The sequence below is a fragment of the Eriocheir sinensis genome, unplaced genomic scaffold (genome assembly GCF_024679095.1).
Source record: "Eriocheir sinensis breed Jianghai 21 unplaced genomic scaffold, ASM2467909v1 Scaffold790, whole genome shotgun sequence".
Classification (NCBI taxonomy): domain Eukaryota; kingdom Metazoa; phylum Arthropoda; class Malacostraca; order Decapoda; family Varunidae; genus Eriocheir; species Eriocheir sinensis.
The window spans coordinates 1-110,000 of NW_026112154.1; the positions used below are offsets into that span (position 1 = coordinate 1).

Genomic DNA, 110,000 nt, shown 5'->3' on the forward strand with positions numbered 1-110,000 from the left:
TGACCTCACCTTACAGAATGACAAAACATCTGTAACCAAATTCCCGATGAGTTATCTTCTAAGGAATCATGGCTATCATCGGAAATGCTATAAAGAGATTTACACCTATGAACTTGAATCGACACGTTCAAGGAAGATCAACGAGATCCACATCTGAACCTGAAAAGAAAATCTGGAGACAATATATCTTCACACCTGATTGCTTATTCTGCAATTCTGAAAAACGCAAAAAATCAAATCCAAAGGAAAATGGACCAACTGAAAAGGTCTCGAGTGGATTCGAGTTGGAGGCTAGCAAGATATAGAAAAAAAAGCTGAAATACGAAGAGATGAAAACTTCCACACTAGAATCAGAGGAAAGTTCTGTTTTGCCTATTGAAGCAAGAATATCATCGTTCATGCAGAAAGTCATATTACATCCAAGACCCCTGCAAGTTGGCGAAGTGATAACGATGGAAGCAGAGAGACTGGACAGAGGGACATTGGAAAAAAGCTTACAGCTTTGCGTTCGTCAAATCTGTGAAGTTGTAGAGAATGAAGTGAAGTGTTGATTAACAAGAGAATGCTAAAGCTGGGTGACCTCAGAAGACTGTACATAGCTCATAAGGAAGAAACATATTTCCCTAATCCAGAATACAGGAGCAGCAAGCTGAAGAACAAACTCCAGAATCATCCCAAGTATTCATCAACATTGTCATTTTGTCATGAATGAAGGTGGACCACAGTACTATGGCTACATAGTGTATAGCAGTGACATGAGCATTGATGAAGCTATACGGAAGGCCTATGAACTTGGGTCATCAAACATCATAAAAGAATTAGGGAATCACCTATGATGTCATTCACCAGTGCTTCAGAGTGAAACACAGACCTGGATTCTGAACCTCGAACAATTCGAGTTGACAGTGGCGTCGATGTTTCTTCTATCGCTCTAACTAACCCCGTCTCCAATTCCTAAGGTATAGGAATAGTTATCCTGTATAGGTGCTGCTAAGTCATACTCAACAGTAGGTGTTTTACAATTTCCACTCACCACCAGTTGCTGCAACGACAAATGTCCTGTGCTATTGATAGGAGCAGGCTCTGAACCTTTGGTGTTGTGGGGACAGACTGTTTAGTGATGACGTGGCTCAGAAACGCTTCTAGTTCGGTGGGATCTTTGACTTTTGTTCCAATTCAAGGACACTTGAAGGCCTATTCAGCCAGCTCAGCTTATCACTTCCTTGAAGCACTGGTGAATGACATCATAAAGGTGATTCCCTGATTATTTTATGATGTTTATTGACCCAAGTTCATAGCCCTTCCGTATAGCTTCATCAATGCTCACGTCACTGCTATACAATTACCCAGCCATAGTACTGTGGTCCACCTTCATTCACTTGACAAAATGACAATGTTGATGAATACTTGGGATGATTCTGAGTTTGTTCTTCAGCTTGCTGCTATTGTATTCTGGATTAGGGAAATATGTTTCTTCCAGATGAGCTATGTACAATCTTCTGAGGTCACCCAGCTTTAGCATTCTCAGGTTAATCAACACTTCATTCTCTACAACTTCACAGATTTTGCCGAACGCAAAGCTGTGAGCTTTCCAATGCCCTCTGCCCAGTCCTCTGCTCATCGTTATCACTTCGCCAACTTGCTTCTGCATGAACGATGATATTTTGCTTCACAAGCAAACAGATCTGTCCCTCTGATTCTAGTGGGAAGTTTTTCATTTCTTCGTATTTCAGCTTTTTTTCTATATCTTGCCAGCCTCCAAACTCGAAACCACTGAGACCTTCAGTGGTCCAGTTTCTTTTTGATTTGATTTTCTTGCGTTTTTCAGAGTTGCAGAATGTGCAATCAGGTGTGAAGAGCATATTGTTCCAGATTTTCTATTAGGTCCAGATGTGGACTCTTGTTGATCTTCCTGAGCGCAAGCCGATTCAAGTTCATGGTGAATTCTTGAAGCATTCCCGATGATAGCCATGATTTTGAGATAGCTCATCGGGAATTTGGTTACAGATGTTTGTCATTATGTAAGGTGAAGTCAATGGTTCAGCAAGTCTCCTGTGTTTTATATCTTGTAGTTTAGCCAGTGTTCTCGGCATCCTCTTTGGAAGAGACGAGTGTGACTTCCCATATTTGTCTGATTTCAATCTAGGCACATGAACCACACACACTGGACGCAGGCATGTTGACGCCGGAGTACTATCCCTCCTCAGCTTCTTAGAGGGTTGGCCCCATTTAGAGTCAGGTTCTCGGTCCGACATCCTTCAGACTCTCAGATCACACATGCCTGGAAAGTAGTCTCAATGAGTGAATGTAGATCAGATGAATCTGATTACCTATGTATATACATTCTAATTTTCTTCTATGACCTTAACAATTAAAAGGATGCTTAGCTTCACAGTACTTTACTTTTTTATTGTCTTATTATTAGATTGTGTTCTGGTCACTGTAATCTGTACTGTGAACAACCAACAATATTAAAATGTCACACTTTGGCTGAAGGAAATGTATAAATGGGAATGGAACAAACTGGAGCCATGCAAAAAAAATTTTTTTGGCTTGTTTCTGTCTCAAATTTCTCAGAATTGATCAGAGATAGCTTGTCAGAAAGACCACGAATGGCCTCCTTGACCTGAAAAACAAGTTTAGATACCAAAATTATGATTCTACGACAATTAGAAGCAGAGATACGATGAAAACCACAATTTTACGAACCGCTTCTGACCCATAGACGCGGTTGGCGATATCAATGAAAATATGTAAAAATTGCATAATGCATCCCAGTTTATACACTGTTACCAGTCAATTTCAGATAATGGACATGCTTAAGCTTCAGAAAAAGTAGTTTCTGCTCTGCCATTTGGGGAATACATGGGGAAGGGTATTGGGTGGCCTTGTATGGGAGAGCTCCACACACACAGTTCTCTTGAATAGAGAGGAGTCAAAGGCACCTCGTCTCATCAACTCCTCTCCTCTTACAAGAAGTCTTACACTTCTGAAATTCCTTCGCAATGTTGCATCTCTTTTTATCTTCAATCGATATTTTCATGCTGACTGCTCTTCTGCAATTACTAACTGCATGCCTCCCCACCTCCCGTTCTTCCCCTCACATAACCTTTCACTCCTGCTCATCTCTATTCTGTTCAAATATCTTATGCAAGAGGCAACCAGCATCTTCATTCCTTTATCTCTTCCTTCGTCTGTATTTCTTCCTACCTATAATTTAAACTCTTTTAAGAGGAGAGTATCAAGACACTTCTCCAACCGAGATTGGTCTCTCTTCTAGTTTTAGTTAGGTTTTCTTTGGTTGGAGCAGTTTCTATGGGCATTTTTGTGTATGTTTTGTTTTTCTGTTGAACTTTTCCTCTTGCTGTAAAAAAAAAGGGAGAAATTTAAATATACGTCATTGGAATAACGACCCCCCAAAAATATATATTATGATGATATATATTCATTGCATGAAGATAGGAGATAATATGCAAATAACTTGGTCATTTTTAGCACGTTATACTATCATTCAGTAAACCAAAACTATTATTTAGGTCCTCCAATACACTAAAGAATCCCTTAATGACACCCACTTGAGGGTGTGATCCACGACGCTGTAGGGGTCAGAGGCCGGGCCCATCTTACATGAGCCGGCCGGATGCCACGTTGTCTTGACCATGTGGCGCACGTAACACGCCCAGTAAGAATTTGACTCTGCACTCCTGTTCACATCCCGGCAGTGGCTGCATTTAGGGATATATTATGTTATGATTTATTGGTGTCTTTGGCCGTGTGAAAGATAGCTATACAGCCAAACTGTATATATGTAATGATATATATTTTTTTTAGTCAAAAGGAATTATATATAATATTTCAGGCACGTGCTCACCTGGTTGTGGAATCTAGCACTGAGTTCCTCCTGTAGTGCAGGTGTGCTGCCTACAGCTATGGCAAAACTTAATGCCTAAGAACAGAGAGAAGAATATATTATTATGTAATGTACTTTGTTTATTAAATAAAAAAAGAGTTAATACATAAATGAAAATATATGTGCATGAAATTAACGGTTATGGCAGCACACACACACACACACACACACACACACACACACACACACACACACACACACATGAACAAACACACATTGTAGCGTAATACAGGAACCAAACAACTCTACACAAGCCTTGGAGCTGGTAGGCTTCTAACAAGTAGGTGGTTATGTAATAACTGTATTTCGCAAGAAATATTTCATTCCAAAATGTAACTTTTTTTTTTTAGTATTATTTTTGTGTGCAAAATATTTTATAAACAATAAAATCAGAAAATGAAAATACTTTCGTGTTTTATAAAACAACGGCCAGGCGTCACCAACTAACTAACAGGTTGCATACGCCCGCGGGCGCATTGCTTCACTCACTCGCCGCCTCTACTTTCGACACTTCCCACCGAACAAGCTTCCACGCAGCTATCCTATCCATTCCAAGTCCCTCCTGGCAGAATCATCGATTTGCACCGGCTATGAGTTACGTAGTCGCCACTTGGTCTCCTCCACTCAGAGTTGTCTCCTATAGAAACAACCTTATGAGCAGGATCGACGCTCGAAGCGTGCCACATGCCGCTATAGCCTGAGTTGATGTTAACGGATTAGGCTGTTAACATACCTCATTTCAGTTTCATCAAATAGTCGTTGGTTCGACATGAAGTCATTCCAGGGATTCCCTATGATCATCCGAAGCCACTTGGTACCAAAGGAATTGGCACGCTACTCCAAGTCACAATTCAGTTTCCTTGTCTTGCAGCAAAACAATAATAAGGCAGGGAGCACAAGCGACTTAGAGATTCGAATCATTGTCCGGCTGTATAGATATCGACAATGCCATATACTCGTGCTGAATGAATCCATAACACCGTGGGCTAAACAATTTCGTCGAGTGACTTTCGGTAAGACCCACCTTTGTTATGCGATACACTATCAAGGAATGCGAAATTTTGGTGACCTTGAGATCCTCACCACATGTATAAACAGACTGAACGGCTGAATCTATATTTTGGCCTAGGAAACCTTCAGTCCCAGCGGATTCGCCTCCTCATACAGCACTTCGATAGTCAACACCAGGACCTCCAGCGATTCCATTATAATATATAAGTACAGCATCATCAGTAAAACAAGGTCAGCGACACTGATGTTGCCAACAGATGCTCCTCAACGACTTTAATCTACAACTTTGCCTAATTCCGGGTCCAAGCAAGTGTTGATAAGTGATGCAGCAAGAACGCACCTCTGGCTCACCCTGAATTAAAAAGGAAGCCTGAAACGCCTTTCTCACTCATCACAACACTCTCACTCCCAAGGTATAGGCCAGTCATCGCATTAATAATTATTGTAGGGAGCACACAGACATGCAGAATGTTCTAGAGTGCCTCACGATGAACTTAGTCAAAATCCTTCGTGTGACTGACACAAGCTGTGACTAGCCCTGTCGAAACCCACGTCGGCGCTCCACAAGGACGCGAAGTGCTAGGATCCAGGTAATAGATGACTTGCCGGGAATCTGATTGCTCTGGACTCTGAACAAATTAAACCGAATTCGCCTCAGCAGCAGATGAGCGAGCATTTAGCCAGGCACACTGAGCAGTGTAATGCCACGGTAATTGTTGCAGTCCTCTCGGTCCACTTTCCCTTTCCAGACAGAGACAACCAACACCCTTTACGGTCAAGAAGAATGGCACCGAACTGCTACACGGCAGACAGCACCGCAAGCAACCCATGAATCATGACCTCACCTCCGGCTGTCAGTACCTCCGCATTGATGTTGCAGACTTCATCTGCTTTTCCACCCTTTAACTTCCTCACAACCTCTCTTACCTCCGCTAGAAAGTGTGGAGTTTCGCCTATTGATGGACTAGAGGCCGTCATCTGCCACCCAGCCTGAAGGCACTGTCCACTTGAGGGTTCTGCCGTGCACAACTGCCCAAATTACTCGGCCAACGAGCCCGGTACTAATCCGCATCTAATACTATCTACCCATAAGTCGTTTGAATAGTACTTGTCTGAGATGTAGCTTTGGAGCGAAGTTTCTTCATAGCTTGAAATACAAGCATAAAGCCCTGTCCCGTGAATCTTTAGGTACGACTGACATGACAGCGCATCATATTAGTGAGTGAGTGACAATGGGAGCAGGTGGACGTTTAATTTGTGCGCTCCTGACACTGCTGTTTCGACAATGGCGAGAAGTAAGGGGCAGGACTCTGAGAGACGTGTGTTGTGTCTGTGAAGACTATTCAGGCGATAAGTGGGTTGCATTCTGTTTGTGCCCTAAGTGGTGTCATGCGAAGTGTGCTCATATGACAGGGGTCAAGCAGGATAATATACCCAAAATAAACTGGGTGTGTTCGCCATGCTTACACGAAGCATCTTTAGCATCCAACATTGTGGAAAAATTGGATGAATTTAAGAAAGAATCATCTAAAGAAATATTAGTTGTGAAAGATGAAGTTGAAACTCGGGCACTCAGTGTGAAGAGAAGTTGGGCGAGGTGGCGGAAGTGCTTTTCGCTGACAAGACAGAGTCGTCTGGCGCTAGCTGGGCTGATGTAGCAAAGCGGAGGAGGAAGAAGCATCATATTTTCGTGAAGGCCTCTGATCAAGATAAAAAGGCTACTGAGATGAAAAATTAAGTTTCCCAGGCATTACAAGGCATTCAGATTACTGATTCAAGATTCACGAATGGAGGTAACATTGTTATGATCCTTGATGATGAGAATATAAGGAATGAAGCAGCTCAGAAATTATAAAATGTAGAGCAAGTTAGCACAAAAAGTGTGGGAAATTAAGGCCAAAGATCATGCTCTGCAATGTGCATAAGGAGGAGACCGGGAAAAGATAATTGATACATTGTTAAATAGGAATGAGTTCCTACACTGATTCCAGGAGTTGAGGGAAAATTGAGAAGATTTTCATTAAGCCTGCTGCTGGTGGCACAATGCACTATATGTTGAATGTGACCCAACTGTTAGACAGCTGATCCACAAGCATCATGACATGATAAAACTAGATTGGGAGTGTATACTTTGAGAGAAATATACCATGCAATCATATGTTATCATTGTCAAAGATACGCCATCTAGAGGCCAATTGTATCGCCAAGAACAATGGAAGAGCCCCAAAATGTTTCAAATGTGCTGGAGATCATAAGTCAAAGGAGTGCTCCATGGCTGAGAAGAAAATAATACATTCTATGAGGTACAAGAAGCCTGAAATCAACCACTCAGCGAATGACCAGTGTTGTGTAGTCCTTTAGACTGAATTTAAGAAAATTCGTAACATAACCGATTATGACTATTTTAATTGGTATTTGAGACTCGAAGATAAATAGAGTGTTAAATGTTCAGTGAGTTGGAAATAATCTTTGGACATTAGATTGTGACACTATAAAGAAAATACAGATAAATGGAAAATGAAATAATGGATGTTTGCGATACTGTAAAAAGGAAAGATATTGTGATTGGTACGAACCAAAATAGTGCGAAGTGACTATAATGATGCCAAGTTTATTAAAATGACATCAGTAGGCTATCCATGGAAGCAATTAAGGCAGGCTCACTCACTACGACGTTGTAAATAAGTGCATATCGAGGATTATTGTTGAGGCTATCATCATAATTGTTTACGGCCCCTGCGGGGCGCTGCGCTGGCAGTGGAGCCGTCCCTGAAACCTCATCAATGGTAAACACTATTAGGGTAAAACCCGGCACCAAACAGGTGTACATTCCAGCCTATAGACTTCACCACAGTCAAAGGCAAATTGTTCTTTACTTATTCAGTTATTCAGCATCGCGAATTTTAGGTCCCAGGGGCAAAGTGATTAAATTTTCAGTAGTCTTGATCTTAGCGGTTAGTGGCAGGTATCCCTGTCAGCTGAATCCGAAAAAAAAGAGAGAGAAATTACAGCCTTTAGTACCCCTAGCGGTCATTTTGAGTTGCTAAATGTCTGCACCAGTTACCATCTAATTCTAAAGGATTATTTACACATTATTCTTCAATATGATAGACAATGGAGTCTATGCATATTCAGATTATTTAATAATCTTTAGCATGATAGTGACAGTCATCCTGCTAAGTTAGAAGCTGTTGTAAAAGCTCCAAATCCCATGTAAAATTGCTTATGTTCTAAGTGTAACTCCTCCCTTATTTATTGACAAATGTCTTTCATTTAAAAAGCATTCTAATCAAGAAGGATAGGAGATTAAAGTTTGCTATCGTTTGGTTTTATAAAATAGTACAATTTTTTTTTTAAAGCTCGATGATTTTTTTTTTTTTTTTTTTAAGTGCACCCACTATGGTTTTGAGAAATCAAGCGATGAAGTTGAAGCAGTTAGTGTACTTTACCTATTACAGCTAGGGACTTGAAATTCACAGCAAAAAAACAACAGGATATGAAGAAAAAGCAGACATGGCTTCCTTTACTTACTTTCATTGGTTGTGTACACAGGCTGCTTTGTTTACCCAAGGTCAGGTTTTTGTACAGGGTCACAAATACAGGTACTCGAATTTTATTATATTTCGCCTTATTTCAAAATAAAAACCAGTCTCCCACTGAGTAAAATCAGTAAAATATAATGCAAAAGACATATGATGGGGATACATAGATTTTTTTGTTGGATTTATGAAGAAAATATGATATATATAGTTTTTCACGGATAAATACGGGAAAATATTAGTGAGTGCAAAAAAAAATCCATTTTCTTAGCTAGTGGTGTGAGAGACCCTTTGAGTTTCATGGCAGACCAAGAAAAAAAAAACCTAAAATAAAATTGAGGTGAAAACATCGATTGCAACCCAGTGGCGCCACATAAGCTCATTGAAGGACGTTGCATTGCATTGCATTGCATGTTGCATAACACATATTTATTATTATTTGAGAGGTAGAAGACTATCATTATGAGGAGGAGAGCTGATGAGACGAAGAGCCTTTTGATTCCACTCTGTCAAGGAGAGCTGTGTGACTGACTTCCATACATGAGATGCATACTCCATACGAAGGCGGACAAGGCCCCTGTAAATGAACAGCAACTGTGCGGGGGAGAAGAACTGGCGGAGACGGTACAGAACGCCCAGCCTCGAGGAAGCTGATTTAGTAAGAGATGAGATATGAAGTTTCCAGTTGAGATTTTGAGTTAAGGATAGACCGAGGATGTTTAGTGTTGACGAAGGTGATAGCTGGGTGTTGTCAAAGAATAGGGGATAGTTGTTTGGAAGATTGTGTCGAGTGGATAGGTGAAGAAACTGTGTTTTTGAGGCGTTGAAGGACACCAGGTTCCTCTTGCCCCAATCGAAAATAATAGTAAGGTCTGAGGCTAAGCGTTATGCAGCTTCCAGCCTTGAGTCGTTAAATTCGTGTAGGGTAGGTCTTCTATTAAAAGAAGTTGAGTAATGCAGAGTGGAATCATCGGCGTAGGAATGGATAGGACAGTTCGTTTTGGAAAGAAGAACCTCAATGAGCAACAGAAAGAGAGTGGGAGATAGAACAGAACCCTGTGGGACACCACTGTTAATAGGTTTAGGGGAAGAACAGTGACCGTCTACCACAGAAGAAATAGAACGGTCAGAAAGGAAACTGGAGAAAACAATGCAGAGAGAAGGATAGAAACCGTAGGAGGGTAGTTTGGAAAGCAAAGATTTGCTAAGTTTTCCTTCAAGGATGATGTAGGGAGACAAGCATATGGACCCATGTGTGTGTGTGTGTGTGTGTGTGTGTGTGTGTGAGAGAGAGAGAGAGAGAGAGAGAGAGAGAGAGAGAGAGAGAGAGAGAGAGAGAGAGAGAGAGAGAGAGAGAGAGAGGCGGGGCTGTCGAGAAGGAGTGGGAATTATAAATCCCTTTAGAGGCGGAAGGGAGGGAGGCAGGGAAGAGGGGGAGATAAGGAAGTGGTGCAGAGGAATTTCCTGTGTGTGTGTGTGTGTGTGTGTGTGTGTAACAAAAACGAGAGAGAGAGAGAGAGAGAGAGAGAGAGAGAGAGAGAGAGAGAGAGAGAGAGAGAGAGAGAGAGAGAGAGAGAGAGAGAGAGAGATTCAGTTTAGAGAGTAAGAAGATCGCCAGTAGAATGCCCCATGCGGAACCCATACTGGCGATCAAAAATAAAGTCAGAAATGGAAAGGTGCTTTTGAATCTTCCGGTTAAGGATTGATTCAAAAGCTTTAGATATACAGGAAAGTAAAGTTATAGGGTTCCTTTGTTTGAGGGATTGAAACGGTCATTCTTCTTAGGCACAGGCTGTATGAAGGCGTATTTCCAGCAGGAAGGAAAGGTAGATGTTGATAGGCAGAGACGAAAGGGTTTGACCAGGCAGGGTGTCAGCACGGAAGCACAGTTTTTAAGGACAATAGGAGGCACCCCATCATGTCCATAAGCCTTCTGAGAGTTGAGGCCAGAGAGGGCATAGAAAACATCATTATGAAGAATCTTAATAACAGGCATAAAGAAAACAGAGGAGGGATGAGTAGGAGAAATATGCCCAGAATCGTCCAGAGTGGAGTTACATAACGTTTGAGAGAAGAGTTCAGCCTTAGAGATAGATGAGACAGCGGTGCTGCCGTCAGGGTTAAGGAGAGGAGGGAAAGATGAAGAAGTGAAATCCGAAGATATATTTTTGGCTAGATGCCAGAAGTCCTGAGAAGAAATAGAAAAAAAGCAAAGTTTTGACATTTCCTATGAATGAAAGAGCTTTTGGTAAGTCGAAGAATAGATTGGGCACGACTCCGGGCAGAAATGTAAAGATCATGGTTAGCAGGAGTGCGAAGGCTCTGGAAGCTTTTGTGAGCTGCCTCTTTATCTTTGATAGCACGAGATCAAGCGTGATTAAACTATGGCTTTTAGCATGGAGAGTAGAGAAAGTACGTGGAATATAGTGCCCATTCCGAGATAATCACCTCTGTGATGCGCTGGGCACACACAGAGGGCTCTGACCTGGAAGCAGTAATCACTCCACGGGAAATCTGAAAGTACATCGCCAGGTCGTCCACACCGAACTGAAGCAAAATGCCAGACGCATCGCCTCTTCAGTGCGTCCAGAGGGCGTAGAGGAGCGACATGACAGGATACAAAAAGTAAGGTTGTGATCGGAGTAGCCCAAAGGAGAGAACAGTTTGACAAAGTAAGTAGAAGGGTTAGAGGTCAGGAAGAGTTCTAGTATGTTGGGCCTGTGTCAAAGACGGTCAGGAATACGTATAAGGTGCTGAATCAACTGCTCTAGATCACTGAGGAGAGCAAAGCTGTAGGTTTGTTCACCAGGCTGGTCAGTGAAAGAGGATTAAAGCCAAAGCTGGTGGTGAACATTGAAATCTCCCAAGATGGAGATTTCAACGAAGGGAGAGTGGATCAACATGTGCTCCACTTTAGAGTTCAAGTAGTCAAAGCATTTGACATAGTTAGTAGAGTTAGGTGAGAGATAAACAACACATAATTTTATGTATTTAGTAATAGAATGACAATGAAGTCTTAGGCAGATGGTGAAAAATTCAGAAGAGTCAAGGTCGTGGCCACGAGAGTAAGTGATGTCGTTGCGCACGTAGGGGTCTCATCCAGCTTTGGATTGAAATTTAGGATAGAGATAGCAAGGGTGGGTTCACACGGGACACTTTTTAGTGGTCAGTATCCGCCACAAAAAGTGGCCACCACAAAAAAAATGGTCGCCATGAAAAATGGTGAGTAGGTGCACCCTGCACACGAGCCACTCGGTGGCGGCCACTAATGAGGTCAGTATGTGGGGTTATGGATCTCGTAAAGGTAGTAGCTGTCTGTGCTCTCTTGGCCAAAAGTGCAGAAGAAAGTACTGGGTTCACCCCATAGTTAGCAAATAACAGATTACTGCGTGTTGCATTCCACACATCATTTGCAAAGCTAAAAGAGCACCCTAATAATTGTTTTGACTACTTCAGGAAGTCACAGGACAGCTTTGATCATATGACAGTAATTGGTCCACGTATAACACGGCAGGACATCAACATGAGGAAATGTGTGCCAGTAGAAGATATCTCGAGACTTGCGGTAATCTTAATGTAAGACTGAACATGCCGAATATAAAGTTACATTAGATGTATTTTTTTTACCTGATTCAGCAGTCTTTGCGGTTACATAACATTTCCACTTTCTACTTCCGGGACCTGATTCATCATGCCCTGAACACAAGTTATGCGTGAAGGTCATACTTATACATCATTATGACAGTTAAAATTCATAAACTCAGTGTCAAGACATAGGGAAATTGGCGGGTAGAAGGGTGGTGTCCGTCGATAGTGGCTCGTGTGCACGCTGCCATTTGAAACAACAGTATCTATCGCTGGCCACAGTGGCGTGGTCGGAAAAAATGCCCGCCACAACTCGCCACTGTTTTGTGGCGACCACAAACAAATGGCCCGTGTGCATGTACCCATAGAGATGTGTGTGTTCTATTTTGACCATTATTTTGTGGCCACTGACCACTAAAAGTGGCTCGTGATTCCAGCCTAAGCGGGAATAGAGTAAAGAGACAGTAGCCGCCGAAACCTGTGTTTCGGTGAGAAAGAGAAGGTGAGGTTTAGAGGAGGAGAGATGGTGTTCCACAGATTGGAAATGTTGCAGAAATTGATAAGAAAGAGGTCTGAGGAGTTATCAAGACACCTCTCAAGTCGGCAGCCAAGAGGGGAGTCCTCTTTGGGGGAATGTGTGCTCCCCCCAGCCGGGAACTCCGAGGCAATGCTAATTTTTGCCATGTTTAATCTGTAAAATTTCGGGAGATGGTGTGTATGTTGTGAATGTAGTGTGGTGTGGAGGAAACGGAAAGTGAGAACATGGGAAGGGTCTTGAGGGCTTCAGCACCCTCCTCGTTTCCCAAATATACCTCACCGGGAGCGGCTAACGCCCGTTTCGGTGGGTGGATCAATTACGTAGGCTAATAATGAAAGAACAAAGTCCATTTATTTTATATGGATCAGTGTACGTCGTATGCTAAGCATGAAAGAGGAGAGCATTGTCTTTGATATGGATCAATTATGTAGGCTTATCATGAAAGAACAAATAATTTTCTTTGATCTCGTCAAATTTCGTAGGCTAAGCATGAAGGAGGAAAGCATTTTCTTTGACATAGATAAATTACGGACGTGCGCCGAAGTTTCTATTCCCGATAACTCGGAAGTGCGTTTTTTGGATTGAGAAGGACATTTCAGTTATGTTACAACGAATTTTGGTTTGGACTGGTGATTCTTAAGATTAACCTATATTTCACCCCCAAATTCGTATTTATTTTTATTTATTTTAGTATTCATGACCAAAAAAAAAGGAATGGAGCTTCATTAGTAAAATTGTCTACTAGAAACGTTTACTCTAGTTAACCTTTCAATAGATACAAAGAGAAAACTCGTTTCAAAGGACGATTTAACGGAAAGCTCAAGTAAAATAACCTGTTGATTATCCATATTCTTTTTGTTACCATCAAAAGTATATAAGCATTTTATTCAGGAATTACAGGAGTAATGCATGACTACAAAAGGTTTGTTGCATAAATGTGCCAAAGCAATGGAATGAATTGTGAGGTTACCAACAGGAGTAAACTATACAACGCCCCCAAAACCCTATTGTCTCAGAGTCCACTGTCGACCTCTTGAATTCAGCTGACAGATAAGATAGTCTCTGATACTCCGAGAGGCCCAGGTTGGTCTAGGCACCCACACGGGGAGTCCGACGGAGATTAACCCAGGGCCTGGCTTGATAGGCTTCTGTCTCGCTTGCACCACCCTAGCGGTCCCCAAGAAAAGGGGGTGGGTGTGGTTGGCAGGGCACTGTCGCTCCCATACCACCCCGTCCCCCCAGACATGGCAGAGTACTGGATGCAATACACGTCTAGGAGAATTTACTCCTATGCCCTTACCAACCAAGGAGACCTACGAGGGGACGTTGATCGTTGGGCCTATGAATCCAACAGCTCCATGGACAGGAGACTATACGCACCCACCACTTGACATTGTGATATCCACTTGGTTCATAGCCAGGTAAACTAGCCGTCTGACCTCTCTGAGCCAAGAGAGGTCGCTCGTCTTTGCTCATTTTGTCGTGGCCGTCTCTAGCTGGCACCAAAACAACAGTAAGCTACAAACATACTTGCACCATTGATTGAAGATTTGATTGTCATGTAAATCTTCATTCTTAGTGTGGATGCTTTTCCCCAGTCATTGTAAGCGAAGTAATCTCGGTTTGGTTGTGCTCGGGAACGGGAAGGGGTATTACTTTAAATGATTGGAAGAAATATGCGAATGTTTGCTTGCTCCTCATCCCATTCCTTCTGTTTTTACAATTGTTTCCCAAGATTTTTGTTTCCCAAGCTGTGTTTTCTGGGATGGAAGTATCGCTTTTTCTTTCAGCCTATTCATATATGGGTATCTTTCTAGTTACTTCCATGACGAATATTTCTATCGGCAAGAGAACATGCATGTGCAGGCATTTTCTTAGTATTAGCATATAAAATTCAAAATGTCCGTGCCAAGTCAGGTGATGCTTTCATACCTCTGGAAGGACCTCAAGCATTTAGTGAGTATCAAATTCATTAAATATCCATATTTCTGTTACAAATAGCAGGTGATGTCACTTCTTCAGACTTCGTGAGATTTCATATTTATCTATTGGCTAATATTTCAGGGAGGCATAACTTATATAATTCCATTTAATTTTACTGGTAAAAGAGCATTTGTGAATGTTTATTATGCTAGAATTTGACGATTGTATAAATCAGAATCCATAGCATTATAACCAAAGTGTGCATAAATATATATAAAAAAAATAAGCACATACTCTGATTAAGCACTATACTGTTTCGTTGAGTCTTGGCACATGCTCGGCCATTTTTGGATGGTCCTATTGATTATATTATTACCCTACCTTGACAGACTGGCTAACACCAGGCAGACAGAGATTCAAGCCCCTCTTTTGACTAAAGGTTATTCCACTTATGCTGAGCAGTAACTGTCCGCTTTGAGCCAAGGAAATTGATGTATGGGGTGTGTTAGGTCCCAATATAACTTACAGATCAGTTAATCGAACTCCAAAGCTCTCTACGAGATGGTATTGGCTGGCAATCACGAATCTAGCACATAATCAGATCGTGACAAACTACACACACACACACACACACACACACACACACACACACACACACACACACACATATAAACAAACTTGACCACTGACCTCGTACGAGCGTGGTGACATCATCAGGGTGACTCAAGTAGTTAGGGTCAATAAGGGGCGGGTCTCTGGGGTCACGTGACTTAAGCTTGACTGTTCCGCGGCTCTTTGGACGGGTCAGCATCGGGCCTACCGTGAACCCCTCAAGGCCAATCAATGACTTGTAATATTTACTGAACAGCTGTGGAAGATTGATAATTAGAGATAAGGCATTGAAGAAAGGAAAAGCGATGTCTAGAACGACCGTGCTAAAAAAAAGGGAATCATTGCACGATATAAAAAAAAACAATTAAATATATTTTCAGGTTGGGACAAAGTTCTGCAGTAGAGAAAGAAAAGAGGTTTGTTCAGATGCTATTAGACGAATATGAATTAATAATTTATAAAATTATCTTTTAAAAAAGCAGCTCTTCTTTCCCCATTAGGCGACCATATTTAGCCATCCATGAGAAAGTTACGCTTCCTCCCCAACTTCAGCTTCACGAAAATCATATATATTGTAAATTTAAAAAAAAAATATTGGTACCTACCTGACACGGTACACGGTACCTACCTGAGCGGCCCAGCTCCACTCGACTGTCCACTCTTGCTCATCCCTATACTGTTCAAACCCCTTATGCAAGAGTTAACCAGCATATTCACTCTTTCATCCCTTGCACTGGTAAACTCTGGAATAGCCTTCCTTCGTCTGTATTTCCTCCTGCCTATAACTTGTCCTCTTTCAAGAAGAGTGTATCAAGACACTTCTCCACCCAAAATGATCTCTCTTTTGGCTACTCTAAACTATCTTCTGTTGTGGGAGCGGCAAGTAGCGGGCTTTTTTTTTTCTACACTCTTTTTGTTGCCCTTGTGTCGATTATTTTCTTGTGTATATATATATATATATATATATATATATATATATATATATATATATATATATATATATATATATATATATATATATATATATATATATATATATATATATATATATATATATATATATATATATATATATATATATATATATATATATATATATATATATATATATATATATATATATATATATATATATATATATATATATATATATATAACTTTTTCTCCATCAACCTGGACTCTAGAAGATATTAGACAAGCATACCTGGCACCACTATATAAAAAAAAAATTTGCCTGCGCCATACCGGCCTTGGGCCGACCATCTGGCCCATGAAGAAAGCCTACCAGCGCGGTAGGCGGGGATGTAGTATATATATATATATATATATATATATATATATATATATATATATATATATATATATATATATATATATATATATATATATAACTTTTTTCATTCAAAAAAATTATATTTCAGCCACCCATGAACAAAAGAAAATCGTTTAAATATTTTGTAATATTCATTGTCATGTTGTTTTCTCTTGATCTAGTCTATACTCGTTCTATAGTTATATTACGTACCTCTCGTGAAGCCAATGCCATCTGTGATGAAGAGGCCGTAGTCAAAAACTGGAGTTCCAGACACGAAGAGGTACTGCAACTCAGGCCAGTACGGGTCCCCTTCCTCGGAAACACCCCAAGCGTTCACCTCAACACCTAACGGGCAGCTGAGTGGCCCTGGAAATAACAGCTTTTGTAAAGGTGCTTTCAGATTTGATGCGACTAATATGATGATGGACAATTATAGTAATTGCAATAATAGTAGTAGCAGCATCAGTAGTAGTAGTAGTAGTAGTAGTAATGATAATAGTAGTAGTAGTAGCAGTAGTAGTAGAAGTTGTACTTCTAGTAATATATGTAGTAATAATAGTAGTAGCAGTAGTAGTAGCAGCAGCAGCAGCAGCAGTAGTAGTAGTAGTAGTAGTAGCCACTACATTTATCATCAAAGAAATTGTCACCCTGTTAAATAACTACATCCAGAACACACAACTGGCGCCCCTATCCTTGAAAATTGTATTCACTCTCCCCCATCTCTTCCTCCAAAAAGCACACCCAAAAACCAAACAAGCCGAAAATATCGAGGCATTAAGAAGGCGAGTTGCCTTGTGGCAAACTAACGAGTTAGATGCCCTCCTTGGAGAAGCCAGAGCCATACAGGAGAGGCTCCCCGGACCCCAACAAAACAACACCTCCACAGAAGACAGGGCCCGGAAGTTTGCAGACAAAATGCGACAAGGCAACATTGCGTCTGTAACACGAGCCTTGTCAGAAAATTCCACACGGGGTGTGCTTCCACTCACCAGGGACACGATTAATCAACTCAAGGAAAAACATCCTCCACCGAGTGACCTGAAGGGACTGAGACTGGCAGGATGTCACCAACCACCGAATCCAGTTATATACGAAAGGATAACAGGAGAGATGGTGTGGAAGAATGCCCTCCAGACTCGTGGCAGCGCGGGGCCCTCAGGACTTGATGCACGGGGATGGCGAAGCTTGCTGAGCAGCGCCAACTTTGGCTTTGGTGACTTGCGCAACACCATTGCAGCACTGACAAGAAAACTCGCCTCCTCCAGTTGCCACTATGTGGACGCCCTGACGGCATGCCGCCTCATTCCCCTGGACAAGAGGCCGGGATGCAGGCCTATAGGAGTCGGAGAAGTCCTACGGCGCATCGTAGGCAAATGCATCATGGCTGTCGTCAAAGAAGATGTGAGAATGGCAGCAGGGAACCTCCAAGTTTGTGCGGGGCAGCAGGCAGGAGGAGAAGCAGCAGTCCATGCCATGCGGGAGATATATGACCACGTGGAGTGCGAAGCAGTGCTTCTTGTTGACGCCAAAAATACTTTCAACACAATAAATAGAAAGACTATGATACACAACATTAAAACCAAGTGCCCTAGCTTATCTATGTATGTCGAAAACACCTATACATACCCGACCGACTTATACATAAATAGCCACAGTGGAAAAGTGAAAGTGTTAAAATCATCTGAGAGAACAACACAATGTGACATAATAGCCATGGCTATGTGCGCCCTGGGCCTATCAGTTCTCCAAAATGAAATCGCGTTCGCAGAAACACGGGTGAAACAGATAGACCAAACAGAAATAAGAGATATTAAAAGAAAAATCTCAGAAGAAAGGCAACAGGCCCAAAAAGACGAGCTGGACCGTCTTACACACCACCTGTCCACAGAAATGGGTAGAAAAATACACACAGCACAGGAGGCAGGCGCCTCTAACTAGCTAACGTCATTACCAATCAGAGCAAAGGGCTTCAGCCTCAACAAACAAGAATTTGTCGACGCCATTGCTCTGAGATATGGCTGGCCGATTGAGGGACTGCTTGATCTCTGTGCATGTGGATCACCAAATGATGTCACCCACACGATGACATGTAAAAAAGGAGGCTTCGTCTCTATTCGACACGATGAAGTGAGGGATCTGACAGCCAGCATGCTCGGGGAGATATGCCAAGACGTCACTACCGAGCCGGCACTGCTTCCCCTGGACGGCGAACACCTTCGGTACAGGACAGCCAATACCTCACAGGAGGCACGGGTTGATGTAAGTGCCCGCGGATTCTGGGTGCGCGGACAGCGGGCGTTCATGGACATCCGCATATTCGACCCGATGGCTGCCTGTCACCGTGAGCTGCCCCTGCAAGCCGCCCACCACAGGAACGAGCAGGAGAAGACAAGGGCATACGGTGAAAGAATCCAACATGTGGATAAGGGCAGCCTCACCCCCCTCGTCTTCACCACATCCGGTGGGATGGGTCCCAGGGCCCAATGCTTCTACGCACGCCTCGCGGAACTAATATCAGAAAAGAAGCATCAGCCAAGGAGCCACGTTGTCGCCTGGATGAGGTGTCGCCTCTCGTTCTCCCTGCTCAGGTCGGCCATCCTATGTCTCAGGGGCACCAGACACTCTTGCCCAAAAGCCACCAACATCTCCAATATGGACTATGAAGCCACAGTGGTGGAGAGTGACATTAGGGTGGGTCGGGAGTGACTTGAGTAGGGAAGGAAAGGGGGATCTGGACGTAATAGATGATAGGTGATTTAGTGCTAGGTAGTATTAGTGATATGGTTGGATGCCACAGTCATTAGCGAACAGAGTTGGGGCTAATGACCTCCAAGCTATGGAGCCCTCCATGATTATGTGTCGGGAAAATAAACATGGGTGGAGATATCATTTATGTAGTAGAAAAAAAAAAGAAGTAGTAGTAGTAGTAGTAGTAGTAGTAGTAGTAGTAGTAGTAGTAGTAGTAGTAGTAGTAGTAGTAGTAGTAATAATAGTAGTAGTAGGAGTAGTAGTAGTAGTAGTAGTTGTAGGAGTAGGGTAGTTGTAGTAATACATACTAGTAGTAATGGTACCTGTATTATTATTATTATTATTATTATTATTATTATTATTATTATTATTATTATTATTAGTAGTAGTAGTAGTAGTAGTAGTAAGTAGTAGTAGTAGTAGTAGTAGTAGTAGTAGTAGTAGCTCTGTTAGCTTAATAGAACAATATGTTTAATAATGTTTATAATTCTAAATAAAGATGATTGTCGGCCAGTCATTGGCGGGCTGGGGCCAATTAATTGCTTTGTGAAAGACTATGAGGAAAGATACCTCTCACAACGCAACTCTAATGGATGGACGACGCCTTAGAGTAGTAATAGGAACAGGGGTAGTTGTAGTAATACATAATAGTTGTAATGGTACTTGTAATAGTGGTATTATTGTTATTATTAGTTGTAGTAGCAATAGTAGTAGTAGTAGTAGAAGTAGTAGTAGTAGTAGTAGTAGTAGTAGTATGGGTAGGCGGTGGCCGAAGTGATAGTGTACTGGACCCACATTCGCCGCGTGATGGACGACGCGGGTTCGAATCCTCACGCAACCACTCGGATTTTTCGGTCACCGCCGAGTGGCTTAAAACTACCCACATGCTGTCCTGAAGACCACCCATCAACCCGGACTCTAGAGGAAGCCGTCCAAGCGAATCAAGTACGAGTTCCGGGGGGCAGCATGAGCCAATGCAAGATGGCGCCACTATAAACACTCGCCTGCGCCAGAACGGGCTGGGCCGACCATCAGGCCCCACCTGGAAGAAGCCTTGGGCTTCTTCCATAAGAATAGTAGTAATAATTATAATAATAATAATAATAATAATAATAATAATAATAATAATACCGTAATTATAATAATAATAATAATAATAATAATAATAATAATAATAATTATAATAATAATAATAGTAATAATACTGTATCGATAATGATAATAACGATATTAATATTATAAACATTAGCAGTGGTGGCCGAGTGTTCACTGTGCCGACGTGACGTAGTGATCCCGAAGACCTAGGTTTCAGTTCCACAACAAGTCGCTAACAAGTCTTAACCATCGCCGAGTGGCTGAGCGGTTACCGTGCCGGCGCTGAGTCCAAGAGCATGCGGGTTCGCGTCCCACCCCTGCCAAAAGCTGGGATATTTCATTCATCGCCGAGCGGTCTAAGACTATCTACATATTCTCTTGAAGACTACATACGTATGAACCCGGATTCTAGATTCCCTCTCTAAAGAGAGGATCAAAGATGAGCCGAGGGGCAGTAAAATGGCGCTACCATACACTTGCCTGCGCTATAACAGGCTGGGACCGACCATCAGGCCTCACTAAGAAATCCTACCGACGCCAAAGGCAAAAACGTAAACAAAAAGAAAAAAAAAATGCGGCCAAGATCTTCAATCAATCCTAACTTCAGCGACTTCTGTAAAGAGAACATCGGTGGGTAGCATGGGCCAAGTAAAAATCATTCATTACGTCAGAAACTTATATAAAATTCGCCTGTGCCGCTAACGGACTGGGTTCATTCATGAGGCCCTTCAAGAGAGGTAGTAGTAGCGTAGAGAGAAAGTTATCAAATGGGGACACTACAGTGGTAGAATCCGCAGTATTTTTTTTTTTTTTTTTACAGTGAAGGAAGCAATCCAAGGGCAAAAACAAATGAAAACAAAATAAAGCCAGCTAAGTGACTTTATATATTGAAGTAGAATATCCAAATGAGAGGTTAGTTTCTGGTGGAGAGGTATCTTGATAGCCCTTTCTTGAAAGAGAATAAGTCATAGGCAGGAGGAAATGCAGACAAAGGAAGGCTGTTCCGGAGTTTACCAGTGAAAGGAATGAAAACATGTAATTGCTGGTTAACTCTTATATAAGGGATTTGGACAGGGTAGAATACATACATAGGAATACATAGGAAGAACAGACCCCAGAAGACCTGGCGGTCTATGGCGAGGTTGTCTGTTTACTACCGCTACTACTAGTAATCTACGTGTTGTAGGACAGGATAGAATAGATGAAGGCTCCTCCCCACCCACCTTTCCCTCCGGCATCGTGCCGGCAGGAAATAGTTGGAAGAGAAATGTGCCTTTAAGGAAGAAAGGGACATGGAAATTTTACGCTAAAGAGAGAAATAAGAGGAAACTACTACCCTTAACTTACGCTACAGGTGACCTAAGCTGTGGGGGAAATTATTAAATCGTCAGGTTGGGGCCGTGCTGCAGTCTGCCTGAAACATACGAAAAGGGTCAGTAAAATCTAATATCCCTGAAGTACTTATCCAATGTAGACTTGAAGCTATTGATACTCTGTGCACTAACTACTGACGGTGGGAGTCTATTCCCAGTGACCGACGACTCTATTATTGAAATAACTTCTGCTCGCCAATGTGTTACATCTGGTTCCCTTTAACTTCATACCGTTGCTGCGTGTTATTGTGTTGGGGTCTCTCTGAAATAGACTTTCTGGGTTAATGTTTTCGAATCTATTAAGGATTTTGAACACTTCGATTAAGTCCCCTCTTACCCTTCGCTTTTTTAAGGAAAACATATCTAAACGCTTTAAACGCTCGTCATACGTCAAGTTACGGAACGCTGGATTTTTTTGGGTTGCTCGTCTCTGTATCTTTTCTAGCAAAATTTGATCTTTGATATAATTCGGTGACCAGAACTGGACGGCGTATTCTAGATGTGGTCTTACAAATGCTGAATATAATCTCTTCATAAGTTCGGGTGATTTATAATCAAAGTTTCTTGAGATTAGTCCTAACATCATATTGGCTTTTTTACTCGCCGCTGTACATTGATCGCTCATTTTGAGAGTGTTACTGATAATTACACCAAGATCTTTTTCTTGTTTTACTTCGCTGAGCTCATGTCCTTGAATCTGATATTTAAAGTTAGGGTTCTTTTCACCTATGTGCATTACTTTACATTTATCTAAGTTGAAACACATTTGCCACTTGTCGCTCCAATCGGCAAGTCTTGTTAAATCTGATTGAATATCCTCGCAATTTTTACTGTTCGTTACCGTACCTCCTAATTTGGTGTCATCGGCGAATTTGGCTACTTTTGATAGGATATCAGTCTCTAAATCGTTCACGTAAATAATGAATAGTGTTGGCCCCAGGACCGATCCTTGTGGCACGCCACTGGTTACGGGTTGCCAATCGGATGCTTCACCATTGAGAACTACACGCTGTTGTCTATCTGTGAGCCAGTCATGAATCCATGCGCACAGATGGTCACTTATACCGTGGGAACGCAGTTTTGAAATAAGCCTAACGTGGGGAACTTTATCGAACGCTTTCTGAAAGTCTAGGTAAATTATGTCATATGGGGCTCGGGCGTCCCAGCTGGAGTATACGTCATTGAAGAAAGTTAATAAGTTGGTGAGGCAAGATCGGTTACTACGAAATCCGTGCTGATTATCAGTTATCAAATCATTTGTTTCGAGGAACGTGATCACTTTATCCCTGATTATTTTTTCGAATAGTTTAATTAGGACAGACGTAAGGCTGATAGGACGATAATTACTGGCTTGTTTTTTATCTCCTTTTTTTAAAGATCGGGGTAACATTGGCTCTTTTCCACGCAAGGGGCACGCTTGCCTGTGCTAATGACCTGTTGAACATTAACGTTATAGGTAATTCTAGCTGTTGGCTACATTCTCTTAATACGCGAGGAGATAAATTGTCGGGACCCGGAGATTTATTTGGATCTATTTTTTGCAGGTACGCACGCACTTCACTGATATCAATTTCGGTCAACGTAAGCTTAAGCTCTTCGGGGCCTCGGAAAATATTCCTCGGGGCGGGGATCGATGTCATGTTCTCTTTTGTGAATACGCTACTGAAAGTTGAGTTGAGGACCGACGCCATGCCTTTATCATCGCTAACTGTGTCGCCATTTTCTAATAGTGGGCAGATATTATTTTTAATAGTTTTTTCTTTCTTATTTAACTGAAAAATAATCTAGGGTATTTTCATTTCATACTCGCGTTTCTGTTTTCTGATTTTCTTTTCGCATTCTCTCTTGATGTTGATATAATTAGTTTAATCCTGTGAATTGTGTGCCAGTTTATATTTCTTATACAATTTTCTTTTTTCGACGATGATTTTCTGTAGGGAATTAGTTATCCACAACGGCTTGTGGTTCTCTGTCCTTCGTGGCTTAAGTGGGATGAATTTATTTACGCTCCCTGAGATTTGTACAGTGAAACGGTCATACATTTCTTCAACGCTGACGTTATTATGCAAATAGTTCCAATTTACTGATGCTAAGTCTTTTCTTAGGTCCATAAAATTCGCTTTACTATAGTTAGGTATTAAAAGTGAGTTTTTTTTTCTGAAGAGCTAGAGTAAAAACGGGTGCAGAGGGGCCGCGGGAGGGTGGATGCAGTAGTATTGGTAATTGTAGTAGTAATTGTTGTTGTAGTAGTAGTAATAGTAGTAGCAGATGAAGAAGCAGCAGCAGCAGCAACAACAATAGTTGTAGTTGTCCTCTTCGTCGCTGTTGTCTTCGCCGTCGTCATAGTTGTAGTAATAGTAGCAGTAGTAGTAGTAGTAGTAGTAGCAGTAACAGTTGTAGGAATAGTAGTTGTAGTAGTAATTGTAGTAGCAGTAGTAATAATAGTAGTAGTAATTGTAGCAACAATGTAAAAAAAAAAAAGTAATTAAACTAAGATAAAGAAGTAATAAAAATGGTACCTTAGAGTAAGATAAAGCTGAGGTCATGCGCTTTAATTGGGTTTAACCTCAGTGCTCATCTCTGTCATTACTTATTGATCCTGTGGCGTAAAATATCTCATTACTTTGGGACACATGATCTGTGTGACAACAGGATTACCTCAGTTACCTTCTAAAGATTCACCTATCGACTAGCTTGAGAGAATATGAACAGCAGTGTGGGTCCAACTGACCGTGAGGCGTGGAAATCGTTTCACTTTTTTTTTTTTTTACAGAAAGGAGACAGATCAAGGGCGTGAAAAAAAAACAATAATAAAAAAAAAACGCTACATACTGCTCCTGAATAGAGTACAGAGGAATGGCCAAAAAGAGAGGTCAATTTCGGGAGGAGAGTTGTCCTGATACCCTCCTCTTGAAAGAGTTCAAGTCGTAGGCAGGAGGAAATATAGATGAAGGAAGATTGTTCCAGAGTTTGCCAATGTGAGGGATGAAAAAGTGAAGATGCCGGTTAACTCTTGCATAAGGGGTTTGGGCAGTATAGGGATGAGCTTGATTAGAAAGTCGTTTTAGGCAAGGCCGCGAGAGGGGGGGAGGCATGCAGTTAGCAAGTTCAGAAGAGCAGTCAGCGTGAACATATCGATAGAAGGTAGAAAGAGAGGCAACATCGCCATGGAATTTAAGAGGTAGAAGGCTATCAGTAAGAGGAGAGCTGATGAGACAAAGAGAGTTAGACTCCACTCTGTCCAATCTAGATGTGTGAGAGAGACCCCACACATGAGATGCATACTCCATACGAGGGCAGACAAGGCCCCTGTATATGGATAGCAACTGTGCTGGGGAGAAGAACTGGCGGAGGCGATACAGAACGCCCAACCTCGAGGAAGATGATTTAGTGAGAGAGGAGATGTGAAGTTTGCAGTTAAGATTGTGTCGAGTTAGTAGGGGGAGAAATTGAGTTTTTGAGGCATTGAAGGACACAAGGTTCCTTCTACTCCAATCGGAAATGATAGCAAGGTCTGAGGTTAAGCGTTCTGCAGCCTCCAGTCTGGAGTCATGCACTTCCTGTTCGGATGTCTTTCTATTGAAAGAAATTGAATAATGAAGAGTGGAATCGTCGGCGTATGAGTGGAGGACAGTTTGTTATGGAAAAAAGATCATTGATGAATAGCAGGAAGAGAGTGGGTGATAGGACAGAGCCCTGTGGAACAGCACTGTTAATAGGTATAGGGGAAGAACAGTGACCGTTTACCACCGCAGAATTAGAACGTCCGGAAAGGAAACTGGAGATAAAGGAACAGAGAGGATAGAATCCGGAAGAGGGCAGTTTAGAAAGCAAAGACTTGTGCCAGACTCTATCGAAGGCTTTTGATATGTCTAGCGCAACAGAGAAGGTTTCACTGAAACGGCTCAGAGAAGGTGACCAAGAGTCAGTTAAGAGGGCAAAAAGATGGCCAGTAGAATGTCCCTTTCGGAACCCATACTGGCGATCAGATTGAAGGTTAGAAGTGGAAAGGTGCTTTTGAATCTTCCGGTTAAGGATTGATTTAAAAGCTTTAGATAGACAGGAAAATAAAGCTATAGGGCGGTAATTTGAGGGATTGGAACGGTCACCCTTCTAAGGTACAGGCTGTACGAAGACATACTTCCAGCAGGAAGGAAAGGTAGATGTTGACAGGCAGAGACAAAAGAGTTTGACCAGAGAGGTGTAAGCACGGAAGCACAGTTTTTAAGGACAATAGGAGGCACTCCATCAGGTCCATAAGCCTTCTGAGAGTTGAGGCCAGAGAGGGCATAGAAAACATCATTATGAAGAATCTTAATAACAGGCATAAAGGAGTCAGAGGGGGGATGAGTAGGAGGAATATGCCCAGAATCGTCCAGGGTGGAGTTTTTACAGAAAGTTTGAGCGAAAAGTTCAGCCTTAGAGATAGATGAAACGGCGGTGCTGACGTCAGGGTTAAGGAGAGGAGGGAAAGGGGAAGAAGTGAAATTGGAGGATATCTTTGGCTAGGTGCCAGAAGTCACGGGAAGAAGTAGAAAATGCAATGTTTTGACATTTTCTGTTCATGAAAGAGCTTTTAGTAAGTTGAAGTAAGTTGAGGCAAGGAGGTTAAATAATCGTTTCAATTAAACTTCTTAAACATTCAAATTGACTCTAAAAAGACCGAACGGTCGCTCCCTTCCTTAAATCCGAGTCACCTACAGCTGCCCACCACCCCAATCTAGAAACGACCAGAACAGAAGGAGACGTTGGCCCGGACCCCACCTAACATGGAATCGTTCTTCCTTAGAAGGTATCCCGCAAGGCTTTCTTGCGGTACAACACACCGGGCGGATGACATCCTGCAGTAGACAAAACCGCGAACGTCAAGCCGCCCGGTGTCGTGTTTCTCTGCGTCCTCCTATTTCTGGCCGTCCGTTTTATTGACAAACCAAAAGGCGGATTGCTATGAGCACGGATCCGTGTACGCAGCTGGTAGTGTGAGACAATTTTGTTTTTAGAAAATAGCAAGATGTTATTTCCCTTAAACTTACTGCTGAATCATTGCATGAGGGCTATTTTTTGGTCCTCTACTTCACCCATTACAAAACAGAACGCTGTATTGGATTCATTAATGTTTTCCTATGAAAGAATAGAACAAACACTGGGGGGACAGCCATGTACACCTGATCAGCTGTATACACGGATCCGTACGTGTTCATAGCAAGTTTGTATACAAAACGGACGGCCAAAAATAGGAGGACGCGGAGAAACACGACACCGGCTCCATTGTGTTGAATGCTGGGTAATGGCGATCCGTGAGCGGCACGCGAACCCATCACCCGCAAAGGCAGGCAAGGTCGGTGCCGCGGTATATTTACCAGTGCCGCACCATGCAGGTTCGATCGATTATATGTTTGGTTAATATGCAGGAGTAGGCGTGCCCTGTGAATCTCACGGGACATATATTTCATATTGTTTATGCCTCAATGTGTTCAGGATAACCTATTGAGCATCGGAATATTATAAAAATGTTCAAATTGGAATAATAACATATATAATTGGAAGCACCACCAATCGCCCCCCACCCCCTGCGCTGCAGCTCGCCACCCACTGATTGCGGATAGTGGATTCACCAAAGACAAGCTTTGAGCTAACAAAATATAGTCTGATCATCCTCGAACAATTTATTTCCTTTCAAATACCTACAATTCATTTCATTGCAGGTACATAAAATGATATGTAACACTGAATGTGCCTATACATACGCACTTTTGATAAAGCGCTGTATGTAAATAACATGGGTAGCCTAGCTTAATATTCGAAATAGCCTAGCCTCACATTCAACAGTTAACATTTAGCCTACTAAATACCCCCCACAAATAGGTTTTGTACTGGTTTTCGTAGAAAAAGAAAAAAAAAACTATTTCCACGGAAAAGGTATTCTGTGTCTTGAAAATAATACGCCTACTTCTGCTTCATCCGTAATGATCTGCCAATACGGGCAAAGGCATGGTACACGTAGTGTTTCTCCCATACATTTATATGTTGCGCTCCATGGATTTATCGCAGTCAGGCTGCACCTGGGAATAATAAAAGACTAAGTCTATGCTAACGATTAGCGTACTCCAGTCGCACGGAATTGATTTGCCAAGTGCATTTCAACGGATAGTACTCGCAGCATCTCTTCCTGACTTATAGTCCTCCCGCACCATGGAGGGGCTAGTTCCAGGGCTAGACAATTTTATATCGCGACAGCCTCGGGCCGCAACCCCAAACCCTTGGCCCTAAGTCGGACCGAGGATACCTGACTTTAATTCCTTCAGCCCCACAGGGGCTCTAGGGACCCGCTCGCCTTCTCCAAAGGGCCCAGAATCCTCTACCACAATCCCGTCTGGGTCCAGGAAGTCATCAGTGTTTTCATGCTAGAATTCGCACCGGACTAATCGGGCCGCTCTCGTCATTAACCCTGTGGGGTTCTTGAAAGACCTGGATTTCCGAAGATTTCGAAGATTCACAGCAATAAAAAAATATATAAAAACATATCTGGAATTTGAGATATCAGACTCACAGCCACTTCTCGTCTTTATATTTACCGACCAAACTGCTGATAATGCCTCCTTCATATCATTATACTCACGAGAGCCCTCATCCAATCTATGAATCACCTCCAAAGCTTTGCCTTCAAAAAGACTTATGAATTGAACACGCTTGGTGACCTCATCATACTGCATTAGGTTTGCAGCTTCCTCAAACCGCGCTATAAAAATTTATATCTTGTCACCTTCCTTAAAATGATTAAGCTTTAGCTTTGGGGAAACTACTTTATTATTATGAGAGTTAGTACCACCATTCCCATTATTCGCAGCCTGTAGCTCGGCTAATTTTACTGCATGTGCCTCCTTTTCTCGCTCTCTCTCAGCTTCCAGTTTCCGTAATTCTAGCTGATGTTGCCTCCTTTCTCTTTCTCTCTCTTTCTCTTGCGCTGTGAGTATGTACTCTTTGGTTTCCTTAGTATTTAACCCTATCTCTTCCGCTTCCTGTTTCCACTGTGATACAGACATCTTGCTAGTACCTACTTCACGAGCCTAACAGCCAATGCTTAGTCCTATGGAGTGTGAGGTCTGGTCTCTTGTCCGGGCCCCAATTAATGTGGGGTTCTTGAAAGACCTGGACCGCCGAAGATTTCGAGGATTCACAGCAATAAAAAAATATATATATAAAAATATGTGGAATTTGACATATCAGACCCACAGCCCTTCTCGTCTTTATAATTACCGACCAAACCTGTCACACCCACATAGGAATAAGCAAAACCAGCTGTATCCTACTCTTAAGTATATTTAATCACACAAGCAAGAAAATATGCTGGAATGAGGAATTCAGTCATTAGTTCACGCACACAGCTACCTAGCTAAATGTCTTAAAATACCTTAGACTAAGATATACGTATCAACCAATAGATAGCGTGCCTGGAGCCCGCCCGCGACGCCACGTGGTCCTCACGCCCACGATGGAGTCCTCCAAAACACACACGCCACCTTCCAAAACACTCGCAAGGTGCTCCTCCATCAAACACGCCTCTCGTAACCTCCCAGGGCCGCCTCTGCCTGAAGCACACAGTCGAGGTGCCTTGTGGATGCTTGCAGGGTTGGAAGAAGCACCACGTTGTAACACGTGGAGCGGAGAGGAGAGAAGGCTCGTCCGCCAGCAGCGAGGTTACACCAAGAAGGCGCGGGTCAAGTGGCGACCCGCCACTCGCCCTCGCTTGCCCGGCGGTCAAGATGCCAGCACTCGCCACAACTGACATCTCTCGTCCTGGATTGCACTTAATCTAGCGCCCTTACCGCTATGGGTTATTATTTATTGATACCCTAACACCATGCACTAAGTAATAATGGGGCATGCATCCCACAAATATTTCAGAATTGGCAACAATAGGCGATACTAAGTATTTGATAAGCTCCTCCCGGCTCTTGCTCTTGCTGTACAGGTGACCCGTTGGAGAGTAAGAAAACGGAAATTTCCACTCGGCTATTTCTTGGCATGAGGAATTCATGACAAACCCGTACTACCTTGAATTTCTTCACTTTGTTATATTATGAGCACTGGGTAGGAACGTTTGTGTAACACGCACGTTCTGAGAAGTGACCGGCTTTATCGCTAACCTTCGCACCAGGACAACATTTTACAGGGATGCCAAGCACCTTTCCCAGGCAACAGCTTACGTTGACCATTCGCACCGGCAGAGCTTGGCCCTAACCCGGAGACTTCCGGGTAGTTGCCATGGCTTTCTAGCAAGGGACTGCACCGACTTGAACAAACAAGTTTTATGCCAAAGCACGAAACAGGTCAAGACAGGCCGGCTGTCTAGCAAATCTCTGCACCAAGACATTTTATTTTACCGGGCAAGGGGAGGAGACCCATTCTGAGCGGTTTGAGATGCTCGCCCACGGCTTTATCGCTGCGCGACTATGGCGTCTGCCATCAGTAAAAGCAAAAGACACCTTAACCTACCTTTTCGATGAAAAAAAACTCACCCGTATGATCAAATGAATATTTCCTGAGTGCCTCGGGACGTAAAATGCGAAACACGGAGTCTGATCCCCTTTTGACAGTCCAGGTCATGCCAAACACGGAGGGATGGTCGTGGAAGTTTTCTCCAACACCATTTAAGTTGACAATCACGGGGATCTATAGAATGAAAGGAAGAGGGCCTTAGTAAATATATTAAAATCTTAGGGAGAAACGGATAACAATAAATGAGTCGTCGGGAGGAAGAGGTGCGTCAGGCACCATGGCCTACTTTTCATTAAATTATGGATGAACCCCGAAAACAGTTACCGCTCCCAGAACAAACTTAAGATTTAGAATGAAGAACAAATCAACCCAGTTTTTTTTTTTGTGTAACGAAAAAATATGACGTTTCCATTTTCATATTGCTCAATTCTTATGCATTTGGATAACAATCCTTTGAAATGTACTAAACAAAAAACAACAACAACAAAAAAAAAAAACTCTTTCACAAACCCTTTTTTTCCTCTAGAAATAAGATCTCATGAAACCGTAACACGAAAATTTTTATCCATGTATCTATTTTTATGATTTTTTATGATGAATTCCATTAAAAATTATAGTTACGCGAAAAAATTATAAAAAAAATGATTTTCACAATCAAATAATAGAAACGAATATTCCATATTCCCTGAAGATTGTCTTGATCACATTCTCTACATTTCTGCCCGGAATCGTGGTGAATCTGTTATCCGACTAACCAAAAACGCTATCATCAACATTGAGTGCCGCAACATAGATTTCTCTAATTTTTAAAGGGACATCTGAAACAGACCCAAAAACATTTCCTCCAATTTCATTTCTTCATCTTTCGCTCGTCTCCATAATCCTGACGGCAGCACCGCCTTCACATCTGTCTCTAAGGCTAAACTGTTCGCTTAAACTATCTGTAAACGCTCAACTTTGGACGATTCAGGGCAAATTCCTCCTGCTCATCCGCCTTCTGATTCCACTGTGCCTGTTATTAAGCTTTCTAGAAATGATGTTTTCTATGTCCACTCTGGCTTCATTCCTCAGATGGCTTATGAATCTAATGAAGTGCGTTCATTATCCTTAAAAACCGTGTTTCCGTGCCGAAACCATACCTGTGCCTAAAAAGGGTCACCGTGCCAATCCCCAAAACTACAGTCCTATAGCTTTACTTTACTGTCATTCTAAAGCTATTGAAGCAATCATTCTCTCTCTCTCTCTCTCTCTCTCTCTCTCTCTCTCTCTCTCTCTCTCTCTCTCTCTCTCTCTCTCTCTCTCTCTCTCTCTCTCTCTCTCTCTCTCTCTCTATATATATATATATACACACACATACATATCTCTCTCTCTCTCTCTCTCTCTCTCTCTCTCTCTCTCTCTCTCTCTCTCTCTCTCTCTCTTTATATATATATATATATATATATATATATATATATATATATATATATATATATATATATATATATATATTTTTTCTTCTTGTTCTTTTACCGCAGAGGAGTCAGTTCAAGGGCATAAAAAAAGGTAACAAATATTTAAAAAAAGCCCGATACTCACTGTTCCTAAAAAAGAGTTAGAAGAGTGGTCGAAAGATAGGTCAATTTCGGGAGGAGAAGTGTCCTGATACCCTCCTCTTGAAAGAGTTCAAGTCATAAGCAGGAGGAAATACAGATGAAGGATGATTGTTCCAGAGTTTACCAGCGAGAGGCATGAAAGAATGAAGATGCTGGTTAACTCTTGCGTAAGGGATTTGAACAGTAAAGGGATGAGCTTGAGTAGAAAGTCGTGTGTGGCGAGGCCGCGGGAGGGGGGGAGGCATGCAGTTAGCAAGTTCGGAAGAGCAGTCAGCATGAAAATATCGATAGAAGATAGAGAGGCAACATGGCGGCGAAATTTAAGAGGTAAAAGACTATTAGTAAAAGGAGGAGAGCTGATGAGACGAAGAGCCTTAGACTCGACTCTGTCCAAGAGGGCTATGTGAATGGAGCCCCTCCACACGTGAGATGCATACTCCATACGAGGGCGGACAAGGCCCCTGTAAATGAATAGCAACTGTGCGGGGGAGAAGAACTGGCGGAGACGGTACAGAACGGCCAGCCTCGAGGAAGCTGATTTAGTAAGAGAAAATATATGAAGATTCCAGTTGAGATTTTGAGTTAAGAATAAATCGTGGATGTTTAGTGTTGAAGAAGGTGATAGCTGAGTGTTGTCAAAGAATAGGGGATAGTTGTTTGGAAGATTGTGTCGAGTGGATAGGTGGAGAAACTGTGTTTTTGAGGCATTGAAGAACACCAAGTTCTTCTTGCCCCAATCGGAAATAATATTAAGGCTAAGCGTCCTGCCGCCTCCAGCTTGAAATCATATAGTTCCTGTTGGGTGTGTCTTCTATTAAAAGAAGTTGAATAATGCAGAGTAGAGTCATCGGCGTAAGAATGGATAGGACAGTTTGTTTTGGAAAGAAGATCATCAATAAACAACAGAAAGAAAGTGGGAGATAGGAGAGAACCCAGCGGAACACCACTATTAATGGGTTTAGGGGAAGAACAGTGACCGTCTACCACAGCAGAAATAGAATGGTCAGAGAGGAAACTGGAGATAAAGGTACAGAGAGAAGGATAGAAAGCGTAGGAGGGTAGTTTGGAAAGCAAAGATTTGTGCCAGACCCTATCAAAGGCTTTTGATATGTCCAGCGCAATAGCAAAGGTTTCACGTAAATGGCTAAGGGAGGATGACCAAGAATTAGTTAGGAAGGCAAGGAGATCAACAGTAGAACGCCCCTTGCATAACCCATACTGGCGATCAGATAAAAGGTCAGAAGTGGAAAGGTGCTTTTGAATCTTCCGGTTAAGGATAGTTTCAAAAGTTTTAGATAGACAAGAAAGCAAAGCTATAGGCCGGTAGTTTTAGGGATTGGAATGGTCACCCTTCTTAGGCACAGGCTGTATGAAGACATAATTCCAGTAGGAAGGAAAGGTAGATGATGACAGGCAGAGGCGAAAGAGTTTGACCAGGCAGGTTGTCAGCACGGAACCACAGTTTTTAAGGACAATAGAAGGCACTCCATCAGGTCCATAAGCCTTCTGAGGATTGAGGCCATAGAGGACATAGAAAACATCACTCTTAAGAATCATAAAAACAGGCATAAAGGAGTCAGAGGGGGGATGACTAGGAGGAATATGCCCCAAATCGTTCAGAGCGGAGTTTTTAAAGAAAGTTTGAGAGAAGAGTTCAGCCTTAGAGATAGATGAGACGGCGGTGTTGCCGTCAGGACAAAGGAAAGGAGGGAAAGATGAAGAAGTGAAGTTGGAGGAGATGTTTTTCCTCGATGCCAAAAGTCACGGGAAGAATTAGAAAAAGCAAGGTTTTGGCATTTTCTATCAATGAAGGAGTTTTTGGTAAGTCGGAGAATAGATTTGGGATTCCAGGCAGAAATGTAAAGATCATGGTTAGCGGGAGTTCGAAGGCTCTGGTACCTTTTTTGAGCTGCCTCTCTATCTTTGATAGCACGAGAACAAGCATGATTAAACCAAGGCTTTTTAGCATGAGGAGTAGAGAAAGTACTTGGAATGTATGCCTCCATTCCAGAGACAATCACCTCTGTGATGCGCTGTGCACACACAGAGGGGTCTCAATCTTGGAAGCAATAATCATTCCACGGGAAATCGGAAAAGTACATCCTCAGGTCGTCCGACCGAGCTGAAACGAAATGCCAGAAGCATCGCCTTTTCGGTGGGTCCAGAGGGTGTACAGGAGCGATAGGACATGATACTGAAATAAGGTTGTGATCGGAGGAGCCCAACGGAGAGAACAGTTTGACAAAGTAAGCAGAAGGGTTAGAGGTAAGGAAGAGATCTAGTATGTTGGGTCGGTCTCCAAGACGGTCGGGAATACGTGTAGGGTGTTGAACCAACTGCTCTAGGTCATTGAGGAGAGCAAAGTTGTAGGCTTGTTCACCAGGCTGGTCAGTGAAAGCGGATGAAGGCCAAAGCTGGCGGTGAACATTAAAATATCCCAAGATGGAGATTTCAGCGCAGGGAGAGTGGGTCAAGATGTGCTCCACTGTAGAGTTCAAGTAGTCAAAGAAATTTACATAGTTAGTAGAGTTAGGTGAGAAATGAACAGCACAGATGTATTTAGTAGTAGATAGACAATGAAGTCTTAGCCAGATGGTGGAAAATTCTGAAGAGTCAAGGTCGAGGGAACGAGAGCAAGTAATGTCGTTGCGCACGTAGGCGCAACATCCAGCTTTGGATTGAAATTTAGGATAGAGATAGTACATATATATATATATATATATATATATATATATATATATATATATATATATATATATATATATATATATATATATATATATATATATATATATATATATATATATATATATATATATATATATATATATATATATATATATATATATATATATATATATATATATATATATATATATATATATATATATATATATATGCCAAAAAAATCGTCGCACACTTACAATTCCGACGCTCTAACGCTTCGCATTTATTTTGGGTTGTCAACCATATGGGTTGTTACTATGGTAAAACAAACCCTCATCTGGCAACTGTTCGCTTCCGTGCCAACGTCAAATTGAAATAAAATGATCAGTAGTTGTCACCTCGGCCTAGTGGTAGGGTGTAGGAGGTGATCCCGCGCTCCGTTTCCCCGCCCTTGATTACTTGCTTTCAGCTAGACTGCTGTCACTTTCTTTTTGAGCTGCGCAATGGGTCCAACCAAGCTCGATATGACAGAGAAATGCTTGGTTGTGGTTTACATTGGTGAAGGAATGTTTAAACGCGAAATAGGACGATAATTTGGCAGATCAGAGACAGCTTTATATATATATATATATATATATATATATATATATATATATATATATATATATATATATATATATATATATATATATGGAGAGACAGGAGGAAGATATGTCGGGAAGCGGTGGCTGAGTGGTTAGCATGCTGTTCCCGCGTTCGCAGCGTTTTGACGATGTGTGTTTGAATCTGCCGCTTCTATTTTGGATTTTTCAGTTACCGCTAAGTGGCAGCTACCATTATGCTTTGTGGAAGACCGTTTTTCTTGTCGGAATAAAGAGAAACTGTCCAAGTTAATAAATAATGAGCTCATGGGTAAATCATGAAGAAATAATCGAAGGCGCCACTATAAAAACTTGCTCTCGCCATAACCGACTTGTGCCGACACCTAACGGCCGTAGTATTTTAATCTACCCCATCCCGTTACCCTTCCCGTCCCTTTCCCTTGGCTATAAACCGCAGTATTAAACGTCCCCGCGTGGTTGGGGTTGTTAATACTACATATTTCGAGAGAGATCGAACGGGGTGGAAAAAGTGTTGACTCCACGGGGTGAGAAGCAGGACGTCTTCAGCATCCTCTTCGTGTATTTCATAAATATATAGTGTTCTGTTTGTTATTACAGAAGGAAATATATTTAAAAGAATCAGAATATTTTTATAACAGATATTATATCGCAAACTTTGCTGAAATTAATATATATTATTTTTAGTTTGTAAAGACTGGTGTTTCCATTTGATTGTGAACATACAGCAGCACCGACTGGATGCTCCACCAGTACTAGCTCAGTGGAATATTTTGTTCATTATAGTAGAATTTTATGCCTGAGAAAAGTGATGTTGTGCAGGAGGTAAATCCTCCTCTAAACCTCACCTTATCTTCCTCACCGAAACACAGGTTCCTGGTGCTACTGACAGCAAACTCTTCTCTGTTCACCCCTACTATCTCTATTCTAAATATCAATCCAAAACTGGATGTTGCGCCTACGTGCGCAACGACATCACTTGCTCTCATGCCCACGGCCTTGACTCTTCAGAATTTTCCACCATCTGGCTAGGACTTCATTGTCATTCTATTACTAAATACATATGTGCTGTTTAACTCTCACTTAACCCTCCTAACTATGTAAAATTCTTTGACTACTTGAACTCTAAAGTGGAGCACATCTTGACCCACTCTCCCTTCCCTGAAATCTCCATCCTATAGGAGATTTCAATATTTACCACCAGCTTTGGCTTTCATCCTCTTTCACTGACCAACCTGGTGAACAAGCCTACACCTTTGCTCTCCTCAACGATCTAGAGCAGTTGGTTCAGCCCCTTCACGGATTCGAGACCGTCTTGGAGACCGGCCCAACATACTAGACCTCTTCCTTACCTCTAATCCTTCTACTTACTCTGTCAAACTGTTCTCTCCGTTGGGCTCCTCCGATCACAACCTTATTTATGTATTCTGTCCTTTCGCTCCTATGCATTCTCTGAACCCACCGAAGAGGCAATGCTTCTAGCATTTTGCTTCAGCTCGGTGGGACGATCTGAGAATGTAGTTTTCCGATTTCCCGTGGGATGATTACTGCTTCCAGAAATGAGAACCCTCAGTGCCCAGCGCATTACAGAGGTGATTGTCTCTGGAATAGAGGCACACATTCCACGTACTTTTTACTCCTCATGCTAAAAAACCTTGGTTTAATCACGCTTGTTCTCGTTCTATCAAAGATAGAGAGGCAGCTCACAAAAGCTACCAGAGCCTTCGCACTCCTGCTAACCATGATCGTGCCAAATCTATTATTCGACTTACCAAAACCTCTTTCATTAATAGAAAATGGCACCTATCCAAAAACATCTCCTTCAATTTCACTTCTTCATCTTTCCCTCTTCTCCTTAATCCTGACGGCCATCTCATCTATCTCTAAGGCTGAACTCTTATCTCAAACGTTCTGTAGCAATTCCACTCTGGACGATTCTGGGCATATACCTCCTACACATCCCGCCTCTGACTCCTCTGTGCCTGTTATTAAGATTTTTAAGAACGATGTTTTCTATGCCCTCTCTGGCCTCAACTCTCAGAAGACTTATGGACTTGATGGAAGGCCTCCTATTGTTCTTAAAAACTGTGCTTCCGTGGTCAAACTCTTTCGTCTCTGTTTATCAACATCTACCTTTCCTTCCCGCTGGAAGTACGCCTTCATACAGCCTGTGCCCAAGAAGAGTGCCCGTTCCAACCCCTCAAACTACCGCCCAACGCTCTGCGCAAAAATATAAGTTGCAGAAGCGTTAGATATTCTTATTGATGCGAAAATCCATTGTGCCTCTGTAATTTCTCCCATGGCGAGTCACTATGGCATTAAGTGTCATCGTACATCAGCCTCGACACACAGCTGTATCAACCACCATGGATCAAGTGTTGCCATTTATCTGTCAATTATTTTTTTCATGTTTAAATGTCCCGTGCCTTGCACTGTTTGCTGCTTACACGTCCGTGTTGTTGTAGACAGAGTGTTTTATTCCAAGCACACAATGTCAAGGAAGCAGACCACCAAAGAAGATGTTAGAGCAATCATTGCTCTTTTTAACATGGGCCACACCATGAAATAAATATCAATGGAAACAGGTGTTTGCCTCGATAGTGTTCAACGCCCCACCAAGCAGTACCGCGACATGGGCCGCCGATCCCTACCCGTCGCCAAACCTAAGACTCGAAGACACAAAATTATAACACCAAGAACCGGGAACGTTGTCAAGAGACAAGTTGACATCGAGCCCTCAGCCACAGCAAAGGAAGTCAAGAAAATCAACAGCGACTTGCTATAGCACGCATCATTAAGGACAGTGCAGCGCTGTACCCACGACGATGTCGGATGCCACAGATTTCGTTATCGTAGGAAACGAGGCCTGACGCAAAGACAGAACAAAATGAGTGTCGATTTTTGCAAGAAATATAAACATTGGGAGCCAGAGAAGCGGCAACATGTTCTGTGGAGCGACAAGGCAATGTTCACAGTGACAGGCAATGGGGGAGGTAGTGTGAACCCCCGCCCGGGCAGTGATGCCCTGCTGCCATAGTACATTGTCCCGGCTTTAAAACACCCTCCAGCCATCATGGTGTGGGCTTACTTTTTTTTCATGGAGTAGGAGAATTGGTGGTGCTCCCTAAAGGTGTGAGGATGAATAAAAGCAGCTACCTGGAACTTCTGTGTGACTTTCTGCCCAGTTCATTTGAAAAATGCGCGGCAGATTTCTCTCTTAACTGACTCTTGGTCATCCTCTCTTAGCCGTTTCGGTGAAACTTTCTCAACTGCACTAGACATATCGATAGAGTCTGGCACAAGTCGTTGCTATCTAAACTGACCTCTTTCGGATTATACCCTTCTCTCTGTTCATTTACCTCCAGTTTCCTTTCCGGTTGTTCTATCTCTGCTGCGGTAGACGGTCTTCTGTTCTTTTCCTTAACCTCTCAACAGTGGTGTTCCACAGGGCTCTGTTATATCACCCACTCTCTTCCTGTTATTCATCAATGATCTTCTTTCTATAACAAACTGTCCTATCCACTTATACGCTAGCGATTCCACTCTGTGGGGGGAGGGCTCCACTCACACAGCTCTTCTGGTCAGAGTGGAGTCTAAGGCTCTTCGTCTTATCAGGTCTCCTCCTCTTCCTGACAGCCTTCTACCTCTCAAATTCCGCCGCCATGTTGCATCCCTTTCTATCTGTCGATATTCTCATTCTGACTGCTCTTCTGAACTTGTTAACAGCATGCCTCCCCCCCTCCCGCGGCTCCGCTGCACGACTGTCTTCTCATGCTCACCCCTATACTGTTCCCCCCCTCCCATTCTTTCATCCCCGTCTCTGGTAAACTCTGGAACAGTCTTACTTCGTCTGTATTTCCTCCTGCCAAGAAGTGTATCAATACACATCTCCATCCGAAATTGACCTCTCCTTTGGCCACTCTTTACTTATCACTATATGAGAGCAACAGTTAGAGGGCTTTTTTTTTTACTTATTTATGTTGCCCTTGAGTTGCTCTCTGTGCTGTAAAAAAAAAAAGTAATGTTAAAAAGTTTATTGACATATGTCCTTGAAGTATCTCACACATGCACAACTATTTAGTAACTGAAACATCAGATCCCTTACCCATAATTAGAGGAAATGGGGTGTGCTGTATGCCTTTGATTAAGCTATTATGAAGGATAAACAACATTGGTGAGAATACTACTACACTTTGTTCTATGAAGTTTCATATTGTACAACAAGTAATTTTTTTTTCCTGGATTCCTTCATAATTGTCCCCGAAAATGGCAGAAAACGGCTGATTGATGACTAAATATATTATTTTTATGGCAACACTTAACATATATCATAAAAAAGGCCACTAACATTTAAGGCAAAAAATACCATAAATGACACGACATGGCAAACTCAGTGTGGCTGCCCGCGTGTGTGTGATGAGTCATGGATACCAACTTATCTCATAAGTTAACTTATCCGTATACTTGTTATTTACCAGTAGCTCAACAACGCTATTTTTTTTCATAATGTGTATGAATACAATGTTTTGTGAAAAATGCATTATTTATCTCCTTTTCCGTAATTATTGGTTTGAAAGTGCTGCCAACATTATTATGACGTGCAGATTGGTCTTGGTCTGGCCCGCATATCTCCCCCGGGGACGGGAAGGGGACGGGGCGGCATATACCTACCCCATACCCGCGTATGGGGATGGGGACGGAAAGGGAAAGGGGAAGACATACTACGGCCGTAAGCCCCTAAAAAAATCATACCAGCGGTGAAAAGGGAAAATGAAGAAACTAATGGAGGGTTGGAAAAATTCAACGACAGTATCATAAAAACAGGGAGAGAAGCGTGTGGTGAAACAAAAGGAATTAGTAGAAAGGAAAGAGAGACATGGTGGTGGAATGGAATAGTGCAGCAGACCATCAAGGAAAATAAGGAGGCCTACAAGAAATGACAGAAAGTATTTAAAGAAAAGAAGAAAAAGTCAAGGAAAGGTTTAGCGAAGGCAAATAAGAAAGCAACAGAAGAGTGGGTGAGGGAGAGAGAAGGGAGACAATAAAAAAAAAATGAGACGTTTAAAATTGCGAAAAAAATGAAAAGAGACAGAGCAGATGTAGTTGGGGCAAAGTTTGTAAAAGATAAAGGAGGGAACATCATGGTGGAGAAAGAAAAGATATTGGAAAGATGGAGTAAATATTTCAGCGAACTGTTAAATGAAACTGAAAACGAAGAAGGCCCACAAGAAAAAAAATACAAAAGAGGAAGTAAAAGAATCACTTAAGGAAATGAAAAATGGTATATATAGAGCAGCAGGAACTTCAGTGCTTCAAGGATTTAATAAAAGCAGCAGGAAAGCAAGGAGTGTTAAACGATGTATTATAAAAGGAAGATATACCATAAGACTGGAAAGGAAGCTACATACCCATTTTTTTTTTTAAATGGAAAGGAGACACTTTGAAATGTGGTAACTATAGAGGGATAAAGTTACTGGAGCATGGCATGAAGGTATATGAAAAATTCCTGGAGAAGAGGCTGAGAAGGATAATAAGAATCGATAAATGTCAGTTGGGCTTTTGTCCTCGAAAATAAACAACTGAAGCAATATATACTATGATAGGGCTTCAGGAGGCTGGAGTAGGTAGGAAGACACCTACCGAACGGGAGCAAGCCACTCCCGGTGAGGTATATATGGGAGGTGAGAAGGGAGCTGAAGCCCTCCAAAGACCCATCCCATGACCTCACTAACCGTTTCCCTATTGTCTCACCAACACCGGAGAATAGTTCAGAATGCTCTCTAAAGACAGATCCTCTCTCTATCAACACCACACTACATTCACACAACATATACACCTTTTCCCAAAATTCAAATTTCAAAATGGCTCAAATAAGCAATGCCTCGAAGTCCCCGCCTGGTGGGGGGGGGGGGCACAAATTCCCCCAGGGAGGACTCCCCTTCTGGCTGCCGACCCGAGAGGTGTCTTCATAACTCCTCGAACCTCTTTCTTCTCAATTTCTGCAACATTCGCGGTCTTCGTTCTAATTTTCATTCTGTGGAACACCATCTCTCCTCCTCTAAACCTCACCTTCTCTTCCTCACCGAAACCCAGGTCTCTGAGGCTACTGACAGTAATCTCTACTCTGTTCCCTCCTACTATCTCTATCCTAAATTTCAATCCAAAGCTGGATGTTGCGCCTTCGTGCGCAACATCACTTGCTCTCGTGCCCACGACCTTGACTCTTCAGAATTTTCCACCATCTGGCTAAGACTTCATTGTCATTCTATTACTAAATACATCTGTGCTGTTTATCTCTCACCTAACTCTACTAAGTATGTAAAATTCTTTGACTACTTGAGCTCTTGACCCACTCTCCCTTCGCTGAAATCTCCATCTTATTAAGTAGTAGTGTAAGTTAAGGGTAGTAATTTCCTCTTATTTATCTCTTTACTGTAAAATTTCCATATCCCTTTCTTCCTTAAAGGTACATGGTGTTCTCTTCTAACTATTTCCTGCCGGCACGTTGCCGGAGGGAGAGGTGGGTGGGGAGGAGCCTTCATCTTTTCTGTCCTCTCCTACCACACGTAGATTACTAGTAGTAGCGATAGTAAACAGACACCCTCGCCATAGACCGATAGGTCTTCTGGTGTCTGTTCTTCCTATGTATTCCTATGTATCTTGGGAGATTTCAATGTTCACCACCAGTTTTAGCTTTCATCCTCCGTCACTGACCAGCCTCGTGAACAAGTCTACAACTTTGGTCTCCTCAACGGTCTAGAACAGTTGGTTCAGCACCCTACACGTATTTCCGACCGCCTTGGAGACCGGCCCAACATACTAGACCTCTTCCTTACCTCTAACCTTTCTGCTTACTCTGTCAAACTGTTCCCTCCGTTGGGTTCCTCCAATCACAACCTTATTTCGGTATCCTGTCCTATCGCTCCTGTACATCCTCTGGACCAACCGAAGAGGCGAAGCTTCTGGCATTTTGCTTCAGCTCGGTGGGACGACCTGAGGATATACTTTTCCGATTTCCCGTGGAATGACTACTGCTTCCAGGATAGATATCTCTATGTGTTCCTAGCGCATTACAGAGGTGATTGTCTCTGGAATGGAGGCATACATTCCACGTACTTTCTCTACTCCTCATGCTAAACAGCCTTGGTTTAATCATGCTTGTTCTCGTGCTGTCAAAGATAGAGGGTCAGCTCACAAAATGTACCAGAGCCTTCACACTTCAGCTAATCATGATCTTTATATTTCAGCCCGGAATCGTGCCAAATCTAATCTTCGATTTACCAAAACATCTTTCATAAATAAAAAAAAATGTCAAAACCTTGCTTTTTTTAATTCTTCCCGTGACTTCTGGCACCTAGCAAAAAATATCTCCAATTTCACTTTTTTCATATTTCCCTCCTCTCCTTAACCCTGACGGCAGCACCACCATCTCATCTATCTCTAAGGCTGAACTCTTCTCTCAACCTTTCTGTAATAACTTCACTCTGGACGATTCTGGGCATATTCCTCCAAATCATCCCCCCTCTGACTCCTTTATGCCTGTTATTTAGATTTTTAAGAGTGATGTTTTCTATGCCCTCTCTGGCCTCAACTCTCAGAAGGCTTATGGACCTGATGAAGTACTTCCTATTGTACTTAAAAACTGTGCCTCCGTGCTGAGACCCTGCCTGGTCAAACTCTTTTGCCTCTGTCTGTCAACATCTACCTTTCCTTCCTGCTGGAAGTATGCTTTCATACAGCCTGTGCCTAAGAAGGGTGACCGATTCAAGCCCTCAATCTACCGCCCTATAGCTTTACTTTCCTGCCTATCTAAAGCTTTTGAATCAATCCTTAAGGCAAACGACTCAGGTGAAAAATGCAAAAATTATCGAAAATGAGAAACTTCGTCAATGATCTCCCTAAAGGCATAGAAAAAACATTACAGGAAGAATTTTTACCGACCGAGTTTAAATGGGCATTTAAATCGCCGTTTAAATTACCCCGCGCGCTCAGTCAAGGTCACGTGAGGCAGAAGATACCTTCAGAAAAAAAATTGTAGGAAAAACACTGTAGTATTTAGACACGAATAGTTTTCTTTCTGGTGGTGTCTGATACTTTCTCCTGTGCGCGCGGGACAGTAGCTCTCACTAGAATTCATCAGTGCGCGTCCTTGTCACGTAGAGGATGGACATAGGTGTGTACGCTTTACTCCCATACTGCCTTTTTTTTCCTCTTATGACAAAATTGCTGCTGATGATGGCTTCATCCAGTTCAAATGCCAAGAAGAAAGGCTGTCATTGTCAAGAGGATTGCCTGCTTGAAGAAGGCACGCCATGGTCGAGTAGATAATGAAGTGAGACAGACAGGCGTTCCACATGGAGCAGCGAGGCTTGACTCGCCACCACCCACCGCTGCTCACCATCACCTCTCACTCGCTCCCTGCTGCCACGACTGCTGTTCCTGATGCTTCTGCATCAACACCACCGTTACCACAGCCTTCTACTTCAGTTTCAAGAGAGAAGAGCCCATCTCACCATACAACAAAAACAAAAAAAATATGAAAACGAATACAAGACAAGGAAAGACAGAGCTTCTGACAGATCATCATAACCAAGAAAGAAGATTAAAACAGAAAAGGAAGGAAGCAAATCCTACGACCCAGATAGTTTCTAACACCAAGTGATGCAAACAAAAACTGGCAACAATGAGGGAGGCGGTGGCTCCCTGACACCCTCACCTTTGAGTGAGTAATACTTCAACAAGAAGTGGGTTCAGGTGCCATGTTCATGACTCAAGATCACCTAAATAGCAAGACAGGAACATTACAATACCTGGTACTAACAATATTCGGCACAGTGTGGTCATTCAAGGACGAGGAACATCAATATGTACTTACGTAACTTTAAATGCCCGTATCTCAAAAGTGCATTGCCTTAACTTCAAAATTCCTGAGATTTGAAAGTTTTTAACCGATCTTAAATTTGTTTGCAGTTTTGGATAGAGTAGTAAAACAGCAACATTCGGTAGTTAGATTTTCCTTCTAGATTGTATTGGTTGGTCACAAGAAGGATGGAAACATTAAAAAATAGTAGAAAATGAGTACATTAATAAAAAATTCATAAGTACTATTATTTTTCGAATCCATGGATTATCTAACTTGGAGAAGTAGAGGAATGTTCATTCTTTAATTTCATATAAAGAAAACTAAAATCGGATTAAAAACACAGAAACTCACCCCATTTTAAATGGGTAGTAAATTTACATAAAAAGTTTATTTATTTTTTCTTCTTTTAAGATATCATCTTGATATTGTAGGTGAATGATCAGTAAAGTACTGCACTCAAACCATAAAAAATTCATGACGATTGAAGTAATATGACACTTTGACCTCGTTGTATGCCTTAAACGGAAGATTCAAAAGCACCTATCCACTACTGACCTTCTATCTGATCGCCAGTATGGATTCCGCAAGGGGCGTTCTACTGGCGATCCTCTTGCTCTCTTAACTGACTTTTGGTCATCCTCGCTTAGCCGTTTCGGTGAAACCTTCTGAGTTGCGCTAGACATATCGAAAGCTTTCGATACAGTCTGGCACAAGTCTTTGCTTTCTAAACTGCCCTCTTTCGGATTCTATCCCTCTCTCTGTTCCTTTATCTCCGGTTTCCTTTCCGGCCGTTCTACCTCTGCGGTGGTAAACGGTCACTGTTCTTCCCCTAAACCTATCAACAGTTGTGTTCCACAGGGCTCTGTCCTGTCACCCACTCTCTTCCTGTTATTCATCAATGAGCTTCTTTCCATAACAAACTGTCCTGTCCACTCAGACGCCGACGACTCCACTCTGCATTATTCAACTTCTTTCAAAAGAAGGCCATCCCAAAAGGGAGTACACGACTCCAGACTGGAAGCTGCAGAACGCTGAACCTCAGACCGTGCTATCATTTTCGATAGGGGCAGAAGGAGCTTTGTGTCCTTCAATGCCTCAAAAACTCAATTTCTCTACCTATCAACTCTACACATTCTTCCAAACACCTTTCCTCTATTCTTCGATAACACTCAGCTGTCACCTTCTTCAACACTAAATATCCTCGGTCTATCTTTAACTCAAAATGACGTCATCGGTGACGTTTCAGTAAGCTATCCATATAGTATATAATCTTTGAGATAGGATGTCCAGTGCAGATGTAGCTAACAGATGTGGAGTAGAGGACCTGGAAACAGTACTCAGAAGGGAAAGACTCCGATGGTATGGACATGTGAAGAGAGCAGGGTTGCATACAGTGCTGAAAGTTTTAGAGTGATTGGAGGTAGAAGGAAGGACACCAGTTGGTACACCTAGGTGAACGTGGATAAGGTGTAGACAGGAAGACTTGGCATTGATGGGATTGCATGAGCATCAGGCAGAAGACAGAGTGGAATGGAGGAGAGCCATAACCACTCAGGAAGAGTGAAAACGGACGTTAAACGAAATGATGATGATGATGATATATATATATATATATATATATATATATATATATATATATATATATATATATATATATATATATATATATATATATATATATATATATATATATATATATATATATATATATATATATATATATATATATATATATATATATATATATATATATATATATATATATATATATATATATATATATATATATATATATATATATATATATATATATATATATATATATATATATATATATATATATATATATATATATATATATATATATATATATATATTTTTCATCAAAGGATGCGGCTCAAGGGCTACAAAAGAATTAAAAAAAACGCTACTCGCCGCTCACAAAAAAAGTAAAAAGAGTACCCTATAGAGAGTTCAATTTCGGGTGGAGAGGTGTCTTGATCCACTCTTCTTGAAATAGGACGTTACATAAGCCGAAGGATATACAGACGAAAGAAAACTCTTCACGAGTGTAACACTGAAGGGGATGAAAGATTGGAGATGCTGATTAACTCTTGCATAAGGGGTTTGGACATTATAGGGATGAGCATGAGTAGAAAGTCGTGTGCAGCGGGACCGCAGGAGGGGGGGGGGAGGGATGCAGTTAGCAAGTTCAGAAGAGCAGTCAGCATGAAAATATCTATAGAAGATAGAAAGAGAATCAACATGGCTGTCAGTAAGACGAGGAGAGCTGATGAGACGAAGAGCCTTAGACTCCACTCTGTCAAAAAGAGCTGTGTGAGTGAAGCCCCCCCACACGTGAGATGCATACACCATACGAGGACGGACAAGGCCCCTGTATATGGATAGCAACTGTGCGGGGGAGAAGAACTGGTGGAGACGATACAGAACGCCAAACCTCGAGGAAGCTGCTTTAGCGAGAGAGGAGATTTGAAGTTTCTAGTTGAGATTTTGAGTTAAGGATAGACCGAGGATATTTAGTGTTGAAGAAGGTGACAGCTGAGTTTTATCGAAGAATAGAGGATAGGTGTTTGGAAGATTGTATAGTGTTGATAGGTAGAGAAATTGAGTTTTTGAGGCATTGAAGGAAACAAAGTTCCTTCTGCCCCAATCGGAAATGATAGCAAGGACTGGGGTTAAGCTTTCTGCAGCTTCCAGTCTGGAGTCGTGTACTCCCTTTTGGGATGGCCTTCTTTTGAAAGTAGTTGAATAATGCAGAGTGGAGTCGTCGGCGTATGAGTGGACAGGACAGTTTGTTATGGAAAGAAGATCATTGATGAATAACAGGAAGAGAGTGCGTGATAGGACAGAGCCCTGTGGAACACCACTGTTGATATGTTTAGGGGAAGAACAGTGACCGTTTACCACCGCAGAGATAGAACGGCCGGAAAGGAAACTGGAGATAAAGGAACAGAGAGAGGGATAGAATCCGAAAGAGGGCAAAGACTTGTGCCAGAATCTATCAGCTTTCGATATGTCTAGCGCAACGGTTTCACCGAAACGGCTGAGCGAAGATGACCAAAAGTCAGTTAAGAGAGCAAGAAGATCGCCAGTAGAACGCCCCTTGCGGAATCCATACTGGCGATCAGATAGAAGGTCAGTAGTGAATAGGTGCTTTTGAATCTTCCGGTTAAGGATTGATTCAAAAGCTTTAGATAGGCAGGAAAGTAAAGCTCTAGGGCGGTAGATTGAGGGATTGAATCGGTCACCCTTCTTAGGCGCAGGCTGTATGAAGGCATACTTCCAGCAGGAAGGAAAGGTAGATGTTGACAGACAGATGCAAAAGAGTTTGACCCGGCAGGGTCTCAGCACGGAGGCACAGTTTTTAAGTACAATAGGAAGTACCTCATCAGGTCCATAAGCCTTCTGAGAGTTGAGGCCAGAGAGGGCATAGAAAACATCACTTTTAAAAATCTAAATAACAGGCATAAAGGAGTCAGAGGGGGGATGAGTTGGAGGAATATGCCCAGAATCGTCCAGAGTGTAGTTGTTACAGAAAGGTTGAGAGAAGAGTTCAGCCTTAGAGATAGATGAGATGGCGGTGCTGCCGTCAGGGTTAAGGAGAGGAGGGAAATATGAAAAAAAATGAAATTGGAGATATTTTTTGCTAGGTGCCAGAAGTCACGGGAAGAATTAGAAAAAGCAAGGTTTGGACATTTTTTATTCATGAAAGATGTTTTGGTAAGTCGAAGATTAGATTTGGCACGATTTCGGGCTGAAATATAAAGATCATGGTTAGCTGGAGTGTGAAGGCTCTGGTACATTTTGTGAGCTGCCTCTCTATCTTTGACAGCACGAGAACAAGCATGATTAAACCAAGGCTGTTTAGCATGAGGAGTAGAGAAAGTACGTGGAATGTATGCCTCCATTCCAGAGACAATCACCTCTGTAATGCGCTAGGAACACATAGAGGTCTCTATCCTGGAAGCAGTAGTCATTCCACGGGAAATCGGAAAAGTATATCCTCAGGTCGTTCCACCGAGCTGAAGCAAAATGCCAGAAGCATCGTCTCTTCGGTTGGTCCAGAGGATGTACAGGAGCGATAGGACAGGATACAGAAATAAGGTTGTGATTAGAGAAGCCCAACGGAGGGAACAGTTTGACAGATTAAGCAGAAGGGTTAGACGTAAGGAAGAGGTTTAGTATGTTGGGCCGGTCTCCAAGGCGGTCGGAAATACGTGTAGGGTGCTGAACCAACTGTCCTAGACCGTTGAGGAGACCAAAGTTGTAGACTTGTTCACCAGGCTGGTCAGTGACGGAGGGATTTCAGCGAAGGGAGAGTAGGTCAAGAGTTCAAGTAGACAAAGAATTTTACATACTTAGTAGAGTTAGGTGAGAGATAAACAGCACAGATGTATTTAGTAATAGAATGACAATGCAGTTTTAGCCAGATGGTGGAAAATTCTGAAGAGTCAAGGTCGTGGGCACGAGAGCAAGTGATGTTGCGCACGTAGGCGCAACTTCCAGCTTTGAATTGAAATTTAGGATAGAGATAGTAGGAGGGAACAGAGTAGAGATTACTGTCAGTAGCCTCAGAGACCTGGGTTTCGGTGAGGAAGAGGAGGAGAGATCGTGTTCCACAGAATGAAAAATTGAACGAAGACCGTGAATGTTGCAGAAATTGATAAGAAAGAGGTTTGAGGAGTTATCAAGACACCTCTCAAGTCAGAAGGAGAGTCCTCCTTGGGGGAATTTGTGTTCCCCCCAAGGCGGGGACTCCGAGACAGGGTGAAGGAGCGCCATTTTGAATTTTGAATTTTTGGAAAAGGTGTATGTTTAGTGAATGTAGTGTAGTGTACATAGAGAGAGTATATGTCTTTAGAGAGCATGCTTAAATACTTTCTGGTTTTGACGAGACAATATATAACCGTTATTGATTAAATTTTAAGGGTCTTAGGAGGGCTTCAGAAACCTCCTCATTTCACATATATAACTCACCAGAGTCCTTGCCCCATTTTGGTAGGTGTCTTCCTACCTCTTCCAACCTATATATATATATATATATATATATATATATATATATATATATATATATATATATATATATATATATATATATATATATATATATATATATGAAGATAGATAAATAGTTAAATAGATAGATATGTGGATAGAAGTAGATATAGATGTAGATATAGATATATAGATAGAGATAGATAGCCGGATGTAGATAGTATTCAGGCAACCTTTGGATCACACTTTTTACACATGCCACTTTTTACTAGGAATGGAGCGGATAAAATTACGTGAAATTTGATAAAATGAAGACACTATTTATAAGCAATACAAGGTCATTATTTTGTCTTATAAATTCTATTTTCTTTTCCTTGGAAGTGTAGCCTTCCTTTCTTAGTGCATATCACACATGCAAAAACAGTTTGTCCCTTACACCTTCCTCCATACAACGCCTTATATATATATATATATATATATATATATATATATATATATATATATATATATATATATATATATATATATATATATATATATATATATATATATATATATATATATATATATATATATATATATATATATATATATATATATATATATATATATATATATATATATATATATATATAATCAGTATTTTTTTATTTACTATTTTTCTAACGCAGTTTTTTTATGATTTGTTTATCATATACCATTTCTCTCTCTCTCTCTCTCTCTCTCTCTCTCTCTCTCTCTCTCTCTCGCTCTCCCCCCCCCCCCCCCTCCGCATACCACCTTACCTTATGTTGCCTCAGATGCTTCTCGGGCCCCACACCGGAAAGCATTAGCAGCTTCGGGGAACCTACAGCCCCTGCAGACACTATAACCTCACGCTGTGCCATTACTGTTCGCGTCTATAGCGCGGAGGTTGGTCAGGGAAAAAGAAGTGCACTTGAGATGTAGAAAGTTTTTTTTTGTGATGAAAATATTTTTTCAGATTTTTATTTTTATTTTTGTTGACAAACAGTAACAATAAAGTAAATGGATAGATATTTACATAAATAGATAAGCAGAGATAGCAGAATAGACAGATTATCTACCTGACAAATATATTGATTGAGTGACTGGTATATTATTAAATTCATATATAGAGATATGCATGTTTAACTGTAATAGGAAAATCTACAGACAAGCAGGACAAGAGACTGATGAAAATTAGGGAAGCACTAAGCAATATTGACAGATAGACTGATATGTAGAAAGACAGACATGCAGATATCCGATGAATAAAAAATGCTTCCTTACCTTTCCGTTCTTCTCAAATTTGACCCCAATAGCTCGTTTCCGGTCGTCGAAAAGCACCTGATAAAAAGAAAGAAAAGATCTATCTACAGTACCTATGGAAAATCAAAACAAAAAAGAACGACAAATGGAAGTGTTAGAGCCTGGCTCTTAATATAGAACATTAGTACCACCAATATCAATATTTCATATTATCAAAAAAGTAGAACAAATTAGTTTTTAAAGTCAAAATTTCGTAAAGAGTTTTGTAATAGTTCATCTGCAGAGCATTCATAACCCCTCCTTGACCTTCCTTATCCCTTTCTATTACATGTCTGAAAAAAATCAGATCATTAACACGCTATTGCAAGACACGTTATCGCTTTCACGGGGGCACTAAGGTTCAGGACACGATAAAATAATATTTTAATTATTTATTTTATTCCTTCACATATGTACATTAAACTACCTAGAAACACTGCCATTGTATGATATTGCAGCGAAATGGCTTTATAACTCACTTGTGGAGGTCAGAGGTCTAGCTGAGGATGTCAAGGGTTGTCTTAATGCAAATGACCTTAGTCTGCCTTGCAAGATCAGTAAAAGTCCGCTTCAATTCCACACCTCTGACGACTACTATCCGAACGGCATATCGGCAGATATTTTCCGATATGGATAGGCACGGGTGTCATTAGTATATACTTTCGGCAGCCGTATACGGCAGATCCCCCAAACAGACAGATCCCTACGTCTGGTATGCAGATGGTAACGGCTGATCCACCAATAGACGAAAGGTGGGGGAGGCTGTGAGAAAGTTGAAGGGTGGAAAGGCTGCTGACACGTGAGAGAGGTTATGAGGAAGGAGAAGGGTGAAAAGGCGGCTGGGACTCATAATATCAGCGCGAGGATGCTAAAAGCCAGGAGTGAAGCCATGATCCATGGGTTACATGCGGTGCTTACTGGAAAAGGAGTTGGTTGCCCCCATCTAGAAAGGGTAAGTGGACGGACAATACCATAGTATTACAATACCCAGTGTTCCAGGCAAAGTGCTCGCTCAATTGCTGCTCCTTCATTATTCAGAGATCTGAATAATCTGGGTTAATGCCCGGGAAGTCAATAACTAACCGGATCCTACCGTTTCGCATCCTTGTGGAACACTGACTTGAGTTTCGGAAGGGGCTACTCCCAGCATATGTCGATCTCAAGAAAGCAATTGACATCTACGGGTCCGTGGGATTCATGGAAGAATTTTTGATCTGCTCACTCGCCTTTACCCTGGGACTGAGAGAGCTATGAATTATGAGGGCGGCGTTTACGGCTACCTCCTTGCCTCGTCACTTCTCCGTCCACCACTCCATCCATCACGCCATCCATAACGCTATCACTTTCATCGGGTACTAGGCAAAGTTGTTGATCAAAGTCGATGCGGAGCGTCTGTCGTCAACATCAAGATCACTGACCTTTTTTTTATTTATGTATTTATTTATTTATTTTTTGCTGATGATATTGTACTTCTCGTAGAGTCGCTGGAGGTCCTGGTGATAGCTTGAGGCGAAACCTTTGGGACTCAAGATCTCCTGGGCCAAAGTCAAGATTCAGTTTATCGAGTCTGACTGAAAGAGACAGTTCAGTCTGTTCATGCTTGTGATGAGGACACTGAGGTCACCAAAAGTTTCACATATCTTGGTAGTAAATTGCATAACAACGGTGGGTCTTGTCAAGAAGTCACTCAACAGATTGGCCAAACCCACTGTGCTACACGCTCAGCACGATTATATGGTGTTGTTGATATCTATGGAGGCAAACAAATTCGAATCTTTACTGGGTCGTTAAATGAAATAAGAACTATGGCTTCTACCTGTCTGCTATTTTTACCTCATAAGCTTCATAGTTAAGCAGTGCTTTTCGTCAAGTTTGAAGACCATGGGATAAGTCTTGTTCATATATATATATATATATATATATATATATATATATATATATATATATATATATATATATATATATATATATATATATATATATAAATATGTATTATCATCAATTTTTTATTTCCATCTCTCCTTCCTTATATATACTCTGATGTCAGTTTGATAACACCACTTGATAACACAATCACTCCTTCACATTTGGAAGCATGATTTCAGCTGTTGCCGTGAAATTGTATTTTAGCGATTATTTTTTTGTGTCCTTAATTTTACCACATTTTTATTCGTTATTAATGCTTCATGCATTTTGCAGCGATGAACATGCTTCCAAAATGCCTACTGCATTCTTCTGATAAATGCTGTAATCAGATTGGAAATAAGTCAAACCGTTTTAGAGATGATGAAACATATTCACACCTAATGAGAAAAAAAGTTATGTGCAATTAAAGGTTATTATTTTTTTTTACGTTTCCGCCTATGACGTCTGTAGGCCTTCTTGGTTGGGCCTGGTGGGCGCCAGTTCGTTGTGGCGCAGGCTAGTGTTTATAGGGGTGCCATCTTGCTTGGCTCATGCTGCCCCGCGGAGCTCATTAATGACCCTTTCCTTTAGAGAGACTCTAGAGTCTGAGTTGATAGGTGGTCTACTGGACAGCATGTGTGTAGTCTTAGGTCACTCAGCGGTGAATGAAAAATCTCAGCTTGTGGCACCGGGCGGGGCGCGAACCCGCGTCGTCCTGGACACGGCGCCGCTACGCTAATCACTCAGCCACTGCCTCATACTGATCTACATTTACTGAACGAAACGGCAATCCAGGCACCTAAAATTTATATTTATACTAATAACAACCAATTTAGAGCTTTTGGCACCTGGCCCCTTCCTATTTTAAAAGGATATTACGCTCATGAGGGTGAGGGTATCATAGTACGTCACCCCACTCATTGTCGCCAGGTTGCTGCTCAGTATTTTCTACCTCGTATGCGCCACTCTCTTCTTCTACTGGATTTTTCTAACTTTCTTCATCTTCCTCTTCTTCCCTTGAGGTGTTTACGACTTTCTCTTTGACTTCATGCTTTTACTTTGAAGGACAACGAGGAGGTGGGGTGAGTTGGGAAAACCCAGGTAGCAAAGGAAGAAGGAGTCACGGTGGCCAAAATTGTGTTCCACGACTGTGACTTGGGTCACTAGGATGGTCCTGTGCAACCCTGTACTGGTGGGTTGTAAAGAATATGTCCTGTTCCTATTCTTAAATTTATTAGGTACAAGAGCGAGGGAAGGTGAAGCGGTGTACTCTCCTAAGTCGAGTGTCTGATCCCCACTGAGACAGGACGCTCAGTGTGTGTGGCGGGACGCGGAAAGGCAGATTAGCCGCCAAAAACACGGGGCACCACTCAGGGCGCATCATTCAAATGATGCACATAAATATACACCATAATATCGCTCGGCCATCGCCGTCATGTTTCCTCACATGATCCATTATACAATCTTAGGTGAAGAACCCTTGACCAAAAAAAAAAGGTACGTAAATACAAAAATAATTTGCCATCTGTGGTAGCTTCACAACAAAAGGAAAAAATGACTGAGAAAAAAATAAAATTAAGAAAGACGAGTAGCAGACCTCAACTTCTGCCTCTTTTTTTTTTTTTTACAACAAAGGAGGCAGCTCAAGGGCACACACAAAAAAGAAAACAATAATAAAAAAAAAGCCCGCTAATCGCTGCTCCCATAAAAGAATCAGAAGAGGTGGCCAAAAGCAAGGTCAGATTCGGGAGAAGAGCTGTCCTGATACCTTCCTCTTGAAAGAGTTCAAGTCATAGGCAGGAGGAAATACAGATGAAGGAAGATTGTTCCAGAGTTTACCAGCGTGAGGGATGAAAGAGTGAAGATGCTGGTTAACTCTTGCAGAAGGGTTTGGACAGTATAGGGTGAGCTTGAGTAGAAAGTCGTGTGCAGCAGGGGCCGCGGGAGGGAGGCATGCAGTTAGCAAGTTCAGAAGAGCAGTCAGCGTGGAAATATCAATAGAAGATAAAAAGAGAGGCAACATCGCGGCGGAATTTAAGAGGTAGAAGACTATCAGTAGGAGGAGGAGAGCTGATGAGACGAAGAGCCTTAGCCTCCACTCTGTCCAGAAGAGCTGTGTGGGTGGAGCCCCCCCACACGTGAGATGCATACTCCATACGAGGGTGGACAAGGCCCCTGTATATGGATAGCAACTGCACGGGGGAGAAGAACTGGCGGAGACGATACAGAACGCCCAACCTCGAGGAAGCTGATTGAGCGAGAGAGGAGATATGAAGTTTCCAGTTGAGATTTTGAGTTAAGGATAGACCGAGGATGTTTAGTGTTGAAGAAGGTGACAGCTGAGTGTTGTTGAAGAATAGGGGATAGGTGTTTGGAAGATTGTGTCGAACTGATAGGTGGAGAAATTGAGTTTTTGAGGCATTGAAGGACACAAGGTTCCTTCTGCCCCAATCGGAAATGATAGCAAGGTCTGAGGTTAAGCGTTCTGCAGCCTCCAGTTTTGAGTCGTGTACTTCCTGTTGTGATGGTCTTCTATTGAAAGAAGTTGAATAATGCAGAGTGGAGTCGTCGGCGTACGAGTGGACAGGACAGTTGTTATAGAAAGAAGATCATTGATGAATAACAGGAAGAGAGTGGGTGATAGGACAGACCCCTGTGGAACGCCACTGTTGATAGGTTTAGGGGAAGAGCAGTGACCGTCTACCACCGCAGAGATAGAACGGCCGGAAAGGAAACTGGAGATAAAGGAACAGAGAGAGGGATAGAATCCGAAAGAGGGCAGTTTAGAAAGTAAAGACTGGTGCCAGACTCTATCGAAGGCTTCCGATATGTCTAGCGCAACAGAGAAAGTTTCACCGAAACTGCCAAGAGAGGATGACCAAGAGTCAGTTAAGAGAGCAAGAAGTTCGCCAGTAGAACGCCCCTTCCGGAATCCATACTGGCGATCAGATAGAAGATTAGAAGTGGAAAGGTGCTTTTGAATCTTCCGGTTAAGGATTGATTCAAAAGCTTTAGATAGACATGAAAGTAAAGCTATTGGGTGGTAGTTTGAGGGATTGGAGCGGTCACCCTTCTTAGGTACAGGCTGTACAAAGGCATACTTCCAGCAGGAAGGAAAGATAGATGTTGATAGGCAGAGACGAAAGAGTTTGACCAGGCAGGGTGTCAGCACAGAAGCACAGTTTTTAAGGACAATAGGAGGCACTCCATCAGGTCCAAAAGCCTTCTGAGAGTTGAGGCCATAGAGGGTATAGAAAACATCATTAGGAAGAATCTTAATAACAGGCATAAAGGAGTCAGAGGGGGGATGAGTAGGAGGAATATGCCCAGAATCGTCCAAGGTGGAGTTCTTACAGAAAGTTTGAGCCTTAGAGACAGATGAGACGGCAGTGCTGCCGTCAGGGTTAAGGAGAGGAGGGAAAGAGGAAGAAGTGAAATTGGAGGAGATATTTTTGGCTAGATGCCAGAAATCACGGGAAGAATTAGAAGAAGCAAGGTGTTGTCATTTTCTATTTATAAAATAAGTTTTGGTAAGTCGAAGAATAGATTTGGCACGATTCCGGGCTGAAATGTATAGATGCCTCTCTATATTTGACAGCACGAGAAAGAGCGTGATTAAACCAAGTTTTTTTAGCATGAGGAGTAGAGAAAGTACGTGGAATGTATGCCTCCATTCCAGAGACAATCACCTCTGTGATGCGCAGAGCACACACAGAGGGGTCTCTCTCCTGGAAGCAGTAATCATTCCACGGGAAATCGGAAAAGTACATCCTCAGGTCGTCCCACCGAGCTGAAGCAAAATGGCAGAAGCATCGCCTCCTCGGTGGGTCCAGAGGATGTACAGGAGCGTTAGGACAGGGTACAGAAATAAGGTTATGATCGGAGGAGCCCAACGGAGAGAACAGTTTGACATAGTAAGCAGAAGGATTAGAGGTAAGGAAGAGGTCTAGAATGTTGGGCCTGTTTCCAAGACGGTCGGGAATACGAGTAGGGTGCTGAACCAATTGCTCTAGGTCGTTGAGGAGAGCAAAGTTGTAGGCTTGTTCACCAGGCTGGTCAGTGAAAGAGGATGAAAGCCAAAACTGGTGGTGAACATTGAAATCTCCCAAAATGGAGTTACGAGAATTATTTTTGGCGTCAGAGATGTCAGTCATCCACGTTCGTTACGATCGAGGGATAGGTGGAAATTTGTCTTTTTAATTTGATGTTTATTAATGCTGGAATTACTTTAATCAATTATGCTGGAGTTATATATTTCAGTGAGATTTGTTACAACAGTGATTTCACAACTTGGTGACAGGATTTTCTTTTATAGTACTGTAGACCTGAAAAACGGAGTATCAGGAGTCAATGGTGCTGACAGCCGATGCTTCTTAGGATCTCCAGACTTGTCCTTGTTATCACATTGTAACTATTAGGAGACTACGGATAACATTACCGCCTTTCACACAACCTTATCTATTGTTGTATACCCCTCCCGTCTCGAAGGCGTGCCGAGGGTAACGACACTGGCAAATAATTGTCACGCAACGGATGAGTGTTTCTTTGCGACAGTTTTGTGTCAAGGTGTGACTCGAAGGTTCAGTGTGTAGCAGATCTTCTTCAAGGATTTTTCCTTTTTCTTTTTACTATTCCAAATAGCTTCATTACCATGTATCCTAATGACAGTTTAGTCAATTTATTTTTTCTAGGATGTATCATGTAAATAATTTTTCGAGCTATTATTTTGTTTTCTCGGAATAGTACTCAACTTCCACAACCATGACTCTAGCCCTGTTTACCTCGACTTGTATGTACATTACCCATTTCTTGTTACTATGTTAATATGTTGTATCGTTTGGCGGGCTCTGACTTGTGTGATAATCTTTAAAGCAACTGTAACAAGACCACGCTTAGCTAGTACACTTTGGGCGACTGTAAAACGGGTAGGCACAGCAATGTAAAGGTGGGGTAAGTCACGGGGTCGCGACTTTTAGGGGATCGAGCGATGTAATATATATATATATATATATATATATATATATATATATATATATATATATATATATATATATATATATATATATATATATATATATATTTTTTTTACGTCGTTGCCTGTTGCGCCGATAGGCATCTACCTAGTGGAGCCTGATAGTCGGCCCAAGGCTTCTTCCAGGTAGGGCCTGATGATCGGCCCAGCCGTTCTAGCGCAGGCGAGCGTTTATAGTGGCGCCATCTTGCATATATATATATATATATATATATATATATATATATATATATATATATATATATATATATATATATATATATATCGTCATGTGCATATGAATGTATGACTGTATATGTTGCAACACCCGGTCGGTGTCGCACAACAGGATGTTTAACAACAACAAGCTGTGATGAGCTGACGCCAGATCAGCAAGGATCAGCAAATGATGCCTTTCATCAGCAGTCATCAACCGGAAGCCACATCCTTCCGGGACGAATCAAGATCCAGTAAAAAGAGTGAGCAACGCGGAAAAGAGAAAAGAAGACCGTGGGCAGCGACCAGCGGGCGGTGATCAGCCGCTCCGCGCGCTGGGTGTGGCGGACGGTGACCATCCATCCGCGCTCTGTGGTGTGGCTGGCTCTCGTTTCGTGTGACCGCTCATATAATTATTGTGTAAAATTGTCAATACCATTTTATACTAAAAACACACACCTTTTAATGTCCCAGTGAGAGAGAGAACTGAAGTGAACTAAAGTGAACTTAAAACAGCTACCGCTCGGCCACACCTCACTTAAGTAAAGGCTATTGTGTTATCTCACCTACTACAATCAGCTTGTGAAGCAGGCCACGGTAACACCGGCCCTGTGACGAGTGAGATAACAGTTTGCGCCTTAAACTTAACATAACCACCTTAAAAATAATGCTTAAAAATACGTTCACAAGCCTCTCTGACATCGCCCAGAGAGGGTGGGCTTTCGTCAATGGGTGGGTCAGCATCCGCCACCTGCAACCCATCAACTGTAAGCTGTCCACGTGGAGGGTCCGCTGCTCAAAGTACTCAGTCCAACGAGCCCTCTGCCCATCCATGTCCGACACGAGGCAGCCGTCAGCTGTTCGGATAGCGCTCACCTGAGAGGGAGACTTAGAGCGGAGCTTTTTCAGGGCTCGGTAAGCAGGTCATTCGCATTTAAATGGCCCTCGACTTCCTCAGCGAGAGTTCTAGTCCTTCGTGACAGAGCCCTGTATTGGTCCCGTTTCCCAGCAAGTCTGGCAGCACGACTCTCCTCAATACTCTCCAGCGTCTCCACCGAGGCAAAGCCACTCCTATAATTATCTCGGGCGCTCTCCAATGCACTCCTTGGCAGCTTGCAGGGTCTCACGTTTGAAGGTATCCCACAACTCTACAGGGTCCTCCAGGGTGCCAAGCACTTCGAACCGATTTGAGACTGTCACTGCATACTCCTGAGCACATGCTCTCCACAATAACAGGGGAACAGGTAGTCCCCTGCACAAAAATCGGTGGACTTGTTGTTCGAGGATTCAGTGAGCACATGCAAATAAATCTTCCACCTGCATATTCCAAGGAAGATATTCCTGCTAAAGACGCTCAGATACCATGCAAACAGCTCAAACCTGACCACTCTTAGCAAGTATCTCTAACAAACTGATGCCTTATGATTCAAATGTAGAAGTGGCATTTGTTATTAGAGCTAACTGCATCAGAGCCATTAATCCCAAAGAGATTATTGTGGGAGATGAAGATGATCCTTATGAACTAAAAACACACTTAGGATGGGGCGTTGTTGGCCAAGCAATTAAAGAAACTAAGAAAGTTTCAGATGATGTAGCGAGAGCATATAGAACTATAGCCCAAGAAGTTGTCATCAGTGAAGAAAGAAAAGGTAGTTTCCTTGTTGTTCCTACTCAGACATGTTTGAGCTTGATGTTAATGATAAAGGAACTGACAACACTCCCTTTTCCTATGATGACAAAAGATTCCTGAAAAGGATGAGAGAGGGAGTGAATCAGCAGAGAGAAGGGCATTATGAGTTGCCTCTTCCACTTAAGAATAATGACATCAAGCTTTCAAACAACATGGACATGGCCTTGCATAGGCTCATGAAGTTAAAGGCAAAACTTATGAGAGATAGAAAGTACCACCAAAATTACGAAAAATTCATGAAAGACTTAATTGACAAAGGCTATGCAGAAACTGTGCCAACCAGGGATTTGCAACGAGCAGATGGTCAGGTGTGATATATACCTCTCCATGGTGTTTACCACCCAAAGAAACCAAGGAGGATAAGAGTGGTATACGTATGATTGCAGTGCTAACTACAGAGGTCATTCCTTAAATGGTCACCTGTTGCAGGGCCCAGACCTAACTAACAATCGGGTTGGGGTTCTATGTATATTCTGTCAAGAGATGACAGCCCCTGTATGTGACATAGAAGCAATGTATCACCAAGTGAAGGTGAATCCTGAACAAAGAAATATGCTGCGCTTTCTGTGGTGAAATAGTGGAGATCCAGGTGAGAATATGCTTGAATACACGATGACGGCCCATTTGTTTGGAGCAACATGATCTCCGAGTGTTGCTAATTTTGCACTTAAGCAAGCTGCAAATGACTATGAGGCTCAGTATGGATATGATGCAGTAAACTTCATCAGAAAGGATTTTTATGTTGATGATGGACTTAAATCAGTACCAACACCAAAGGATGCCATTGATCTGCTGATGGAAAGCAAGGCATTGTGTTAAATGGGAGGTTTTAATCTCCATAAGTTTCTGTCAAACAGTAAGGAAGTGTTAGCAGCAATAGCTCCTAAAGAAATGAATAACTCATCAAGAGCCTGGATCTATGTAAAGACATGTTACCTGTAGAAAGAACACTTGGGGTGTAGTGGTGTGTAGAATCTGATACTTTCTAGTTCAGAATACAAGTCAAAGAAAAGCCACTCACAAAAAGGGGCATATTGTCTACTGTGAGTTCAATATATGATCCATTAGGCCTCGTGTCTCTTCTCATCCTCATTAGCAAAGGAATAATCAGAAGTTATGCTGTGAAGGAGTAAGTTGGGATGAGGAGATACCATAGTATGTGAGGCCACAGTGGCAGCAATGGAGAGATGACCTACATAAATTATAGCACTTAAAGATACCACGATGTTACAAGCCTATGAAGGATTTGGTGAAATCAAGAAAGTTGACCTGCACCATTTTTCTGATGCCAGTCAAAAGGGATATGGTCAGTGCTCTTACTTAAGACTGATCAACACTGCTGATCAAATACACTGTGCACTTGTCACGGCAAAGTCAAGAGTGACGCCCCTCCGAGCCATCACTGTGCTGAGATTGGAACTCACAGCAGCAGTAGTATCGGTGAGAATCAGTTCAGTCTTAAAGAAGGAGTTAAACTATGAAGGTATTCAGGAAGTGTTTTGGACAGACAGTAAGGTAGTGCTGGGATACATCAACAATGATTCTAAAAGATTTCATGTATATGCAGCCAACAGAGTCCAGCAGATAAGAGATCAAACTTCACCAAGTCATTGGAAGTATGTGGAAACAGAGCACACCCAGCAGAGTATGCCTTCAGAGGGCAGTCTGTAGAAGAGTTAATTAACAACGACAAATGGTGGAATGGGCCACACTTCTTGTGGCAACCCTTTGAGATGAATGATGACCCATCAAAGCATCATGAATTGGAAGCTGATGATCCTGAAGTAAAAAGAGTTGCATCATGTGCTACACAGACACATGAGCCATTTAATGTACTAGAGAAGCTAAACTGTTTCTCTGATTGGTTCCGTATGAGGAGAGCCATTGCAGTGTGCCTTAGACTTCAAGGGATGTACAAGAAGGATGCAGATGGGACATATAAAGGAAGAAACCAATAATACATTCCACTGACAGTACAAGAATTGAAAGAAGCTGAAAATGAGATAATAAGGCAGGCTCAGGCTCATGCCTTCCATGATGAAATAAAGATGCTGAAGGGTGCAGGAAACCATGAGTCTTCCCCACAGACAAATAGAAGAGAAACAACAGTAAAGAAAACAAGCAAGTTGTACAAACTTGGTCCCTTCATAGTAAAGATGGAATAGTAAGAGTTGGGGGAGGAATAAGAATATCTACTCATCAAGTAGCAAGACATCCAGCAATCCTGCCTAAGGATTCCCATGTTACTGATCTACTAATTTGCTACTACCACAAAAAGGTACATCATTATGGTAGGGGCATAACACTAAATGAAATTAGAGCATCTGGGTACTGGATTTTGGGGGGCTCATCTCTGGTGGCTAGACATGTCTCAAAATATGTAGTGTGCAGAAGAGTTAGAATTGACACACAAGGTCAAAAGATGGCAAACTTGCCACAAGATAGGCTAGAACCTTCCCCTCCCTTTACTTATGCTGCAGTTATTTGTTTGGTCCTTTCTACATCAAAGAGGGACGTAAAGAGATAAAGAGATATGGGGTTCTTTTCACATGCATGGTATCACGTGCAGTCCATCTAGAGACAGCAAACACTCTGGACAGTACTTTCTTTCTCAGTGCCTACCGCCGCTTTATAGAAAGAAGAGGGCCAGTAAGGTAGTTAAGATCAGATCAAGGAATAAACTTTCTGGGTGCAAAAAATTAGTTAGCCAACTCTTTGAGAAAAATGGATAAGGAGAAGCTTGTAGCAGTCACCGCTCGAATTCCGTGCTCCTTCCCCTCAGTGACAAGAAAATGGGGCGCTGTAAACACGGACTAAGATTATCAGTGTTTTCGTGTTTAATGTTCATCGTCCCTACATGTCCCTGTGTATGTAGCGTCTTCAATGTTTAACTTTCCTTGTACTCGTTTACCTTTGACTGTCCGTCTATGTCCTTTTGTTGTCCATCTTTACACATTGTTCCACACATACACCAACACTTGAATATCACCCACACTTCACAACATTCACACAAACGCATACCCACACAAACACCTTTTCATTGTGTTGTGTTTGTCTCAATGACTCCTTGTATTTTTGTCCAATAAAGTAACCCTGGCGGATATGACTTTCTCTATCCGTGAACCGATTAGCACTTAGAACACTCGCTACCACCAACAAGCTTACGTAGAACTGAATTACTGAAGGACAGTTGTGATTGGGTTCATTTCAAGATGAATGTACCACATGCTAGCCATATGGGTGGGGTGTGGGAGAGACAAATAAAAACAGTGAGAAGCATATTGTCAGTGCCACTTGATCAACATGGACCTCAGTTAAATGATGAAACACTTAGAACATTCATGATAGAAGCACAGACAGTTGTAAATGGTAGACCTCTAACTGTGGATAACCTTACCTCTCCTACTAGCTTAGAACCACTGACATCCAACACTCCGTTAACTATGAAATCAAAGACTGCGATACCTTCTCCAGGTAAATATGAAAGAGTTGACTTATTCTCCAGGAAACGTTGGCGTAGGGTACAGTTCCTTGCAAATGAGTTATGGTCAAGGTGGAAAAGGGAAGTTTTTCAGTCTCTCCAGCTTAAAAATAAATGGTAGAAACCCCAAAGAAACCTCAAGGTGGATGATATTATTATTGTTAAGGATTACAACCTAGTTAGAAGCCAATGGAAGCAAGGCAGAATAACTGAGTGTTTTCCAAGTGAGTATGGCCTTGTGAGAAAAGTGAAAGTGATGATGTCAGAGTCATGTTTTGACAACTCAGGGAAGAGAATGAAGGCAATGAACATTGCTGAAAGGCCTGTTTATAGTCTTGTTCTCTTGTTAGAATGTACTACTCAGGAAGACCAGGGTGCCCCTACCGAGGAGCTTAAATTATATGTTTGTACTCAGGAGATACAACGATAATGTCAACAATATTTCATGTATGCGTAATACTCATGTTATAATTAATGTTTTAAGTAGTTATATGTTAAATTGTCCTATAATTTAGGGGAGCCGTGTAACTGTGGTATCAATATTCCTCATGATACCTCATTGTTATTATGTAAAGTATTAATATGTAAGGAATTTATATGATGCTATAAAATTTATATGGTGCTATAAGGGTAAACTTGTATGGTGCTATTATAAGGCAACATAGGTGCCGTTAAGAACGCTTACACGCAGCCGCCGACGTTCGTTTGTTTGGGTTATGCGGGCAGCGGGTCTGTCGTTTATAAGTGGAGCTGAAATCTGGATTCAGCGATATGGGGCGGTGATTCAATCCGTGGCACTGGTGGTCAGTATCTTTTGGTAATATTTCTATGTTATAACACAATGTTAAGCTATGTAGAGTTCACATACTGTGTATAAGAGTGTTCAGAATAGTTTCAGCTATGAATGCAACAATATATGACTTATGCTTGAGTGCAAAGAGCCAGAAAGTTTGGGATGTGTGAATTGATTATGTCATCATTTTTTTCCACATATTTTCACGACTACGCGGGGCATGTACGGCATACAAAATGGAGGATTCTTTGTCCCAAGCCACATCAAAGGAATAAAGGAAAATTATAACAACGAGGTTTCCATGTCCTGCTGGCAGTCCATGCATGTCTGCATGTCTGTGTAAACCGGCCCAAAAGGGTGACTGTTCTACGTCCGCTTCATATATATATATATATATATATATATATATATATATATATATATATATATATATATATATATATATATATATATATATATATATATATATATATGTGGCTGAAGAAGGTGAAGACACCTACCAAAACTGGCGCAAGCCACTCCAGTGAGGTATATATGGGAAATGAGGAGGTACTGAAACCCTCCAAAGACCCTTCCATGTCCTCACTAACCATTTCCCTATTGTCTCATCAACACCAGAGGTAGTTCAGCATGATCTCTAAAGAGATATCATCTCTCTCTCCCCACTCCACTACATTCACACAGCAGACACACATTTGCCCAAAATTCAAAATTCAAAATGGCGCACCTTCACCCTGCCTCGGAGACCCCGCCTGGGGGGGGGGGCACAAATTCCCCCAGGGAGGACTTCTCTTCTGGCTGCCGACTTGACAGGTGTCTTGATAACTCCTCGAACCTCTTTCTTATCAATTTCTGCAACATTCGAGGTCTTCGTCTCTCCTCTGAATTTTTCAAAATCCAGAAGGTTGAGAATTGGTACCAGAGACCAGAGCTGCACCGCTGGACATGGTATAGCGATGCCGGAGGGGTAGCTAAGGAGATCGACCACATTCTCGTAAGCACTCGTTGAAAGATCCTTCAGAACTGCAGGGTTTACCGGAGTGCTGAGTTATTTAGTTATTTGCAACTAACCATAGGCTTTTTGTTGCTACACTCAAGCTGCATGTCAGGTCAAAAATAATTTCGAGATGCAACACTACTGTGTTCCATCTCGAGAGGCTGAAGGACCTGGCACGTGATAAAGAGTATGCAGTGACAGTCTCAAATCGGTTTGATGTGCTCAGCAACCTGGAAGACAATGTAGAACTGTGGGATACCTTTAAACGTGAGACTCTGCAAGCTGCCAAAGAATGCATTATAGAGCGCAAGAGATCGAGGAGTGGCTTTCCCTCGGTGGAGCCGCTAGAAAATATTGAAGGGAGTCGCGCTGCCAGACTTGATGGGCATCGGGACCATGTACAGGGCTCTGTCACGTAGGACTAGAGCTCTCCTGAGGAGAAAAAAGGAGACGTATGTCAGGGGTCTCGCTGAGGGAGTCGAGTACCACTTAAATGCGAATGACCTTCGACTTGCTTACTGAACCCTGAAGAAGCTCCGCTCCAAGTCTTCCTCTCAGGTGAGCGCTATCCGAACAGCTGACGGCTGCCTCGTGTCGGACATGGATGGGCAGAGGGCACGTTGGGCTGAGTACTTTGAGCAGCTGTACATGGTGGACTCTCCACGTGGGCAGCTTCCAATTGCCCATCCTCTCTGGCTTAGGTCAGAGAGGCTGTGGCAAGATTGAGGGGTGGGAAGGCACCTGGCACCTGTAACGTCAGTGCGGAGCTGCTCAAAGATGGAGGTGAGGCCATGATCCGCGGGTTGCATGCGGTCTTGATTGTCGTATGGCAGTCCGGTACCATTCCTCCTGACTGGAAGAGGGGGTTGGTCGTCCCTATCTGGAAAGGGAAAGGGGACCGCCAAGACTGCAACAACTACCGTGGTAGTACACTGCTCAGTGTGCCAGGCAAGGTGCTTGCCCATCTATTGCTGATGCGAATTCTCAGCCAGCTGCTGAAGCTGCAGAGACCTGAACAGCCTGGGTTCACGCCCGGTAAGTCAACAACAGACCGTATCCTAGCGCTTCGTGTACTGGTGGAGCGCCGACGTGTGTTTCAACAGAGGATGATTGAAGCCTATGTCGATCTCAAGAAGGCGTTTCATGCAGTGCATCGTGAGGCACTTTGGGATTTTCTGCGACTCCGTGGGATTCCTGCAAGGACTATTGGTTTGCTGACTGGACTGTATTCTAGAACAGAGAGTGCTGTGAAGTGTGGGGGGAGCTTGTCCAGCTTCTTTCCCGTGAATGCGGGAGTGAGGCAGGGTTGTGTCCTTGCCCCATCGCTTTTCAACACTTGTATGGACTGGGTACTGGGCAGAGTTGTGGACCAGAGTCGTTACGGAGCATCCATTGGCAATACCAGGGTCGCTGACCTTGTTTTTTCTGATGATGCAGTAATCCTGGCGGAGTCGCTGGAGGATTTGGTGATGGCTCTCGAGGCACTGCACGAGGAGGCGAAGCCTCTAAGACCTCAGGTCTCCTGGGCCAAGACCAAGGTACAGTTGTTTGGAGGCTTGCTGGATGAAACAGTACAGTCTGTTCATGCGTGTGGCGAGGATGTCGAGATCTCAGAAAGTTTCACATATCTTGGTAGCGTAGTACATAACAACGGTGAGTCAGGCCATGAAGTCTTACGGCTGATTGGTCAGATCTACGGTGTTATGGACTCGCTCAACACGTGCAGAAGGACGTTGTCGATACCTGTGCAGAAGGACAAAGATCCGGATCTTCAAGTCCCTTGTGCTCCCAGTCTTATTCTATGAGTGTGAGACATGGACACGAAATGGGGACTTGGAGAGGCGGATTGATGCCTTTGGTAATCAGTGTCTACGCAGAATCATGGGATATCGCTGGAATAACTTTGTGGCAAACCGGCGACTACTCCGTGAGACTGATTCGTCAAATATTACCTGCATAGTCTGTCAACGCCAACTCCGGCTATACGGGCACGTGGCACGTTATTCGGAAGCTGATCCTGGTCATCGGCTTGTCTCTGTAATAGACAATCCTGAGTGCAGGACGCCAACGGAGTTCGTGGATTGAACAAGTCGATAGATCCTGCCGGGAGTTACTCGGGTTGGGAAGGTGGTCTGCATGGAGACTCGACCGGAGGGACCCCCGGGCTAGGCGTCTTAGGGTGGGCGAGGCAACGCGCCCCGCGGCGTATGCCCCATTGTTATATATATATATATATATATATATATATATATATATATATATATATATATATATATATATATATATATATATATATATATATATATATTTATATATATATATATATATATATATATATATATATATATATATATATATATATATATATATATATATATATATATATATATATATATATATATTTTACAGCAGAGACAGAGCTCGGACGTAAAAAGAAAACAATGAAAAAAAAAGCCCGCTACTTACTGCTCCTAAATAGAGTAGAGTGGCCAAAAAGAGAAATCAATTTCGGGAGGAGAGGTGTCCTGATACCCTCCTCTTGAAAGAGTTCAAGTCGTAGGCAGGAGAAAATACAGATGAGGGAAAATCGTTCCAGAGTTTACCAGCGTGAGGGATGAAAGAGTGAAGATGCTGGTTAAATCTTGGACAGTATAGGGATGAGCTTGATCAGAAAGTCGTGTCAGGCGAGCCCACAGGAGGGGGGGAGGCATGCAGTTAGGGAGTTCAGAAGAGCAGTCAGCGTGAAAATATCGATAGAAGATAGAAAGAGAGGCAACATCGCGACGGAATTCAAAAGGTAAAAGACTATCAGTAAGAGGAGGAGAGCTGATGAGACGAAGAGCCTTAGACTCCACTCTGTCCAGAAGAGCTGTGTGAGTTGAGCCTCCCCACACGTGAGATGCATACTCCATACGAGGGCGGACTAGGCCCCTGTATATGGATAGCAACTGTGGGGGGGAGAAGAACTGGCGGAGACGATACAGAACGCCCAACCCCGAGGAAGCTGATTAAGTGAGAGAGGAGATGTGAAGTTTCCGCTTTAGATTTTGAGTTAAGGATAGACCGAGGATGTTTAGTGTTAAAGAAGGTAACAGCTGAGTGTTGTCGAAGAATAGGGGATAGGTGTTTGGAAGATTGTGTCGAGTTGATAGGTGGAGAAATTGAGTTTTTGAGGCATTGAAGGACACAAGGTTCCTTCTCCCCCAGTTGGAAATAATAGCAAGGTCTGAGGTTAAGTGTTCTGCAGCCTCCAGTCTGGAGTCATGTACTACCTGTTGGGATGGTCTTCTATTAAAAGAAGTTGAATAATGCAGAGTGGAGTCGTCGGCGTATGAGTGGATAGGACAGTTATGGAAAGAAGATCATTGATGAATAACAGGAAAAGAGTGGGTGATAGGACAAAGAACCTGTGGGACACCACTGTCGATTGGTTTAGGGGAAGAACAGTGACCGTCAACCACCGCAGAGATAGAACGGCCGGAAAGGAAACTGGAGATAAAGGAACAGAGAGAGGGATAGAATCCGAAAGAGGGCAGTTTAGACAGCGAAGACTTGTGCCAGACTCTACCGAAGGCTTTCGATATGTCTAGTGCAACAAAGAAAGTTTCACCGAAACGGCTAGAGAGGATGACCAAGAATCAGTTAAGAGCAAGAAGATCGCCAGTAGAACGCCCTTGCGGAACCCATACTGGCGATCAGATAGAAGGTTAGAAGTGGAAAGGTGCTTTTGAATCTTCCGGTTAAGGATTGATTCAAATGCTTTAGATAGAGAGGAAAGTAAAGCTACAGGGCGGTAGTTTGAAGGATTAGAACGGTCACCCGTATTAGGCACACGTTGTACGAAGGCGTACTTCCAGCAGGAAGGAAAGGTAAATGTTGATAGGAAGAGACGAAAGAGTTTGACCAGGCAGGGTGTCAACACGGAAGCAGAGTTTTTAAGGACAATAGGAGGCACTCCGTCAGGTCTATAAGCCTTCTGAGAGTTGAGGCCATAGAGGGTATAGAAAACATCATTATGAAGAATTTTAATAATAGGCATAAATAAGTCAGATGGGGTTTGAGTAGGATAAATATGTCCAGAATCGTCCAAGGTGGAGTTCTTACAGAAAGTTTGTGCGTAGAGTTCAGCCTTAGAGATAGATGAGACGGCGGTGCTGCCGTCAGTGTTAAGGGGAGAAGGGAGAGAAGAACTGAAATTTGAGATATTTTTGGCTAGGTACCAGAAGTCACGGGAAGAATTAGAGAAAGCAAGGTTTTGGCATTTTCTATTAATGAAGGAGTTTTTGGTAAGTCGGAGAATAGATCTGGCACGATTCTGGGCAGAAATATAAGATCATGGTTAACAGGAGTGCGAAGGCCTTGGTACCTTTTGTGAGCTGCCTCTCTATCTTTAATAGCACGAGAGCAAGCATGATTAAACTAAGGCTTTTTAGCATGAAGAGTAGAGAAAGAACGTGGAATGTATGCCTCCATTCCAGAGACAATAACCTCTGTCATGCGCTGGGCACACACAGAGGGGTCTCTCTCCTGGAAGCAGTAATCATTCCACGGGAAATCGGAAAAGTAAATCCTCAGGTTATCCCACCGAGCTGAAGCAAAATGCCAGAAGCATCGCCTCTTCGGTGGGTCCAAAGGATGTACAGGAGCGATAGGACAGGATACAGAAATAAGGTTGTGATCGGAGGAGCCCAACGGAGAGAACAGTTTGACAGAGTAAGCACAAGGATTAGAAGTAAGGAAGAGGTCTAGTATGTTGGGTCGGTCTCCAAGACGGTCGGGGATACGTGTAGGGTGCTGAACCAACTGCTCTAGATCTTTGAGGAGAGCAAAGTTGTAGGCTTGTTCACCAGGCTGGTCAGTGAAAGAGGATGAAAGCCAAAGCTGGTGGTGAACATTGAAATCTCCCAAGTTGGAGATTTCAGCGAAGGGAGAGTGGGTCAAGATGTGCTCCACTTTAGAGTTCATATAGTCAAAGAATTTTACATAGTCAGTAGAGTTGGTGAGAGATAAACAGCACATATGTATTTAGTAATAGAATGACAATGAAGTCTTAGCCAGATGGTGGAAAATTCAGAAGAGACAAGGTCGTGGGCACGAGAACAAGTGATGTCGTTGCGCACGTAGACGCAGCATCCAGGTTTGGATTGAAATTTAGGATAGAGACAGTAGGAGGGAATAGAGTAGAGATTGCTCTCAGTAGCCTCAGAAACCTGTGTTTCGGTGAGGAAGAGAAGGTGAGGTTTAAAGGAGGAGAGAATGCGTTCCACAGAAAGAAAATTAGAACGAAGACCGCGAATGTTGCAGAAATTGAGAAGAAAAAGGCTCGAGGAGTTATCAAGACTCCTCTCAGGTCGGCAGCCAGAAAGGGAGTCCTACCTGGGGGAATTTATGGTCCCCCACCCCCAGGCTGGGACTTCGAGGCACCGTTGTTGAACGCCATTTTGAATTTTGAATTTTTGGAAAAGGTGTGTGTTGTGTGAATGTAGTGTGATGTGGATAGAAGAGGATCTGTCTTTAGAGAGCATGTTGAACTACTCTCTGGTGTTGATGTTACAATAGGGAAAGGGTTAGTGGGGTAATGGGAAGGGTCTTTGGAGGGCTTCAGCACTCTCCTCACTTCCCATATATATACTTCATCGGGAGTGGCTTGCCCGTTCAGTAGGTGTCTTCCTACCTTCTCCAGCCAAATTATATATATATATATATATATATATATATATATTTATATATATATATATATATATATATATATATATATATATATATATATATATATATATATATATATATATATATATATATATATATATATATATATATATATATATATATATATATATATATATATATATATATATATATATATATATATATATATATATATATATATATATATATATATATATATATATATATATATATATATTTATATATATATATATATGTGTGTGTGTGTGTGTGTGTGTGTGTGTGTGTGTGTGTGTGTGTGTGTGTGTAATCATGGAAATCCAAAATATAAAGCTTTTACTTGAAACTTGTTGTGTTAATGATACTGTCAGGACAAATAATCGTTTAGAGTTTAGACCATTTTTCTCCAAAGAATGATAAAAATAAATGTTTGAAATTGCATGTCATGACACGTCGTCATACATCCGTGATTGGATAACATTTACATATTCTGAACGATTGCTGAGTGGTCAGCTTACAGGAATGGTGAGCCCGGGGACTTATATAAAGTTCGAGTCACACCGATGTATGCTGATAATTTTACACCATCGCCGAGAGTCGGAGGACTACTCACATACTATGAAGATCTTCAAACAACCGTAAGTTCAGCGACTATGTTCAAGAGGAGCAGCGGAAAGCAGCATGAGCCAAGCAAGAGTCATATAGCATTGCAGTCATTATAATTATAATTTGCCTGCGCCACTAACTTCCTGGGATCGTCGAAGAAACCCTGAAGAGAGCCTACAAGCGCTATAGGAAAACCTTAAAAAAATGTATGTAAAATACTTATATTTATATACAATGAAGAAAAGTATTTTATGAACATATCCTGAAAATTTTGTCTTAAATGCAAGTAATATATATATATATATATATATATATATATATATATATATATATATATATATATATATATATATATATATATATATATATATATATATATATATTTTCAGTACCTCAATGCCCTGTGTCTGTTACCTCGTGTGGCCTGACTGAAGAATCACTTATTATGTGGTCATTTCATAACTTTCTTGACCACTTATGACCTGTCTATTCCCTTACATGGCCCTCCTTACCTCTGTGACCAAGGCATTCATCACTACGTGTAGGTTGTTGTGTCCCTGCAGGACTGCAGGACGGATGTAGGACTCCGCTGAAGATCCTCTCCTCCCGTTCCTCGTAGTCATGTCGGGTATGGAGAAGCCTGGAAATAGGGGATGAGGAATAGTTTTTTTCAGTAATGGAAGCAGCTCAAGGGCATAAAAAAAAAACCGCTAGCACAAAAAGGGTAAAAGAAAGGAAAAAATGGAAAGGATGATTACGAAAAGGAGAGAAAGGAATAAATATAGAAGACAAGAAAAAAAAGAAAAGAAAGGAGGTGGGAGAGAAGAGCCATCATCATTAGTATATGTTGTCGTCGATATCTATGAAGGAAGATAAATATTCGAAGGCGAAGAAGAGGATGGAGGATACGAGAATCGAGGGACAGGAAGTGAAGGAGAGAAAGGTAAGAGAGGTAAAAGTAAAGGTGGGAGCATACGCTGTAGCTGCGCGTGGCCTCGCTGTTGATTTCCGTCGCATTACCCCTTGAGCCGGTGATGGGTGGGTCGAGTCCACTTGGCCTCGTTACCCTCACTCTTCCGCAGAGGTAAGTCGGCCAAACAGGCGTGTCAACACTATGAATACTGTGGCGCGCGGCCACTCGGCCTCCTAAACCTTGGTGTATGCACTCCTATCCTTGCTCCTGACATCTGCGTCTGAGTTATTTTCACCGCCTTCACCTCACCGTATGCACCTTCATCATATCAGCTAGTGCTACGACACACTTCATTGTACCCTACCCGTTAATTCTTTGTCCACTACATTCAAACTTGCATATCTTTCTTGCTTGTTCTTGTATCTTTTATTCCTACCATGCCATAGACACGCATATTGCTTGAGGAGGTCAGTTAAGCGATGTGCTGACCCTTGTCCAGTCGATGTGTTCATGATAATGGATGGGTGCAGGATTAAGAGGACAGGGTTAGACCGCTTTGATCCTTTAGCGCACACCTGTGACGTAGAGTGGTTGTTGAGTAAGGGGAAAGGGGAAGGAAGGCACGGGTAAGTATTGTAGACTTGGGTTACTCGCACGTTCGTACAAACTCTCTCTCTCTCTCTCTCTCTCTCTCTCTCTCTCTCTCTCTCTCTCTCTCTCTCTCTCTCTCTCTCTCTCTCTCTCTCTCTCTCTCTCTCTTTTTATCCCCCCTTCCCCCACCTCCCACACCTGTTGTATAGCCTTGCCCTTTGGAAAACGATGAAACCCTATAGTCGGATTTTCTCATAGCTTTGGTATAGATTTGCATCCGTACACCGAACAATAAGCCACTGGAGCGCTTAGTGAGTTGAAATTCCTTACTCCTAATGTTGGTAAAGTCGGGAACGGACTGACCTGATATTTGCTCTTGACCCCGGCTGAGTAAAATCAGAGTACGGTACTTTTCAGTCGGAAGCGGACCAATCCTCCCTCTGTTAATCCTTGGCGGGACTACATCTCATCGAGCAACGGGAATCAAACAGCTCCTCCCTTTAATCCATCCGTCTGTCAATCGCAGTTTCAAAGGATGTTACCATAAGCTAGGAATGATAAGCTTCATCTTTCGCCTGATTTGAGCGTAAGTTGGACCTCTTCCAGCGACCGAAAGCAAATACTTACTGATCACGCCCGATTTTAACAGTGAACTGGACCTGTCAATCGCCTCTCACCCCTGTCGCTTTTGAGCTGCAGGAACGTAGACACGAAATAGACCGGTTGTGGGGCATTGTAGCAAGTACAATGTTACGTTAAAGAAAATGTACATCAAAAGGGAGGAGTAAAATATGGTACCAATAATGATTGAAGACGCAGCCAGGAAGGCAGCTTCACTCTTTTTTTTTTCCAAGCTTGGGACTAAAAGTACTCCTGCTCTTGACCCACCACCCCTTTTTCAGGACCGCCGCCAGAGTGGCACAGACCAGGATCAAGTCAGTCTCCATTAATGACGTCACGCACGGCGTCAGTACTGCCGCTTGGTTCTCTACGCTCAACATATTATTTGTTTCGTGCATATTTTTTTTCTTTATCCTTCCTATAGTTATTATAAATTGGTGTTTCCATACTATTTTTTTTATTGATCGTTACTTTTCTTATTTCCATGATCTGCCGTATTTTACATATATATCCTACAGTATTATAAACATTCATTATAAGAATTACGTGGAATACAGTGGAGGGCAAGTAGTGTCAGATGGAAGAAATAAGAAATGACTGGAAATCTGATTGGTAACAAATGGTCGAGCAGGAATTTAGCCAAAAATCATACCTGGGTAGAAAAATAAATAACAGGAAAAATGTCACAAAAAAGTCAAGTAAATGTCCCAGGTACAAAAGTCTCAAGTCAGAAATCAAAGGTAATAAAGAAAAAGGAGTAAGAAGGATCGATAAATGAATTCAATCACCCGATGCTGATATCAGTATTACTTCAGTGCGAAGCATCCTTGATATTAATAAACATTAAGAACTTTAGGTTAGATGATCCTGGCAGTGTTTCTTACTTTAATAATACCGTTATCACCTTTACAACAATCACTCAACTTGAGGAGAATGATATGAATACACAATAAAATTGGCAAAGTGTGAGCATCTCTACTATGCTTCTTATTGTATTAATAACGACACCAGTGTGGGGTGACTGATTCTTTTTTATTACCCATGCGTTCCTACATGAACACACAAATACTGGGTGACACATCCTCGTTCCCGTACACATCTGTAACACGATCACGACAAAACGATGGCAGAGTAAAATTTTATTCATGCTCTTTCAGACCAGGAAAGGAGTGACATATGATAAATAAAACATTTCCTCACGCTATAATTGTTTTGTGGTGGCGCTACAGCAGATTTTTATCATCACTCAAACACTATACATCACTGAGAAGCGTATAAAGGCTAAACTGTGTCCTTATGTTGCTAGAAATATCCATAACCATTAAAATAGTATCCCGTGGTTACTGTAAGTACAAGTTATGAAACCACCACCGAGAAGTGTTTTGAGGCTATAATACCCCATCCCTCTCATACTGAAACCAGTAACCATTTGAAAACTATCCCGTGATTAATCTAAGCACACACAACTAATAAAGCATAATTTCCTGATGAATAATATAACTACATTAGATTTACTATCAAACATCTAACACCCTTACCTAGTATGAATTCAATTTAAAAAAATGTGAGATTGGTGATGCCCGGCGGGCGAATCACTAACCCTCACTACGATAGCTGCCCACCAACTGAAAACCAACCGACTCCGCGGATGACGTCACAGCAAGCTCGCAAGCCCAGCCGCGAGCCTTTACATAGAGACAGGCTTGCCAGGATACATTCGACAGACGCTCACGCTTGCTCGGGGTCAGTGCTGAACGTCATCTGTCCCATGCCCCTCATACTGCCCCACACTCTCCAGTCAGAAAACAGCCATTCATCCAACCTGATGTGTGCCACAGTGTTCTATCTTTTTCAGCAGATATGCCTAGTAACTGTTCAGTGTATGGGTGCGACAATACTGTACAGAAAACTGGGAATACTGTGCGGCATTTTAAAGAGGAATCGGTATTAAACGTTTTGTGACTTATTGCCGACGTAAAGGCATCATACACAAAATATGCACGTGTCTGTTCTGTATATTTCAAAGAACACAATTATGTAGATGACATAAAGTACAGGCTGCTTGGCACTGAAAAGTAAAAAAAATAAACGAGTCCTGAAGAAAGATGCTGCCCCCTCTCTTTTGCTGCCGAATAGTAAGTATGAAACTCAACATTTTACCTGATAAAATGTTTTGATGACTCAGTGATGATTGAAGAACCAGTAGGTGATACTGTAATGGCTGTAGATGCATGTGTTTGCATAATTCGGATTAGATCAGGTTACAGTGACCTCACCTGATTTATCATGATCCACTCAAGGTACATGTTAATTAGACACTCTGAGGTCACAGTTCAGAAGGTTGAGGACTGCTGGTTTCTAGTTCCAGAGACGGGCTGGTACAACTGTGCTGGCGGTGTGGTAAATGAGATCGATCACATCCTTGTTAGTACTCGTTGGAGGATCCCCCAGAACTGTAGGGTTTTCCTGAATGCTAAGTTCTTTAAAACCGACCGCAAACTTGTTCTTGCAAAAATGAGGATACGCATTAGGTCGAAGAAAACCTCAAGGTGCAACTTTCCGGGGTTTCATCTTGAGAAACTGAGGGACCATGCGTGTGCTCAGGAATATCTGTGACAGTCTCAAATCGGTTTGTACTGCTTGGTACTTTAGAGGACCGTGGAGAGTTGTGAGGTATCTTTAAACGTTAAACTCACAAATTTGCCGAGGAGTGCACTGGAGAGCGCCCAAGGTCTCCCAGTAGCGTTGCCTTGAGGTAGACACAAGAGAAAGGAAAAAGGAACCGACAGGACTACAACATGATCGTGAATGTGTGACAGAAGCCTCAAAATCCCAATTTCCCGGAACTCAGTGTTAGTGTGACATGAGGGATACCACAGTCTACCTTCTCCAGGTTTCCCAAGGTACGCATTTATCGACTAGCCCGGAAGGGAGGATGAACCGCTAGGCACGCCGACAGCCCAGGTCAGGATTCGAACCCGGGACCGCGAACTCGTAACAGGCACGTTAACCACTGCACCACGAGAGAAGGTATATTTTCATGTATGAATTTTTGTTTTTACTTAGGAAGCTAATTACGTATACAAGTAAGAAAAAATATATAAAAGTAAGTTAGAAGAAAAGATTGTTACGAATTGCAGTTTGTAAAATCCTTGTTATCATTTATTTTATTCTGCCAAAATATACATTTTATCTAACGCATTTGATATTGGGTAGGCGGTGGCTGAGTCGTCAACGTGTGGGCGCGCCGCCCAGGAGGACCGTGGTTGAGTCCCGCCCGCCGCTACAAGCTGACAAATTTTAGTCATTGCTTAGTGGCCTAAGACTATCCACACGATGTCGTGAAGACTACCTATGAACCTGGACTCCAGATCACCTCTAAAAGAGTATCAAAGATGAGCTCCATAAGAGAGCAGAAGCTAAGTTTGATGGCTCCACTATAAACACTCGTCTGCGCCGTAATAAGTACTAACTAACTCGGGCCGACCAAGAAAGCTTACCGGAGCCATAGGCGGAGCGTGAAGAAAAAATCCTGTAATTAAGCATACTCATGAGTATATATTTTTTTTCCTATTCATCAGTCTAAGAAACGTTCATTCACTGTTATTTATTAGCATAATCTTTTTGTTCCTATGCGCTATTCGCCTCTTTACTTTACCCTTCCGTCTATTTGAAACCTGTTTCCTAATATACAACTACTTTACCTATTTTGTTATCTATTTTTCTCACCTTTATACACCCTTTTTTCTTAAGTTATCTTTTCTTATCTTCGCTCCTTTTGCCTATTTCCTCTTGAACCTACACCTTACTTAATTCTCCACTTCCCAATATTAATATTTTATCTATTCTGGGCATCTTTCTTCTACTTATACCCCGTCAGTCTTCACTATGACTTATTTTAAGAACGAAGGCCTTCTATGCCCTATCTGGCCTCAATCCTCAGAAGGCTTATGGACCCAATTGAGTGCCTATTATTGTCCTTAAATAATGTGGTTTCATGCTGACACCCTGCTTGGTCAAACTGTTTCGTCTCTGCCTATCAACATCTATCTTCCCTTCCCGCTTGAAGCATGCCTTCATTCAGCCTACGTCTAAGCAGGATGACCGCTTTAAATCTCGCAATATATCGCCCTATAGCTTTACTTTTTTTTTTTCATCTAAAACTTTCGAAACAATCCATAACAGTAAATTTCTTAAGCATATATCTACTTCGTCGTTCTTTTTTGCCGTTTCGGTGACATCTCGAATTTAAAAAAAAAAAAAAATTTTTTTTTTTATTTTTTTTTATTTTATTTTTTTTTTTTTTTTTACATGTGGCCTATTAGCCCCGGTAGGCTATTACGTTGGGGCCTAATGGTCGGTCCGAGCCCGTCATGTCGCAGGCAATTGCTTATAGTGGTTTATTGATAGCTGGCTCAAATATTTACTTTCTCAACTACACTCCTATGGTTTTTATCTTTGTTTCTGTTCTTTTACCTCAAGCTCATTTTCAGGCCGATCTATTTATGCTGTGATTGATGGTTCCGTAATCCTTTCAACAGTGGTGTTCCGCAGGGCTCTGTTCCATATCCCACTGTATTTTATTGTTCATTAATGATATTCCCATAAAAATTGTTATCTCCACTCCTACGCAGATTACTCTAATCTGCATTATTCGCATTTTTTAACAGAAGACCCTCCCAACAGGAATTATAGGGTTCAATGTTGGACGCAAAGAACATATACTCTGACCTAGCCATAATTTCCGATTGAGGCAGGAGTTCACGAACAAATTTATCCACGTGTCAACTCGACACAATCTTCCAAAAAGCTATCCCATATTCTTCGACAACACTCAGCAGTCGCCTTCTTCTACTTAACTGCAAACTACATTATCTCCTCTCTTACTAAATGTCCTTCTTCGAGGTTAGACGTTCTCTTTTGTCTCCATCAATTCTTTACCCCTTCAGAGATGATGTCAATATACAAGGGCCCTATCCATTTATTTATTTATTTATTTATTTATTACGTTTACGCCTATGGCACCGTTAGGCTTTCTTTGTAGGGCCTGATGGTCGGCCCCAGCCTGTTGTGGCACAGGCATGTGTTTATAGTGGCGCCATCTTGCTTGCATTGCTCAATAATAATCTTTCCATAACACACTTTTTTCTCCACTCTTACACCGATGACTTTACGCAACACAATTCAACTTTTCTTAACAGAAAACACTACCAACAGGTATTAAAGGCCTTAAAATTAAGGTTGGACGCTAAAGAACGCTGAAACTCTGACGTAGCCATCATTTCCGATTATGGCATGTGGAACTTGGTGTTCTTCAATGCTTCAAAAATCCACGTGTCGACTCGACACAATCTTTCAAACACCTATCACCTATTCTTCGACAACACTTAGCTGTCGCATTTTTCCACACTAAACATTTTCGGTCTATCCTTAACTCAAAATATTAACTGAAAACGTTATATTCCTCTCTTGCCAAATCACCCTCTTTGATGTTAGCCGTTCTCTATCGTCTTCACCAGTTTATTCCCTCTCTCAGATGCTGTCTATAGACAAGGGATATGTCTGTCCTCGTTTGGAGTATGCATTTTTTGTGTGTGGAATCTTCACACAATCTGTGCTATACAGAGTGGAGTCAAAGGCTCATTGTCTCATCAACTCCCCTCCTGTTACCGACAGTCTTCTGTTTTTTTTAAAGTACTCCGCAATGATGCCTCTCTATTATTTTCCTATTAATATTTACATGGTGACTGCTTTTCTGAACTTCCTAATTGCATGCCTTCCCTCCTTCAGCAACCCCGCTGCACACAACTTTCTTACAAAAGTTAACCAGCTTCTTCATTCCTTCATTCTTTCCCCTGGCAAACTAATTATAAGTATTCTGTGACTGGGCCACTGACCTCTATATATCTTTATTCACTCACTTTTCCTGAATCCACAAAAATGTTGCCTACGGAGGGTTGGGGCCCATCGGAATGTGTAACGCTGCGCACTCAACCATCCCGAGCTTTTTCAGTGTTTCATTCTTACTGAATAATTTTTCTCTCAGTTAGACATATTCCCAGTCAAATGCTTTGTTTCCCATTACCCCAAATTTTCATATTATCTTAACTTTCTTGGGCAGAGGGGTGACTTGACGCCAATTTGCAAAAGGACTTTGGAATTTATTGTCATAGCAATGTAAGGTAATATTTAAGACATATCTGTATAACATGATTTGCGTAGGTTTGTGCATAATAAAGTTATTTTTATCATGTAATAAGCTAAAAAACCTTATTTCGTAAAAGATTATTCTGCAAGTAGTTATGAGCAGCATAGCAAAAAACCTGTAATATTATCATCAACTCAAACTTGAAAACGATTACATCGTAGGTCCTTTGATATAATGTTTGCACTTACTTGAAGAATAATCATTTAGGTAATGAGAGTTTCTATCTTATAACATGATGAAAAATAAATCATGTATGCCCGATGTTATACAAATCATGTTATATGGGTATAACTTTAATATATTGCTATGGCAATCAATATGAAACTTTCTTTGCAAATTGGCAATGAAAAATAATTAAGTTCCCAAGAAAGTTTAGAAAATTTACAAATCTGGTGGTAATAAGCATCAAAATGCCCGGCTGAGAACAAGCCAATCGGGCGTTCCAAACACTGTGGAAGGGTTGTCACGCTCTTCACCTAAGCATTCCCAAATGTTTGATGTGTGTAGCGTCATGTTAGGTTGAAGATGGGAATCATGGAGATTGAGGGATGTAGTCGTGTTCTACAGCTACCCTCACACCTCTTTGGTCCTTTATTCCGGCCCCAAACAGGCGGTCTCTCTTAGCTCGGAGAGGGTGATGGGCTGGTCTGGATGACCACGACTCAGGCTACCACTACTATATCAGGTTGTAGTTACGTGTACTCAGTCCTGCTACCCCATTTGCTGCTCGGTTCATAAGCCCAACGACCACCCGTGGTGGTTGAGAGTGTTGGAAAGTGAATTTTTAATTGTGGCATCAAGTACTTTTGACAGGTCTGGTCTGGTCAGGGGAGAACTCCTACTCCATCAAACACACCCAGCCCCTTTTCCTAGGGCTTCGCCAGGGTGGAAATGAGACGCGCTTGTCGTGCCAGTACCACGGTTAAGCTCCGACGAACCCTTTGTGTCCTGCCTGGAACATCCTGAGATTCTCAGATGATCATCGACTACCTCATCTGTCAGCTTAAGTCAGGAGGTTGAGAGTGAATATAGTAGACATTCTTAGACGAGGAGACCTGGCAATGGAGAGATCAGTAGTGGGAGTTATACCCACTACTGGTCAGGCAGAGCGACGGCGATCGTCTCAAAGGAGTAGCTATAGCTATTACTAGTTGTTATAACAGCGGAGGTTAGAGGTGTTGCGAGGAAGTTGAAATGTGGAAAGGCAAATGGGATCTGTAATATCAGCGCAGAGATGCTGAAAGACTCTCCGTGGTATTAAAATGTTCAGCATGGCGAGCATGCTGGCTCATCTACTGCTGTTGCGTGCAGGGCACTAATATATAGGTATCTTCTCTCTGCCTTATTTATTTGTTCTTTAATCACTCTTATAATTATAATTTACACCTATGCGTAGAATATTTTGATAATAAATTTTATGTTCCTAAACCTCCTTTCTCTCTCTTACTCATATGGTACTGATGTAAATACTTTCTTATTTAACATAAAAATATGTTTTCACATTGAAACCCTGTCTATACTAAAGCTCTTTCGCCCCTGCATTTCAACATATATTTCCTCTTTCAACTGAAAGTAGACATGTTCTTTAGAAGGGGAACTACTGCGTCTCTTCAAATTACCATCCAATAGCTTTTCATTCTTGTATTTTTAAAGCTTTTGAAACAAACTTTATCAAGAGTTTTTAAGAAGCATTTATCAATTATCTTTTTTTTTTTTCTTTCCGAACACCAGTATGTTTACCATGAGGGCCGTTCTACTGTTATCTTACTTAAAAACAGAACATTGGAAGTCTGCAAGAGTCCAGTAGGCAAAGCAGCTCCTGTAAACCTAACCCCACCTAAACTCATTATCCATGAATTTATCTAACTTCTTAAATATATCTATCGTATTGGCACTCACACCATGACCGCTAAATGTTTCACTCATCCGCCTCTGTATTGGTAAATCAATTATTTCTTAAGTCTTAGTTTAATCCTAATTCTTTTGACTTAAATCCATTCCTACGTGCCCTGCCTGGCTCTTTGTGTGTGTGTGTGTGTGTGTGTGTGTGTGTGTGTGTGTGTGTGTGTGTGTGTGTGTGTGTGCAGCAAAGGAGACAGTTCAAGGGTATAAAAAAATGAAAAAAAAGCCCGCAACTTACTGCTCCTAAAAAGAGTAGAGGTCAATTTCGGGAGGAGGTGTCCTGATACCCTCCTCTTGAAAGAGTTCAAGTCGTAGACAAGAGGAAATACAGATGAAGAAAGATTGTTCCAGACTTTACTAGCGTGAGGGATGAAAGAGTGAAGATTCTGATTAACTCTTGCATAAGGGATTTGGACAGTATAGGGATGAGCTTGAGTAGAAAGTCGTGTGTGGCGAGGCCGCGGGAGGGGGAGAGGCATGCAGTTAGCAAGTTCAGAAGAGCAGTCAGCGTGAAAATATCGATAAAAGATAGAAACAACATGGCGCGGAATTTAAGAGGTAGAAAACTATCAGTAAGAGGAGGAGAGCTGATGAGACGAAGAACATTAGACTCCACTCTGTCCAGGAGAGCTGTGTGAGTGGAGCCCCCCACACGTGAGATGCATACTCGATACGAGGGCGGACAATGCCTCTGTATATGGATAGCAACTGTGCGGGGGAGAAGAACTGGCGGAGACGATACAGAACGTCGAACCTTGAGGAGGCTGATTTAGTAAGAGAGGAGATGTGAAGTTTCCAGTTATTATTTTGAATTATGGATAGACCGAGGATGTTTAGTGTTGAAGAAGGTGACAGCTGAGTGTTGTCGAAGAATAGGGGATAGGTGTTTGGAAGATTGTGTCGAGTTGATGGGTGGAGAAATTGAGTTTTTGAGGCACTGAAGGACACGAATTTCCTTTTATCCCAATCGGAAATGATAGCAAGGGCTGAGGTTAAGCGTTCTGCTGCCTCCAGTATGGAGTCATGTAATTCCTGTTGATAGGGTTCTCTATTGAAAGAAGTTCAATAATACAGAGTGGAGTCGTCAGCGTATGAGTGGATAGGACAGTTTGTTATGGAAAGAAGATCATTGATGAATAATAGCAAGAGAGTGGGTGATAAGACAGAGCCCTGTGGAACACCACTGTTGATAGGTTTAGGGGAAGAACAGTGATCGTTTACCACAGCAGAGATAGAACGGCCGGAAAGGAAACTGAAGATAAAGGAACAGAGAGAGGTACAGAATCCGAAAGAGGGCGGTTTAGAAAGCAAAGACTTGTGCAAGACTCAATCCAAAGCCTTCGATATGTCTTGCGCAACTGAGAAAGTTTCACCGGAACGGCTAAGAAAGGATGACCAAGAATCAGTTAAGATCGCCAGTAGAACGCCCTTACGGAACCCATACTGGCGATCAGACAGAAGGTCAGAAGTGGATAGGTGCTTTTGAATCTTCTTTTTAAGGATTGATTCAAAAGCTTTAGATAGACAGGAAAGTAAAGCTATAGGGCGGTAGTTTGAGGGATTAGAGCGGTCACCCTTCTTAAGCACAGGCTATATGAAGGCATACTTCCAGCAGGAAGAAAAGGTAGATGATGACAGGCAAAGGCGAAAGAGTTTGACCAGGCAAGGTGTCAGCACGGAGGCACTGTTTTTAAGGACAATAGGAGGTACTCCATCAGGTCCATAAGCCTTCTGAGAGTTGAGGCCAGAGAGGGCATGGAAAACATCATTCTGAAGAATTTTAATAACAGGCATTAAGGAGTCAGGGGAGGATGAGGAGGAATATGCCCAGAATCGTCCAGAGTGAAGTTGTTACATACTGTTTGAGCGAAGAGTTCAGCCTTAGAGATAGATGATACGGCGGTTCTGCCGTCAGGGTTAAGGAGGAGGAAAGAAGAAGTGAAGTCGGAGGAGATATTTTTTGCTAGAGGCCAGAAGTCTCTAGAATAATTGGAGAAAGCAAGGTTTTGACATGTGCTATGGATGAAAGCACATTTGGCGATTCGAAGAATATATTTGGCACGATTCCGGGTGGAAAAGTAAAGAGCATGGTTGGCAGGAGTTCAGAAGGCTCTGCTATATTTTGTGAGCTGCCTCTCTATATTTGACAGCACGAGAAAGAGCGTGATTAAACCAAGTTTTTTTTAGCATGAGGAGTAGAGAAAGTACGTGGAATGTGTGCTTCCATTCCAGAGACAATCACCTCTGTGATGCGCTGGGCACACACAGAGGGGTCTTTCTCCTGGAAACAGTAATCCTTCTACGGGAAATCAGAAAAGTACATCCTCAGGTCGTCCCACCGAGCTGAAGCAAAATGCCAGAAGCATCGCCTCTTCTGTGGGTCCAGAGGATGTACAGCAGCGATAGGACAGGATATAAAAATGCGGTTGTGATCGGAGGAGCCCAACGGAGAGAACAGTTTGACAGAGTAAGTAGAAGGGTTAGAAGTAAGAAAGAGGCCTAGTATGTTGGGCCTGTCTCCAAGACGGTCGGGAATGCGTGTTGAACCAACTGCTCTAGATCGTTGAGGATAGCAAAGTTGTAGGTTTGTTCAGCAGGTTGGTCAGTGAAAGAGGATGAAAGCTAAAGCTGGTGGTGAACATTGAAATCTTCTAGGATGGAGATTTCAGCGAAGGGAGAGTGGGTCAAGATGTCCTCCACTTTGGAGTTCAAATAGTCAAAGAGTTTTACATAGTTAGTAGAGTTAGGTGAGATAAACGACACATATGTATTTAATAATAGAATGACAATGAAGTCTTGGCCAGATGGTGGAAATTTCAGAAGAGTCAAGGTTGTGGGCTCGAAAGCAAGTTATGTCATTGTGTACATAGACGCAGCATCCAGGTTTGGATTGAAATTTAGGATAGAGATAGTAGGAGGAAACAGAGTAGAGAGTGCTGTCAATATCCTCAGAAACCTGTGTTTCAGTGAGAGGAAGAAGATGAGGTTTAAAGGAGGAGAGATGATGCTCTACACTCTACAGAATGAAAATTAGAACGAAGACCACCAAATGTTGCAGAATTTGATGAAAGAGGTTCAAGGAGTTATCGAGACACCTCTCAAGTCGGAAGCCAGAAGGGGAGTCTTCCTTGGGGGAAGTTGTGCCCCCCCCCCCCAGGCGGGGACTCTGAGGCAATGGTGCGCCATTTTTGAATTTCACTTTTTTGGGAAAAGGTGTGTATGTTTTGTGAATGTAGTGTGGTGTGGAAAGCGAGAGGATCTGTCTTTAGAGAGCATCCTGAACTGGCCTCTGGTGTTGATGATACAATAAGGAAACGGAAAGTGAGGAAATTGGAAGGGTCTATGGAGGGTTTCAGCACTCTCCTCGCTTTCCAAATATACCTCACCGGGAGTGGCCTACGCCCGTTAGGTACGTGTCTTCCTACCTACTCCTACTTTTACTATCCCTACTACTACGACCACTACTACTGCTACTGGTACTACTACTACTACTACTACTATTACTACTACTACTACTACTACTACTACTACTACTACCACCACTACTGTTATTACTACTACTACTACTACTACTAGTACTACTACTACTTTTACTACCGCTACTAGTACGACCACTACTCCTGCTAATGCTACTGTAACTACTATCAAGACTACTACTACTACTACTACTACTACTACTACTACTACTACTACTATTGCTACAACTGTGCTTCCGTGCTGACACCCTGCCTGATCAAACTCTTACGCCTCTGCCTGTCAACATCTACCTTTCCTTCCTGCTGGAAGTATGCCTTCATACAGCCTCTGCCTAAGAAGGGTGACCGTTCCAATCCCTCAAACTACCGTCCTATAGCTTTACTTTTTTTTGTATATCTAAATCTTTTGAATCAATCCTTAACCGGAAGATTCAAAAGACCTTTCCACTTTTGATCTTCTATCTGATCGCCAGTATGGGTTCCGCAAGGGACTTTCTACTGGTGATCTCCTTGTCTTCCTAACTGGCTCATGGTCATCCCCTCTTAGCCATTTCGGTGAAACCTTTGCTATTGCGCTGGACATATCGAAAGCCTTTGATAGGGTCTGGCACAAATCTTTGCTTTCCAAACTACCCTCTTATGGTTTTTATCCTTCTCTCTGTACCTTTGTCTCAAGTATCCTCTCTGACCGTTCTATTTCTGCGTGGTAGACGGTCACTGTTCTTCCCCTAAACCTATTAATAGTGGTGTTCCGCAGGGTTCTGTCCTATCCCCCACTCTCTTTCTATTGTTCATTGATGATCTTCATTCCAAAACGAACTGTCCATCTTTACAGACCAAACAGTTAACATTAGCCAAATGTTGTCGGAATGTAAGTTGTTTGTCTTGTCCATTGGAGTCATTTGCGACCATCCTGCTATCTCTACCGTGATGTTGAGATCAGGACCAAAGTCAGGGTCTTAATAAATGCTATGGGGCTACAACTTTGACATGACCTCATGGCTTTGTCCACCACTGCAGGCCCGGCAGACTTCAGTTTTCATGCATGGGCTGACACAAGGACCATTGCTATGTGGGTTTGAATTTGTTAGCTTTCCAGCTAGGCTGACCCCCCCGGGCTCCCGCTCTTGTATGGCCGCCCTTTCCGCACCGCAGTGCCAGCCCACCGGCGCGCCTTCGCTCCCGAGTGGCAGGCAGCCGACGAGGAGTGCGACGCCAAGCAGTCTCTGAGGCGGGAGAAAGCAGAGCGGTACTACAACCGCTCCGCAAGTCCGCTACCACCGCTTCGCATCGGCACACCTGTACGGATACAGGACCGTACTTCTAACCGCTGGGACAGGACGGGGACAGTGGTTGGCATCGGTAAGCATCGAGACTACCATGTAAAATTACCCAGTGGGTGGATATTCTGGAGGAACCGTCGCGTTCTGTGTCATCGATATCAGCAAGTTCCCGATGCCGGAGAGATGCCACAGACTTCGGGGATACAGGCTTCACCTTCCACCGAACCCCCAGCCACTCGCTCAGGAGCTAGCAACCGTAGCGTACGATTCTCCTTGCCGACGCCTGCAGCACCGCGTCGGAGTACACGTAATCGCCGATGTCCAGACCGCCTCGTCCTTTCATCTTCGCCCGGGGAGGGAGATGTAAGGAGTGTTGCTATGGTTATAGAGTCGAGGCTTCACAACCCATCGGCACCACAGCGACGTCAGCTCTCTGCACCACGAAGCCAGCAGAACCCACCTGGCCGTCGCCCTGCTGCTTCCCACCATTTGCAGTCCACCTCTGCTTGTTATACGCACAACGCATCTGTACCAGCCTGCAGTAAACTTTGCACTCACATCTGTTTATCGAACCTTACAGGTAACTATGGTAATCAACTTTCTTTCGTTTCGAGAGAGAGAGATAGAGAGAGAGAATTACAATGACACAGATTTACATAAAAATTCAGATCACACATTTGTGGTCCAGACTAGGTGATCTAGCCTTAAATCTAAGTGATTCTACATTAATCAGATAGCTCCAAAAGTTTGCATTTCTACTTAAGTTTATATTAAGTTGAAGGAAGTGTCGGTCAAGCTTGCTTTTAACGCTTCCTTGTGGGGAGTATCATGATAATTCTTCAATCGTTTACAATTACGAATTTGATTTTTTTTTTTTTGCTCATTTTTTGAGACCAGTGCTTCTGCGGGCTGTTCTTGTTTTAGCTTTAGTTTTACCCTTGACTGCCTCGTATATTGTAAAATTAGTACTTCTTTCATCAGCGGTACCCTCTTTTTATAGTTACCTTCGTTCACTCTCCTTACCTTTCCTTACCTATCTGTTCCGGTCCATTCGGATCCACAACATCGTAACCCAGCTGTTTGCCGGCTTTGAGAATGGCGTGCATGAGTGGTGTTCCCCAGCGCTTTATTCTCAACGCTGGCAGGGCTGAAGCCGCGGTGAAGTCTGTACCACAACACAGAAGATAACATCTTAATCGACTTCTTCATTTAGAGTGAAGGAAGACACTTAATGTATAGTACTGGATTGATGATTGCGATGGGTTTTGAACAGTCCCTATAGATTATACAATTTGATGTATGCTTACTAACATTATTTAACCCACAAGAAATGGAAAGTGAAAAACTATCCCATATTAACGGTCAAGCTATAAAAGAGAACAATACCATTCTTTAATAATTATAAAACAAACTAAAATAAACTAATGATAAAATAAGCTAAACTTAAATGAAAGCTAAAATAACTTACAGAGAAAAAATAATAATTTACACAATCTAACCTGTCTCCAGGTCGTCGAACAGGACCCCAGTAGTCTTCAGACTTCTTGAAGTATTTAAGGACATGATCGTAACCCCAGCCCGGATTACCCATTTCCTCCCAGTTGTCAAAGTCCCGCCTGTTGCCGCGCCCATCATCCAGTTGATGGTGGAGGAGCCACCCAGGGACTTGCCGACAGGAAAGTGACACGACTGTAAGGATATGTATTGTAGCTATGAGAAGGGCTATGATTCACTTGCGACTTTGTTAAGCAAAGAGGCAGCTCAAACAAAATAACAAGAAACAACAAAAAGCCCAATAAAAAAAAAAAAAATGTGGGACCAGAAGAGAAGTAAATTTCGGGAGGAGGTGTCTTAATACTCTCCTCTTAAACCAATTAAAGTCGTAGGCATAAGGAAGTACAGACGGAGGAAGGCTGGTGCAGAGTTTACCACCGGAAGGCACAAAAGAATGAAGATGCTGGTAAACTTTTTGCATAAGGGATTTGGAGATTTAAGGATGAGGAAGAGTGGAAAGTCGTGTGCAGTAGGTCCACGGGAGGGTGGCACGCAGTTAGTAACTTCAGAAGAGCAGTTAACATGATAATATAGATAGAAGATAGAAAGAGGCGCAACACTGCTGCGGATTTCTAATAGGTGAAAGATTGCTAGTAAGAGAGTGGAGTTGAGGTGACGAAGGTGTGGAGCCCTCCTTGCTTGAGATGCTTACTCCATACAAAGGCAGAAAAGGCCTCTCTATATGGACAGCACCTGGGAGGAAGAACAGGGCTGGCGGAGACGAAACAGAACACCTAACCTCTAGGAAGCTGATTTACCGGAAGAGAATGTGAAGTTTCAGATAAGATTTTGAGTTAAGAATCGACCAAGAATGTCTATTGTGAAAGAAGGTGACAGTTGTGTGTTATTAAAGGTTATGTCGATTTGACAGGTGGAGAAGCTGAGTTCCATCTGCCCCATTCGATAATGATAAGATCTGAGGTTAAAGCATTCAGCAGTGTTTTCTATTTTTTTCTACATAGCAAAGGAGGCAACTCAAGGGCAAAAACAACAAAAACGGCAACAACAGGAACGACAACAACGAAAAAAAAAGCTGCTAGACCCTGCTCCAAAAAAAATTAGAAAGAACGAGTCCAAACAAATTGGTCAATTTATAGTGAAGTGAATTGTCTTGTTACAATTCTCTTGAATGATTTTTAAGATCAGTTGTAGGCAAAATGTTTGAGTCGATATTAGCCAGGAGCATTCAGGATCATCTGGAGAGCAGTGGTTCTCAACCGGGGTCATGGCGGACACTCTCCCCGAGGGGCGCGAGCACAGGACGAGAGGGGAAAATTCACGAAAATCAATGGCTATTTGTAATAATAATAATAATCATAATAATAATAATAATAATAATAATAATAATAATAATAATAATAATAATAATAATAATAATAATAATAATAATAATAATAATAATAAAAATAATAATAATAATAATGATAATAATAGTGTGGGCCAATACAATAATAGCCTAGCCAAGGGCTATCTATCTATCTATCTATCTATCCATCTATGGTGGCATAGCTGGGGGAGAGGGGGTTGAGTGGGTATCGCAGGGAGGAGGGGGGCCCCAACTGCATTGAACCAGCTTTTGGGGGGCCTAGCTTGCAAAAGGCCCTGATCTACAGCAGTGGTTCTCAACCAAGGGGGGGGGGGACGGGACGGACACTCCCGAGAGGAACGAGGACAGAAGGAGGAAAAATCACGAAAATCACGGACTACTGGCTTTAGTAATAATAATAATAATAATAATAATAATAATAATAATTATATTATTAATAATAATAATAATAATAATAATAATAATAATAATAATAATAATAATAATAATAATGATAATAATAATAGTAATAATAATAATGATAATAATGATAAAATTATTATTATTAATAATAATAATAATAATAATAATAATAATAATAATAATAATAATAATAATAATGATAATAATAATGATAATAGTGTGGTAATACAATGAAAGCCTAGCCAAGGGCTATCTATCTATCTATCTATCTATCTATCTATCTATGGTGGCATAGTTGGGAGGGGGAGGGGTATAGCAGGTGGAGGCTAACTGCATTGAACCAGCTTTGGGGGCCCCCAGCTTGCAAAAGGTTGAGAACCCTTGATCTAGAGAAACAAAGCTTACTGAATGGCTCACAGCATGGGTTCCCGAAGGATAGGTCGTGCCTCACAAATCTGTTTTCCTTTTATAATAAAAGTAATTGAGGCGGTGGGGATATGGGTTGACCGTGCCCCGGCCTCAGTTGACCCTGCCCCGGCCTCAGTTGACCCTGCCCCAGCCTCGGGGGTACACGTGTGTCTGCTCCTCAGTGTCTCGACGCTTTGGCTCCTTATCTGCTCCCAGCAGTTCCTGAGGCTGTTCTGTTGCTGTAGTGTGCTGCAGTGACTGAACAACAACTACTACTACCCAACACTCTGCTCTGCTAGTGTTATTTCTGATTCATTACATTCCATCACCTCACCTTAACACACTTGCTTTCCTTCGCTGTACTAACCCCATACATCTCCACAACCTCACAGTGGTGCACGCAAGCTCCTTCTAAACGTTCTACGTATTTTTTCCTATTCATTTTCCAGGAAGTGTTCATATTAGGTGCTGTTTCAGGCTGTAATTTTCCTTGTTAAACAGAAATTTCCAGGCCACCAACACCCCTTTCATAAACCGTATTCCCAGGGACCCTTTGTTTCACCGGGACCCTCTGTTTCACCTACGCTCCATGGAAGGATCAGCCAATATGCCCTCAAATTTGAAACGTTGTTCTAACTGTGGCCTTCGCCAAGCTCCATGATACTTTAGGACAAGTAACAGGGCAAGCAAGACTTGCCGTTTCTTGCATCAAGGCAGAGCAAGATGAAAGAAAAATCAAGCACCTGGAATCCACGATCCACTCGTTAACTTACAGGACATGAAATATTTGTCGGAGCGATTCACAGCGTTTCGCGGGTGTTCCTGCTCATCTACTCACGGGGTACCTCACCCCCTTCCTTCCACCTTGCTTCTCCCCATACAGCAGCCTCCCTTCTCCCTGCCTCCACCTCCTCGCTAGTGCCTTCTCCCTTCACTTCCCCCTCCTCCTGCATCTCCTCTTCCTTCCCTCCTCCAACCCTTCTCTCCTCTCTCCCCTCTCCCTCTCCTCACCACTCATCTCCCCTCCTCACCCGCCCTACTTCTCTTCCCTTTTGCCTCCGCTGACTCTCATTCAGCACCCCCCTCTCCCCTTTCCTCCATCTCGTCCCCCCCTTCCGGCTCTTCCTGCTCTTCCTCGCATTCTCTCTCCTTGTCCTCCATCATATCACCTCCCCCCTCCTCTGCTACCGCTACCTCCTCTTCCTCCTCCTCCTCCCCCACCTCCCTCCCTCTCCCCTCCTCCCCTGCCTCCCCCAACACCTCCGCCACCACCTCAGTCACCTCCTCCTCCCCCTCCCCTTCGACATCATCCCTCTCTCTCTCCTTCGTCCACTCATCGTCCTCCTCTTCCTCCTCCTCCTCCTCCTCCTCCTCATCCTCGTCCTCCTCCGCCTCCTCCTCTTCCTCTTCCTCCTCCTCCTCCCACTCCCTGCTGCCCCCCCCTCCTCTCCTCCTGTAGCAGCTTCCTTCCGTCTACTGACAAAGTTAATAAGAGGAAAGTACTGGTGGTTGGGGACTCTCAAGTCAGGTTCATTGACAGGTACTTTTGTTCAAGGGATAGGAAAATAGGCTTCAGTGTGCTTTCCAGGGCGGGCATCAGCATGTATCTGACAGAATGGCGGAAATTTTAGCAGGGAGGGACACAATAATCGTCTTCTGCAGTTACGGTGGTAATGCCATCAGTAAGGTGGGTAGCGAAGAGATATTCGGCGCTTCAGGAATCGTTTGCTAAGTGAGGGACTTCGGGGGATGCCGGCTGTTTGTGGGGTTTTGCCGAGGAGGGGTTGGGAAGGATGGCTTTCAGAACCTTAGCAGTAAACAGCAGGCTGGCGGCCCACTGTAAGCGAAATGGTTGGCTTTTCCATGACAATTAGGACCTCTTCTACAATAAAGGCACCTTGTATGCCAAGGATGGCGATGCACCTGTCACTCCAGGGGTGGAGGTTCTCGCTCCCTCGAGCGATCACTTAGCACCCTACAGAATTTTTTAGAAGTAGGCGAGGGAGGGCCTGTCAATGCATCGCAGACTGGGACTAGGGGCGCAGGAGAAATCGAAAAGGTATAAGAAAGGATGGGCTAACGACTTATTACACCAACAGTAGGAGTCTCAGGGAACAAGATAGATCTACTGAGGGGAAAGCATGTGTCGAGAATTCGACATTATAGCTATCACGGAAACATGGGTAGATACCTTATATAAAACTTCATGTCTGAGTATAGAAATAGATGGTTACCAGATGTTTTCCACCAAAAGATAGAAAAGGGAAGAGAGGGGGAGGGGGTGGCACTTTATGTTAAAGAAGACACATACTTAAATGTTCCACTAACAACTCTATTCAAACAAATGGCGACTCAGAATCAGTTTGGGTGGACGTCCACAAGGGAAAGACAAACTAATTCAGGGGTTCTTACAGGCCACCCAACCTCAGCAGGCAGGACACTGATATATTGCAAGAGGTAGGCAGGGCGAAACAGGAGCAAAAAATGTCTGCATAATGGGGATTTAACTATAGGAATATAGATTGGGAAGACGTGGTGGGTGATCTAGAGTCTGAAAAGGATTTTCTATGAAAGTAATACAAGATAATTTTCTCAAGCAGACAATAACAAGGAGCCCACCAGGGATAACAACATTCTGGACTTGGTCTTAACTAACACCGAGTATATGATCAGCCGAGGACTAGATGTTGGGGAGAGGTGGGTGGCAGTGATCACAAGGAAATTAGGTTTTAAATTAGACTGGGCGGTGACCCATGAACTCAACCCTGTGTTGGTGCCCGACTTTAGAAAGAAGCTGAGTTATGAGGGGCTCAGAAGACACCTTGAGGAGGTAAATTGGGAAACCTTAGGGCTGAATGAGGCCAGATCTCCAAGGAGCTGGAACCGAGAAGAACAGGAACCATAGCAAGAAATGACACAATAATGGGCAGATTAGAGAAATTGCAGAGGGTCCCTGAGAACAGCATATCCCTTACCAATGCACGTAGGAAGGAAATAACGACCCCAAATGGATGACCCACATAAGACTCAAGCATGGAAATAGGCTTGAAGCGAAGGGAATTGCTATAGGAAGAATAAAAGAACGAAAGGAGATCTCCACCTCAAGGGTAGGTATGTTGAGCTAGCCAGGTCGGTGAGGGAAGAACACCCGCCTAGCAAAAAAAGAAATTATGAGATTAGGAGTAGCAAACAGAGGCCAAGAGCGATCCCAAGAGGCTTCTTCAAATTGTACAGGACGAAAACAAAGGGACAGGAATTGGACCGTTGAAAACAAACACTGGGTGAGCTCGTTGAGAATGGAGAAGATATGAGCCAAATGATGAATGACTATTTCCTCTCAGTTTTCACGCAGGAAAATCCTAACAACCATTCCGGAGAGGAAGTTCAGATATATGAGAGGTGACAAGGAACGACAAGTTGAAGGATAACCTGATCATCACTGAGCAAGTAGTCAGGATGAGTTAATTGGTAGGTTGAAAGAAAAAAGGAAACAAATCGCCGGGCCCAGACTAAAAGTATTCCAAGAAAGGTTCTGAAGAGGTGCACAAAGGAAGTCTTAGTGGCCCTCTTGCCCGACCTATCTTTAAAGATGTCGGTGAAATTCTGGTATGTGCCCAATCAAATGGAGAAGTAGCTAATGTGACGCCGATTTTGCAAAAGGAGAACAAGTCAGCCACCTCAAACTATCGCCCAATTAAGCTTAGCATCAGTTAATGGGAAAAGATGTTAGAGTCGAAGTATAGCCCCGGAGCATTCAGGGACAGCCTAGAAAAAGCATAATTTAATTCATGATTTACAACTTGCCTTGGGTTCACAAAAAGGGTAAGTCTTGCCTTACTAACCTGTTGTCTTTCTACACTAAAGTAATCAGGAGGCGGATTGACAGAGATGAAAACACATGACATATTACTATCTAGAATTTCAGTAAAGCGTTCACGACTAAGTCCCTCATCACTGGCTATTACTGAAATTACAGGCTCACGGCACGTAGATGGGGAAGGATTTTGAACTGGATCAGGGCGTGGCTTAGTAGTGAAAGGAAGCAGAGAGTGCACATCAATGGTAGGAAATCTAGATGGGGCAGCAGTGTTACGGAAGTGGAGGTCCCACAGGAAGAATCGGTGCCTTCAAGTCCTCCTGCTTTTTTTATTATTTACGGCATCAATGACTTGGACTGACAGAAATTAGTAGCTTGATGTCAGTGGATTCGCAGATGATACACCAAGATCGGTGAGAGTAATCAATCAGACTAGCGACGCTACCGTTCTCCAGAGATGAGCTTGACGAGGCCCTATATGATTAAGGCGAAAGTGGCAGATGGAATTCCAATGTCAGGAGAGTGTAGCATTTTGAGTGTAGGTAGGAATAACCCCTTACACAATTACTCCTTAAATGACAACCTCATCTAAAGCAGGTCTGGAGGCGTGAGAGAGACTTAGGAGTCCTAGTGAGCGCTTGTGCACCTCCGTCCTGGGGCTCAATGCAAATTTCGGAGGCTAAAAAAAATCGGGCAAACAGAGTACTGGGTTTCATCTCCAAGGAAAGCGTGGGCAATAGGAGCGCTGAAGTCATCCTCCAAACTTTACTTAGCACTAGTTCGACCTCACATCTCGATTATGCAGTTCAGTTCTGGTTCCCCCTATTATAGAATGGATATCAAGATGTTAGAGATCTCTGTACAGAGGGATGACAAAAGATGATTCAGGGGTGAGAAACTTGCCTTGAAGACAGGCTGAAGCATTTAAATCTACACTCTCTAGAAAGGCGAAGGTTGCGAGAGACTTGATCGAAGTTTATAAATGGATGAAGGGCTTTAATAAAGGGATGTCAATAAGATTTTGATAGTAAAAAGAGCCAGGTAGGACGCGTGTCAGTCAATGGTTTAAGTTAGACAAATTCAAATTTCAACAAAGACATAGGCAAGAATTGGTTCACTAATAGAGTGGTGGACAGAATGGAACAGGCTTGGGAGCCATGTTGTAGGTGCCAATACCATATATACATTCAAGAAGAGGTTAGATAAAGCCATGGATGGTGAGATAAGGTGGGTTGAGTGTACAGGAGCTGCCTTGTATAGGCCAACCGGCCCTGCAGACTCAGACTCCTTATGTTCTTATGATTCTTATGCACTCTGGATACATTATTGAACCATTAACCTTTGACATGACACTTAAAGAATGTCTGCTGCCAGTTTTGTTGATCATAAGTACATGAAGTGGTTACTGCCTTCTGTTTCCCTGCCTGCCTTGACAACTTATCACTGGAAAACATGTAGAGACATTTCTCATGATGTTTGTAAGATGTGTGTGTGTGTGTGTGTGTGTGTGTGTGTGTGTGTGTGTGTGTGTGTGTGCATCTCATTATCCCTGCCAACACATTTTTTTCATTTTCTCCATGCACTTGCATGAACCTTGTCACTAAAACAGTTTTTATATGGTGTTTCTCGGTGAGTGTTTAGTCTGAGTATGTGGCATTTACAGTGGTCAGCACTGCCCTCACTGGTCCTTTAGCACACAAAGGTGTGTCACCCTGCCGTCCAGGTGTCGTCCAGACCACTGCCCTGCTGGACTATGAGGCCTCCACCAGCCACAACCTGACGGTGCGGGCGCGGGACCCCTTCACTGGGGGCCACACGGACACCCACGTCACTGCCACAGTCATGGACGTCAGTGACAACCCGCCGAAGTTCAGCCGTTCCGTCCTCAAGGGAGACGTGTCGGAGGCTGCATCACCGGGCCACGTGGTGCTGCAGGTGAATTACTTCATCAAATATTACAGGTTTTCTACTTCTTTAACATGAAAATTTGACCATAAACTCTTTTTTAAATATGATTCCTGCTATTTAGTAACATTTCATTGTTAATCAATCAAAATGCATCTTATAACTTGATAAGCTGATCGAAAAATCAAAGGTTTGAATTCTTTTGCATTGAAAGACACCTTTACCCTCTGCCTCGTACAGGTTTCGGCAAGTGATATGGACACAGGCCCGGCGGCTCAGTGCGCTACTCATGTCTCAGGGAGTGCAGCAGCTTTGAGGTGCGCGCCGTGGATGGTGCCGTCACACTCACCAAGGAGCTGGATGCAGAGACTGAGGCTCAACACGTTCTGACTGTCCTGGCCATGGACTCAGGAATACCCAAGCTCTCCTCAACCGCCACAGTGGTTATTGACGGTAAGTTACGTGTAGACAGTAAACACTTGTATAGGCAGAGTAATTGTGCCAAAGGTGAGTTGTATGCATGAAGTTTCTTCATCATGGTGAGGTACTGAACGTTATGGCTGACAAGAAGGTATATTCCACACCAGCTGGTTTTTAAAGGTGGGTTTCAAATAGAATGCATCCAGGGCGATAATTAAGTATAATAGAAATATGAATTGTGAATATAGTAAACCATTTTTTTTTCGATTATAAATATCTAAAGAATTAAAAATCTCCAACTCTGGGCAGGACACGCATGTAGGAGGGCAGAACAAGTGGACAACAGTAAGTAACGCCAGTATATCTAGTCATATTCTTAAACATTGCAGCACCCAAGCGCTCATATTTGACTAAGATTTCACACAGGAGTTAGTTGTTTCCATGGGTAGTTTGATGTTTAAGATTTGAGCCTGTTTGACCCTCATTATAATGTACCTCGAACCTGAAAAACACTCTAGGAAACCGACTAAGCTCCATTTTGGCCTTTAACAAATAGTTGATGTGAGGGATGGAAGCTGTCAGACCTGACATCTATAGTCGTGTTTTGTTAAGCCAAGATGTTTTCTTTGCCTACGGTTGTCAGACTTCAACGACAACCCTCCAGCGTGGCGCCAGGACAGCTAAAACTCCTGCCGCGTGTCGGCAGGGAAAAACCCGGCGCCATGTGGTCAGCGGTGTCTGCGCCCCAGACGCTGGTCAGGTCACGCCGCTCAGTTATGCCATTCACTCGGAGACCGAGACGCCATCTTCAAATCTGATAAAGCTGACTGGTACAAGGTTCATATAGTATAAATGACTAGACTTAAACCTTCAACAATGGCCATCGTTTATTTAATGAACTTAAACCCGGCTCGGTCCGCACAGACGGCCATCATTCAACTAATCAGACTCTTCGCACCACTTTGAATGTTTAGATCAAATTCTGTGCGGGTACTTGCCGAGTGTCTGCCAGCATAATTATCTGACCCTCGTAGATTTGAAATAAGATCATTAGTCCTCACTGAGCAGCCCTGGAACCGTAAGATACGAAAACACTGGGAAACACAGGACAGGATAGAGAGTGAAGAATCATTCTGAGTACAAGGATAACAGTGACGAAAACATTGTGAGTAGTCACAGCAGGCCGCTTGCCCGCTCATCACCACTTGTAGCAAGATTTTAACTATGATGTAAATAAAGAAAAAATAGTGAAAGCATGCAGTAGTGAGAGTGACCTAGAAGATTGATGGTGTTATGGCTTCATTATCATGTGCCACTCTAGCCCAGCAAGTGCTCCAGCGTGACTATTACACCCCAACGTATCGCAATTTGGATTTCACCGCTGTCTTCAGGAGTTAAGACGCTTCTACGAATAAACAACAACAAAATAGAAGCTGTTTTTACCCGTATCCAAGACCATTTAGTGAAAACAATGCCCGTCGTTTAAGGGTTAAGGAAGCTTGAAGTTGGAGAAAAATTTACTTATAGTTCAGGGATACGTGTTGGAAAGAAAGCTGTTTGATGAAGGGTTGCAGGCACGATTGTTTGCTCCTGCAGTGACCAGAGTGGTGCAGGAAGAGGAGATGGAATGTTGGCTTGAGAATGGTGTAATTTTAACTATTGAAAGGTGGATCTTTTTCCCCAGGTGTGTTGACGGTGACGGCCCACAAGCTCAAGGACGTGGCCTCCCTCACCCTGAACCTGTCTGTGAGTGACAGGGTGCACGGCCTTGTCTCAGGGCTGCTCAACCACCACAGGATATAATAGGTTTATTACATAGAAGCTAGTTTCGAGGAGCTAACTAGTTTTACTTGCACGTTTACAAAATAATAGCATATTAAAATCTATTTTTTTTTATATGAATAGGATAGTATTCCACAAAACTTGTGGTATTCTCTAATGCTTAAAAAGCGCCAAAGAAAATGTACTTTTATGGCTGACTAAATTAAATTCAATATTTTTTTTATTTTTAATGCTTTAATGAATATTGAATTGAATAAAAAGCACAAATAAAGTATGTCAAATATATGAAGTTTTATTTATACAAAAAATATTTACGTACCTATTCTAATAAGGTTTTAATATTAACTGTAAACAAACGCCTTGCCTGTTCGTTCTGATGAATATTTCGACCACGGACTATTCTCGTTTTTTAAGAAGACAGAAGACCGTAATGTTAGTAAATATAATCCATATAATTTTGAAATGGCCTTGCGACTTTGGGAATTTGTTAGAACAAATTACTTGTATGTTTATTTTTACATTTGTTGTACTTGACATGAGACCGAATGTGCATCAGGCACCTGCCCACCTTGCTGGCGGCGGCGGGAGTCAACCAAGACACTCACCTGTGCCTTCCTGAGGAAGACGGGCCAGCTACAACGTCTGTGAGCACCTCACAGGACTTCACCAGGGTGAATAAGGTCTAACAGACCTTTACAGCCCTCACAACCACCAAGAAGAAGACGACTTGTCAAGGTGCAAGCTCCCACCCATGGGTCACCTCAGCGCTCACCAGACCAGATCTTCAGCAAACTGTACTTCTTATTCCAGAGGCCATGGTTTCATGGCCTGACTAGTTCTAGACACTGAAGAAGAAGAGGCAAGCTGCAGCAGTGCAGCTGGACTTCGAATTGAAAATGGAACCTCCTCATCCTCAGTGCCTTATTCATTGTAAAACGATGACACTTGTGGTGAATTGAAACAGTTGAGTGATGTAAGATCTCTCCACTGTACTAGTCTCTGTGGTTGCTGTAACTGCTGAACATGTTCAAAGAAATAACATCAGAGAGTGGGAGGAAGAAATTCAACAGCTAGATGATGGGATGGAATGTAGAGCACAGAAGATTGCTTAAATATGGAGAAGACCAATATGATACTAAGAGGAACGGCCAGCAGACTGGACAAAAGCCATCATTGTTCCAGTTTACAAAGGGAAGGACAGAGAGGGACTGTGGGATCTATAGAGGTATAAGTCTGTTGAGTATACCCGGAAGGTAAACGGAAAAGTCATAACAGAGGGTTCAACGACTTACAGAGGAGAAAATCAGTGAAGAACAAGGTGGCTTCAGAAAGGAAAAGGATGTTTGGAAAATATTTTCCTTCAGGATGGTAATAGAAAAATTAAAAAAGAAAAAATATACGCTGCCTTCATGGATTTGGATAAAGCTTATGACACAGTCGGTTGGGAAGTCTTAAGGTATATGATGTGGGAGGAAAACTGTTTATTGCAATAGTCATTCTATGAGGCGGCATCTGCATGTGTCAGAATTAATTAAGAAACAAGTGAACATTTTGAGATAAAATTGTTTTGAGGTAGGGTGCAATGTCTCCATGGTTGTTCAATATTTATATGGATGGTGTTATGAGAGAAGTGAAGGGCAAAGTTGGGGAAGTTGGAGTAAAAATGTACAATGAGGGAAGGAAGTGGGTGCTGAATTCTATTTTATTTGCTGATGACACAGTGCTCATTGCAGAAAACGAGAGTGACTTACAAAAATTGGTTAGTGTCTTTGATAGTGTATGTAAAAGAGAAAATTGAAAGTAAATGTCAACAAAAGTAAAGTGATGGTTTGTGAGTGGAGTAGAAGTGAGGTGTGGATTTTGTATGCCCATATAGAGTGGGTATTGAATGTGAAAAGAATGTAAAATAACTTTGAATGATGAGGAAATGGAGGAGGTTAATGAATTTAAGTACCTGGGATCAGTTATGTGTAAGCATGGTGGTACAGAAGGAGAGACAAGAGAAAGGGCACTGCAAGGAAGGAAGGTGGTAGGGTCTTTGGAACGTATCATGAAGGGTAGAAGTGTGAGCATGGCGGTAAAGAGGGACTTGAGAAATACAGTAAAAGTACCAACCCTCACATATGCAAGCGAAACATGGGCCTGGAATGAAAGTCAGAGGTCCAGAGTGCAGGCAGTGATATGGATTTTTTGATGAGTGCATGTGGTGTAAGTAGAATGGATGAAGTGTATAATGAGAGTGTGTATGAGCGTTTTGGAATGTGTCGTGAGGGTGTGGGGAAGAAGTGTGGAGTGGTAGAAGAAGTGAAATGACAGACTTTGAAGTGGTTTGGCCACATGGAGTGAATGGAAGAGGGTTAAATGACCAGGAGGGTTATATGAGTGAGATAGAGGAGAGAATTTTAGAGGAAAACCGCCAGTGAAATGGAGGGATAGGGTGCAGGAGTATGTCAGAGAGAGGTGAAGGATCCTTGAGAAACCTTGAGCAGGCAAGAAGGAGTGTAAAGATAGTGAGAGATGGAAGCTCCTCTGCCGTGGCCATCCCCTGGTGGGAGCTTCTAGGAGCAGGTATCGAAATGAATTGAATAGAAACGGTCCCTAAAGTGAGGTGAGATACTGGAATACACCTATAGTAGCTATATAGCTGCTGCAGTGGAGGTTTGGGTGCTGATTATCCTGTGCATGGGAAGTTGGAAGTGGTGCCACAGCAGTAGCTTAAGTTTGAATACATTTATGAAGCATATATAAGAAATGCAGTATGCAGATGTCCATTTTTCGAATATATGCAAGATAATTTCTCGAACAGATGGAAGAAATAATGACAATAACAGTAGTGTACCATCCAGAAAGTGGACCGACTCTGCTATTTAGTATAGGCCTAGGTATTTACATGTGACAAGGGAGGAGGGACATGGACTTACAAGAGCATGGAAACTGGAGGCTGTTGTAAGAAGAACAGATTGAAAACCAGTGAATAGTGAGATAATTTGAATGGTATGTTGCCAAATGGGCATGTTTATCCAAGGTATGTTGACTTTATTATTATGTGCAATACATTGGCAGGGTTTCTGTACTGTCAACTGTAATGTCAAAAGGAGATAATACAGGATAAATTTTTGTAGTAAATCTTTTCTTAGGATCACATTGACGTAATGTTACCTATTAGTCCGTGGGCCACCATCAGATATCGTACACTTTCGTAATATTGCATAGAAGCTAGTCTCAAGGAGCTTAACCAGTTATATGTGCACGTTTACGAAATAATAATATAGTAAAAGGCTTTGGTATGTATAAAATAGTATTCCCTACACGTTAAGTGATAGGAAAAGCAACTCTAAGCACTTTTTCATCTATGGCAATTTGTGTTTAACGCCGTTTTAAAGTTACAGGATGCTTAAATACGAAAATTGATCCAGCCTTTGGTCCTGATCTGAAAATAAAGGTAGAAACATCAGGATGGTTGCAAATTACTCTAAAATACAAGCCAAACAATTTATATTCAGACAACATTGGGCTAATGTTAACTATTTGACCTATAAAAACAGTCAGTTATGCATGCTGTCATGAAAATACCATTTGCATCGTATTTTTGCTTAAACAAGTTGTACAGCCTAAACAGTTGCCATTAGACAAAGACTGTCTTAATGTAATTTGTTTGTCTTGTAAAGTAGAGTAATTTGCAACCATCCCGAAGTCCCTACCATGATATTCAGATTAGGAACAATGACTGGATTCCAATGAATTTTTCTTATTTAAACATCCTGTAATTAACTGGAATCCAACCTTTGTTCCTGATCTGAATATCATGGTAGAGACTTCAGGATGGTTGCAAATTACTCTACAAGACAAACAAATTACATTAAGACAGTCTTTGTCTAATGGCAACTGTTTAGGCTGTACAACTTGTTTAAGCAAAAATACGATGCAAATGGTATTTTCATGACAGCATGCATAACTATGACTGTTTTTATAGGTCAAATAGTTAACATTAGCCCAATGTTGTCTGAATATAAATTGTTTGGCTTGTATTTTAGAGTAATTTGCAACCATCCTGATGTCTCTACCGTTATTTTCAGATCAGGACCAAAGGCTGGAAATTGATCAATTTTCGTATTTAAACATCCTGTAACTTTAAAACGAAGGCGTTAAACACAAATTGCCATAGATGAAAAAGTGTTTAGAGTTGCTTTTCCTATCACTTAACGTGTGGGGAATACTATTTTATACATACCAAGAAGCCGATGTATGAATTTTCACTGTATGTTAATGTGCAAGTATTTTTGGTTAAGCTCTACGGATAAAGTGTTGAGAACATTGCTGCAACCTATTACAAGTGAAAAATTTCAATGCGGACATATGCCCGACGAAACTTGTTTTCTAGAGCTATTTTGTGAGGGTGGCCCACGGACTAATAGGGGTAAACACAGTGGTGGGAGACACTAGCATAGTGGAGGCTGCTGGTGCTGTCATTGTCACAGCAGTGTCTGAGTTGGGTAGCAATGCTATTAAGGAAATAATCCCTAATTCTATTCTTAACATAGCTAAGCGTATAGTCAGTGCCAGGGTCCACTGTGTCATCCTGAAGGGCACGTCGAGCAAGGCAGTCTGCCTTTTCATTGTGCTGGATGCCCACATGGGAGGGCACCCAGGTGATGTGGACCGTGGCACCTGCGGCCTCAAGGGCACGGATGGCAGTCAGGCACTTAGTCACAAGATAAACAGTCTGTAGGGGAGGAGGACACAAGTTCATGTAATGCGGCCTGGCTATCGACAAACAAGTATACATCTTTGCGGAAAGCTGCTACAGTGTGGAGAGCCTCAAGCATGGCATACAGCCCACCCCGGGTCGAGGACAGGTACCCTGGCAGCCGCCTGGTAACCTCAATGTCAGTGTACAACAGAACTGCAGATTTCTACCATATGTAGCCCTATCTGGTTATACAGTTCTCAACTCACCTGTGAAATTATGTAGAACCACTACGCTCCCTTTTCATACAGCCATATGCTGAACAGGCAGGCGTTGTATGCACTTTGAATGCGTCCACTGGATCAGCTGATAGATGTTTTGAGTCTAAGGGGGGAGGGGAGACAGCGGACCAATAGCGCGTTGGCTTCGCGTTCGTGACGTCATGGCGGCTCCTCCCATAATACCTCCATGGTGGGGACGCAAAATAACATAACACCGGTTCAGGCGTTTCTAGTATTACCATCCATAGGTACACACACTCAAAAAACTATCGTTACACATTCAGCACGATACAAACTAACACGAAGGACGAAGCCATTGAGAACATGCTACTCATGTTGGTATCACTGCGTGTGTTGGGTGTGGGTTTACTTGCCTGAACCAAGTGAGCGGGACTCGTAAATGATGCAGTAGAATTTGAGCTGGCACAGTAACGCTTCATGAAACACACAGGTGGAGTCTTAGTCGAAGTTAATTGATCTGTGTTCTATGTAGCTATAACATTGTAGTATTTGGGGTGATGAAATTATGCTTTAACACCTCATACACAAGTGAAGAGTTAAAATTTCGTCCATTTAGGAGACAATATGACAAACACCTTGCGGTAATGAGTCACTCAGGATTCGGATATCAGAGTGAATCCCACTGACTGATCGCCACATACGGCTCCACTGAGCCTGCAGTCCGGCAAATCTCAAGTGGCGGCTCTGACGTAGACAGCCCGCTAGACCCTGTTGCCGCGTCTCCAACTGACCTCGCACACCGTGTCTCTCTACACCCTTCTCTCTCTCTCTCTCTCTCTCTCTTTGTGTGTGTGTGTGTGTGTGTGTGTGTGTGTGTGTGTGTGTGTGTGTGTGCGCGAGAAAAGTGGGGGTGTACTCGATTCGGGGAGTATGGTGCACGACAATGCATAATAATAATAATAATAATAATAATAATAATAATAATAATAATGATAATAATAATAATAGACCTCTTTAAAAACAATGCACCAAGACTCTTTTACCCCTTAGCAGCTGGTGTGGAAATAAGGTCAAAGTGTAATATTTTACTGTTCTTAGCGACCACTCCTTCCCCACTCCCAGGCCATCCCCAGCGGAACCTCACCATTCACCTGCATGACTCACATCAGAATTTGCTTGACGGTCCTGGCATTCCATATATAGGTACAGTCCCCACATTTTATCATAATTATGCCATATAGCTGACATTGTATGGCAGATGGCAGACACACATAAAAAAATAGCAGAAATGCGATAATTAAAGCAGGCAGAGCAACTGGCAACTGCGGTGTGTTGGGCTGAGTTGAGCTGACACCGCCGCGGTGGCAACGCTGCCAAGTGTTGTTCAAATTTCTTTGTATTCACTCAGATATTTCTTTGTATTCACTCACAGATAGAGAATCAATCATAAAAAACATAATTGTTTTTATACTAGAGTAAGAGAGAAAGAGAGAGACACGGGGAGAGAGAGAGAGAGAAGGATGTGAGAGGCACGGTGTGCGAGGTCAGTTGGAGACATAACACCAGTGTCTAGCGGGTTGTCTACGTCAGAGCCGCCACTTAAGATTTGCCGGACTATAGGAGGTTATGTAAAACTTAGCTAACCCTTATAATAGATTTATAGTAGATTATAAACTTGACTTATCTCCCAAATGGTAAGATAACGTTGGCATTGGTTTCACTAGCATAGCATGCACTACCCGAGTCACGGTATTCGCTTGTCTCGAAACAATCATGGAATGCACCCAATAAGATTAATTCTCAAATAATTCTCGCGCGTCATTATACCAACAAACAAATTAACTCCTGCTTGCAAGCTATTTATTAAATTACTCTTCTCCAGAGACGGCTAATTTCGGCAATTCAAAACGCCCGCCCCAAATTCCTTATTCGTCAATTTAAAAAGCGTGCAAAGTTCCTACTTTTTATTAGGCAATGAGGCAGCACAAGAGAGGAGTAAATTTAAACAACCTGTAGAAGTCCATCCAACTCTGTTTAAAATTTATCTTTCTTACCAGCAATGCTATTAGCGTTGCAATTTGAAGTTGTTTTTTCAGATGCCCACAACTTGTTCATGAAAGAAAAGAGACGTTCAGTGGAAGCATTAGTTCCAGGATGGCACATTATGAACTGAAGTATATCTGACATGCGTTGATGGTTGTTTTTGTTTTTGATATGAGAGAGTACTTCTACCCACCGCTGTTATGTATATCATATGAGCATTATTGTTTAATAATTTGTGAATAAAAAGCTTAAACAAGTGGCACTCAAATCACTCAGTTAATATTATGGTGATATCTGGTATCTCAGTGTCTCCCTTCCTCTCTATCCCTCCCTTACGGAGGTCTTGTCCTGCTTCCCCCAGTAGAGCGGAGATGGTGGGGATGATCGCACTCTTACCAACCCTGCCGAGATTACCGGGTTGCTCAGTGTGAAATTCTTTGGACCCCACTGTAACGATATTTTTTTTTTGGGTGGTTTTCAGATTTTGTAAGTTTTCTAAAATACATACAAATAATGAAAGTTTGAATTCATCTATGTTTTTTATTTGAAATATCAATATAGTATCACTTTCACCTATCGGAGTTATCGCTAGCTAGTATTGGAATTGTGGATTTATATCGGGTATCGGTTATCGGTTATCGCCTATATTTGTGTCTCCAGTTAACGAAAATCGGTTTCACCGATAAGGTTTTCCATTATCAGTTATCGGTTATCGGGAATAAGGTTTTCTGTTATCGTGCCCAGCTATGGGAACATTCGTTGAAATAAGGACCATAGATTGAAAAGCAAATAGTACGTACATAAAAAAATAATGATAATACCAACAACAATGATAAATTGTAATAATAGTAATAATAACACTAATAGTTATAATATTACTAATTATTAAAGTGATTATATACTACTAATAATGATAATAATAATAATAAAGTAATTAGTGTAATAATGATAATAATAATAATAATAATAAGAGAGAGAGAGAGAGAGAGAGAGAGAGAGAGAGAGAGAGAGAGAGAGAGAGAGAGAGAGAGAGAGAGATTACGCTATAAAATCATCCGTTTCCTCTCGACGGCTTCCGCTGACGTCACCTGCTGACATCACAACCCTGCGCATGGTTGGATCGTCTCTTCTGCTGGCCATGCTCCGCACCACCTCCATTTCCCAGTACCGCACCAACTCCTCCCCACAGCCATGGGTGAGGAAAACGTCCTGCGTCCTAGACGTGGCCCTGACGCGCCTCCGCCTGGGCCACACTAGACTCAGCGCTCACCTCAACCGCCTGCACCAGGTCCCCGACCCTCACTGCCCTGGTGCAGAACCATCGAGGAGACCATTGAGCACCTCCTGCTGCACTGTCCCCGCTTCCACTCCTAGCGAGTGCTGCTCCAACACCAACTCACCTTTAACCTGCCCACGCTGCTGGCGGCGGCCTAGGCGTCCACCCCTCACAGCTGACGCGCCTGTGAAGCCCTCACAGGACGACACCAGCTCATGTGTGCGACTAGATCGCCGCGGCCGGAAACAACACGAACAAGAACTATGTGTGTGTGTGTGTGTGTGTGTGTGTGTGTGTGTGTTTTATCCTGTGTGTGTGTGTGTGTGTGTGTTTTATCCTGTGTGTGTGTGTGTGTGTGTGTGTGTGTGTGTGTGTGTGTGTGTCCACCTGATATAAACGGTATACCGAAGCAGTTGATCATGGCTGAATATACTGATGCTGCCACAGTCAGGGCTCTGACATCAAATGATATTGAGAAATTAAGGAATGCTCAGCTAAAGCAAGCTTTAGCTACGCTTATCAACGCTAAAGACGACGAACCATCAAACAGAGTCCTGCTGGATGAGCTTCGGAATGTGAAAGAAGCAGTGGCAGAGATGGCAACACTTAAAAAGGAAGTGCAGACTCTATCCGACAGACTAAATGATGCCTATGGGATTATTCACCAACAACAGCTGTTCCTGGAGTCTTTAGATGGTAAGGAGAGACGACGGAACTTGATAATAACAGGACTGTCAGAAGACGGAGATGAACTTGGAGCAGCAGACGAGGAAAAAATAAGGAATGTGATTCAGGCGGCGGCTGGTCCTACCGAAGCAGTGGACCAAAACAGGTGGACAGCGAAGAGACTGGGACAACAGAATGAACGAAGAATGAGGCCCATTCTCATCACTGTGGATGACCAGAACCAGAGAGACAGAATCCTGAGAATGGCAAAAAATCTGAAGAATGCTCAAGGACAAATGTCACGCGTATACATAAAGAAGGATGTCCATCCTGCAGTCAGAAGAGAAAATGCTCGTCTGAGGAGGCGAGAGCGAGAGGAAAAGGAGAAAGCGGAAAACGTGGGCGTGAACATCACTTATGACTGGAAGAATCGTGTGTTGATGAGAGATGGCGTCGTTATTGACAGGTTCACCCCTAGTTTTTTTCTAAATCTCAACAACGAGTATGAATTAAAACTCTGCTCGTGGAACATTGGTGGCCTTAGAGATAAGCTGCAGAAACCAGACATCCTGAAGTTCATCCTCGACTACGACATTGTATGGATACTGGAGGCAAGAAAGTATTTCAACCTACAAGTGCCGGGATTCAGCGTTTACCGGAATGTGTCTAAAAGTGGGCAAGACAGAGGAGGAGTGGTGATGCTGGTCAAAGACAAGATAGTGAGGAACATCCGGCAAGTGGACATGGATGCAGAGGACCAGATATGGGTGGTGTTGTCATGGAGACCAGAGGTGAAGTTGGGAGGAGTGTATATACCTCCTGACGACTCGCCTTACTTCCATGCCGTGCTTTTTGGTGCCCTCGCTCAACGAACTCAAGAAAAAGGGGACATTATTGTCATGGGCGACTTTAATGCACGAGTGGGTACACCACGCCTTCAACACGACAGCGGCACCCACTATGAATATCGAGGAGTAAAGGACGACACACTCAACAGTCATGGAAGGACATTGAACAACATATGCCACAACAACGTGATGGTCGTAGCTAACCACCTTCATCTCAACGGCAGACAGCTAGGAGGTGATTTATCATTTAGAAGACGACACAACTGGATATCAGAAATTGATGTGTGTCTTGCAAAACAGGAATGTATAGACCTGATCAAGAACATGGAGACAAGACAAGACATTCACGGCTCTGATCATGCACCACTCTGCGTCACCTTGACGACTGCAGAGGTAAGGACAATACCACCGTCACAGCTGCTGCAAAGAGCGTCATCGTTGGGTCGGTCGCACTACGCACCCGTCAAACCACAAAGAATGCAGAGGAGCGTATGCTACAAGTATGTGGACGTAGAAGGACTGACGAACGCATTACAGGACATGGCACCCCCCAACGTGGAACTAGACGGCGGGCGTATGGATGTGGGCGCGGCGGTCTCGGAGGGCCGCCGTGTTATTATGGATACTGCTGCTGACTTCACCAGACAACAACACGGTGTTGGACATTCCTGGGATGAGACGCACCACGCTGGAAACGAGTTTTAGAAACTAATGAAAGTAAATTAATATGGAAATCTATAAATTGGAAAGGAAACCTTGAAAGTGAACACATGGATAAGCCAGAGTCCGAGGAACTTAAGGAACATTTCGAAAACTTATTTAAACCGCCAAACATGTGTAATCTTGAAGACCATGTTGTTGAAGGTGCACCGTATGTACCGATTCTAGACGACCCATTCACGCCTGATGAGTTAGACCAGGCCCTGAGTAACATGAAAGTTAATAAAAGCTACAGTGGTCTGTGCCCAGGTATTGTTAAACATTTACCAGTGACGTGGTTATTATTTTTCTTGACAATATTCAATGTAATATTTAACAGATGGTGTTATCCCCTTGCTTGGTGTTATAGTAAATTAGTAGTTCTGTTTAAGTCAGGCAATAGGATGATATGTAATAACTATAGAGGTATTAGCATAATGGACACTCTTGCAAAAATTTATGATGTATTAATATTAAACAGACTAAGACTTTGGTGCGATATAGACAAATGTCAAGTTGGAGCACAGAAAAATAGAGGCTGTATCGAACAAATTTTGAGTTTAAGATTGCTATGTGACTATGCTAGATATAAGAAAGTAAAGTTATATGTTTTATTTATAGACTATAGTAAAGCATACGACAGAATTCCCCGGTTAAAGCTAATAAATCGCCTTCGAAATTTAGGGTGTGGGGGAGTCATGCTACAAGCAATTAAGATGATGTATGTGTGTACAAAGAATATACTTAAATCAGCAATTATAGATACATCTACTGGCGTGCGTCAAGGTGCTCCGTCAAGCTGCTTATTGTTCGTTATATATATTGATCATATGATACGGATGTTAAAGAGAGCAGTGCCAACCGACGGTTTCCTTGGCAGTTTACATGCGTTACTTCTGATGGACGACTCAGTGATACTTGCTACGAGTCGAGAAATGTGTAAAAAGAAACTTGATATTGTGTATCAGTTTTGTAAGGAAAGTGGAATGGAAATTAATGAAAAGAAAACAAAAATTTTTGTAATTAATGGTCAAGATTGTGATAGACGTTGTTTGTCGAGCGAGGTAGTGAGGGTGAAATACGATTCAGAGTACTTGTATCTTGGCGCGTGGCTTACTGATTCGGGTAAGAGTGACGCGGCAGTGGCGCGGCATGAAACCGTAAGTGAAGCAGTGGTAAATAAATTTTCAATATTTTGTGCAAGTTATACCCAGATGCCATTTATATATAAGAAAACTGTATTTGATGCTGCAGTGATGGCTTCGTTGTTATACAGCGCAGAAACACGGCTGACAAACAAAACAAAAGGAATAGAGAAGCAGTACAACAAACTAGTGAAATGTTTATTAGGTGTGCGTAAGAACACTAGCATGAACTTGTGTATGGTCGAAGCAGGTATTCCTCCATTGCAAAGTATTATTGAGAAAAAAAAAGAGGAAAATTCATTAAAACAAAGCGGGAACGAGTCGATATGAGCGAACCTTTCCATTTAGTGTATCAGCTGTGTAGAGAAGCAAACACTCCAGGTTTTCGCTTCCTTGCAAGGTTATCTATGGAGGACGAAAATACGAACCCAGTGGAGAAAGTTGCTGATTACGTTCGGATGAAAGCAGCGAGTGCATCCAAACTGAACACATACGTCACAGACATGAACCCGAATATGACAGTGCATCCAGTCTACGTCTAGAAAGGTGTTCATACCAGACTTTAAGCGAGAGTCATTCACAAGGCTGCGGGTGATGTCTCACAACCTTCGCGTGGAGGTTGGGAGGTGGAGCCGCACGCCGCGTGAGGAACGTGTTTGTCAGTGTAACAACACAAGTGTGCAGACTGAAAAGCATGTACTAATCGAATGTTTATTATCGGAACCTTGTCGTGATAGATACCCAATGCTTAAATTTGATAGTATTATAGAGCTTCTTAATGAAAATGAATTTGTTTCAGAATTGTGCAATTATGTACATGCGGTAGTTAAGATATATGAATAGATTTTCTGATTACAATAATAACGTTGTGCCTTCTACGTATTTGTTTGATATGTATTCAATCTGGACAAAAATAGATACATATTTATTTTTCTTTTGCATTTGTAATATGTATTTTTGTCAATAAACTACTACTACTACTGTGTGTGTGTGTGTGTGTGTGTGTGTGTATGTGTGTGTGTGTTATCCTGTGTGTGTAGGTGTGTGTGTTATCCTGTGTGTGTAGGTGTCTGTTATCCTGTGTGTGTGTGTGTGTGTGTGTTACCCTGTACGTGTGTGTGTGTGTGTGTGTGTGTGTGTGTTAACCTGTGTGTGTGTGTGTGTGTGTGTGTGTGTGTGTC

At 42.4% G+C, this 110,000-nt stretch overlaps 1 pseudogene; it reads right to left on the reverse strand.

The window, feature by feature from the left end:
• Positions 1–16,643: 16,643 nt before the first annotated feature.
• LOC126994419 (glucose dehydrogenase [FAD, quinone]-like) lies at positions 16,644–91,923 on the reverse strand (annotated as a pseudogene).
• Positions 91,924–110,000: the final 18,077 nt, after the last annotated feature.